The 144,179-nt window shown below is 45.0% G+C and overlaps 1 protein-coding gene across 2 annotated transcripts; it reads left to right on the forward strand.

Moving 5' to 3' along the window:
• Positions 1 to 11,893: 11,893 nt before the first annotated feature.
• On the forward strand, positions 11,894 to 87,930 carry LOC142786698 (uncharacterized). Of its 2 annotated transcripts, XM_075884337.1 has the most exons (5): positions 11,894 to 12,059; positions 16,950 to 17,017; positions 45,672 to 45,776; positions 85,823 to 85,852; positions 87,195 to 87,930. In XM_075884337.1, exons 1-5 carry the CDS (start codon positions 11,963 to 11,965, stop codon positions 87,444 to 87,446), a joined length of 552 nt encoding a protein of 183 aa, XP_075740452.1. In that variant the 5' UTR covers positions 11,894 to 11,962; the 3' UTR covers positions 87,447 to 87,930. The 2 variants fall into 2 exon arrangements, with proteins under 2 accessions (XP_075740452.1, XP_075740453.1); XM_075884338.1 differs by lacking the exon at positions 45,672 to 45,776.
• The last annotated feature ends 56,249 nt before the right edge of the window (positions 87,931 to 144,179 follow it).

Raw genomic sequence — 144,179 nt, forward strand, 5'->3', positions numbered from 1 at the left:
GTTACGTTTACTCTCTCGATTCTGTTATAACGCCGAACGTTATCGCAGATGAAGGCAAAGCACGAAAACAGCAAACAGAAACGAGGGAAAACAACGCACGGCGATGGCCACAACAACGCGCCTTTGGAAGTCTGCTAGATCTTTCCCTGTTGCTGGTGATACTTGTCCTAAATAGCTTAAAAGACCGAGGCGCACGTGCTGGGAGCATCGCGGCATATCAGCACCTCCAACTACACCGTCTTTAAACAAAAAAAAGCCATTTCGTACAGTGCGCCTCTGTACATAATTTCTTCTTTTTCTTTCTTTTTTTACGCTTACACCTACAGAAGCACGTTGCACATTTGAGTATTATAGAAATGTTATTACGATGTAGCCCAAAGCACATCTTAAAACAATATCAATCACTTTGTGCAGTGTAGAGACAATGTGCGATCAGCAAATAATCCCGCCCTTGTTAAGTGATCACATCACTCACTGTATGAGTGATGCAGGCACTTACACAACATCGCGCATAGCAGTGTGAACTCGTTAAGTCCCACGTTTAATCGGGCATCTGCAACAGGCCCGCGAACGCATGCTGTTGTAAATGGCTGGCAGCCTACTTCGGCAGAGCTGCTGCAGGCGCCCAGCTAGCGCTGTATGATTACTACCTACGAAAACAGTACACTCACCGTTAACAGGCCCACGTTGTCCGTGTCCGCCACTCCATGAATATTCCTTAATCCGAGCGTCACTTCGAACACGGTGTCATGCGTGACCACCATTGAATATGCGCCTGTTCGCTAGAACACACACAGCGACCAAGAGCCCCGACCAACGCAACGCATTTGAAAGACTGATGAGACGGAGAGGGCAACATTGAGAGAGAGAAGGAGGAGGCACTGGCGGCGGCGTGGCGGCGCCGAAGCTGTCGACGCAGGTGTTCGGTGACGCAACTCTTCGCTTATCTACGCCGCCGTTGTGGGAGTAACGCTGGCCGGGGTGAACGGGGGGGGGGACCGGCAAACCCGCCAAGACGGCGCCAAAAGGCAAACACTATGGCGCATACGGCGGACGGCCGTTCAACGCGGAATGACTCCTTGTAAACGGCCACTCTCCGTCCAGCCAGTCGCACAGCGACGCAGGTTATTTACCGGCCTCGGGTTCTTTGAGTATTTTGACGGAATGCGATTGCAGCGGGCGAAAAATAGTGAAGCAAAACTTGCGGAAAACAAAGTGCACCATGGAATGGCCAGAAACAATAATTATTTCGTCCTCGGTGGCATTAGCGGGAGAGCATCGCTACACCTTTTTTCAGAGGAATTTCTTTTCGCATTGTCTGTGTCTGGCAATTCCGCGTATGGTGCCGCAAACACTGAATGCGTAGTCGAAGCTGGAACAAATTAATCCACAGTCGCGGATGTTTATAAGGCTTGTCACGCACCACGAAACGTGCCGAGGTTGTTATAACAAACTTTTTGCTGACCACATGATCAGAACATAATTCCTTATGGTTCCCCAATGAGCTAGCTAAGCACCTGTAGCAAAGGGAGGGCACGTTCTTGTTAAACGTTGTTAATATAAACGATTGTTGTGCATAAGTGCAGTGACAGCTTTCCGTGTGAATTGGTCATAACCCACGTTTTCGAGCGTAGAAGCGCCTCAGCAGACCTAATCAGCTACCACAGCAAGTTCGTAAGCAATGATGAGGTACGAAAATGTGCAGCTGTTTTCTATGTACTGAATAGTCCGTGTACAGTGCGTTTACCACCGCCATTTTTTAAGCCACCTCCCATATAGACTCCCAGTCTGAACAGGTGTGGGACGGGACCTTAAACACTAAGAAGCAGTGCGTGCCCCCCCCCCCCCCCCACACACAAGAAATTTGAGGGCGCATGGGCTGGTACACACGCATACTTATTCACAGGCGCACATACATACACGCATACGGCAACACACACACGTGACCGTAAACGCACGCATGCATGGGCGTACATATGTGCACAGGCACGCTTAACACAAGCACGGACTCGCACATACACGCGCACGCACACATGCACGGGTGTACACACAATCACGCTTACACGCGAACACATGCGCAGGCTCACGCACACACACCCATACTCGGGCGAACATTATGTTCCTGTATATAATCCACAGCAAACATGGAGCTTATAACCAACGCTAAGGTGAGCTTTCGTAACGTGGATTGCAGTTAATTGCCATTATAGATGAAACGCGATTTGCTTCTGCTGGCATTCTGCTGTATTCGGAGAGCACCTTCACACATTCTAAGTCTAGGCCGTCATTTAACGCAAGGTCCACATATTCGTGCAGTAGCTACGCTGCTCGGCCGCCAATCCGAAGGTCGCAGGTTCGATGCCGGCCGTGGCAGTCGAATTCAGATGGAGGTGAAAAGATAGAAGTCTGTGCACTGTGCGATATCAGCGCCCATTAAAGAACACCAAATGGTCAAAATCTCTAGAGCTTTCCACTACGACGACCCTCATAATCATATCGAGGTTTTCGAGACGTAAAATCCCAAATATTATAATAATGTGTTCTTCTTATGCTGCATATTCCATCTGATGAATCGTCACCTACACCCTTCTCAGGCACAAAAGCACCCTTAGAACCTATTTTAGGGTGTTATCGAGGCAAGCACCCAAACAAATGGGTGCTTTTTTTCAATCGGCCATTTATGGGTGTTAAAGGGTGTTGCAAAGGGTGCTTTCTCGTAAAAGCACCCTTTTTACATCCTGTTGGGTGTAAAAATTTTTACTGTGTAGGTACAAAACACCCTTACGTTCACCACTATATCGGGCTCGATTACACCGGATTTTTCGAGTAGCAGCGTGGCTTCATGAAAATGTAAAGTAACTGGTCGCGTTAAACAGGGGAAGACATTTGAGGCACATTTTCAAACATTGCTTGCATCGATTTACGCATGGTTTCATTGATGTGGTGCACATGAAGTGTTGTTTACTTGTACTTGGCGAGATAGTGCATGGTTTTAATCTTTAAGGCCATTGAGCCATTTCTTTTTTAGATGCAGTCGTTTATAAAAGGCGAGTGCTTGGCTTCGCATAGCACACCAAAACGTGTATTACAACGTACGCGGCATACCTTAGGCGCTGTAGCAGACGCTCGCGGAACTGAAACTTGGCTGCAGCAAATCATTGGCTATCATCGTACACTCCCGAAGCTAGACGCTTTGCGTGCTACCTTGATGTTATCGGCACACACTTCTTTCTTTTCTTGTTGTTTCATCGGCTATCGTGTGTCCTCCTCGTCGTCTTAAGTTCCGAGTAAGTTAAATTTGTACACACGCTATAGTAATCCCTTCAGATAAGAGATTTGTTGGCTAAGCAAATGCGTAGCCAAGAGAAAGCTTAGCGAATTCGGCCCCAGTTATTTTCTTGTACCTTGACTTCTTTCTTGTCAGAACAACTAAGAAAATTCTGGTAATATTCTCCAAAGATAAAAGTGGCATAAAAGAGGTCAGAACGTGTGGCATAAGCCGTGACGAGTCTTTTACCATTGAAAAATGAACTGAACGCGTTATTTCAGTCTGTTTTTTTTAGTTCGAAAGCATCGCATACACATTTGAAACTATGCATGCTTCGTAACCTGATTTCTAAAGTGATTTTAAACAAGAACGGCATTTTGAATCTTTAGCGTAGTTTAGGCATTAAAAAAACACCAGGTCTGGTTGATTTATCGAACGTTTTTCTCATCAGGTATGCAATCTGCGTAGCAGAGCACTAAGCTACAACTTACAAAAAGTCTTTAAATTCCCGTGTGATACCTTTTAACTGGCTTTTTGCAAGGATAATTCTGCTTCACAAATCTGCGTTCCGTTTAGAATTAAATACTTACAGATAAGTTTCTTTTACATCCAGAGTTTGTAAACTGCTTGAACATAACTTATAAAGCAATTATGACACTTTTTGAGTATAATGCTTTGTTTATTGCAAATGAACGTGATTTTAGGGCTGGTTTATTCAAAATAACGCAGTTAACTGAGGTAACGGATGACTTTTAATGTGCGGTAATTATGAGAGGTCGTATTGATGGAGTATTTTTGGACTTTTCTAAAGCGTTTGATGCTATTCCGCATGCTGATTTAGTAACCAAACTACATTCTAGGGCAATGAACCCAATATCATTCTTTGAATAGAATGTTATTTGTCCTTAAGAAAACACTATCGTGCCGGTAATACTTGTATTTCTGATACACTGGATGTTCACTTGGGAGTGCCGCAAGGCTCAGTACTCAGCCCTTCAATGTTCTTAGTTTATATAAATGATATTGCCACGTTCCATTTCCGAAGTTTTTGTTATCGTTCCGAAACACCACACGATTCTCGGCGCAAACAGCGCCTGCAGGTTCCGTGAAGGTTCCGGGCTGTAGTAGATCATTTCAATAAAATCACGCCCACTGTGCGAACGGTACAGATTGTTCTGGAACCTACGCCACCGCCAGCAATAACGCTAGAACATTCGACGGCAAGGGTATAAATGCCGACGCGCTTCGCCGCTTGTCAGTTGTTGATCGAAGGCCGACGCTGCGTTCGCCGCTATCAGTCCGAGACTGCTATCTGTGCAAGACTGCTGCTGTAATTAGACTTTCTCTTTACCGGGCACAGGTTCGCCCAAATAAACAGTTAAATCCCAACACGAGGTTTCCTGTCTTCGGCCACGTCACGACCCCGTGACATCTGGTGGAGGTGCTGCTTCGTTCATGTACCGGACGCCCCCGTCAAGCCGTGAACCCAGCCCCCGTCGCGGAGAAGGCACCGACGCTAACCAAGAGCAGCGAACAAGCCGCCGACAGCAAGGCCTCCCACCGGAGTACGGCCTTCTACAAGACAAGGCGCGGAAGACCAAGACCATGACCTCGACTGCAGCGACAATGACAACAGGAGCGTCCCAGCCCGCGATCGTCATTCATCAACCCAGGGAACCACCAACGTTCCATGGCTCATCGTTTGAAGACCCGGAAACCTGGCTAGAAACATACAACCGTGTGGCCGTTCTCAACCACTGGGACAATGAAGAAAAGCTCCGTCGTGTGTACTTCTACCTGGAAGACACCGCAAGGACCTGGCTAGAGAATCGGGAGTCCACGCTCCGAACGTGGGATGTCTTCTGCGGCGAATTTCTGTAAACGTTCGCGAGCGTTGCTCGCAAAGAGAGGGCCGCTGCTCTACTCGAGACCCGGGTTCAGCTACCAAATGAAAAGGTTGGAATTTTCACAGAGGAGGTGACCCGCCTATTCCGTCACGCTGACCCAGACATGCCTGAGGAAAAGAAAGTTCGTTTCCTCATGCGAGGGGTCAAACAGGAGCTCTTCGCGGGATTAATAAGGAATCCACCGAACACCGTCCAAGAATTTGTATCCGAGTCGACCACCATCGAAAAAATGCTGGACATGAGCACCAGACAGTATAATCGTCGCCTGACTCCAGAATGCGCTGCTGCTCAAGCCAGTGACTCCGACGACCTGCGTGAAACGATCCGAGCGATCGTGCGGGAAGAGCTGCGCAAACTGTTGCCTTCGGCGCAGCCTCAAGTGGATTCGATCACCGACATTTTGCGAGAAGAAGTCCGGCCATTGCTTCGAATTCCCCAAACACCGCTGCCCGAGCCAGAAACTATGAGCTACGCCGCTGCAGTGCGCCACAACGCTCCTCCCCGTCCATGCCAAAACGCCGCCCCGTCGCACTTCTGTCGCCAGACGCCACCGCCACCACCACCCCCACCGACGTCCTACCGTTCCCCAGCGGGCCAGCGCAGTGCACCGAGGAAAACGGACGTTTGGCGTGCATCTGACAACCACCCGCTCTGCTACCACTGCGGCGAGGCCGGGAACACATACCGCCGTTGCCAGTACTGACAGATGTGACTGCGTGGCTTCGCCGTCATTGCACCGCGTCCGCCGCCAGGAGATCGGCCACGTGACATCGCCGACTACCTGGCAGGAACTCAATGGACACCACGAAGTCCTTCCCGTTCGCCGTCGCCCAGCCGCCGCATGTCACCGCACCTCCGGCAGTACTCTGGCCCAACGCGGGGCCGGTCTCCTAGCCCGTATCCGGGAAACTAAGGGCAGCCACCGGTGGAGGTGCGGTTTCTGTGCGACGAACTACCGAAGATCCTCCGACGACGAAGCCGCCGCGACGGAGCTTTTTGAACACAACACCAACCAGGCAAAGCCCTGAAGGCAAAAGCTCACTTACCGAAAGTGGCCGGACGACGCAACATGGAAGCAGCGAAACAAGCCGACGCAGCCGTGAGCCGATGCCACGCCCTAACTGTAATGCGAGACGGCGAACTAGCGACCTTGACGTTCTTATCGACGGCCACAGTGTCAACGCTCTCGTCGATACTGGAGCCGACTATTCTGTCATCAGTGGGTCGTTCGCCGCAAAGTTAAAGAAAGTTAGGACAGCTTGGAAAGGCCCTGAAATCCGCACAGCCGGAGGTCATCTCGTAACGCCTGCAGGAATCTGCACAGCGAGAGTCACCATTAACGGCCGTAGTTGTCCTACAGACTTCGTAGTCCTACAGCGTTGCTCGAGAGATGTCATCCTTGGCATGGACTTTTTATGCCTCCATGGTGCTGTCATCAACCTAAAAACAAAGTCGATAGCGTTATCCACAGAAGAAGCACTACCGCCGCTCACGCCGTCAGGACACCATGCCTTGAATGTGCTGGAAGAACAAGTCACCATTCCACCTCGCTCAAGCGTCATTATTTCAGTCGGCGCTCCTAAATCACCTGACTTGGAAGGCGTCGTTGAAGGCAGTCAGCATCTGTTGGTCACCCGAAATATTTGCGTCGCAAGAGGAATTGCAGAGCTGCGGGAAGGCAAAGCAACGGTTATGCTCACGAATTTCAGCAATGAGTACAAACATGTGAACAAAGGAACAACGGTCGCATACATCGAAGAAATTGTGGAAGCCACCAGTGCTTTCGCCCTCGCCGATTCTGCGGAACCTGCTCAGAGAAACCAAGCCCCTCCCATAGCTTTCGACGTCAGTCCCAGACTTCTGAACGATAAGCAAGAACAGCTCAAGGCCCTGCTCCAGCAATACGAAGATTGCTTTTCGTCGTCATCGAAAATTCGGCAGACCCCAATCACGAAACATCGCATCATAACCGAAGAAAATGCCAGACCCCTCCGTCAGAGTCCGTACAGGGTTTCGACGCGAGAACGTGAGGCCATGAAGAGACAAGTTGATGAAATGCTGCGAGATGACATTATCCAGCCGTCCAAGAGTCCATGGGCATCCCCCGTGGTGTTAGTGAAGAAAAAGGATGGGACCCTACGTTTCTGCGTCGATTATCGCCGCCTGAACAAAATCACAAGAAAAGACGTGTATCCTCTCCCACAAATAGACGACGCACTTGATCGGCTCTATAACGCCAAGTACTTCTCGTCAATGGACCTCAAGACTGGCTATTGGCAAATCGAAGTCGACGAAAGAGACCGAGAGAAGACGGCGTTTATAACACCGGACGGCCTCTTCGAGTTAAGGGTGATGCCTTTCGGCCTTTGCTCAGCGCCTGCAACTTTTCAACGCGTTATGGATACAGTACTGGCAGGATTGAAATGGCAGACTTGCCTTGTGTACTTGGACGACGTCGTCGTGTTTTTCTCGAGTTTCGACGAGCATCTTCGGCGTCTTGAAGCTGTACTTCAAGCCATCAAGACGTCCGGACTCACACTGAAGCCAGAAAAGTGCAAATTTGCGTACGAGGAGCTCTTGTTCCTGGGGCACGTGATTAGCAAGTCTGGAGTTCGTCCCGATCCACGGAAAACAGCCGCCATCGCCGACTTCCCGCTGCCCACTGACAAGAAGGCCGTGCGCCGATTTCTGGGCCTGTGCGCCTATTATAGGCGGTTCGTGAAAAACTTCGCCCGCATCGCCGATCCTCTCACTAACCTTACCAAGGCAGACGTGGAGTTCAAGTGGGAAACGCCACAGGAACACGCTTTCCAGGAGCTTAAACATCACCTCCAGACGCCTCCGTTACTTGCCCAGTTCGACGAATTCGCCGAGACATAAATACATACTGACGCAAGCAGCGTAGGTCTTGGCGCCGTTCTTGTGCAGAGGGCTGACGGACTTGAAAGAGTTATTAGTTACGCCAGCCGATCGCTATCCAAAGCAGAAGCAAATTATTCCACAACAGAAAAGGAGTGCCTCGCCATCATCTCGGCTACGTCGAAATTTCGCCCCTACCTCTACGGCAGGCCCTTCAATGTTGTGAGCGACCACCACGCCTTGTGTTGGCTAGCCACCTTGAAGGACCCTTCAGGTCGCCTCGCACGATGGAGCCTGAGACTTGAAGAATATGACATTACTGTCATTTACAAGTCCGGCAAAAAACACTCCGACGCTGACTTTCTCTCTCGTGCGCCTGTCGACCAACCGCTACCCGACGACCCGGATGACGACTACTTCTTGGGAACGATAACTACCGACGACTTCGCTAAACGACAGTGGGCCGACCCGGAACTTAAGGCCCTAATAGAATACCTCGAAGGCAGGACCGCCGAAGTCCCGATGGTATTCAAGCGCGCACTCGCGTCGTTCTTTCTACGAAACGGTCTTCTACAAAAGAAAAACTTTTCACCGCTTCGAGCTAAGTACCTCCTTGTGGTGCCTTCAGCTCTGCGACCAGAACTCCTGCCGGCCCTGCACGATGATCCGACGGCAGGGCACCTCGGTGTTTCTCGCACGCTCGCGAGGATACAAGAAAGGTACTACTGGCCACGTCTTACCACCGACGTCATTCGTTATGTGAGGACACGCCGGGACTGTCAGCGACGCAAGACACCGCCGACAAGGCCAGCGGGACTTCTGCAGCCAATTGATCCACCTTGCCGACCTTTCTAGCCGATTGGTATGGACCTACTGGGGCCGTTCCCGACGTCGGCTTTCGGAAACAAGTGGATCGTGGTAGCTACCAACTACCCCACCCGCTACGCCGAGACAAAGGCCCTGCCAAAAGGCAGCGCATACGAGGTAGCTAAGTTCTTCGTCGAAAATATCGTCCTACGTCACGGCGCCCCGGAGGTCCTTATCACCGACAGAGGAACGGCATTCACTGCCGACTTTACTCAAGTGATCTTGGCATACAGCCAAACAAACCACCGCCGGACGACAGCGTACCGCCCACAGACCAATGGCCTCACCGAGCGGCTTAACAAGACGATCGCCGACATGCTGTCAATGTACGTCGATGTTGAACACAAGACTTGGGACGCCATTCTTCCGTATGTGACCTTCGCATACAACACGGCGGTGCAGGAGACGACGCAGATATCTCCATACAAATTGGTGTACGGAAGGAGCCCGGCAACGACGCTCGATGCCATGTTACCCAACGTCACCGACGAAGAAAACCTCGATGTGAGCGAGTACCTTCAACGCGCCGAAGAAGCCCGACAACTTGCGCGTCACCGTATCAAGAATCAGAAGACGACCGACAGCCACCGTTACAACCTTCGACGACGCTTCGTGGAATACCAGCCCGGTGAACGTGTTTGGGTGTGGACGCCGATACGCCGACGTGGACTAAGTGAAAAGCTTCTGCGACGGTACTTCGGACCGTAGAAAGTGGTTCGACGTCTCGGTCGTCCATGTCGCGCGCCTCAAGCCGTTTCATGCACGTTAACAAACTGAAACAGTGTTTTTTGTATTATTGTTGTATTGTAATTTATTCATTGTACTTTCTTGCATTATTATTGTACCTTCATCTTTAGTTAAAGCATCGGGACGATGCCTTTTTTCAGAGGGGGGCAATGCCACGTTCCATTTCCCAAGTTTTTGTTATCGTTCCAAAACACCACACGATTCTCGGCGCAAACCGCGCCTGCAGGTTTCGAGAAGGTTCCGGACTGTAGTAGATCATTTCGATAAGATCACACCCACTGTGCGAACGGTACAGATTGTTCTGGAACCTACGCCACCACCAGCGATAACGCTAGAACATTCGACGGCAAGGGTATAAATGCCGACGCGCTTCGCCGCTTGTCAGTTGTTGATGGAAGGCCGACGCTGCGTTCGCCGCTATCAGTCCGAGACTGCTATCTGCAAGACTGCTGCTGTAATTAGACTTTCTCTTTACCGGGCACAGGTTCGCCCAAATAAACAGTTAAATCCAAACACGAAGTTTCCTGTCTTCGGCCACGTCACGACCCCGTGACAATATTTATTTTTCTGTTCATTCACCTGTGAAGATCGAACTGTTTTCCGATGATTGTATGTGCTAATGTGACTTATCATTCCGACTAAGTTCGACTCAATGATGCATTGCATACATATATATATATATATATATATATATATATATATATATATATATATATATATATATATATATATATATATATATATATATATATATATATATATATATATATATATATATATATATATATATCAAGCTCGCAATTTGGTGGACCTACAAAATGAAGGCATGGCCTAACGTGCCAGCTAGAGTCACTGAATATTCCTACGGGAGCAGAGTAGCACATTGGTCTGCTACCTTGCCTGGTTAGCAACTGTAGTTAGCTTTGTCTCTTTAGGCGACTTGCTGAAGCCTGTCGCCGATCGCCAGTCGAAGTGCCTGGCGTGTCAAGGACCAGCAGAGAAAGAAGAAACATGGTCTTTTGGGACTGCACCACGAGAGTTCAAAAGAATTTTTAAATCTGTCCAGTAACACAAAGCGTAAAGGCGTATAGTAGCGCCAAATAACATGCACCACCTCTGCCGCATGGTCAAGTAGCACCAGCTATGCAAAATAATAAAGAACTCAATAACACAAAGTATAGGTCATTCGAGATTTAGAGTGTGCCACACTAAGCATACAGCAATTTTTTTTTTTTTGCTGCCGAAGCTTAAGGGCATGAATCTAACTCAAATAAAACCACAAGTTGGTGGCTAATTAGCTACAGAGCACACGATGGTTACTTAGTCACTCATTAGATTGCAGGGGGGCGGCGAGCGCTATTCGCAGTGCAGCCTTTGAACCAGCTTCTACGCAGTTCATGATGGCTAGTGGCGTTGGAAAAGCTACAGTGAGTGGCACTCTGCTACAGTGGCTGGCACTAGAGTTACTGCTATTCTGCTGCAGTGCATCTAGTTCCTGCCACAGCCCTTTGCCGTTTTTATTTTTGTTTCTTTAAATGCAGCGCTGGGCGACTAGCTAGCTTGCCGAAGGGAGACTCTACTGGGCCAATATGTGAATTTACCATAGCCGTTCCCTCGCACAACCATTCACATTGCTGACACTGTCTACACAAGTAACTTCACATAAAGTCTGAGCAAACACGCTTTTGCCAAGGTACTTCATCAACCATCTTAGCTAACTGGCAGGCTTGCAGGACAGATACAGTGTGAAGTATTCTAAAAATAGAAGCACAGAGCACTGCATATACTGCAAGCAATCGTTGCACGGGCATGCAACGCGCCGTAAAGTAAGCAGGCTTGAGTCGAAAATCAATTTATTCACCAGGTTCCTCAAAACAGGCACGTGACATCTCCGGGCACCTATTATTCTGCCTTTCTATAAATAAATTAATTGTTCGAAAACAAAGGCTCTTATTTCGCTACCTTGTGCACGCCACCCCATTGTATTTTATCGAATACGACAATAGACTCCGTTTTTACAATTATAGTATTTCCCGAAATCGTCATATTTATATACCGAAGCCTCTTTGAAGCAACAAATTCAACGTGACGTTTTACTGCACTTCAGCGCAACGGTTGTTTTTGCACTGCTATCAAGACAGGAACAATTCAACAAACGTTTGCGCCTCGTCATCGCCAATGCTCCAGATATTCTGGTGAATAAAATAGAGATTCTAAGAAACACGCAAGTGACAGACGTGCACATCAACATATTTTAGGTTAAAAGCAGCATCCCGCAGTTCATATTGACGAGGACGATGAGAATTACACTGATATGTCAGCCGCTGCCAACTCACTAACCTGGCGAGTCCTAGCAATAACTATGGCGCTATCCTTGAAGTCCATATTTGCTGCTCTTGTTCTATTTGTTGGTACGTATAAGTTTTTTACTCTCACGCTGTCTTAGAAATTCGACATTCTGAGAAGAGCCACAATGGAGCATAAAACATCGTAATAAATCAAAGCACTTAACCTACCAGAATAAAAAAAATAAAACATAATAGTATTTTAAGAGCGCTAATAACAGTTACGCTCATTTTCGAATAAAGATGGTCGAGATTTATTACGATTTTGCGAACATCTAAAAAGGTCTGCAATATGGCACCAGTAGTAAATATCCCCCCCCCCTTCCATAGGACCGTGTAGTTTAATTTGTGCTGCACAGCGCATAGGCTATAGCTGGAGCGTTTTCTGAGCATACATGTTCGTAGGTTGTTTTCTAGAAAAAAAAAGTTCCACATATACAGCAACAAATTCATTGCGAACACAATACAGCCAACCCCAAAGAGAGCGTTCCCGGAGAATTTAATTTCATACTCAATTAGACACACGATATATAGGGTGCCCCAGCTATGTCTAGCCAGAGTTTTAATATTTTCGACGTGATCTATTACGCCACGACCAAACGCATTTTCCTGACTTGAAGTACATCACAGAGTTTTAATGTTCCTGTTAATTGACTTATTAGGCATGTATATTTGACTAGTTGTGAAGCAACAAAGCTGGGCAGAAAATTCTAATGAGCACACTGTATATCAGTTTGCAAAAGACCTGATAGCACAATTTCTAAATATACATCCACTCATTGGTAGCGTTTCGCGGCCTATTACGATCCGATTGTCGGGGATTCGAAGCAGTCTGGGGTGGTCGCATTTCGATGGAAGCGAAATGGTGCAGGCCCATGCACTGTTAAAAAAACAGCATATGGTCGAAGTTTCCGGATGTCTTCACTATGGTGCCTTTCATAATTATATCGTGCTTTTAAGACGTAAAACCCCAGATACTATTAGTATTACAAGTATAATATTACTGGTATTGTTGTGGTTGTTGCTGTAGTTGCTGTTATGTTTGTACCAATAAAAGGTTGCTTGACATGCGCAGCTTTGCGCACCCGGATTGCAGTGTTCTATAACGTTCCACCTACAAACAATACACTTCTCTAAAGCTGGATCATGAAAATGATGCAGGCGCAGTGTTATTGCTTCTGTTGCCGCGAGCAAAAGGTCCATCATCGCACAGTGAAGACTACTTCCTCTGCCTTCTCGATGCGACACACCCAGCCAAGTCATGTGGTCGTTTACACGTGCAAAACTAGAGAGCACTGAAATCATGACATGCATATGCGCGCATGCAGACGTGCGATGTGGTAAATTTTTTTTTATTTCGCGGACATCTGTCGTAAGCAGAGAAACACTAAAACTTAATACAATGCGGTTTAGAAACAGTGTAATCGGACTTTCTGCAATCGGACCTATATATTATTCATTGCAAGTTATGACCCAGCTACGCGGCGAGAAGATTTAAACATTATATATTAAACAAGCCAAATCACGCTAACAAATAGAACACTACAAGTATCCCAACCTACTTTGAGGTTTAGTCAGTAACACGTGTTTGCTCGCGTCGTCATAGAGTCTGTCGGCTCATTTTTAAGCTCCTGCTACACACAGCTGGTAGCTCCAGTATACCTACAAGAGTGAATATTCGGCTCGTCCATCAAGGCGCTGGGTATATATTTTCGTAATTCGAAGTTTTGTACACGCTCGTATTAAACTGGAACCAAACCTTGTTCTTCGTTTTCTTCTCATTCTGGAACGATCCTCATTACAAGTTTCCAAATGCAAAAGGAACTCGTTACGATTACATTTCGTAAATTTGACCGCACTGTTACACTAACCTTACATTCAATGTTTATAAAATAGAATGCCAGATAATGTCCAGAACAAATTTTGTGAAATTTATATTTCATTTGCATTATGTATGTTTTACTAATTTAACATTGGTGCCAGCAGGTTATATGTAGATAAAAAGAGTGTGAAAAAACGATCCTAGACTAATTTTTTACAAGCAACTAGCCATACTACAAATAATTCTCAATGCCACTTTAGTGCTCGACCTATACATGTGCAAAACATGCGGCACTTTCTGCGTCAGTCTTCAAATTCGCAGTCAGAATACCGCACTATTGATAATAAAGTGATAGCGTTAAATTGTTTGTATGGTAAATTACTGGTGTCGGCGTCGGCGTCGGCGTTGTTGATTGTCAACAAAGAAATGGGGTTGTGAAAAAGTGAAAATTTGGAATAACTAGAAAGAAATAAGTATTAAAAACCAGTTCGAGTGTGAATTGACTCCAAGCCATTTACGAAGCAAGCAGGCGTTCTACAAAACAGTTAGGTGATTGCTTGAAACTGCTTCAGAAAAATATAACATATCACGTAATTAAACGAGTCGTCTTAACGCATATAATGTTGTGTGGGAAGAGCATACAATCTTACCAGGCGTCAACACACCAGAATTGTGCTATGAGTGGGAGTCTTAAAGGCCCACCCATTACAAAGCATCTAGACAAAGTCAACCACGCCGTAGGTTCGCGTTTGCCTTTGTGACGCATACTGGAACTATTGCCTAATTCTCAAAAAGAAACTTGGCAAAGCGGGCACTTCGCTACTAAACTTGCGTTATAAAATAGTTTGAAACGGCGAATGTTAAGGCTTGCTAACGTTAGTTTCTTTGTGGCATAGTTCAAGCATTTACCGAGAACAAAAGCCACACTATGAACGGATGAGGCGACACACATGTAGCTCGATTACATTATCGCATTCTGCTCTTGAGAGCGAAGTTCAAGCGTCGTTCAAGTTTTCTTCGAACAGAAATTGCCACATTTGCACCAATATACATGCGTTTCATGTACAGGGAACCACAGCGAAATTAACAATACGTTTAGATGTTGAATAGGTTCTGACTCACTATTTCAGTAAAAGTATATGAATTGATGTCCAAGAGTCGAGTCCCTTCGTACTTGGCAAAGGTTTGATCTGGAGGCTGGAATATGACAGAAAAGCTTTGAAATGGTCGTTAGCAACTTGTTTTTATTTTGAAGGGTCACTCCATTAGGAATTTGAGGATTCTGCTATGTTGTACACAAATAAGAATGAAGTGAATAGATGTGGTAGGGATAAGGGCAGGCCCAGTGGGTGCAACAAGAATGTATCACTGTATGTACGCGTATTGTTCATTGCATAACAGTCGTTATCGATGTGGCGGCTGTTATAAATCAAACACACTAAAAACTATAGACTGAGAGCCGCGGAGGTAGCTGGCATGCTAAATAGATTATTGACCAAACGCCACCGTCGCAGGCACCAGACAGGTGCCACTGTGTCACCCACCTCCCTGACAACACTTGATGTATTGAGGTTGTCCGCAACTGGTACGATTCTTCTCACGCATTTCTCGAAGACTTACTGAGGACGACACGAGCTGGTTTCACCAGGAAACTTCTCTTCGAGTGCTTTCTGAGGACCACAATTTATCCTAGAACAATATCGTTCAGGGACCTTTTCGGGATGGCAAAAGCAATGCACATTACAATTCAGTCCTCTACCCTAACAGCCACGCAACGAAATGTTAACAAGATTTGCTGATAGCTGCTGACGTGGTGCATGCCGGCAGCATTCACTAGATATATACACTACAGGGTGGATTGAGCCATGGAGCGTCATAAGTAAATGCGATGAGCGAAAATACTCACAGGAACTAGGTCAAACTTTAGCAGTAGAGGCCGCGTGAACATAAAACATATACATAGATAGCCAGAGCGTACACCACACATAGCTAGGGTACTCACTTTGAAAGGACATAATTTCAAAGCCTAACATTGCCACCATAATGTTGAGGCCCGAGACCATGCATGCGCACGGGAAAGTCACTGCGCTGGATTACGGTGGTTAGCAGATCAGTGCTTTACTCCCTTTCTGTGTCTGAAGCGCTGTGACTGGTGCCTCTGTTATATGGGCGATTGACCCCTTTCGCGACAATCATTGGCAATTTTTGAAGACACGATGGAACCACGCGCAGGTGTCTCAATTAGGCCAACAAAGTCACATGGTTGTGTTGCAGAACCGACATAACACACTCACTGGCGCACGCACTACTTATGAGTATGTTGACCAGAAAAGTCGCCGAAATGAAAAAAAAAACAGTGTGCCCTTTCCTGGCAGCTTGACAATGCGGTACGATCATTCTAGAATGTGAAGTATAATTCTTCCAAGGTGAGTCAACATTCCTACACTCCAGAACAGCTATCGATACGGCCATACTAGATTATATTATCAGGAAAAGTAATGAGATGTTTTTCCCACACATGACCAGTCTCTGTACTGCGCACTTTTGTGCGCTACCGTAGGGTGCCCTAACTTTCAAACTAAGATGCAGCATACTCCTGTGACATGTGAATGGTAGATTGTTGCACCTCATGCAGTCGTCAATCCACCTTCTTCTGCATTGTGTGCTGCGTGCGTTCAAAGCCGAGAAACGTTGTTGAAGGAGCTCTCTTCCCTCAGTCTTTCATGCGTAAACGTGGCGCGTTACGGTAACAGTTTCACCGATCTAATATGGAACAGTACCGGTACCTTGTTTCTGCAAAAGGAAACTACTTCCTAGAACTGAATTTCTTGGAATGCCGTTTCGAAGAACACTACTATAGTTTGAAGTAATTTCACTGGCACACTATTTGGTCTTTAGACTAGATAGTGTGACTAGGGAAATTGTGCGTAGAAATTAGTTGCTCTAGCAATACAAGACTTGTAGGGCGAAATTCTGGCAAAGCGTTCTAAAAAACCAACTCTTTCTTTATTACACTTTATTGGGCTTGCATATTTAGACGACATTTCATCTGAGAACAAAAAGCATGCGTCATCACTTAAGGTGAACGTTGCTTAAAAGTTCTAAATGTAGGGTTACATATTTACGTGTTTCAGCATTGCCGCAAATAAAAGCATGGGAAACAGGTCAATGGTACTGCCATCGCTTGGTGCCATTGTCTATAGTAAGTACTATGTTCTGTTTGTGTTTTGCACCCTGTAGCCCATGGGACGGAATAGGCTTTTGCCCACTCTATGGCTACTTCACGCACATTCGCTAGACAAGCATGATAACACGTCTTAAGAAAAAGAAAAAAACAATAATAATCAATGAACTTGCACAATTTTTCAACACTTTTGAGAAGTGAAGACATTTTTACTCCTCTGGGCGCCAAAATATATGCTTGAGCTGTTTCATTACAACTTCTAAATTTTCATTAGGCAAGGGCCTCTTCTGGTCAAAGAGTGCGTTGTACGTGATGGTCATAAATGCCCACGTTGGTACGCGAAATATGAATGATAGCGTCAGGGCGGGAATCGATGTGCTCCTACATGTGCTTGTGAAGAAACTGCCTCTAATCAGTGTAGCCATGCTTACAACGTGCATAATATGTGCTACTCAAATATCATTTATTGAAGAGATTACTAACTCTTATTTCACTTCATTTAACAAAATTGTAATCAAAATATCTGAATTACAGGTTTTGGGAGAGGTGGTGGTGGCACATTTTACAAAAATTCTGGTGCTGAATAGTGTACATATATATGGGTTTATACGAAAGAGCTCCTAGAAGGCACGGCGCTCCTATATTTCTATTTGAAAACATCGTTTTCAGATCATTTGTGCACTTGGTCATAGGCTTGTCGGAGATCAGCCATTTTTCGACGTGGCACGCTCTTGTTCTGTTGAGGCCCCTTATAATTTCGAGATGCCTCATTTTTTTTTCTTGGATTACATTGTTTCAGGCTAAAACGTCGATGCTCCCTGTGATGCTCCCCGTGATTCCCGCCCTGACGCTATCATATGAATGATAGCGTCAGGGCGGGAATCGATGTGCTCCTACATGTGCTTGCGAAGAAACTGCCTCTAATCAGTGTAGCCATGCTTACAACGTGCATAATATGTGCTACTCAAATATCATTTATTGAAGAGATTACTAACTCTTATTTCACTTCATTTAACAAAATTGTAATCAAACTATCTGAATTACAGGTTTTGGGAGAGGTGGTGGTGGCACATTTTACAAAAATTCTGGTGCTGAATAGTGTACATATATATGGGTTTATACGAAAGAGCTCCTAGAAGGCACGGCGCTCCTATATTTCTATTTGAAAACATCGTTTTCAGATCATTTGTGCACTTGGTCATAGGCTTGTCGGAGATCAGCCATTTTTCGACGTGGCACGCTCTTGTTCTGTTGAGGCCCCTTATAATTTCGAGATGCCTCATTTTTTTTCTTGGATTACATTGTTTCAGGCTAAAACGTCGATGCTCCCTGTGATGCTCCCCGTGATTCCCGCCCTGACGCTATCATATGAATGATAGCGTCAGGGCGGGAATCGATGTGCTCCTACATGTGCTTGCGAAGAAACTGCCTCTAATCAGTGTAGCCATGCTTACAACGTGCATAATATGTGCTACTCAAATATCATTTATTGAAGAGATTACTAACTCTTATTTCACTTCATTTAACAAAATTGTAATCAAAATATCTGAATTACAGGTTTTGGGAGAGGTGGTGGTGGCACATTTTACAAAAATTCTGGTGCTGAATAGTGTACATATATATGGGTTTATACGAAAGAGCTCCTAGAAGGCACGGCGCTCCTATATTTCTATTTGAAAACATCGTTTTCAGATCATTTGTGCACTTGGTCATAGGCTTGTCGGAGATCAGCCATTTTTCGACGTGGCACGCTCTTGTTCTGTTGAGGCCCCTTATAATTTCGAGATGCCTCATTTTTTTTCTTGGATTACATTGTTTCAGGCTAAAACGTCGATGCTCCCTGTGATGCTCCCCGTGATTCCCGCCCTGACGCTATCATATGAATGATAGCGTCAGGGCGGGAATCGATGTGCTCCTACATGTGCTTGCGAAGAAACTGCCTCTAATCAGTGTAGCCATGCTTACAACGTGCATAATATGTGCTACTCAAATATCATTTATTGAAGAGATTACTAACTCTTATTTCACTTCATTTAACAAAATTGTAATCAAAATATCTGAATTACAGGTTTTGGGAGAGGTGGTGGTGGCACATTTTACAAAAATTCTGGTGCTGAATAGTGTACATATATATGGGTTTATACGAAAGAGCTCCTAGAAGGCACGGCGCTCCTATATTTCTATTTGAAAACATCGTTTTCAGATCATTTGTGCACTTGGTCATAGGCTTGTCGGAGATCAGCCATTTTTCGACGTGGCACGCTCTTGTTCTGTTGAGGCCCCTTATAATTTCGAGATGCCTCATTTTTTTTCTTGGATTACATTGTTTCAGGCTAAAACGTCGATGCTCCCTGTGATGCTCCCCGTGATTCCCGCCCTGACGCTATCATATGAATGATAGCGTCAAGGCGGGAATCGATGTGCTCCTACATGTGCTTGCGAAGAAACTGCCTCTAATCAGTGTAGCCATGCTTACAACGTTCATAATATGTGCTACTCAAATATCATTTATTGAAGAGATTACTAACTCTTATTTCACTGCATTTAACAAAATTGTAATCAAAATATCTGAATTACAGGTTTTGGGAGAGGTGGTGGTGGCACATTTTACAAAAATTCTGGTGCTGAATAGTGTACATATATAAGGGTTTATACGAAAGAGCTCGTAGAAGGCACGGCGCTCCTATATTTCCATTTGAAAACATCGTGTTCAGATCATTTGTGCACTTGGTCATAGTCTTGTCGGAAATCAGCCATTTTTCGACGTGGCACGCTCTTGTTCTGTTGAGGCCCCTTATAATTTCGAGATGCCTCATTTTTTTTCTTGGATTACATTGTTTCAGGTTAAAACGTCGATGCTTCCTGTAGCAACAGATGTGTAGCGTTGTTAAGCTTGGGGTTAGGGTCTAATTCCCGGAATGCAGGATAGAAAACCTCCGGCGGAAATAACAAATAAAGAAAAAGATAGAGAGAAATAACAAAGAAAGTACGAAAAACAAAAATGAAAAATAAAAAAGAAAACAAGGAAGAAAGAAAGAAAGAAACAAACAAACAAAGAAGGAAAGAAAGAAAGAAAGAAAGAAAGAAAGAAAGAAAGAAAGGAAGAGAAATAGCAGGTCAGGGATCCATACATTTTCCCCTATTTTCCAAGTTGTAGGGGGCTGCAAATTTTGGCTTCAGTGCTGCGGCAAAAAAGTGAGAACGCTATAATGTTATTCGAGTCTTTTCCAGGTGGAATAAACGGTGAACCACCCGTCTGTACCAGAAAATCACAACAGAATTCATATGAAATTCTCATTAAGAAAGCGTCCGAATCACCGAAAAATCCACCGGGGTTCGATCCCCGAACAAATGCTGCTTTTTCCGCGACTAAGAAGCTTCCTTACTCAGAGAAGTTACATATGAGAGAGGATGCCGCATGTTACTTTAGGATAACGCTGTCTCCTACGAAAGAGCTGCTCAAACACAATATAACGAAATTTGACAATACAAATTTCCCGACCTAATCAGTAATTTTTTGTTTTTGAGCAGGTGCCCACAGAACCTAATCTTTTCATGAATGAGTGATGAAGCTATCGTGCACTGAACTTCCTAAAATGCTGCTTTCGCGTGGATAAACAAGCAATCATGTTGTGATTTTCCTACTGAAACGCCCTTTCTTTAAGTGTGCTATAACGCTATTGTAGTAAAATATCTAGCCGCCCTAGGCACGACACCACAGTTTTATTTTGACGACGCATCACGCTACGTTCATGCTAGGTGTAACAAACCTATCAGTCCATCCTTATTAGTTAGGGCCAGGGGAAGTTGTCCCTGCAACTGCTTCCACGAGAACACGGCGGTTGCACTCGTTTTTTTTAGTGGTTTACTGTCACAGTCGGCACTTATCGCTTCATCGGAACTGTCTTGCTGTGCCTAGTCGCAGATTAGCTGTGTTCGTGCCTGCGTATTTTCGATAGCTTGTTATAGCTTCACCTCACCGTCGCCTTACCTGTGTTGCCCGGGCATCAAATGTTTAATGCTCGGGCAACAGTCACGTGCATTACTTACGTGTAATTGTGTATTAGCAGCTCATAAAAAGACACCGCTGCTTCATGTTGAGGATAGGTTAGAGTAATGAGTTCTGGAGTTCTTCTAAATAAAACTCTCAGATTGAACCATATAGTTCAGGCGCACTCATCACCTGATAAAGCAACCTTTAACTCTACTTTTTAACACAGAAGTGTTTTATGTCGAGGTCTATTACTGCTTCCCTGATGTGTTTCCGTCATGCATATAGCTTTGCAAAATATATAGTGACAAATCGCAAATACAAAAAACTAGAAGGAAAGGATCTGCCGTGGGGCGTCGAACTAGCACTCTACCAATCCGCTGCGCACGGTGCTTACGACTAGGCCACAGAACAGACGTTATCAGGTGAGTTAATGGCAAGCCGTTTACATACACCATATACCACTTAGTGGTCCTCAGAGCTTCAACACTTCAGCGCGTTTTCGTCATCAATAGCGAGGTGCTATCAAGGGCTCACGATCAGTCTGCTGTAACGCTTGTCACCTCTGGCGCATGGCCTGCGAGATGGTGGGCGCGTGGCATGTTTGTTTTTAGCCGTGAAAATTACAAAGTTCTTCATGAAAATAAACGAGTACCGCCTCACTTGCTCGGCTCCCGCGAGAGGACGCCGCGGCAGACAGTAGAGCGTACGGGATTCCACCGTGCGCATGGTTTCGCGCTAACCTGAGAGGTTATTGCATGGAGGTATCAATAATTATGCGGCAGCATGACTTTTTTTCTTTATAGTCCATATTGTCTTGGCACTGAATACGAACATTTGTGAAATATATACTCATTCTAGCATTCCTTCTTTCTGGAGATTTCATGGGCAATTACTGGGCTAATTATTCCGGTTGAACCGTATAGCTACCTTATGCTGAATCAAATTTTTCCATGGTATCACGTACCGATGTTTCTGAGGTGGTAAACCAAAGTAGGATCACGCTCTGCATAACTGAGTACCCTAGTCATGGCACTGAAGTTAGGTACGTGAGAAGTAATTTTGCCGCAATATTGTTGAAGGCTTCAATTTGCCGATCTACCCACGTTTTTCACAGTGAAAGTGCCCGAGTTGTCATTGACTTCTTTTTAGTCATCTGAATTTTGAATATGTTTTGGCAGCACAATGACAATATCAGTGCCGTGTTCATTTACTGTATTGTCAACTGTATTCAAATCGAAGGGTCGCATATGTAGCATAACTACGTCTTTCTAATGAAAACTAAGTATTCGCCAAGGTAGCCTAATAAAGGGTGAAACAGTGCAAATTGTCACTGGCATGTAACACTGCAGTGCTTGGTACCAAGTACATCAAACTCTGAACGTGTGTTGCGTACTTCTTATACAAGCAAAACACCTTGATATTCGTTCTTACATTGCCCAACATTTGTACCGAATACCGCAAAATTCACAGTGTAAATGGGCGACCATAAGTGACCCAAACGTGTCTGTAACCAGCCGGTGGTCGTAGCAGAATCGGTGACGTTCAATCTAGACATAGTCTGGAGGCATGGTGACCGCCAGCACCCTCACACATTTACCCTGCTTCTTTGGCTCGACGGGAGAATTATTGAAGCCGCATTACAGTGAAAGAGAGATCTTGTTTCATTAAAGGGAATAAGAAGCAACCGTTTTATTCGAGCGTAACCTGTGAGTGTAGAACGCGGCCCTCTTCTGATTTCGCTTGTTGAGGGGAAGTCTTTTTTTTTCTTCGCCAGTGCCCTCCATAATATACAGCTTGGAAACTTCGAAGTACACCAAGTTTCCAGCACATACGAATCTCTTGCTGAGGCATCGGAATATTAAGTGCTCTAGAATGGGCAGCGCAAATGTGCGGCAAAAAAAAAGCCCATTTCAAAATATACGCCCAATCATTGACTTTCCCTCTCCAACACCAAGGCCCCACATGGCGAAATGAGTGCGAAGTTCTAAAAAAGTGCTAAATTTTTTTTTTTGCCACATGCAACCTTTGTCAACAGTGCGGCACCTTTTTCGACCATACCAAGGAGCACCGCAGTGCGGAGAAAAGAGCGGGCTACACCCACCCCTGCAAACACGTTCTCTGCGTGCACGCCGTCCGAAGAAAAAGCCGCCACGCGCCCGCCATCTTGTGGGCCATGTTTTTGTTTGGAAGAGCACCGTATTCACGGAGCTTGGTTACTCTCCTGCGTGCGCGCTTATCAGACTCGTGATCCAGGAGAGTGCGAGGGTCACTTCACCATCTGCCATGGGTGTGTTCGTGAAAGAAGCACGCTGCTCACCCACGAAGATGCGAAAATTGTGACAGTTGTTCGCGCTTGTCCTGTGTGTACTCGTGTGCTCATTTCGTGCGTCTTTGTTTCTGTTTAAAATGCCTGCTCTAAGTGTCGAGCTGTGAGCTTTCTTAGTCCGCGCTCGTTCTGTGTATGCTCATTTCGTGTGTGCTTTCTGTTCGAGGTGCGTGCCTCAAGTTTTGAGCTGCTTGCCGATCTTCGCCTTACATTGAAATTTGTTGCTGTCGCATTCACTCCCTCGCCCTTGTGACAAAACAATGCAAAATAAACACTGAACTATTTTTGCAAGTACAGGTATCACTTCCGTATTATACCGAGAACAAAACATTGAGATTTGGCACATTTTTTTATACTAGGCTATACAACAATTACCGCAAACACCTTGCGCCTTAAACGCGGCCGCTTAAAAATTGAACCAAATTTATATCAAACGGGACGTGCTGAAATGCATATTAAAGTAAAAAGAAATTCCGTAAAGTAAACTGACCCAATAATTGACCTTGTTTTTTTAATAAGAACAAAGCCTCAATTGTTTCAAAAATCAAGAAAATTAGTCAGCGTCCTGTCGTGTCGGTGGTAACACGACTGATGCATGAATGATAATCACGTGATGACATCATCATATTACGTCAATGCGACTCCAGATATTGCAGAGATTTTTGACGCTATCTTGACGTCACCCAACGATGCCGCCAGATGACATCGTCACTTCGTTAATGATGGGCAGACAATTGAGGCAGTAACAGGGAATGGTGGGGTCTGAAAGCTTGCAAGGTGTCCGATCTTTGAGCATGTCCTATACCGCGTTGGATAGGGAAGTTTCAGATGAGCACGGTCGAAGATCAGTACATCGACTGACAAAGAGAAGATAGCCTTTGCAGTCCTGTCGTATTAGTTTCTTTCCCTGCGTCATGTTGGACTATCTAGCCGAGGAAGGCAAAATTATGGAATTTAACGCGCCAGCTAGAAAAGCAAGCCAGGTGAAGAGCCACACAACTTTTTCCCTTCATTTTTAAATAGTATGAAGCTAAATGTACAGCGTCTTTATTAAATAAACCTATTATGGACCACTGTACTTTACAGAGTACACTTCCTTATTCTGGAATAAAAATACATAATACTATATTCTGATTTCACTCATTAGAATTTCGGAGGCAAAGGGTTCCAGCAAGATAATGCTAAGTAGGCATTTTGACTCTTTGATATTTTTCTGTTCTATCTGTCGTTCAACTTTAGGAAAACAATATTCTGTCAAACGCACGTGGTCTGCTGCTTGTTTTCCAAATTTCTTTCAGGTTTCAGGATTTATGCGCTAATAAAGTAGATTGCTTGTGCTATAGTAAGGCGTGCGCGGAAGGCACAGCACAATCACAGCGATAGCTAGAAAAGCAGCCTTTCAGAACCTTTTCTAAAACCTCATGGAGTAACCGCTGCAAGCACACTTGCTTGACGTCCCCTACGGCATTATTATTAAAAGTTTAGGGTAGTAGGCTGGCATTCGCTATGCTGTTTGTCGTCATTCTTCTGAGAAGCATGATATCCCCTAAACTATTGTGAGTTTATCGTGCGAAAACAAAACATGAAAGAAGGACAAGTGCCATAAGCTCATTGAGCTCGTTTTTTTTTGCGCCTTAAGCTCGCTAAGAGTGAACCAACTCGCCCAACAAGACACTCTATTGTGAGTGAGTAAGTGAAACAACTTTACTGTTGAACCGGCATAAAGATGAAGAGGTAAGGGAAATAAAGGAAGACTCTAACGTGCTTGCACGTCCTTGAGCTGCAACCTACTGAAAAATTTTGCGCCAATCGTTCTTGCAGTGGCTGACGATGATGAGCAATTATGCCTAAAGTGGGTATGCGCCACAGTTATTAGCTGAAGAAAAACAAATTTTTAAATGGGTTCGAGCACTGGACGACCCACTCGTTACGCTATTCACATTGTCCGAAAGCTGTTTGTTCTTTCGCTATTTTGAAACCCTTTATAGGTGGTATTAACGTGATTGCTTTCCCGACATTAAGCCTGCCTAAGGCAAGATTGCCAACGATTCGCCAGTATTGGTGTAGCTCAGTGGTTGAATAATGAGCTGGCCGCCACCGGTCCCGGGTAAGAGCCCCACTGTGTCATTAATAGTAGTTTCTTTTTTAATGCGAAACGTTCCTTAGCGAACCTAGCCAGCTTTGAGCGTATCTATCTATCTATCTATCTATCTATCTATCTATCTATCTATCTATCTATCTATCTATCTATCTATCTATCTATCTATCTATCTATCTATCTATCTATCTATCTATCTATCTATCTATCTATCTATATGGCCGCCTACAACATTCAGCTCTCCTGGCCGTTTCGACAATGATATGGATACGAAACTTGGTATGGCATATAGCATAGCAAGACTAAATGAAGATCATATTTGACTACTCATAGCACGAAACTTATGACATGTATGTCATGAATGTCATGATTTACAATTCATGGTCCTGCAGCTCTTGCGGTGGTTTCGTTCACATAGCATGTTGGAAAACTGGTATGGTAAGACATGATTGCATAAGAAACACAAGTGGCAGACCCTAACATGAAATCATGACATGCGTGCCATGTACACAATATGACTACATGCCACGTTCATGATGCGCTCGCGGCCGTTTCGATAGCGTCACATATATTAAACTTGGTATTAAAGTGCGTGAATGGATTACGAACGTATGTGACTGGTGCAAACATGGACCCTAACATGAAAATCATGACATGCGTGCCATGTACACAATATGACTACATGCCACGTTCATGATGCGCTCGCGGCCGTTTCGATAGCGTCACATATATTAAACTTGGTATTACAGTACGTGAATGGATTACGAAGCTATATGACTGGTGCAAACATGATAATCATGAGATGCGTGTCGCTGAGAACACGACTACGTGCCACAGTCAAGGTGCCAATACATTTTGACGTGACGCGGTGTGCATGCTCGCCGGTGTTCAATTCGCCACGTCACGCCAGCGTTGCCACGCAAGGCGCCGGTCCTGCCATATATATACTCGCCGGCACGCACCGTGCTGCGTTGCTTTTACGCATGTACGTTTCAGTGCGTCCGGCGTCCAGTAACGTATCGACGCGAAATGCAGCATTTCGCATTTCACGCCGGTTGCTGCTGGGCCGTGCCGATGAACGCTGGACGCGCCTGCCGTCAGACTATAAAGTGCTCGCGTTTTGCTAACGTAGCGTCAACGTGCCCAGCGTGCGCGCGCGTCAACCCTACATTGGAGTACATTTGGCCCTTCATGATGCGCTCGCGGCTGTTTTCCTAGCTCCACATATACCGAATTTGGTGCTACGTGACGTCATTGAATGACAAATTATTTGATTGGTGCAATTATGATAATCCTGACACGCGCGTCATCTAGGAACATGGCAACATACCCCGCTCATAGCGTGCTCGCGGCCGTTTCACTAGCTCCTCTTATACTAAATTTTGTATCACGTGACATGAATAGCTGACGAAGGTAAATGACACAATCAAACATGATAATCATGACGCGAAAGACATGTACGCCATCATTTACTTCCACATCATAACGTTATGCTGATTTTAAAAATACATATCAACATTTCTCTTTCGTGCTTCGCATATCATCGATTCCCACTGTACGTGGGATCTGCCTATTTTTTTTCTAATTTCACGAAATGCGGTTACGCACGCCGGCGGCGGTGGCAGCAGCGGTGGCGGACAACTACGGCTCTGCGCGAGACCTGAGTTGTGATCTCACACCTGCTTTCACTTTAAATAATCTCTGCACCGCTCAAGAAGTGTATATAAAGCGTAGGAATGCTCGAAAGTGTATTCAAATGTAGGTGTACTTCTTATAGTACAAGGAGACTTGGTGGGAATACACACGTACCTAACGTTGTGCGGTGCATCAGAAAATGAACCAGCTGTTTCGCTTGCAATGATGCGGTTTATTTTTAGTTATCTGATACTTAAGAGGCTGGGACAAATACCGCTGTGACTATGAGTGAGCCCGTTGAGGTTTCAATGTCACTTCTGGCTATAATAGACACTTAGGAGGAAAATGAAAACAGCACGAATGGTGATGCGCGTCAACAATAAAACGTATGAAACCAGAGAAACGTTGGGAGTATAGTTTCTATTTGGATATTGCAAACAATTCTGCTTAGTTAAGGCAAAAGATAAAAGTCATAGTTACTATTCTGGCGAACGACTGCACAGTAGTTTCTATGTTCTGTAGCGTGGTGGTCATACATTTGAAATAAAAAAATGCAGTGCCACTGCAAACTCTTCTAAGCAGCAGTAACAACAGCATGGAAGGGGCTGAACTCTACGACCGTGTTATGAATAACTACAGATATTTCATCACTGGGAAAAATTGGTACAGGCTTGCATTTACCCATCTGATAGAATTAGCTGCAGACAATAGACATGGAGTCTGCAACTGCACTCTTTGTTTCAGCAGACAATTTACGTGACGACTACTGCCCTCTACTTGTATAATAAAAAGACACTCACTTTGCGTCGTTTTACCTAACGGAAGTGTCGAAAGATCTTTAGCGTGTGCTGAGCTTACTAATAAATTCTATCTATATATACCACCATTTCCACAAAGCCTGGAAAACAGTGCCGGCATACCACAATACACTGAAATAGTGTTGCAAGAAGCTTGATGTAGCGCTTTCCATAAAGCGTCGGTACTGCAATAAGCTGTATAGGCCACGATGATTTCGGTATTCATTTGACAAGGACCAAGTGTACTCTCCATTCTTGCATCTGACCAGCTTTCCTATTGCTATCTCGAGCGGCCGCCGTACTTATCAAAGTACAAGGTAATCACTTCTGAAAAATTTTCATAAAATTCTTTAAAAGTCTGTACGTGTTGTTGTCTATTACTTTTAAATATTTTGGCAAAATGTCCATAAAATCCAATCAGTACATCTTTTGTGGTTCCTAATTGGTTAAAGGGGACATGCAGCACTTTTTCAGCATAAACAGAGAAGACTATCGATCGGTAATGAAGGATCCCGAAAACCAGTTTGGCAAATCAAACAACTCAACTTGCGGCCTGAAATTGACAACTGATTCCCAAAATCAGCTAAGAATGGTTCCCTCTATTTTTTCTATTTATGCAGTGAACCGAAATGACTGCACCACAAATAGAAAGGGCATCGGTTGATTTCAGCATCGTAAGCTGCATAGTTAGTACGTTCACTGCGGAATGCCCGCGCTATCACCTACACTACTAGAGTGAAAGTATGTTACGCATTCGAAGGAAAAAAACTTTTAGGGGTGAAGCTCTTTATAGTGACACCTGATCATGCCTTGTAGCCGTTGCAGTGTATAACAAGTATGACATTTTGACCTCCAAGGTGGTGCCGGTGAGAGGTTTCTTCTGTGCGTTGTTGAACAATAAAAAATAGTGCTCAATGTACATGCCAATGGCTACTAATGGAGAATCAAAGACAGGAGCATTCGGCTTTTCGATAGCGCGCACGCTGCGATTCACATTGGCTGCCATTGGCATGTACATTGAGCACTGTCTGACAAGAAAGGGTTGCTACGTTATACTCGCTGGGTGTAACCTCCATAGTTTTAGAGAGATTTAGCCAGCGTTGAGCCGCAGTGCCACGAATACATTGAACTAGTATATACCATGAACTCGAGGTGGTTAAAGGTGGGAAGTAGAGGAAGTAGATACACAGCGCAAGCCGTAAGAAAGTAAAAGTCGCATTCTCCTGCCTCTCATTTCCCATTAGCAGTCATTAGCATGTACATTCAGCACTATCTGACAGGAAAAGGCTTCTACGTTATACTCGCTGGGCGTAACCTTCTTGGTTTTAGAAAGGTTTAGTGAGCGTTTGGCCGCAGTGCCATGAATACAGTGAACTAGTACATACCATGAACTCGAGGTGGTTAAAAGTGGGAAATACACCCAAAGCCCAAGCCGGAGGAAAGTGTGCGTGTGCCACCTCTAGTTTAGTCCTTGGAATGTCCGCTGGATGGCGGTGCTTCTATGTGAGGAATACATGATGAAAAGATGGGAGATGGTGGTACTTGGAGTGTTGAATAGATGGACGAATAGACACACAGACAGATGCATGAATGGACGCATGACCGGACGCAGGGACGAACACACGAACAGACGCACGCATGGTCAGGCGGATGGACGCACGGACGGTCACACAAACGGACGCATGGACGGACGGAAGCAAGAACGAATGGACGCACGAATGCTTCACCCCACTCTCCATCATTCACTCCGTGGATATGCTGCCAATTTTTTTTTGAGCTTACAAGCTGATGACGCACCCTCAGTGTAACTTTCCACCTGCTCCCTAGTACAAGAAGTGGGTGAAAGCACTTGAAGCGTTAGGCAAATCTTTGCAAGTCCCCTCGTACCGCACGGAAAGATAGATGGGTAAACTTTATGGTGTTTTAAAAATTTGTGCTTCAAATGGTTAACAAGGCAACATAATCCTGATTACTGAGAAACGTGTTGCAGTTGTTTTTAATGAGACAAAATTTTTCTTTGCTATGACATAATTTTTTTGTAGATAAACGTCGTGCAAGAGGTCTTGATTCTCGGAGTGTTTTGAGAGCTGAGGGGGAAAGGGAAACTCGGAGCGTCATTTTGAACATGGAGGCAATGAAACAATTAGGTCTGCGTGCCTGACACTCTTTTTTTTTTTGCTTTCAGCCTTTCTATGGCTCTACACAACGCTCTGTTCTTTTTCCATCCTCCTTGCACAAAATTGGCTCTTCCTACACGTACTTAACTGCACAGCACTTCACTTGCTACAGGCCACAATGGCTGTTGCACGATCATATCCAAGCAAAATGGAAATGTGCCATTGTGAAATGAGATGCCGCCTTGATGAAACATGTGTTAGTGATACCAAGCGCGGATCATTGCCGACAAGCCCTTGATAACAATAGTATAAGTCATGCCCTTTCATAAAGTGTTAGGCTCACTGGACGAATTTATGCTGTCTCATAGGATAATATAATGTACTCTGTGTAGTTATTCACTCTTTCTAAACAAATATCTCGGACAACACCTGCTGCAGAGCATCTGAGCTTTAAGGTGGTGGTCCCACTCCGGCCGCATTCACTCCGCCTTTCACGCATTGTTTGCGGATGCACTGGCCTCACTGCCCTTCATAAAAAAACTGAAATGGGCGACTTAAAAAAGCCTATTATTCCCTTATTTCAATGACATTTAGTGTCAGTGCCTGGTCGGAAGCGTTACCTAGTAGTAATGGAAATAGCGTAAGCATTGAAAGCATTCTCGCTTTACAAGCCTTGGTTGTACTGCAAGTACGGCGAAACTATTTCATGTAACAAAATGGAATTCACTGTTCCTTTAGAGGAAGTGCCATTTAAGGTTTCTATAAAAACATATTGGACATAAACTAATTAGAAATTTATTTACGTTCCGATGATTATGGGCAAAATAATAAAAATTTTTGTAACAATATCTTTTTTTTACATAGCAGAGCCATAAGATTTAGTGGCTATGCGGACTACAGTAGACTTGTTCCCCAAGTGAAGTTGGTCATTGCTCTTACGAAAACTTGATGAAATATTATTGTGTCATTTGGGCTGTTTATGGCTATACTTGGTCACGCATTACCGATGAAGTGACAAAACTATACAACCTGATACTCTGAACTACTATTTAAGGAAGCAGCAGGCCAATTTCTGTGATTTTATGAAGAGCAAAGTATTTTATACTTATTAGGAAACCTACAACACAGCTTTGAATATAGCTAATTTTTCTGCTCGCCGGTTTTGTAGAAACTCGCTTTTTCTTTCTTTTAGATGCTAACTACTAACGAGTATTGCACAATAGTAGATGCATAATATGTCTTGTATCTATTTGTGCTCAATAACTTGACCACTTGGTGCTTCAAACAAAATATTTTCAATTAATCATAAATATCACAGGCGTTTCTTCGTAGCACCTTCATCTATTAAATGAGAAATCGAGTTGCTTTATGTATATTAAACGTTCGCCGAACGTGGCGCAATTGAACTTATTAAAACAGGTAAAACAGGTGTAGATTATATCTCTAGGCTTTATACTTTGTCTTACAAAATATTAGTTGTCCCCAATTAACAAACAGCAACTGTAAAAGGAGGAGGGCTGAGGCTGAGTAATGAATCCTTTCCACTCGCACCACATCAGCAAGTGGAGCGGTGTCATCAAGTGGCAAATGGTTCCGGTATCCAGGAAAATTGCGCGTTCGTCACGCACTCGCAGAACCAGCGTTCCCCCGCCGCGTTTTAGTATTGTGCATCTCTTCCTTACCTTCTTTGAAAAACGCGACGGATAATACCCCGTGACCTTCTCTGCCACATCGGAGTGCTGAAGTTCAAAGACCAGAACACCAACATGAACATGAGACTACGTCATCGGATGTGCAAATCAAAGCAATGCTTATGCAGTTGAGCCGTGCTTTGCGAATGCTGCTTGTTGGTGTCAAGACATCTGTTGCCAAGGCTGCAGTGCAAACTTCACATTTACTAGAACCAGAGCTTGGTGCTATCTAAAACTAACAAATTTATTGGCGTCAGCAGCCTCATCATCATAACTGAGTGAAAGAATTAGTCGTTCTGTTATATTTCAATAGAACGCTCGAGGGCTACGAGGTCACGTTGGAAATTTTGGGCAGAGAATGCTGAAATATCAATTCCCTGTTGCTGTGATATGCGAGCCGAATATGACTTTACCCTTCAGATTGTCTGTATTTGAACAATACACTTCCCAAATAAGTGGAAATCCCAGCAAAGTTATCCTATTCGTGCGTTGTGACCTCACGTATTCCCATAACCAAATACTTATGCATACCAGCAATGAGTACGTTTCCATGACGTTGAAGCTAAAAAATGAACGGTATCGATCATTCGTGGTTAAATTTCCCCGAGCGAGAGATTTGACGCTGAACACCTGAAACTTGTCATTGACACGACTCGAGGACCTCACGTCTTCGTAGGTGACTTCAATGCACATCAGCATCTTTGGGGCAGCAGCGTCATAAGTACTCGGGGAAGAAAATGCCTAGACTTCACAAGTAACAATGGTCTTCATATTCTTAACGACGAATCACCGACATATCTCCGTGGCTCAACGTACAGCAGCTGTCTTGGCTTAGCTATCGCTTCTCGGTGTCTTTCGACATCCGCCGCCTGGTGCATTGACGTTGAATTATAAGGAAGCGATGACATTCCTACTTACATAGAACTAGGATGGTATACCCGCGCTGCAAGCATTCGAAGGCAATGCACAGATTGGCAGGCTTTTCAAGAAGAGCTAAAAAAAGCCTTGTAGCACTATAGTTTCTCTGACAGAAATTGAAAAAAGAATTGCCACAGCAGTACAGACAACTACACCAGTTTTCACATCTAATTCCATGAAGCCGGTTGATTTGGTATACGAAGAGCTGAGGGCAGTTAGTCGTCGAGCTGAATGCAAATACAGGCGAACGAAATTGATCACAGACCTGAGGAACACTCGTAACCTTCAAAAGAATATTCAGAGGTACTTATAAAAGCTTAGCCGCCAAAACTGGAAATCATTTTGCGCCACCCTGGACCCTTGGAAACCACTGTCTAAGAAATGGCACGTCGTACGAGCTCTACCATCTTCCCCTATGCAACTGCGTCCTTTCCGTGCTTTGGTCATCATAAGAACATGCAGTGAGAAACGAATTGCAGAAGAATTTTGCATGCACCTCTCCGGCTCTGCAACAATGAATGGCTCACTGCTTCGGTGCGCACCCTCTACGGCAGACGTTCGTCTCGACTATCCTTTAACGCTGCGACAGCTTTGTGCGGCTATGTTCATTTCACTACGTCCTATTGCACCTAGGCCTGATGGAATCACCTATGCTACCCTGCACTACCTTGGTCTTCAAGCAACCAAATAACTGCTGTCTTTGTACAACCTTTCTTGGACATCTGTGACTGTACCGGCACACTGGAAAACTAGCAAGATCGCGGCATTGATGAAATCTGGCAAGTCTCCCCGTGATTTGCTATCTTAGAGACCTGTGGCGCTAGCCAGTTCTGTAAGAAAACTCATCGAACGATTGATTCTGATGCACTTGGAATGGTTTCTAGAAAAGCAAAGAGTATATCCAGATACCGTGACTGGCTTCCAGAAGGGAAGGTCATCAATTTACAGTGCGATTGATTTGGTGACAACCGTTGAACATCAGAAACGGCGCCACTGATTAACGGCTGCAGTATTTCTTGATATCAAAGGTTCATTCGACACTGTTCTGCATGATGCCATACTAAATGTTCTTGAAGACTATGGCATTGGTGGTCGCATGCATCAATGAATAGCCAGCTATTTTCAAGAACGAACAATATTCATGTCTACTGCGGACGGTGACACAAATAAGCATCCCGCCTACCGTGGCGTGCCTCAAGGTTGAGTCCTGAACCCAACATTATTTAATATTGTACTTGTTGGCCTCGTTAAAAAGCTATTTAATCTAGGAAGCAAAATTTCGGTGTCTGTGTGCGCAGTTGACATTTGCATTTGGAACACGAGTCTAACACGTTTGCAAGTACAAAAGAAACTACAACGTGCGGTATCGACAACATCTGCATACCTCAATACTTGCGGACGGCAACTGTTACCGACGAAAAGTGCAACCGGGCCATTTACGAAAAAATCTATGTCTTGCGGCCCCATAGTGATCGATAGAAACATAATACATTCGGTAACTCGTCACAAGTTTCTCGAAGTTATCATCGATCGTGATTTGTCTTGGTCGAAGCACATCTCATCGCTATGAAAAAAGAACCTAGACAGCTTTGTCCAGGTCATTTTTCATATGTCTGGAAAACCATGGCTACCATTGAAATCATCTCTTGGGCAGCTATATATACCAGGCACTTTTTATTGGATGCCTTCGCTACAGTGCTCCTGTTCTCTACCGTGCTCGCACATGAGCTGTACGTACACTTCAGGGAGCTCAGGCACGTGCCTTAATTTGCCTAGGAGTACCTCGATGCACTTCTAAACGGGGCACTTTGCAGAAGCATGTGCTTGTCCAGCTCGTGTTTATCTTCAACACGAACCACTACGAGTACATCTGAGGCTACTGACAAGGCATCGAGGCCATCCACTGGAAGACACTTTTAACACACGACCCAATGCTGTATTCTCAGAAGCCATTATGTCGCACCGAGATCTGCTGCCTTCAAATTATGTACCACATGTTATCTCCGACTTACCACTCTGAACGATTCCTAAGCTGACTGTGCGACTTTCGATCCCAGGAATAAAAAAAACTCAAAAATACCAACTGCTGGTCTTGACCAGCAGTGGGTATATATTGACGTATATTGAATATACTTTGTCGTATATTGACTCTACGTACAGATATACACTACACATCTTTGCAGACGGCTTTATCACGCAGACCTCCTCAGCAGCAGCTTTCACTGTGCCTCAAATGGGAATCACTCAACGCTTCAAAATAGCACACCAGACATCATCTACTCCCACAGAACTGACTGGCATCCGACAAGCAGCGTGCTACAGTTGACAGCAGAGTCAAGTGAAATGGACATTATTTTTCGACTCCAAGCCGGCCCTTCAGCTAATTAGAAACCATATGAAACAAGACACTACATACAGTCCTCTTGTGTGTGACATAATGAATATGTTGAATGAGGCATTTCAATCCGGACATACCGTTGCGTTGCAATGGATGCCCAGTCATTGTGGCATAGCTGGGAATGAACAAGCTGATGCAGAATCGAAAATGGCGCACACTAGTGGCGAAGTGATATCGAGTCGTTTTTACCGATACGACATCAATGCCTTGATGTCTAAAGGTATGACGACATCTATGCAAGGACTTTGGTATGATCCAGAATATCGCCACAAGCGCATTTACAGGCTTGTCTCTTGTCGTGTTTTCCGCCTTCCGTTCCAACTAAGCAGAAACCAAGAAACGCTATTACATAAACGGCGGCTGGGTGTTGCATACACGCGAAGATACTTATGCAAGATAGGACAAGACCGAAGTCCTAACTGCTATTTGTGTAACACGCCAGAAACTTTTGTACACATCCTGCCTGTGTGCCCTTTATACGCAGTTGAAACACAATCTCTTAATTAAGTGCCTCACAGATGACCTAGACTTCCGACCCTTTTCGGAAGAGAAACTTTTTGGTGCTTGCCAACATGTGGATCATGCTTAGCGCAGTTTAAAGGGCCTGCTCGCATTTCTAAGCAAGACAGGTTTAGATTCCCATCTTTAGAGAATTTTATAATGTAGTGACTTTTGTGCGTGTACTACATCGAACGAGACATTTTGTGCAGTGACTCATCGTGCTATACCACAATTACCCCTCACCTTACTCTCTTTCACCCCTCTTTTTTTTCTTTTCTCCTTACTCTCATGGGGAGTAGCGGGTCAGAAACTCGCTTTCAAGGCCGATCTCTTCTCCTTCTTCTCAATAAACATCAACTCCTCCTTCTTCTCCTCCTCCTCCTAATTCTTATTCTTCTTCTTCTTCTTTACCTGCTTTCCTTCACCCTTTACGTAGCGAGGAGCTGTGGGGTGATGCTCTCCGCGATGGACCTCCCGAGGTCCTCCGAGCTCTGATACAGCGGTCCCGGCTCGTCCCTAGAGTCGTCCTAGGAACCTTGGACTAAGGGTTCCTCCCACGCCCTCCTCCTCCACGATTTTGTGAATAAAGACGTTTCTCTCTCTTCGTGGTTAGGCTGCTCGTGTTTCGCGCGTTCTTTTGAGTTTTTCCATGCCTGTGAGGTTTAAAATTGTAAAAGGAAGTACGCTAACATGCCTTGCGAATGATATGTATGTAGTGCTGCTTCAGAGAGGACAAATGTTTTTTTTTCTATCTATCTATCTATCTATCTATCTATCTATCTATCTATCTATCTATCTATCTATCAATCTATCTATCTATCCGCTTACGACTTCTAGCTCTTCTGGCCATTTCGATGATGATATTGATACCAACCTTGGTATGGAGTAACATGACTGTATGAAGAACATGTTTGACTAGTCATAACATAAAAATTATAACGTGTATAAAATGACTGTCATGATATACTTTTCGTGTCCTGCAGCTCTTGCGGTGGTTTAGTTCACATGACATGTTGCAAAGCTGGTTGGTATGGCATGATTGCATGGCGAACACAAGTGACCGCACCTACCATGAAAATCATGACATGCATGTCTTGTAACAACATGACTACATGTCACGCTCATGATGCGCTCGTGGCCGTTGCTGGTCTTGCCATATACTCACAGGCGCCCGTGGCAGTGTGGTGCTTTGACGCATGCGTGTTTCAGCGCGTCCGGCGTCTCTCCGTCACAAAAAGAGGGAGACGCAGTGTTCTCTGGCTAATGCATGGGGTCGAAATTGAGCATATTGCATTTTGCGCCTGTTGCCGTCACGCCGCGCCGACGGACGCTGGTCGCGCCGGACGTCAGACTATAGAGTGTTCGCGTTTCACGACTGTAGCGTCACTGTGCCCAACGTGCGCTCGTGTCAATGCTACATTGGAGTATAAGGAGCCCTTCATGATGCATGCGCTCGCAGCCGTTTTGCTACCTCCACATATACCAAATTTGGTGTTACGTGACGTGAATGGATGACGAAATATATGACTGGTGCAAACATGATAATCCTGACACACGTGTCATGTAGGAACATGACAACTAACCACGCTCATACCGTGCTCGTGGCCGTTTCGCTAACTCCACGTATACTAAATTTGATATCACGTGACGTGAACAAATGACGAAGGTGAACGGCACATTCAAACATAAAAATCATGACATGGAAGTCATGTGCGGCATCATTTATCTCTACCTCGTAAAGTTCTGCTGATTTAAAGTGATATATTAACATTTCTCGATTGAGCTTTGCATATCATCGATTCTCACTGTACGCGGGATATGCCAATTTTTTTCTTTCTTGCTTTGCATGTTTCACATACTCGACAAAATACAAAAGTACCGCAGTATACAATGAAGAACCGTCAGCTCTGAGCCGACCATTGGTCGATAATTTGGCATTCGTACCAATGGTTCGATGCTCACAGTCCATTCTGGTACATCTTCTTGTCCCTTCACCACTTCAAGAAACTGGCACAGTGATTTGTAGAAATATTGTCAAGCAGATCGCACTTCTACATCCGCATTTTCGGTGGATGTTCTCAAATCTTGTGATTGCCGAGAATTTCAGAGTAAGCATGTGTGGTCAACAAAGAATAACCTGCCTTCGACCCCCATGAGACTGGCCATATGAAAAAAATTGTGCTGATACATATACTGTAGCACAGACGAACATTTCCGATGCGAAGCGCTTCGTTGCGTACCGCAAGCAGTTCTGGCGTCTGTCAGCGTGTCTATCTATCTATCTATCTATCTATCTATCTATCTATCTATCTATCTATCTATCTATCTATCTATCTATCTATCTATCTATCTATCTATCTATCTATCTATCTATCTATCTATCTATCTATCTATCTATCTATCTATCTATCTATCTATCTATCTATCTTGTCGGCTAGGTCTGGGTGCTCTCATAATTGCGTGAACCAAAACTAGTATAGGAGGATAAAATAACTCTTGAATATCACACGATAGTCAAGAGATGATTACTTTCATAATCCCGTCACGCTCGATGTAAAACACCTTCCACTAGATATGGCACAAACCTGTGGGCGGGTATGTGCCACTTGTATGCGGGTGTGTGCCACAGATGATTGAAACTTGGAATCTATTCAGCAACGACGAGAAGACATAGGAGCAGTTTAACAAGTCAGCGTTAAGAAAAAGTTGGCATTGGCAAGGCAGGTCTGACAAATGCAGATAATAAATGTCAAGGTCTCAGCAGAAATTTAACCCAAGTATTATACATTGCAATCAATAATTCTGCCAAGAGGCCACGCCAGGTCTCAGAACCACTTTTTAGGTACACCCTAATGTCCATCAAAAGTTAATTCTGGTTGCCGTGCTGGCTATATAAATACCGTGCTGGCTATATAATTACATCATGCGTACACATCTAGCCCCACGATACAGTCGTGACGTCGGGTTAACATGAATTGTAGTTAGGTGCCATGCGCTGTAGTCGATTTATGTAAGAGCGTTCAGGAGTACCATCCTCGCGAGCACCAGCACCTCATATCAGCTTATCGCTTCTGGTGTTGCTAATGATCTTGTTCCCCGTTGACATCATTGCGCAAGTGCAAAAAACTGATTATACAAACACCTGCAACGTGTATCTGTGCGTGCAAGATTTGTACATATATTTAGGGTCATTTCATGGCCCGTTGCATATAAAAAGTTTAACGTGGTCACCTTCCTTACGCATGCTTCGCATAATTTCGATGATTAGGGTATGTAGAATATACCATTTTATTTTTTGAAAGACCGTTGCGGCAACCTAAATGACAAACTTGTCGACAGTGCTTGTAAGTCAATATATAGAAAACCCACAACTTTCCCGATCAAATAGGTGCATTGCTGCTCATATAGCGAAAGCATAACCCACAAAAATGGATTCTGTAACTGTCTCGCTCCCAGAAAAGTTATGCGTTTCAATTTCTTTAGAAATGCCGACATGCGCATGCTTGCTAGGAAATAAATTGAGAAAGAAAATATTGATTTATATGTAAGGTTTAACGTCCCAAAATCACCATACGACTATGAGAGACGCCACAGTGGAGAGCTCTGGAAATTTCGACCCCCTATGGTTCTCTAACGTGCACCCAAATCTGAGCACACGGGCCTACAACATGTCCCTCTTTATCAGAAATGCAGCTGCCACAGCCGGGATTTGTTCCCACTACCTGTGGGTCAGCAGCCGAGTACCTTCTTAGCCACTAGACCACCACGGCGTGGCAAGAACGAAAACTAAAACATTTATTTGGTATGGAGCCTCTTCTCAAAAGCACTTTATATTTACCGATCGTCCAAATCTCGTCACGTCATTTTCGCAGGTAGACTTTTCTGCTACGCCTCTTTTACAATAAAACCATATAGCACTGAAGGAAGAAGAAACACAGAAATATTGCTACACATGATATTCACTGCACTTATTCTCGTTGACACATGTATCTACGCCCGCAATAGTTACACTTGCATGACTGTATTACATCAGCTTCTATTTTTTTTTTCGAGTGGTCATCGTATATACGAAAATCACCAATTGAAGTATATTTAGCTTTATCCAGTGAATGGCAACTGATTCATAGGCACCCGACAGTGGCCCAGAAGGCGCGACGAAGCTCTTTGGGCCGCCGTCTCAGCTTTGTTGGTACCGACCGCCAGGGATACTAAGAAAATGGAACGCTCGCTGAACACAGTGACACGCTGAAGTGTTAGTGCCCTCTTTGGCACGTAATCCAAGAACGCTTCCTGGGAGCTTACATATTCAGCCGTGACCCCTTGCTCACAACTAAAAAAGAAAATGATATGCACGTGCAAATTCGCTTTTGCTGCGTCTACTCGCTAGGCTACGCATTGGAAGACTCGGTTTTGCTGTGCTTTTCTCGCTATAGGCTGTGTAATCTGGCGCTACCATCAGATCTCGTAAACTGCATCGCCGGGTGCCTATAGCGGAAAAAAGGTAAATCTTGGATAGCATGTAAAAAATTAAACACATGCACAGTTTACGCTACGCAAACTCGATAATCGATACAGTGAGGAAAATTAGCAAATAACTATACCTTAAGCAGCCACTGCATGTTTTGGCTATATATCTTGTTTTATAAACACCCTTGAGTGACCCCAGGGGGCAACGCTGTGAAAGTTATGCAAGAAGTTTGATCAGAAACATGCGGGACTTCGCGCGTCTCGCGCCTAGCTTTCGTCGTTGTAAACGCTCGTGCGAGACGAGCACAAACGTGCTTGCAGAGCGTCGTGAAAGGCTACAAGTAAAACATCAAGAAATAAGAACCAAGACAAGCCGTATAACAGGACGCTTTTATCCCCGAGGCACAAAACAGAAAGATTGATTGATAAGTGGGATTTAACGTCCCAAAACCACCATATGATTGTGAGAGATGCCGTAGTGGAGGGCTCCGAAAATTTCTACCACCTGGGAATCTTTGACGTGCACCCAAATTAGAGAACACGCCTACAACAATTCCGCCTCCATCGGAAATGCAGCCGCCGCAGCCGAAATTCGAACCCACGACCTGCGGGTCAGCAGTCGAGTACCTTAGCCACTAGACAACCGCGGAGGGGTCACGAAACAAGAAGAAGAAAATAAATCATCATCATGTCTGAGATGCAAAAATAATCCTACTATTACTTATTGTGAACGCATTGATTGCAAGAATTCTTGCTAGCCTTCACTGCATCACTTTGATGTAAGAAACAGAGCATAGGAAAAGACATTCGTTGAACACATGAACATGAGCTCAGAGGTGTAGCTCTTCTGTGGGTGCCGTTAAAATCCCTTGAGATTTTCGAATATAGATAACTACCTTTCTCCCACCCTCCCAATAAGTGCGACGCTGAGCTCGATTGTGTTGATACTCAATAATCTGTGTTTTCGTGCGAATACATTGTATTTGGAAATCTGCTCTTGGCGAAAATGAAGAATTTCCTAAAGCAAACACTTCGTGGGAGCTCATGATTTAGGCAGTAGCACAAAGATGGTGAAAGCAAGACGGGAAAAAGCGGGAACCTACTGATGGATTATCCCACGTCATCCCATATACTACGTGGTACATGTAATTCTCATAAAATGTTTTAGAAAAACCATGTGCTCTGGGAGCTTCTAAATCCTCTATATCAGTGTAAATCATCTGTTCAACTAATCACCGAGAGGCACTTTATTTAGGTAACCCTTCCTTTGTACTTGGAGAGGGTAAAATTTAGCAAATAACCTAAGGATCTTCAGGTTATCTTGTGCTGAAATGTGCATGACTGTATTTGTAGCGTAAGCTACATTGGCGGAGGTTAACCAGTTTCGCGTGGCCGGAAAAAAAATTGGCAGATCCCAAGTACCGTGAGAATCGATGATGTGCGAAGCACGAATAGGAAAGGTTGATATGTCACTTCAAAATCAGCACAGCGTTACCAGGTGGAGATAAATGATGCCGTACATGACTTTCACGTGATTATTATTATGTTTGGACGTACGTTTACCTTCGTCATCTGTTCACGTCATGCGATACCAAATTTAGTATATGTGGAGCTGGCGAAACGTCCGCGAGCACGTTATTAGCGCGGTATGTTGCCATGTTTAAACCTAACATGCGTGTCCGGATTATCATGTTCGCACCTGTTTTATATTTCGTCATCTATTGACGTCACGTAACACAAAATTTGGTATATGTGGAGCTAGCAAAACGTCCGCGAGTGCCTCATGAAGCGCCCAATGTACTACAATGTAGCGTTGACGCGCGTGCACGCTGGGCACAGTGACGCTACGTTAGCAAAACGCGAGCACTGTATAGACTGACGCCAGGCGCGACCGGTGCGACCAGCATCGGTTGCTGCAGCCCGACGGCAACCGACGCGAAATTCGCACCGATGCGTTACCCAGATAACAATGCGTTTCCCACTTTTTGTGATGGACGGATGCAGGACGCGCCGAAACGCGCATGCTTCAAAGTAACGCAGCGCGGTGCACGCCTGGGAATATATGGCAAAACCGGTGCCCGGCATCGCAACGTCGACGTGAAGCGATGAAATGAACGCCGGCGAGCACGCGCACCACGTCACGTCCAAATGTATTGGCGCCTTGACTGTGGCACGTAGACATGTTCTCACATGACACACATTTCATGATTATAATGTTTGCACCAGTCACATACCTTAGTCATCCATTCACGTACCGTGATACCAAATTTGGTATATGGAACGCTAGCGAAACGCCCGCGAGCGCATCATGAGTGTGGCATGTAGTCATGTTATTAAATGACATGCATGTTATGATTTTCATGTTAGAGTCTGTCGCTTGTGTTCACCATGCAATCATGCCATACCATACCAGTTTTGCAACATGCCATGTCAGCGAAACCACCGCAAGAGCTGCAGGACCATCAACTGTAAATTATGACATTCATGACAAACTTCTCATGATTTTCATGTGATGACTAGCCAGATATGTTTTTCATACAGTCATGTTATGCCATAGGAAGTTTGGTATCGATACCATTATCGGAATGACCAGGAGAACTAAAAGTCTTAGGCGGCTAGATATATAGAAAGATACGCTTAAAGTCGCCGAAGTTCGCTAAGAAATGCTTCGCATCAAAAAATACCGCGCTTGCGAGACGCTACATCAAGCCAGTGCCGGGGTCGCTACATCAAAAAAGAAAGTTAGTGGTGATGCCAGTTCACTAAAACGCTTCAAAGAATTTGGTCTATGTCATGTTAAATCGTTATTACATGGACATGAGTGAGTCAGACAGACTGCGAGAGTGTGTGTTTGTGTATGTGTGTGCGTACGTGCGTGTGTTCGCACTTTGGGGAAACGACACCGGTTTCAGTCTGCCAGCTGTCACTGGGGTACTTTATGTCTTGTCGTTGAAAGGACGGCAACAGTTGGCAGATAGTAGGTGAAAGACACCGTCTGCGTTTGTCCTCTTTGGTTTTCATTGGGCGATTTCCGCCGCCTCGCAAGACATGGAAGACACGCGCGAGGCAACGCTGACCGTACTTTATCGAGCAATTTTCTCGCTTTTAGGGGCGAAGCTCCTTATGGCGTGGCTTGCGCGTCCCTCGTAGTGCGTAACCACCAGTGGCACATACCCGAAATAGGTATAACATTTGACCTCCAAGGTGGTGCCGCTGAGAGATTTCTTCTGTGCGTTGTTTAACAATAACACATAGGCTCAATGTACATGCCAATGGCTGCTATTGGGAAACGAGAGACAGGAGCATGCGGTTTTCAGTCAACGCGCACACTGCGACCCCCATTAGCAGCCATTGGCATGTACATTGAGCACTATAGGACAAGAAAGGGTTTCTGCATTATACTCGCTGGGTGTAACCTTCTTAGTTTTAGAAAGGTTTAGCGAGCGTTGAGCCGCCGGGCCATGAATACAATGAACTAGTATATACCATGAATGAATTCGAGGTGGTTAAAGGGGGGAAGCAGATACGAAGTGCAAGCCGTAAAAAATTAAAAGCTTAATCCTCCTGCCTCTCATTTCACATTTGCAGCCACTGGCATGTACATTGAGCACTATCTGACAGGAAAAGGTTGCAACGTTATACTCGCTGGGCGTTACCTCCTTGGTTTTAGAAAGGTTTAGCGAACATTGGGCCGCAGTGCCATGAACACAGACAAATAGTATATACCATGAACTCAAGGTGATTGAAGGTGGGAAGTAGACCCGAAGCGCAAGCCGTGAGAAAGTGTGCGTGTGCCACCTCTCGTTTAGTCCTTGGAATGTCCACTGAAAGGTGGTGCTTCTATATGGGGAATATATGATAAAAAGATGCGAGATGGTGGGACTTGGAGTGTTGAATAGATGGACGAACGGACACACAGTCAGATGCATGGATGGACGCATGAACGGACGCAGGGGCGGATGCATGAACGAACGCTGGAACGGGAGCACGAACAGATGCATGGACGGTACACAGACGGACGCATGGACGGACGAATGCTTCGCCCCACTCTCCATCATTCACTCCGTGGATATGCTGGCATTTTTTTTTTCAGGCGTGGATGAGTGTCGTCAACTGGTGTCGTCTTTCGAACTATTGCGAGAAGGAGGGCGTGGAACCGCCACCCTAAGCATTAGGGGTACAGAAAAGAATAATAAATAAACACTTTGGACGAAGCTTGAGTTTCAGCTTCAATAGTACGATGCGACAGCGAATTTGGACGCTGCGTTGATCGCCTTCAGCCGCGCTGCAAGCAATCGATCATTTCTGCCCATTTTATTGCTGTGTCAAATGAAGAGGCAGTTGTTGGCCCTAATTTTTTCTCTCACACCCACCCTGGAGGAGCGCCCAATAATAGAGTATCTTAAAAAAATTGAAACCTAGCTTAGAGAATAGTTTCTCTTTTTGTACAAAAAGCTTCACTTCATTAATTCTTGGCAAAAAAGATTCGACGAAAAGTTTCATGTCGGAATAGAGAAGACCAATAATAAAAAAAGTTGTCCTTGAAAATCTTCTGCAAACGCCGTTCCGGAGAACCCACTATTTCAAAAGTATTCTTGTAAATTGGCGAAGTACCTACTCTAAGTTCATAAGAGATCACACGCTCCCGCGCCGCAGCACCTTTTGTAATCGGTGGGCCGCTTTAAAGCACCCCTTTTTTCCGCAACTGTTTTGCTTTGACAGCTTGTTCTGTCATAATGTTCCGTCACTTTTAGTATACTGCTTTCAGTTAGTTACACAGTTTGACTACTGCTCATAGTGACGGCATTTTTTTTTCTCTCCTTTTTTTTCTGGGCAGTCATAGGCACTGGTTTTATCTCATGATATACCAGCAGGTTGCCGGGCAGAAGGCCTATTTTCTGTTCTCAACCAGGCGGAAAATTTTCCAATATTTATGCCCTTGCATCTCAAATTTTTCCTCATGCACAGCGTCATTTTTTTTTGCAAGGAAAGGCCCCGACTTCAACATCAAGTTCACAAACGGGACGGACATTTTTTATTGCACGTTTCCTGGCGCACCACACACGTTACATATGCCTGTAGTAGAGCGAAAACTGTAGGCGCACTGGTAACATAGGTATGTTCTTACTAAGATGCATTCTTGCGAAAATTGCCTTATGGAAGCCCGACCGCATCATACGTATTTGGCACTGTAGAGGACGTTCAAGTAAACACCAAAGCCGCTGCATTGCAGCTTACGCTCGGCCTGCATTGCATTACTTTTCAGCGAGAGATAGTTTTGGCCTATTCATTCTTGCGAGGCCGTTCTTAAGATCTTTGTGTGGCTGGTCTGGCCACTTAAGCTACAATATGGCGAATTATTATTTCACCTTTGCAGTAATACTAGTGGACGTAGACCGAAAGAATGACGACGCTATCCTTGGTGTGGAGGAAAATTGGCACTCGTATTGCAGCCACTTAGAACAAATAAGTAAATTTTTGTAACATTCGCAAACGTTGAATACACAGCGAATATGATCACAGACATGCAATGCACACGCACTTGCACTCAAAACTTTTTATTTAGTAGTGGGCTCGTCATGTAACGATATTACGTATTCTAAAACTCAAGTAATACAGATATTAGGCGCACGACTCTTTCGAAAAGTTAGGACGGAATCTTTAGCGCGGCGTTAAGTAAGATTACTTCAATGCTTATTACGTTAGTGAACATCTTATATCTTCTTTCAGACGTCTGTTGCGACTCCATGTACTTTCCCATGTCTACTGATATCGCCGCATTACGGGCACCATAGCATTGTTGTTCGACAAGAGGCAGACGGTACACCTTGCAAAGTAAGTAGAGGTTTTCCCTAAAAGTGACTGGAATTTCAATCCCACATGGGCATAGTGTGACGCAAAACCGTTATGGTTCACGCAGTTCCTGCTAATGTGCAACTCTTTATTGATTGCATGAACATGAATCTGCGTAAGGGATAGACTTGACTGAAGCGAGGCGATGTTTATGGCATAAGACTGAATGCCTACAAAATAAGATCGTTAATAATAATAATAATAATAATAATAATAATAATAATAATAATAAGGGAATTGGAAATGAGAAATAAAGGTTTATTTGAAACGCAAAGACGTGGAATGCAGTTTGGGCTGCGTGTAAGTTTCATAAAGAGCCTTTCCAATCGACGTGCGGTCGAGCGTTGTGGGCGCTGGAGAGGGTGGAATGAGAGTGAAGTGTATTGCGAGAAGGAGGAGCAGCCTTGGCACCTAGGCTCGTTAGGAAGAGCCGGCAGCTGCTGTGGAATAGGAAGAGAGTGTTGTCAACGCGTAGCCCCGTCTTCACCTTCTTGGTGAAGGAATCAGAGAAAGCAGAGGAAGGAAGCAGGAAGGAGAGGAAGACAAAAGATTACTGGGCGCCATTAGCTCATCATACTTGAGGAAACGGCAGTGAGATGACACATAGATTCGTCCAATCATCGATCACTCAGAGAGCCAGGATGCAATCATACCACGTCATTTATCCCGCTCGTTGACGTCGTTCTCCCTGCAAAACAGTGAGCTGTACAAAAAGAACGCTCGTTCGAGCAACCGTCTTTACCTCCTGGTGGTTGCTCGAGACATTCGAGGCGACACCCTCTTCGCTTGCCATGACGAACCCACATCCGGTCATCTGGGCTACTCACGGTCACTTGCCAGAGTGAGCGAGAAGTACTATTGGCCCGGGCTTTCGGCAAGCATCAATAAGTACGTCAAGGGTGATCGGGAATGTCAGTGCCGAAATCAGCCATCTGTTAAGCTAACTGGTTTGCTTCAGCCCATCGAAGCACCTCGCACACCGTTTGACCAAGTCAGCATGGACATTGTCGGGCTATTACCGTGTCTGCGGACAGTAAAAAATGGGTGGCCGTTCTGACCGAGTATTTGGCACGCTCCGCTGAGACGCAAATGATCGCACGAGCCACGTCTCCTGAGGTAGCACAATTTTTCTTAGAAATGAGGTGTGAGCACAGATAAACCTTGAAAGACGCACGAAAAAGAAAACCGAATCAATGTGTGTCGTAAGAAGGTAGTGACTGATTGTAGAGGCGAAGAAGACAGAAGCGAGAATGGAATAAACATGGCTTATGAGCAGGGCCACGTCTCCCAGTCATTGTAGCGTCACACGAGTCGACAAGATGAAAACCTGCGAGCCGCTTCTTCAATCGCTCATCATCGATGCTCTCCCCACAAGACGCTCTGACCATATATCCACTACCGAGTCATCTAGCAGTACACAGCAACCAGCACCAAGCCAGAACCATCGGACGACCTTGACATTTCCAAGTACACTTGATCAGCGGACGACGGACCCATACAGGATTGGTTTAACCTAATAGAGCTCCACGTCACTGCTGCATCCTGGTCGTAACGAGAAATGGCCACTAACTTCAGTGACTACGTCACTGGTGAGGCCTTTAAATTTTATCCCCCCCCCACATCTTCGAGAATGACGAATCATGGCGAAATATCGAAGAAGAGACGATCGCCCGTTTTAACTACTATGACAAGGACTTTCTTGTTACCAATCATCTGGAGACAATTCCACTCAGCCCCCGCAGTTCACATTCTTAAGAGACATAGCTTCTCATCAGGTTTCTCGTCTGCACGAAAGTTGGCATTTTCAAAATTGTCGCCCCAACTTATCACACGAGACGTTACTCACTCTACTGCTGCCTTGCATGCTGCATCTTGTATACATGAACCACCACCTCATTTCCTACCGCGCAGCTCTTCAAAGGCACCTAACGGTCGCTATTTGTGTCATAAGGACACATTGTTCACGGTAGACTAGCTGACGCACGGCGAAAATACCAAACAACGCCATAACGACTTGAAGAGTGAAATCGATCTTCATGCATCGGAGCAGCTTACTATACATATCACACACTTGCCCCACCTACCGGTTTTCCATCACTTGTCTCTTTCATCGTTTACACGCCCTCTACGGTCGAAATAGAGCTGTGAAACTACGAAGATACTCCGCCAAGCCCAAGGCCTACCATCCGCATTCATGCATTAGAACAGCTGATCTCCATAGTTGCGGACACCGAGAAATATTCCCAAGAAAAATCAGACCAAAGCAAGCCTTTGTCCTTGTCGCCGTCGAGTTCCCAACCACACGAGAGACCAACCAACACAGAAGGCTTGGAACGATCAACTTTAAAGCACTGCCTTGTGCCAGAATCATCTATTAGGAAAAGCGTTGCAAGAGCACACAACGAGCTTCCTGCCATTTCTACGGCACTGCAGAGTTGCCAAAATCTGCTGTTCAAACCTGACGATGCCACGTCACCTGTGGTGCTCTCATGCAGTGCTCACAGATTACAGAATCGAACCAATTCAGAAGTAAATCATATATCAAAGCTTGTACGGAGTTGTCTTTCAGAATCGTCCGTAATGAACCACGTCACCAAAGCCTCTTCAGAGCATGCCAGAAATGATGGCACACCACCAACTATGCCCGATAAGCAATACACCATCTCACAGTTTACCAGTTGCCGACAGGACACGTCAACTGACGAAAGAAATGAATGCGCAATTCTTGAAGGGGCTCCACTAAAGCCATCTCCTCAGTAACATCAGCAAGGCAAGCAAAGCCAAGCCCATAAATCATGTGACAACAAGAAAGACTGCAATGAAGGCATCGATGGACGCAAAAATTAACTGAAGCCCGTTCATCAATTGAAGAACTTTAGAAAATAAGATCTCCGATCCAAAGACCATTCCAAGACGTGAGACTTTCTCGCACAAAGAGAATTCGCCAGAGACGCTCCCTGCACTTGCTTTTACACCCAATGCGACACCACAGAAAACGCCAAAAAAGACATGGAAGCACTGCTTGCTAACCGCAAGCACGCAGGCACTCCGCGACAGTCTGTCAAAAAGCACGCAAACAAGAAGCACCGGAAAAGCACCATTCACGACGGAAAATCCGACCCCGATGACATCCGCGCTGCCGCTGTAACAAGGCGTTCCAACCTTGATCAGTGTTCACAAGAGTTCACGCAGTATTGTTAGTATTCATGCGTAGCCGACTTCATGGCCCATTCTCTCCGGAACCCAACAGTCAACCTCGCCCACCAGAGGTGTTATATAATTGACCGGACTGCTCTCTCGACCTTGGAAATTAAGTGAGGTTGTGGAACTCCGTCGGGACGTGAAACTGAATTTGGGCATATTCTGTTTAACCTCTTTTTCAAATCGTTGCAATTTGTAAGTGGTGCCATCTTTCGGGGGGAGGGGGAATCGTGTAACGTAAGAAGGTAGTGACTGATGGTAGAGGCGGAGAAGTAAAAAGTGACAACGCAATAAACATGGCGTATGAGCCAGGCCACGTCTGCCAGTCATCGTCGCGTCACAAATAGTTCTGGCATCCAAACCTGTAAGCTATCCAGAAGTTTGTAGCGGCTGGCGTAGATCTTGCAGGCTGCAGCTCCATGAAATAAACAAAAAAAACTCATACTAAACAAAAAAGCCCCTCCAATGCCAAACAAGAGTTCCATCATGAAGTAACGCACCGAAAGCAAAGTTGTTTTACGTCAAAAGTATATTATAGCGAATAATTGTTAGTGGTGGCGACGATCAACCTCATGTTGAACAGAAAACTAAATATTTATTCAATATTATAGTGGGAACCTGTTTGCGTCTTAAATAAAGGAATTCAGAATCAACGTTGTGACCAAAAGAAATACATTAGATCAAAACATAACTGGCAACCTAGAAAAAAGTCGCAGATCCCATGCACTTTGGGAATTCATGCTATGCGAAGCCTGCAGAGAAAAGGTGGATGTGTTGTAGTTTTCTTTATTGAGCGAAACGCTACGAAATTGTGAGCAAGGTATGTAAAAACGTTGTACAAACAGACGTATGTTAAACAGTTGCATGTTTACACTTCCGTAGCAACGACAACAGCAATATAGATAATAGAAACACCCGAAGCGGTAAGCTCGTATGTATCATTTGTGCCAGCGGTGATGGTGGCGCTGGACACTGCTAGGTTAATAAGCTTCCGTAGATGACAGTTCACTACAGTTGTCGTTAAGACGATGAGATGGCTGCATAATAGGAGTACGTGTTTACTGTTGATAGAATTGTTTTGCCTGGAACGAAACCACACTGAGCATTTCACAATTATTGCAATCTGCATGAAAAGCAGTTTCACTTCCGAGACTTCCCAGCCATTCATGCATATGTAAGTCAATCATTCCGTCCACCCATCTATCTGTCCGTCCAAATAAATAGAAGTTATGCAGACACTGCAAAGTGAGAGCGTTGATAAAACATAGACATAGAAATACCAGAAGATATCTACAGGCGCATGACAGCTACCATAGGGCTCCCTGAAGAAATCGTGAAAATTTCCGTATAAGAGGGTGTGAAGCAGGGAGACACGATCTGCCAGTTTTATTGCCCGCGCGCTTACGACAAATTTCGGGAACCATATATAAGAAAGAGTTTAGGTTACGAGTTAATGGAGAGAGCCCTAGAGTAACCGGGTAATCGCTGATGACATTATAAGAATGAAATAATGAGAGGTCAAGCAACAATTTCCAACTCATGATTATCAAGTTGGACAAGAATGGCGTAAAGGTAGGTGCAAAAGTTTAAATGCAGACTATTGGCCTTGTGTGCGACCGATGGCGGCACTGCGAACCGCGCTTGTATAACGTCAGTTTGCAAAATCATGTGCTTTCGAGGTGCGGTGCCGTGTGTAAACTGCTGTCAATGTAGAATTCGGCAAAGACACAGTCGAATGGGTTATAATCTGCATGGTGGCTTCCGATGCACTTTTAACAAACCGGGTATGTGTATTTCTAACGCTCGTTTTAAAAGCACAGCGGAATATGCCTTAAAACACCAGCCGCTTGTGTACGCAGCAGGTGCAGCGCAATGGTGCAGTACCGCTCTGTTCCTCTAAGGGTGCCCCAGCTCTCTAGCCAGAATTTGAAAATATGCCGACACGCGTAATTACGACGCGACCAAAAGCATGTTGCTGACCATTGTCTCAAGAGAATCAGATAATTTTGTTGTGTTCTGATCAATAGTTTATTTGACCCTCTTAACTAAGCTTCAGAAGAACGAAGATAGGCAAAAAAATTCAAAGAGAGAGTTGTAGATCGGTTCGCACATCATGTGATTACACAGTTTTGAACTTTATATTTGTTAAATGTTAGCTCTTTCTGCTAATTAGAAATGCCCACAAAATACAAATTACCACGTGACCACATGACAAGATCGCTCAGGCGCTACTGCGTACGATGATTCTGGTGCTCCCTAACGTTCTGCGTACGAACGATGTCTTTCCTTTGGTCCAGTCCATTACAGTGGTAAGCAGTCACGGTGGATATTGCTCTTGTGGCCGATAGCTCAACGTGTTCATTGCAAAGTCATTCGTCGCGGCCTTGTCGAGACTGCAAAATCAGCAAATGCTATGATCGTTCGTACTCAGAACGTTAGGGAGCACTAGAATTATCGTACGCAGTAGCGCCTGAGCAACCTTGTCACGTGTTTTTTTTTCGTTTTAAGAGAATTCGCATGTAGCAGGAAAACACTAAAAAGTAACAGATATTAAGTTTGAAACTGTGTAATCGGACGCTATGCTAAACGATGAACAATTTTTTGGACTGCCTTGCCCAGTTTCGTTGCTTAAAATTTAGTTGAAAGGAATGACCTTTTTATGCAATTGCACAGAACACAAACACTAGTCTAACTCACTCCAAACAGCAGTCAGAAACGTGCATGTGATCACGTCATCACCGCGTGTGTTGGCACTTTTAAGCTTTGGCACCCTGTATATCACCACCCGCCTGTGAAAAGGGCGTTAACTTTCACAACTATCCTAAGAACCTGAAGCTGAGGAACAAAAGGATAGTCAAACATGGAGAAGGAAAGCGCTCTATGCCTTTATCAAGCGTGTGCAGCAAGCTTTTCGCTGAGAGTCACTTTAGCTATACTCACCTAGAATCGACTTTTGGTGAGCTTCTAACAATGTTTCAGTGCAGCGCCAGTAGTTGAGCCATTCATTGGACGCAGGCCACCGGGGTAGGCGACTTACTATGGTGATATGCCGTCCCAAAACCTACCGCGAAAGCCCCTAGACAGAGAGCTCTCGACGCGGCTTCAGAATCGCCTCAGGTGAGCACGCCTCGTCAGTGCAGCTGAGAGGCACTGCGCATCAGAGACTACAGCTTTATTTGGTTGGTGTACCTACAGTGCTCAACTTGGCTGTCTATAACGACGGAGCATCGCACACGGAACAGCACGAGTGACATCTGCAGCCGCAAATACGCCACATCTGAACATGCGCGGTGCGAATGATGTGCATAAGCTGCAGTTTCCACCCTTCTTTATCTCCCGGCCGCGATGGCTGCTTTGGTCGTCTAAGCGCTGTCAACATAACAAAGTCAAAATAAAACAACAATGAAAAAGAAATATCTCGCTTCCTGATATCACATCACAGCGACAACAACTTTACCTTGTCTTTCTTGCTTTTTTTTTGTTTTTTCGTGAAATCACTCAGAGCGCTTTCGACCACCAAAGCGGTTGTTGCATCCGCAACGAATAACAGGAATCAGTATTGCGAGGCAGGCTCATCAACGGCGCCGCACATGCTCAGATGTGGCGTACTTGCGACTGAAGATGTCGGCTTTGCTGTTACGCGCACGACGCTTCTTCGTTATAGACAGCCGAGTTGAGCATTTTAGATATTCCCACATTTTATCCTCGTGTTTTCTTATCACCCTTTTATTGTCAGTAATTCGTGGAGCAAACCACGCCGACACTGTCCGAGAAGCTTCGGGGTGGCATTAGACGATTTTGTTAAGATTACGCCCACTTCGTGAACAGTACAGTTCAACGTAGAACCTACGTCGCCGCTAGCAATAACGCCGAATATTCGATGGCAAGTGTGAAAATGCCGATACGCCTCGCTGCTTCTCAGTTGATCGACGGCCGACGCTCTTATCGCCGCTGTCATGCCAGTTTTCCAAATTAATTTTGCGTGCCCACAAGTTCGGCCTGAGTAACTAGTTTCGCCTTCAACCTGGAGTCTTCTCTCTTCGTTCACGTCATGACCCTGTGGCAGGAATAGCTTGCCGTGAGCAGGTTTGGTTCCTGCTCACGGCAAGTTATCTTTTCACCCACTTTTCTTTCTTTACAATTACAATACAATTTGTTTATTAACACCCCTATACATTTCTTCGCATTATTATCTGTTAGATCTCATTAATATTGTGTCAAACAAGGAAGAACGAGCCCTTAAGTGTACACTTTTTTCTCTTACTCATTAACGAGGGCTTTGTACTGGCAGACTTGATGCCGTTTGGTTGTATACGAGAGACTATTGGTCACTTAAAAAACAGCGCCAATAACGAATCATGTCGTTATTGCCGAATCATCTCGTTAAGTGAATCATGTCGTACCAACTCGCCCAAGCAACCACGTTAACTATTGGTCAGCTGCCAGCTCGTAAAAAGTTCACGTGCTACATGACGCCAAACAGGCTCTTAAAGAGTGTGCCACACTCGCCTCCATGACTACAGGTGGCACTGCCTGACACTCGCACGTTTATATTCACTTATAAACCCAATAAAGTGGCTAGGAAGATAGCCACCTTGGAAGCTCAGTGGTAGAGCATCCAACGCTTTACTCGAAGGTTGCAGGTTTGGTTCCTGCGCATGGCAATTATTTTTTTACGCAATTTTCTTTTTTACAGTTTCATTAGGATCTGTCTAATAACTACCCCCATACATTACTCGGCATTATTGTCTGTTAGATCTGATATCTATCTATCTATCTATCTATCTATCTATCTACCTATCTATCTCTCTACACACACACACACACACACATATATATATATATATGTATATATGTGTGTGTGTGTGTATGTGTGTGAAGAGAGAGTGCATGTGACTTATTTTATCATACACATAGTATCAGTTAAATAGTGCTTAATAGTTCAATATTAGAACACATAACCTCAACCTAATATCAAAGAATCAATTTACGCTCCAAACATACATACGCTCCAACAATACATTCTGTTCTCTGTTTTTTCCCGCGGGCAATTCGAGAGTGGAATGCTTTACCTGAGATAGTGGTTACGCAGCCCACTGTCAACATTTTTGTCGAAATTGCTGGCCTAACCATTCTTGCAGCTACACGATAGCGACGCTATCGGAATTGTACTCTGAAATATTTGTCCTCTTTCCAAGCATACTGACCTTTGTGATCCGAAATAGTAGAAGACATTCCTATTTTGTATCCTGGCATGGTTGCTTTTCTCTATTCTTATTATTTTTCTTCAGTTGTGGCTCGTGTGACGGAAACATGTGCACTCTCATTACCGAAAGTCTATTGTCGGTTTGATTTTGTATCATGACTTTTCTCTACAATTGCATTATTGGGTGTTATTTTAGCACTACATTTGTTATTTTGTGTGAATGTATATTATTTGTAGACACTTCTTACCCACTCCTGTAAAAATCCTTTGCGGAATCAACAGAAATAATAAATAAATAGTAATAAATAAACGAAAATAATGCAATGAACTAGAGACCGTTAGCAGTATGTGCTGGGAGAACACAAATATGCGTGTTGCGCGTGTGACAGTATCACACGCGACACTTCTTATGCATTACCTCAGAAGTTTTCGAATGAAAATAATTGTAGAATGGCTGCCTTTACAGTAGAAAATGTTTGTAAGATTCAGTGATAATTTGTTAATGATTAATAGTTGTTTAAGAAGAATTGGTTTTTCAAACGCGATACAAACATCCCGGAATGTCCGAAAATACTGAAGCTGAATCACGAGTTGGCAAGGTGTGGATGTTTATTGTAAAAGGAATGACAGTGTGACGGGTAAGAAAGTTGTGTCCTTTTCATCTTTCTGTATATAACCCTTAGCGCTGTGTTATGCGACGAACTGGAAGTACTTAGACCGTTTATATCTACCTATGTATACATATCCAGCCCCCTACTTCTCGATACTCTCGTAGTTGCCCCATTGCCTTAGCACATATGGAAATAGGCATAGGAAGTAGCGAGAGTGTGACAAAAATAAATGCTTGATCATTGCATAACTACTGAATTATGTCATGCACGAAATGAGACTCTTTGCTTAAGTCGTAAGTGTCACATACCCATTCACCACGGGATCCGGTAAGCGAGTATGAGTCTTTTGTATATACCCAGGAATAGCACCAACAAACCTTGGTTGTTTAAATGCGAGAACCTAATGAAACGTGGCTGATCCTTCTGTCTAGAAATTGGCTTAGCACGCAAGTAAAGCGTTTCTTCATAAAGGCAGTTGAGCGTTTATTGTGGTTGTTTCACTACAAGGACGTAGGACTGAATGCTACAGCAACAAATTATTTCCCATGAATAAAGAAAGACAAGCAGCTTGAAACTTGGAGTGTGCAGCTCAAGCAGGAAGCGCGCACAAAATGAGCATACACAGGGCGAGCGCGAACGGACAACTTAACGCTTAAACTACTACTTAACGCTTAAAGCACGGCGCTCAAACAGAAAGAAACACGTAAGAAACGAACGCACAAGTATACATGGGACGTGTGTTATTTCATCGAGCGCGAGCAATGCGCTTCTTTCGTAAACGTGGCCGCGACAATTAGCAAAGTGACCTTCGTGCATTCCTGAATAACAAGCTAAGCACGCGCTCACGACAGACCACGTCCCGTGGAGGCGCGCGCGCGTGGAAACCTGAAGGGTGACAATCTTTAGAGCGCGCTCATCGCCTACCCCTCGCTCCAACTCGCTACTGCTGACGAAAGTGCGCTGAACTTGTGCAGCTTTCAGGAGTGTCTAACAGTATTACATAGTGTACATAAATAGCTTTGCATTAGCAAGCTGGAAGACGTACACTCCGTGGCTTAGCGACTTCGTGCCACGCGATGCAGAGAGAGACGTTGTAGATCTGAGGCCCAGTACGGAACGTTTCTCGTTTTTTTTTCTTTGTAGGCTGATAATATATATATTTCGCAGCGTCCTACCCATGACGCAAATACACCAGTGGAGCAGTGGTGTGGACTAAAGCACAAAACACTTCCATGGTCAAATCCGGCGTCGGCAGCCTTGGTCCAACGTCTACCAAGAAAAAAATTGACATACAATTAGCAACGAAATCCAACGATTTGGTTTGTGTGACAGTCTTGCATTTTAGTACAGAACAACGATAGGTCTTGAATCCCCTTCGGAAAAGGGTACTATGCAGACATGAAGCTAGTGTAACATCTATTGTGTTTACCCTGCCAGCTATCTAAGTTGACTACAAAGAGATAAACATCGTATATGTACTTTTGTTATAAGAGGATTTATGTCGGGTTAACATCAACTGTAGCTTCATTGTTGGCTTAACTCTAATAACAGTCTGCAAAACAATATATAGGAGCTGAGTTCATTCAGCAAGCTATAAGGAACCGTTGCTCGGCAAGCAGAGGACTGCGCAAGCGAATAATATTGACATCGTGACATGTAGCGTGCACTCACGTTCCATAAAATTTACATCTGTGCTGTAATATGAGTGCTGACTTTGCATCCCTTTAATAATATTCCTTTAAATGCCAGTGTAGTCGACATGCGTAGTGAGAGCTACTCCACGAATGAAGTTTGTCTTAAAGAAAACAACAAATGCGGCAGAAACACGTAATCACTGACTGCTTCGCATGAAACCGATTCCAACAGTTCATGTTATCTGCCGAAATTTAAACAAATGTATCCCAGGGTCCAGTGAGACTTCAGTGAGGTGTTTCTGTCCAGGAAACGACGTTGAAAAAGTGGGACCTACTTTTTCGTGTGCCATGAAATTACTTGCTTGTTACAGGATGCGGTGAATCTGAAATGTCGTAGTGTTTATTACAACGTATGCACAATAAGCAGCTCATCCACGTCCCGAACAATACCAAAAGCTTTTCGAAATAGCCTGGAAATGTCTCCTTCTAAATGTAATTTAACTAGGCCGGCCACCGATCACATTAGCAGCGCCTAATTACAGCACCTGTTAAGATGAATTCATATCAGTACAATGAATATTTTCACTTGCAGCATAACGATGTTTAGCAGTTTGTGCGCGATACATCTCTGTCAGCTCATACTTGCTGAGACATAGGGGAAGAGAGAAATAGGCAGTGATCCCCATACGCCCGAGTTGTATGTTGAGCTGTATATGTGAATTCAAGTTAACTGAAACCAACTAGCCCGACTCCTAAGTGTAAAAACTTCCGCAGTGCGAAAAACCGTACAACTTCACCACCTCCCTTGTCCAGTGGATCAAGTTGCGGGACAAGATTAAAAAACTGAGATTCCAACTGTACTCTTAACGAGCTTAAGACACAAAGAAACACAAAAAAGGACAAGAGAAGGATGTCCTTCTCTTGTGTTTCTTTGTGGCATAGGCTCGTTAAGAATGAACAAACTAGCCCAACAAGTTACTCTGCTAAACAATACTCGAGTTCTCATCTTCATTAGTCACCACTTTGCAAGCTGCCACCATTTTACTAAGCTACCATAAGCAATGGTAAGAATGTTGATCTCGAAACCCAAGCGGTTTCACACTTCAAGGCCCGAAAATATAAAACAACAAAAAATATTCGTAGTACTCACCGGCTCGCAGCAGCTTGGAAAGAGCAGTGTTGAATAATGCTATTCCGTTTCAATGAGAGAAAATTAATTTCCTGAAGTAGAAAGTGCTTTGACTGGTTCATAAAATTTTGCTCGTTCCTATCCGCAACTTAATCCTGAATGGTTTAAGTTTAAGACCACGCATAGCACAATAAAAGCATGAACGATTGAACAAATGGCCCTATGGAAAATTCGCTGTAGCCTTTCTTCACGCTGCGTGGAATGATGCCCAACCATGGCGTTCATTCCAATTCAAAATTCAAAACGTCGCCTGCCCCACTAACCCTTCTTCTTCATCTCTCCTCATCATTTCCTACATCCCCCATCACCGAACAATTTGCTTCCGTATTTTAAGGGGAGACTAAAGTTGTATCGGCCTCGTATTTTCGTTGTTTGCTAATCGAATTTTGCGTACCCTAAAGTGTTAATCTGTACTCTCGTATAGCTAACAAATTTTTCGCATTTTGCATATTCTCGTATGCACTTTGTCATCGCGTATCAGTACGTTGTCATCAACACATATTTTAATTCCCCATCTATTATTCTTTCTGCATTCAGTGCTTCTGAAAGCTAGTAGGTATTTTCTGTACCAGCGGTTCCAGAAAATGGTTAGCCTGCGCTGACGTTAACTCCGTATCCGTGCTGTATCTGTGCGTTTCATTGCCGTTATCAGAACTTCTTGGTGAGGTGGGCTAGTTAGTCGTCGAAGAGCTAATAAATGAGCAGGTGTAAGAAATTCAGGTTATTTTCCCTCAGCAGAAACGTATGTTAATGGTCTAGAATTGACCACTGCCCCGACTTCAGCGGAAACTCTACTCAGTTGCTCAAAATTGAAGCTTCCGTTCTCTAACGTGTTCCGGAGGCAGGCATCAACCAGAAGTGCCATCTTTTCCCCGAATGCTCCGCACATAAAGCACACCATAAAGCACAAATCAAATTTCACTTGATGCAGCTCGTTGCGCAAAAGTTTAGTTTATATCCAAGTCTCATAAAATCTCGTAAATTAACTTCAATTCCCTACTAGCTGCTCTAAATGCTTGAGCGTTATCAGAATACATGACACTCGGTATTCCCCGCCGCGTGACGAACGCCGAAAAGCCAGCAAAAAGGAATCAGCAGTCATATCACTGCATAACTGTTAATGAACGGTTCTCATTACTGCACACGTGAACACGACAATGTAAACACAAGCCCAGCAAATATGATGCCGCTGACTTGAAACAGTTCTGACTTGAAAACTCGGTCTTTTGGAAGAGGAGCTCACGGCGTCGCAGTATGGTTTGCACTAAATTGCGCACGCACAACATAATTACTGATCACTTTCTTCACGCACTGTCGTCCTCTGAGAGGTTAGAACCTATCACGTAGCTAGGCTAGTGTAGCACTAACACTATAATGCAGAATGCGTCGATGAATGTTGTTCACAGTAAGGTTGCACAGTGTTGGTATGGTGGCGAAAATGCGGGAAATTTCACGTCGTTTGAAGTCGCTGCATTATTGAAGGGAGTTTCGATGTGAAGGATGCTGTTGTTGTCCAAGAAAGAATAGAGGTCCTGTAGCAAAAGACTTTGCAAGTGTCCTGTTGTTAGCAAGTGCGAACATGTCTTCACGGATCGCTCGCCAAGTTTGTCTTAAGCCATGCTTCTTCGCTTGTACGTATTTCATGAGCCCACAGAGTTCTTTTCCATCGCAGAGTGGTTTGAATTCGACAACAATGTATACATCTTTTGACCCACGTCATTACCACAACAATGGTTTGCCAGTGACCAAACTTGTTCGTGTCTAATATGGGCTTAAGATTGCACATTTAGACACCAAAAAACCTCCATTTTTTCTTTCTCTTCGAGTAATGTGGCTGCAGAGTCACTGGTCTCCTCTTCACACTACGGCCATGTTTGCGGAGCATCAGCTAGTCAACTGGGACCTCACCACAACAAACTACTCTCTCTGAACATGCGTGCTGACCAATCTCTTGTCACCGAATCTACTGGATTGTTCTTCCCAGCACAATGACGCCAACAGCTTGATTTAGTATGGGTTTGAATTTCAGTTACTCGGTTAGCAACAAATGGCTTCCCTTTGATCTATACTTTATTCAACTTAGGTAGATACTGGAATCAGTCCAACAGTAGTATGGAATGCTTCTGGGTAGCGTGTATCTGAAAAAGGCTGTTAAACTAGCTCCTAGACAAGCTGCTACTAATTCTAGCCATCAAAACGTCAGCTTGTTTAGTAGAGCTACTATAGCTTTTGCTAAAAGCTGTTGCACAAACGTTCATCCATCGGTGTCTTGCGCTCTCTAACAGCCGACAACCCCGTAGGCTTGAGGGCTCCCGTCCGCAATTACATGTAGTTGGTATCGCGTGTCAAGGCATTCAAGACCATCCAGAGACCATCAGCAGATAAATTACACATTTAAATATCCGATATATTCAATCAATTTACACAAGTTATTATTGTTTGGCTCAGGCGATGACGCATCCCAATCCAGTCCTTGGGTCAAGATTCTTTGAAAGAGCATTTTGCCTCGTATGGTAAATGGCGATAAAAACCCCAAAGGATCAAAGATCCTGGAAGTGGTCCAAAGTACGACTTACTTTGAATTCTTTTCGGGCTTATAAGTCTTCAATACTGAGTGTAAGTTGACGCTTAGCTTATCCTCTTTGGTGTCCTTGTATAGCCCTAGTACGCCGGTCACATGAGACTTAGTCGCTGGAGTTTCTTCATTTTGCTGTCTGATGTGTTGAAGCAAGCCGCAGTTCGTCGCCCATTTCTGCATTTTCATACTGGCTAGTTCCATTATCTTGTTCGTCTGTTTGTACAACTCAACGGCTTCTTCAGCGGTTGGAACGCCCAAAACGAAGTCATAGACATAGAAGCTTCTGTTGAGCTTAGTGACTGTTTCTTCAAACGGTGGTTCGACGGGGTTCAAGCGATACTGCATAGTAGCAGCCAAAAAGAACAGACTTGAAGTATACTCAATAGCACCTTAGTCATTACTGTTTCTTGTAGTCTGGGTAGAGGTTTCCCCGAATAAGGCATCTCCTCGCACCGGAGAAAACGAAGGGCATCTCGAAAATCAGGTCTTATAAAAATATCCAGGAACGCTTTCTGTACGTTGCTGGTAGCACCAAATACTTCTAAATGGAACGAGATTAGCATCTTTAGAAGGTTCGCGTTGAGGGTTGGCCCCTTTTCAAGTTCATCATTTAGTCAGTTCATATGAGTTTCAACGCAGAATTTCGTTGTCGCAATAGTTTCGCGTATTACATTATGATGAGGCATAACGTGAACCAGTTCGCCGGTGACGTTGCCAGTGTCGAGCTTCTTGGCATGTTCTTTTCTCTCGTACTGCCGAATAGCGTTGTGGTATGCGTCCAGTGTTTTTTTCTTGCGTGAAAGCCTGTGTACAAGAGAGTACAACGACTATATGGCAACTTTGCGATTGTTGGTCTAGTTACCCTTATGAGGCAGTGCAACCTGATAACGGCCATTTCAAAAAGTGATTGTTTGATTGATTTTTAAAACTACTACTTCTTCCTTCATAATCGGTTTGTCATCAATACCAATGGCATAGAGTTCCAAAAATTGTTGTAAGGGGTACAGGTCCTCCTGCTCGCGTACATAATGTTCGGCGATGGCAGTCTCGTAGCACGCAGATATGAGTGCTGGTGTACTGCCCGCCTATTCCACGATGAAGGTTGGTCCTTGGAGCGTTCATTTCATTTTGGTGTTGATGCGATTGGCCATCAGTTATCCGAGTCCAACGGTACTTCGCTGTTACTCTCTCGGTGGCCTTTGAGACGGCGTTTCAGAACGGGTTGGAGCCAATAAGGAGACTTAGGCCAGGTTCGCACGTCGCACCTGGGAAAGCAACAGCGTGCGCTTATGGTTTCCCTTTAGTGACGAGACCTTCTATAAATTGATTCGTTGATGGAACTTCAGTTAGGTCGTCACAGATGAAAGGGACTACAGCGGCTTCTATTTGGACCTGTGTGTTTTTGTGTTGGTTCCAAAGCATGAAACATACGAACTTAGCGCGTCGGCTGAGTTCTGATTGCCCTCGACCAAATGTGCTGATGACTAAATTTACCTCCCTAATTGGCGAGAGTGTCAGCTTCTTACTAACGTCTTCCAGGCGAAAGGTCCTCTGGCTGCCGTTGTCAAAAACACCACGTATGTAACAGCAATTTGTCGCTGTTGTCATCCACGTACGAAACCGCTGAAGAAGAATCTCGGTGGTATGTTCTATAGTCACGTCGTTCGCCGCTACATTCAAGGCAGCGTCAGACATACCTTCAATTGCTGCATCTGTATTTGAAGTTGACCCTATGGTACACATTGTCGATGCAAGTCGACGTTTGCATTGCAGGCATTGTGCTCTACGATGGCAGTCTCGTGCCAGGTGTCCCTTGGCGGTGCACTTGAAGCAACGACAATCAGATGTGAGCAAGCTTCGCTTTTCTGCTAGGTTGAGCCGGCTAGTGCAATCTTCGGTTCTATGCTCATTTTTTGAACAGAAAACGCAGGACATGGAAAAAGAATTTTTCCCAATGTGTAGCACCCTGGCAGCCGAAAGCAATGGCGGCTTGTGGAGGCTTTGAGTAGTATTGATACCGGTGCGAATGAAAGCTGTAGTCAAGATTTGTGTGCTTCTCTCGCAATTCTCCGTTTCGATGCGAAGGAATTGATGCAACTGACTCATCTCCTCTTCTGAAGAATGGGTTCGGCTGGCGGCCATTGATACTGAACCTGCAGACTCCATGCTCTGCCATTTGTAGTAGTCCAGTAGTCAGGGTGAATGACCTTAGCCATACCTCATTCAGCATGGCAGCGTATTATGTAACGCTCAAAGCCAGGCTCGAGAGCGCAACCTGACTGAGTTGAACCTCGTCATACAAGTTCCTTAAGGCCACCACGTCACTCAACGACCAAACATGGTTCAGTGCGCGGAGCCATTCCAGATCCTTTTACTCAATTCACCAGCATTTCCAAATTGCTGTTTTAATGTCTCAAGTGTGTCGCGCTACGATGAATACGTGGCTTGTATGCCGGCAATGGCTTGAGCAGTGGCTTCGTCAAGTAAACTGCAAAAAAATTTACATCCTAAAGGGTGTAACAAGGGTGTACGCAATAACAGCACCCATATCAACATCCCTTTTTACACTCCTAATTTGAAATTTGATGTGTTCGTGAATAAAACATCCTCAAAACACCCCATTCATATCCCTATATTTTGGGGAGTTAGAAACAAGGATAAAAATGAATGATTGATATTTGGGGTTTACCGTCCTAAAACCACCATATGATTATGAAAGACACCGTAGCCGAGGGCTCCGGACATTTCGACCACCTGGGGTTCTTCAACGTGCACCCAAATTTGAGCACATGGGCCTACGAGGCTACAAATGCACGACAATTTCGAGCAGTTTTGGTGATATCTTTAGTATACACTAAAAGTCTTGATACGAGCAAGGATCCCCCTACTAGCCGCTTGCGGGTCTAGTAATGAATCGAAACAGGAAGTAACGTGACCGAAACGTCGTTTTCATCGATAAAGCACGCAAACTACTATAAGGCGGAAGATACAACAGGAGCGCTGCTTGCCCAATAGAGTAAGGGCCAATCCGCTTGTATCTGTTCCTTTCATCTGTGTTATTTGCGTGATTAGCAACACTCGTAAAGTGCACTAACTTGCCTGAACAAGGCAATGTTGCGCACATTGGCGTAGCCTTGAATGGAACACTCCCCCCTCCCCCGTCCCCCATAATATCGACGCTTTTAAAGCGGAATGTAAAACGTGCGCCGCCTACAAAAAAAAACATATGCACAGTTGTTTAGCCATAAACACTACGTCAACGGGCCATCAGGTTCCTTAAGAGCGAACATTGACGTGACTTATTTTTAGAAGGCACGTTTTATTTGATTACTGTAGCAAATACTCCTCTTCATGTGTCCTGAAAAAGTGCATCATAGAAGTTAGGAAGAGGATACCGTCCATAAAGAAAAATGCAGGATAAAGACATTTCGGTGACCTCGATGCAGGCTTGCTGACAATGACGGGAGCTTTGTCGGCTAAATTGCCAACAATGCTCGCCTCAGGGGAGCTGAAACGCATTCTGCAGTTCTCTCTTTCTTTCTGTTTTTTGTGGGTCCCCTTCTTTTATTATATGTTACTTCCCCAGCAGACGTACTTCGGTCAAAGCCTCGACTTTATGGGTAGTGAGAAATCAACATGATGAAATATTTTCAGTCGTGGTCTTGTTCGAAAGACTGCAAGCTAAATACAAATATGTTGTCGGGACGTGAAGACAGAAGTGCGCTAATTAACAGGTTGAGAAAGCAGCAGCAAGTCAGTATTTTTATTTACCGCGCACCAGAGCATTCCTTTTGTTTCTCGTTATTGCTTTCTGCGTAATAGCATGCAGATGCACGTTTACGTTGTCGTCTTCATTTTTCTCGCAGCACGCACGTGGCAATATGTTCTCATCGAATAGTGTGACGGCCGATGCATGCAATGTTGCGAGGAGCAATGTCTCTACCGAAATGAAAGTGCTAATAAAATATCGCCTGCGTGACCCTGAATGAGCAGTCGGTAAAGACCCATAGATCTAAGCAAAAGCCATCATCTTAGTTTTTTTACCAGTATTCTCTACATTAGGTCGGTGAACGTGTGCTAAATATTGCTCCTGAATATTACAAATGCGCGTCCTGACTAGCAGCTCGTGCTGGCCGCACTGCACCGTCACAATGTTCACTGTGATTCAGATGCACTGTTCAGAAGGCAAGCGTGTTAGGGGGAGACAGAAGGTTAGGTGGGCAGATGAGATTAAGAAGTTTGCGGGTATAAATTGGCAGCAGCAAGCACAGGACCAGGTTAACTGGTGGAACATGGGAGAGGCCATTGTCCTGCAGTGAACGTAGTCAGGCTGATGATGCTGATGAGAATTACGCAAGATATGACTGCAGCAAAAAAAAAAGCAGCGCCCACGCAATCAGTAGAGGGCCGGAATTAGCGGTAAACCGCATCTAGCCGGTTTGAGATCGCCACCGGCGTTATCAAGTCTCGTCGCCTAGACAACCTCGGGTGCCCGAGATTCGTGCGCAAGCGCAGAGCGCGGTAAAGGTACCGGCGTCGTCTTAATGTCACTGCATGCGCTTGCGAAAAACCCCCCGTGTGTGTGCGCGTGGTGCGCGGAGCTTCTCGATCGGTAGAGTTTATTAGTCGGTGTTTAGTTCGAAATGTGCCTGCGCTCTGTGCTTGATCTGCGTGTTCTGTCAGTGCTGATTATTGCGAAGATACATCATCCTGAATGCTGGACCTGCGAATTCACATTGTGGAACACTAGGAATGAAACAGTCAGTACCGCTCTCACGTTGTTCCGTTCAGCGCTTTGTGAACTGCGTGAGAACGAGAATAATGCTTTTAAGCAAATTTGTTTTCAACTTCTTTATGACAAATGAGCATTTGTTTACTTAGCGAGAATACTTGTCCGAACTGTTTCACGGGGATGTTGGAGAAGTGTGATTGTGGGCAAGTTTTAAATGCGAAGCATTGCTTCGCGAGCTTCGGCGATTAGCCTATCTATCTATCTATCTATCTATCTATCTATCTATCTATCTATCTATCTATCTATCTATCTATCTATCTATCTATCTATCTATCTATCTATCTATCTATCTATCTAGCCGCCTATGACTTTTAGCTCTTCTGGACATTTCGAAAATGGTATCAATACCAAACTTCGCATGATATAACAACACTGTATGAAGAACATGTTTGGCTAGTCATAACATGAAAATTGTGCCATATTTCTTATAAGTGTCATTATTTACACTGCATGGTCGTGCAGCTCTTGGGGTGATACGTTGCAAAACTGGTATGGCATGACATGTCTGCATTGGGAACACAAGCGACAGACCCTAACAAGAAAATCATGACATGAGTGTCATGTAAGAACCTGGCTACATGCCAAGCTTATGGTGTGCTCCCGGCCGTTTCGCTAGCGTCATATATACCATGTTTGGTATTACGGTACGTGAATGGATGACGAAGGTGTGTGACTGGTGAGAACACGATAATTGTAAGATGCGTGTCATGAAACAACATTACTACATGCCACGTTCATGATGCACTGGCGGCCGTTTCGCTAGCTTCACTTATACTAAATTTGGCATTGCCGGGCATGATTGGATGACGAAGGTATGATACGGGTGCAAACATCATAAACATGAAATGCGTGTCAAGTATCAACATGACTACATGCTATGCTCATGAAGCGCTCACGGTCGTGTTGCTAGATTCACATGTACCAAATTCAGTATTATGTGACGCGAACGGTTGACATAGGTAAATGACACACTCAAACGTGATAATCACGACATGCGTATCATGTAACAACAAGAATACATACAACAATCAAGATGCGCTAGTGGCCATTTCACTGGCTTCACATATGCCGAATTTTGTATTACGTGACGTCAATGGATGAAGAAGGCATTTCACTGGTGCAAACATGATAATCTTGAGATGCGTGTCATGTGAGAACATGACTACATACCACAGTCAAGGCGCCATTACATTTCGACGTGACGCGGTGAACGTGCTCGCCGGTGTTCTTTTTGTCGCGTCAGGCTGACGTTGCCATGCTAGGCGCCGGTCCTGCCATATACTCGCAGGCGCATGCCACACTGCGTAGCTTTGACGCATGCGCGTTTAAGCGCGTTCCGCGTCCCTCCGTCACGAAAAGAGGGAGACGCATGGCTGTCTGGGTAACGCATTGGCGTGAAATGCAGCATGGTCATTTCGCGCCGATTGGTGTCGGGCCGCACTGGCGCCGTCGCATCTGGCGTGAGAGTTTAGAGTGCTCGCGTTTTGCTAAATTTGGGTCACTGTGCCCAGCGTGCGTCAGCGCTACATTGCAGTATATTGGGCGCTTCATTATGCACTCGCGTCCGTTTTGCTAGCTCCAGATTTACCAACTTTGGTGTTACGTGACGTCAATGGATGATGAAATATATGACTGGTGCAAACACGATGATCCTAAATCGCGTGTCGTGTAAGGACATGACAACATACCCCGCTCATAGCGTGCTTGTGGCCGTTTCGCTAACTCCCCATATACTGAATTTGGCATTACGTGACGTGAATAGATGACGAAAGTAAAAGACGCATTCAAACATAATAATCGTGACACGAAAGACATGTACGGGAAAATTTACCTCCACCTCGTAACGTTGTGCTGCATTCAAAGAGCCATGTCAGTCTTTCTCATGCATGCTTCGCATATCATCGATTCTCACTGTGCATGGAATCTGCCATTTTTTGTTTGTTTGTTCGCATCATTTGGAGGACGTAGCAGAGTGAACATGTGTGGCTGTGATTCAGCGAATAATTAGGACAGATTTTTGCGGTGCCATTTGATGGCAGCCGTGTTTAACGAGGCCTGCTCGTGATGAACCTTAATTTTAGTATACTACTTATTACATGTGTGGGGATGGCGCCTTTTAGCTCTAAGCATCAACTGCATGTAAGACGCATATGCTTTAGCATGTTGGTAGTTCGTTTGCTCTCTCGTTTTTTCCTCTCCTTGTTCTCTGCTTGTTTTCTACTTTTACGTTTTGTGCGCTAACACTACCGTAATAACTCGGGTTGATGCGTCGGGTGACAACACAGCATACTGCTTCACGTTATGAGCGCCTCGGGAAGTTTGCCTACATGCCAATACATTCAATTTCGGTAAATTCGTCTTCACCGGTATTTTCATTCACCCGCAATGTAGCGTGTCACTGCCGGCAGCCGTGCCTGTGTAGAGGATCGAGCACTGAAGCTGCACTTTTGTTTCAACAGACCTTTCGTCTGTGTGTGTGGCCGAATTACCTACTTGAACAGTGCAAACGCTTTTTTTTAGCATAACTGCTAACGTTCGAGCACATTTTATTTTATCCTGTTTTCTTCATGTGTAATTTTCATATAGTCATGTTATTCAGGGATATATCACCCTCGCCTTGCTTTGGCGTTTAACTTGGCTAAGTACTTCAGATGTTAAAGGTATTTTCACTATGTGAAGCATAATATTAGTTTTTTCACTGCACAAAAAACACTCTAATCTTATACATACTGCATGGTATCCAAGCATGTGTTGCAGCCAAATTGCAAGACTGGGCAGCATAATCATCTTGAAACACAACACGCACAGCCACTGAACAGCCTACGCTGAATCGGGAAGGAGTTGTGCTTTCTCAGCCTGCCAGCATAATTGAAACAAATGGCCCTAACTTAGCAGTATGCAATGGTCATTTAGTTAAAGTAACAGGGTCACTTTATTACAAACTTCCCAGGCAATTCGGCGGATATGGAAAATGTGTGAAAAAAATCTTGCTGATTTAATCCACCTAAAACAGTGAACTGCTAGAATAATTCGGAGAGAAAAAAAATATTTTTCTCACGTGCGTGTCTTTTAATCTTCCCAGAATATTGTCTGAGTGTTGTTTGTGAAAGAAACATTCTACAAGTACTAGTCCTTCTTTCTGTAACAAGTTTTGTACGTGTTAAAAAAAGGGGCTTATGTAAGGTGTTTGAAACTCAATAATAATAATACAATTTTTGGCCACATACGTCTCTAAGAATTTTACCAAAATGTATTATGCTTGCACTTTATCGTTACGATGCTTACTTTCTGGGCTGTGACTATTTACCCCTGAGAAAAGATATTTTGATGAAAAATTATTTTTAGACATCTCAAGCCGTTAACTTTACGGAAAAAGATCACTCGATCATTTCACAGAATTGCCATTTTTGTCCAAATTGAGACGTGATTTGCACCATGTGGTGGTCCAATTAAAAGAGACAATTTACCTAAATTGAAAGCAAATAAACAGTTCTTTGTATGTGACAAGTTTTTATCATTACAAATTGTATTTTAAGGAATAAAATAGTTTTTGAATTTTCCCTTCAACGGCGATGGGGAACTTCGAGTTGTTGGCTGCCGTATGACTAAATGGCAAATTGGGAACTTCAAAAGTTATTTAGGGGCAAATTTCTTGAGGCCATGGGACGTTCGCTTATCTAGGAGTAAACTTACTAGTAGTATGTCGCCACTTGCACAATAAAGTTGCACAATAGATGGCGTTAGTGGTTTCACAGCATATACACGGACAAAATGATGTTTAGTGGTGCGATTCGTTCGTCCTTACATTTGTGTTTTCGACCGTCTGTCCATGCATCCCGCAATTCGGGCTTCCGTCTGTCGGTCTGGCCATGAGTCCGTCCGTCTTTCTGTCTGTCCATACTTACGTCACACTGTCTGTCCATCCGTTTGTGCGTCGAAACAGACAGACGCTTTGCCCCACTTATCATTCACTCCGTGTATATGCTGTGATCTTTTTCTCAAAACATAAATTGCTATGACAAAATTTAGCACATGAATTGACCTGTTTATTTGCTTTCAATTGAGGTACAAAAGTTATTTTAATTCAACCACCACATTGTGCAAGTTGCGTCTCATTATCGACAAAACACTTATTTTGTGAAATCGTGATTTTTACTTGTTAAGTTTGACAGCTTAAGAGGTCAAAAATATTTTTTTTCTCAAAATATGCTTTATGTGGATTAAGCATTCACTCCGCATATATTCATTAAAAGTGCAGTATTGACATGAAAAATGCAGATAAACTACATTTTGGCTAAGTTATTTCAGGCGTATGTGGTCGAAGATTGGCAATAGTATTACTGATCTTCAAAAACTTTACACAAGCCTTTTACTTAACTTGTAGACCAAATTTATATTTGGCCAAAAAGAAGAAGAGGCACTTATAGAATATTTTTTCACAAACACCCTGACGACATTCCGCCAAGTTCAGGAGGCAGCCACGTGACCAAAAATTATTTGTCGGCGAAATAGTCTACCAGTTAAATTTTTAATGCAGTAAATCAGCGCGTTTTTTCGTATACGTTATAGATGGTCGCCGAAATAGCTGGGACATCTGACGCGGCAAGTCCCAACAGCCAATTCTTCCGTTATATAATTGTGTCAATGTGAGCAAGTTCAAGAACACTAGTATCATTCGCATTTCACCACGTAACTACACACTAATTTTACAAATTACTTGCAATGACTACCTTTTCAATGTACATACCGTCATGTATGCTGAGTGGCATTGTGCTTTTGTGCAATATAGATAAAATAAGAATGTATTTTTGCACGTTGTACTGCATTCCTTTTAATAAACTAAGCGAATGAACACCATGGTAGATCTGCAAAAATGCACACGTAGCTGAAATAATGCATACTTAAGCATGGAACTAGACATTCGCTCTGATTGGTCGATGTACGCAGCTAATGGAACGTTATCAACTTGGAGCTGCACCTTTTTATTTGCCTGTGCGAGCAGCTAAAAGGGTAAAGTAAAGTTCATGTCTACGGCACGGAAAGTGCAATGATTCTGCCACAGCGCGCTTTTTATGGCGTTTAATGCTCGGCATACCTTTTCGTGCATTTTTCACGGCAGTGGAGCCCGATGCCACTAAATATGCTTGCTATGCACTCAATTTCTACTTACATAAAAGAAAGCATTTATGCAGGGTGCACTCTGTATGTTGCATTCTTTGTGAAATTTCGGTCATTCTTCCTTGTGTATTTATTTAGGTTTCCGGGATTGGATTTTCTGTACAGTAAGAACAGCTTGACCCCACTTCTCTCAAAGGCACCCGTCATCTCAGCAGCTGAAGATGAATGTGCAAGCAGCAGTGACGAGCAGTGGTTTTGCAATTAGAAGTTTACCAACACTGATATTACATTAATGCAACCCTAATTACAACACCCTGTCGTATGTTCTCCATTTTAATGTCGAAATTTAGACTGCTTTATATAGTAGGTTGTAAATGCGACTCCAAAAACTCACCCACTCATTCTACGTGTTTTTTTTTTGTTGTATAGGTGTTATTCAACACCATACCTCTGAGTCGTTAGCCTGACTAGCGCAAATGTTTTTGAAAGCTGTGGGTATTAATTGTACTGAAAACAATCAATTTCTAGTATACAGAGAAGAAACTGCGTCACGAGTGATATTTCAAAATTTCGCAGAATGCTTTCAGAGTCCTGTTAGTCAGACTTCTTGCAGTTTTTCTATAAATAAAGGCAGATGTGAACATATGGGCTTAATTGAGTTTTGCTTCGGCGTTCTGTTCGGTTGAAGTTTACGCTACAGCTTGCTGCTTGCACTACTGTGGTGTGGGGCGTGTGTGTGTATGTGTGTGTACGTGTGTGTGTGTGTGTGTGTGTGTGTGTGTGTATGTGTGTGTGTAAGTGCCTGTCACATCCTACTTTGTTGTTTTTTGGCCCAGTCTACCTACACGTATATACACCGGTGTTAAGCAGCTCAATAAAAACCACGCCACCTTACTTTATCAGCTGTATTATCATGCAGGTATATTAAGTGCAGTGGGTGACACCAGTATCTACCCCCTTCCCTGTCAGCTGCATGGAAGGTTAATATATGCTTCTCCCTGAGAACAGTGGAGGTTTGGGCCAGTTGGTGATGCACATTTGATGGAGTGAAGTGCTAGGATCGGCTCTCTTCAACACGCAAGACGAAGCGTCACCTCCTGTTTCTGTCCTTTTGTTGTCCCATTAATTGCCCTTCATTTGGTCAAGTATGCTTATCCACGTAACTGCCATCGTTTCAAGGGTGTTTTTGGTGTTGCACCCCACTCACATGGGTGCAGCTTCATCCAACACACACAGTTTAGGTGTGTTCACAAACACGTCTGAAAGTAGAGTGTAACGTTTTCTTTACACCCTACCTTTTCAGGTTGTTTCTAAACACCTCTATGTTTAGGGTGTTCCTAAATACCCTAAAAGGGTGTTGCCCACGGGGCAAAAAAATACATCCTTATGGGTGTAAACATTGTCGCAGTGAAGAGAGACCAGAGAGTGGAACCTATCAACGTTAGACAAACCCGGGTTATTGTGAACGGCATGTAGGAACAAATCCCAACACTGCTGCTTTTGAGTTAGGCTGCCATCGAAACGCAAGAGCCCCAGTTCGGGCAATCGTGCGCTACACTCACGTTAAACTCGTACCATGTCCATTGCTTAGGTCGTTCGCAGGTTTCCATCCGTGGTTGTAGGTGAATGCATCGTCGAAGTAAGTGCGGAAACCTTAAGCCTGCCTGTGTGATGTTCTAGGAGGACCAAGGCGTTGATAGAAGCGTCGTCATACTCTATGACGGAGTTGTAGTCTTCTGTCATTTGCTCGTCTATCAGAAAGGTTTAAGCTTGGCGTTCAGGGTGGCTAACTCTGTCTGTACCACCTTCAACCGGCTTTGGAGGACGTGAAGCGTCGAAAGGTCGAACTGAGCGGACTGGTTGAGGTCGTTCACCTCATTCACCATCCTCGTAATTTGTGCTCGAAGCACACTTTTTGTTCGCGTGGTCTTGGTACGCTGCATGATGGTTAGGCCGCAGAAAGACGTCCCAGATCAGAGGCAACAGCTCTGAGCGATGAAGGCTGGCTTTTCAAGTGTTCGCCACATTGAACGATATGGATCATCTCTCTGTAGTCTTTATTGGCGCTGTGCGCAAAGCCGTCCAAACATGGCGCCCGTTCCAATCCAAGTCTTGTTGTCGTCATCGTTGTTGTTGTTATTTTCCTCTGCCCATGACTTGTACACCAAAGAGGGGATTGACTGATTAAAAGGTGAACTTGTTCGATACTTCCTGCATTGCTACATTACAAATTAACGTTAGTTTTCAATCAATATTTCAACTTCCAATTGAAATTTGAAGAAAAAAGAAAAGTTGTGAGCCCAAAATTAGGAAAAAATTCTTTCAGTCGCAGTGATGTATTTCTGAACGCTGAATAAAACATCCTGTGGCTTTGACCCAGTGTAGAAGCTCCAAAGGAAAGAAGATCAGGGTCTGATGATTGCAAGTTCAGTTTTTGAAAAAGTAGATGGTGCTGGTATGCTTTTCCTGAATAATTGGAAACGGCGACAATAACATTAAAACTGAATAGTTTTTCTTTTCGTTTGATTACGGTAAATGCTCATAGGGGAATTCAACAAACCGAACCAATGCAAGCAAAAATGGAGGAAGGTAACGTGGCAACGAAATTTTGTGATGGCAACTTTCATCATTCATGAATTGCACAGTTCACGGCGCCAAGAAACTAACAAGTGGTTGTTCTGGGAGAAGCAGTCAGTGCAGGGTCTGCTAAGTTTTGCCTGATTTTGAGTGTGCGAAATTTTGCCACCTATATGTGTACTACAGGTGGGAGAATAGAAATATTGGGTGTCGAAAGCGATGCCTTCACGCGAGAATCAGCAAATTCGTTTAACAGCAAACCTTTGTGCTCTGTCGCCCATATAAATCAATACTTCGGAGATGACACGAATTCAATGATTTAAAAGTTTCAGCATGGGTTTGGGGACCACCAGAGGGACGCCATCTCGTGTGGATGTGAGAACATCGGCTCCACGTTCGAAAATGTTTTGGCCTGTTTTTTGCAATTGTGAGCGTCTTTTGGTGTCAGTCGACGAATAAAACCGCACGGACTACATCGATACCAAGTATTTCACTGTAGGTGACCTTTTTGACCCTTTTTCAAGGCTCTTCTGGTTGCCCATCTGCTCAGCTGAGCGCGCTTGGCTGAGGCTACGGCGGAGCGGTCGCCAGCCCTTCTCAGAAGGGTGTTTCAGCACTCTACGCACGGAATGTCTATGCAAGTCTCTGTCGATAGAGAGGATATCACTCCCGATGATCTTCAAGATTCTGGATGGTCTGTGGCTAGCACTAAACGTAAACTTCGTGGGACGCATACCCCCAGGACCAAGACGCAAGCAAGCGTCTCCGTGCACGGCGACTCGTGGTCGCCTCAGCGCTCTCGCGCTGCGGTGAAGAAGTGCCTTATCGCTGCTTCTAGACTTCCTTACCTTCCAAGAGGTCACCATTGAGTCATCGTGAGACCTAGGAACGGCCTGGACATGAGAACTGTGAGTAAAATTAAGTTCGCGAAGGCACTCGCAGTGGCTGCAGCGCTCAGTGAGGAAGAAGTCACGGAAGACGTGGTATGCCCGAATATGATGCACAACATTGCAGTTATAAGTACTCCAGCGGAGAGGAACGCCAGAGCGTATTTCAAGGTCACCATCATTACTCTCGGTACCGCCAGGTTTGATGTTAGTTCCTACCGAGTGGCCCCCGATGACACCTGCAAAGTTATCATCAGGGGTGTTGACGCGGACATTGGTGACGAACAACTTTATTCACTTATTGTATACCCAAAGAACCTGACTGCACTCCAAGTGAAAAGAATCAAGAATTACACTACGGGGTTCATCCTCTTTGACGGACTAAAAATGCCAAATTACGTCATATGTGGAAATAGTTTTGTTCGCTGCACCCTGTATCATCGACAGATGGTTGTCTGTTATGCCTGTGGAAAGCTTGGTCATCGAGTTGATGTTTGTCCCAATCCAGAGGAGGCGGGCTGTAGAGGGTGTGGTATGTCATCTCCTTTGGAGGATCACGTCTGCACTCCAGAATGCAAGTTGTGTGGGGGTCTACATCTCTGGGCAGACAAGACGTGTAAGCATCGTTTTCAAGTGCCCTACATAGTCCATTGACGAAGAAGAGAACGACGGATGCAATATACGATGGAATTTGTGGAACAAGACGCCAAAGACATGAACTTCACAGATGGTGGAGGAGAATTCCTATCGCTACCAGCCGCTGATAGTGGCCGCGCTACGACTTAGTGCCCGAGCAGCAGCTGGCGCCGGCGTGACGTCAGCCAACAGCTACAACCACCGCGAGGGCGATCCCGTTCCAGAGGCAGAGCAAGGGGCCGTTCGAAATCCAGAGGACATTCTAGATCCAAGGGTCATTCTAACTCCCGGGTGCCTACCGTCCGCAATGGTGTGGAGCAAGAAAATCAGCACCAGACGTGGGCATCCAAGATCAAGGGATCCCAACCACAGGTAAAGGGGGTACCGATCCATAGCAACACTCAGATGCGCAGATGCAAAGGGAAAATGCTATTCTCAGGGCCATTGTTGAGCAACTCAGGGCTGAAATAGCCGACTGAAGGAAATCACAGCAGGTTTCGTCTCCGTCTCCTTCAAACACAGTTCCATTTACAGAGGCCACATCGGATGCGAGTCACAATGAGGTTCCCATGGACGTCCATCCAGGGGCTACACCAACAAAAAGGAGAGCGCTAGCACAACTGGCCACTAACGAGGACAGAGATTTCAAAACAGAGGTCAAGGATACCTTGAATGATATCAAATATGGTCTCAAGGCGGTGGTCGAGTCGATTGCGGTATTGGACAGCAGTCACAAAGATCGAGGCTGACCAAATTACAGCTTTACAATCTGCCGAAACTACTCCTGCCGAAGTAATACCTAAGGTCAGGATCGTGCCGAAGGTGGCAACCTGTAGCGTCTCTCAGGAGAGAGCTTTTGAGGGTCCCAACAATTGCGGGACACCTTAACAATTTCGTAATATGGCAGTGGAACTGCTGGACTTCCAGTCAAAAAAGGCAGCTCTCCAGGAGTATCTTAAATCCCAGTCGATTCGACCACATGTTATTAGCTACAGGAAACGCTCACGGAAACAATGAGCCTGCTATGTTACACGCATCACATCACGAAACCTCCAGATGGGCACGGTATCTGCACGTCTGTGTCCAAGAAGTACACTTACATTGAGCACAATTTGCACATGGCAAATAGCAAGATTGAACACTCTCTTTTAGAAATTATGTTTGGCAGCAACCTTAAAAATAGCATTTTCATACTCTAGATATATAGCTCTTGAAAAGGCAGCCACCATTGCTTCACCTCATTGTTATCGAAAGCCGTTACGATCACTACAAAAGTGGACGCACGCATGATTATAGCAGGAGATTTCAACGCATCCCATCAAGCTTGGGGCTACCCTCACACCACTGCCAAGGGAGCTGAGCTCTGGCAAGCGGTATCGGATCTGAATCTTACTTTGGTCACTGACCCCACGTTTCCTACCCGCACTGGTAATTCTCGTTCTAGGGATACTACCCCAGACCTCGCCTCTGGCGCAAACACGGAGGAGGTATCATGGTTAAGCTTGGAAGAAAACTTGGGCAGTGACCATTGTATTCTAGGTACGACATTACTAATTAAATCAAAGCCCCCTAAAGCTTTCAAATTCACAGATTGGGACCTCTTCCGTAAGGTCAGAGCGGAGAGCGCAGAGGATAATAATGATTTACCGAATTTCGACAAGTGGCTGTCTCAGCTGGTCGAAGACGTCAAGTCGGCCACCAAAACGATAGAGACTGATCTACCGGTCAAAAAAATGGATAGTAGGCTTGCTCATCTTCTTGAGGCTAAAAGCGCCCTCCTAGCCAGGTGGAAAGCACACCGTATGAATCGAAGACTGCGAAAACGCATCGCAAGTCTTAACCAGGAAATAACGACTTACTGTCAGACGCTGGAAAAACAGCATTGGGACCAGTTTTGCAATAAGGTGGATGGTCAGATGAAAGTTGGGGGAAAATGGAACCTCCTCAAACACCTGCTGCAGGAAACCAAATCTAAATCCAACCAGACGCGCTTGGTAGACAAAATACTGCACTCAGAAAGAAAGGTTAAACCGGACACGGAAATAACGAAGTGTCTGGCACAGAGATGCCTCCCTTTGGACACAACCCGGCCTCCTTCTGGCTACGCGCAATATACGGGATCACCAGCCTTCGAATTGAACAAGCCGTTCCAGGAAGCAGAGGTCCGGACCATCTTAAAAAAACATAATGTGAACTCCAGGCCAGGCCCGGAGGGAATTACATACAAGACACTACGCAATTTAGACGATGAATTGTCACCTACCTCACCAAAGAAATCAATTGTATTTGGGAGACGGGGACTTTCTCTGAGCAATGGAAAAAGGCGTCGGTTATTCTCATACCTAAACCTGGCCGGAGTTCCAGTTTTAGCAACTCACGACCCATTTCACTAACGTCTTGTATAGGCAAGGTTGTCAAGCATGTCATCAACATTCGAATATCAAAGCACATAGAGAAGACTAACCCATTCCCGTACAACATGGTAGGTTTTAGACCACACCTATCTACTCAAGACGTCATGAAAATGCTGAAGCATCACATCATAGATCAGGAGACAAAAGACGTTAGAGCTATTCTTGGTCTGGATCTTGAAAAGGCCTTTGACAATGTCTCGCACTCACACATACTTGCCTCCATCTCTTCTCTCAACTTAGGAGCCAACTTTCACAAGTTCACCAGCTAGTTCCTCAGGAATAGAAAAGCCACTATACTGCTTGGGGATCTCAAGTCTGAGCCCTACGATCTCGGTTCCTTCGGCACCCTACAGGGCTCAGTCATCTCCCCACTGCTTTTTAACATTGCAATGTGCGGCCTTGCTGCAAAGCTCTGAAACCAAGAAGGCATCAAGTTCGCCATCTATGCGGACGACATCACCATATTGAGTGTCAGCGGCTCAGCGGGCTCTGTGGAGAGCTCTCTTCAAGAGGCCGTAGACTGTGTTGAAATCCACAGAAATTGAATGGGCCTCAAGCTTTCACCAGCAAATTTCGAACATCTCTTATATCGACCCAAGAGACGGGGACCCCAACCCTAAAACTGGCAACCACTGGCCGAAATTGACATTTGGCTGCACACGGCATCGGGCCAGCGTATTCCAAGGGTGGACTTCATTCGCGTTCTGAGCATAATTATCGAGGCTGATGGACAGAACGGCCGCACGATCGACCGTCTGACTTCTAAGGCGGAAGAGGTCATCTGACTAATTTCAGTCATTTCCAACAGTCGGGGTGGTCTTCGAGAGCACAACCTCATCAGACTATTCCATGCATTCTTGATGAGTCACATAAGCTATGTCACATCTATGCACAGGTGGCAACTCCATGAAAGAACTAAATTGAACATCCCCATAAGGAAAAGCATCAAGAAAGCTCTTGGCGTTCCTATGCGCACAAGCACTGAGAAGCTTGTCAATATTGGAGTCCACAACCCGCTTGAAGAAGTTATCGAGGCTCAACAAACGGCACAGGTTGCAGGCTTTCGATCACACCAGCGGGGAGAAAGATTCTGGTTAACACTGGAGTCAACCACCCGACGCTCGAAGTGCAAAATACGCCACTCGATGATTATATACGCTCTCGCATCAAAGTGTGCCCCCTTCCACGAAATATGCATCCGCAGTACAACGTGGGCAGGCATGTCAGTCGAGCCGCCTCTTTTTTAGCTCAAGCTCACAAACACTCGTCTGTTTCATGCTTTGTTGATGACGCCAAGTTTCGCGTTTCTGGTCGCTTTGCGGTAGTATCCGTAGATACTAAGGGTCAAATTTTATCCTCGTCGTCGGTTCGAACCACTTCTTCCTACAAAGCAGAACAGATGGCCGTTGCACTAGCACTCCTTGATCCTCAATGGGCTGATATTTATACCGACTCTAAATCCGCTGCTGGGGCCTTTGCTTCTGGTTCCGTGTGCAAGGAAGTTTTGAGAACTCTCGCTCACAAGGAACTCACCCACCACACAATTATTTGGTTCCCTGCTCATCTTGGCTTGAGGGACGGAGGCCTTCCCAATGTCAACGAGCTAGCCCACTCCAAGGTGCGAGGCTTCACTTACCATGCCGGCAGTTGTGCTTCTCAGGCAGAGGAGTCAGCCCCAAGCCTTAATTTTAGGGACATTTTGACTACCTTCAACGAGATCACGATGCATTATCATTTAGGCCATAGGTCCTTTCCATTGCCACACGAAAAGTTGTCTAGGCCACAGGCAATCTCTCTTCGCATGCTTCAGACGGAAACATACACTAGTCTCGTAAGCTATAGCCATTACTCCGATATTTCAGAGCTTTGTCCAGACTGCCGGAATCGCAGTGATATTAACCACATTTTCTGGAGGTGCCCCTCTTTACAAAGAAAAAATGAAGAATTTTCTGAGAACTCCATTCATTTATTGCTCACGAGTCCGGTTGTCATACAACTCAAGGCTGTCCAGAAGGCCCATGATGCGGCGGTGAGGCTGGGCCTCCCCGTTCCAACGTGAGAGTGGCCCGCGATCCTACCCCTATAAAACGGGGATGGAATCCTTCAGGACCCCAATAAAATTTTTCATCCATCCATCCAGTATGGGTGAGCAACCAGATGTAGACAGAGAAGAGCACGCTGATAACACGTCAGTTATGATTGCTACAACTGGAATCAAGGTATCTGCCTTGCGCGAAGCTAACAATATTGCCAAAAATTAAGCCAGAAAATCAGGAAGAAAATCGGGTAAGGGAATGGAAAATGACACCAATCAAGCACAGTACAATATAATCCAACGCCTGATTTTTCACCTGATTGCAATGCCTTCTTTGCAAAAATAAAATTATTTGGCAGTGTACCTGAATGCTCCTGCAATAAGCCATTTAAAATGCCTGTAGGTAATAGCTTAGCGTGAGTTGCGAACATGTAGCTACATGCATGTTGACATTTTGTAGGACGATGGTGAACAATTTCCGAAGAAATTTTTTGCACAATTTAAGGAAGCTGATCACGAACTTGTATATTTAGAGGCTCAAGTGACGATTGAATAAATACTACTTGTTGGTTGTAAATTCTGGGCGATTGCACGGAAAATATAGGTCAGGATTGAATATAAAAATAATTTGATCAGGGTTAAAGGTTGCTTCACATATTCGTAAAGAAGTCCGCGCAGTTAGAGTGTTAAAGCGAAATAAAAGGGTTGGTATTAGTGCTTGAAGGTATAACACTGCATTTGTCGTAGACTTTGGAAGTCCTAAGCAAAGCAGTAAAGGCACTCTTTCCAAAAGAACGAGCAGCCGAAGCTTGTGGGCTGGCGCACCATAAAAAAGAATGCAGCCATACTCTAACACAGGTCAGACATACTTTTTATATATCATAAAAAGTGCCTTTCTTTTCTTACCTGATCTACCGCAGATGAAGCTCCGCAATACGCCCATTAAGCGTACTGCTTTTGTCACGATTTAATAAATGTTATAGCGCCGAACGAGATATTCATGATACATACATAACTCCAAAGTACTTCAATGATTCTGCTTGTGGAATTTCTTGGAGCTTTTAAATAATAGATATGTGCACAGAATCTTGAACGGAAAAAACGAGGTTAGCACATTTATTGGTATTCAGGTTCAGCATCAAACTATCCAGCCATTGTTATGGCTCATCTACATCTGCTTGCAAGATACTGCCGAGACACTGGATGTCGTGCGCCACTGCGAAGAAAGCAATCTCGTCGGCATAAACACATGTTTTCGCACTCAAGTGAATGGGCATGGTACTAAGCAATATGCTGATTAATACGGGGGAAAGCACAGACCCCTGAGGTACAACTCTGGTTTTCTTCTACTTACAGAAGGAGAAACCGACTTTAAAACAGTATAATTCTCTTTCATTTAAAATTCCGTCACCCATGCCACAACATGAGGTGGGAACCCATGACTCCATAACTGATTAACCATGATAGAATATTCTACACTTTCGTATGCTTTAAAGGAGTCTAACATTACTAAAGCTGCATACTACTTTTTGGGACAAGCAAGGTGAATACAAATTTCCAGATCTACATTTGCACACCATGTGGATTATCCAGATCTAAAACCAATTTGGGAAGAACTCAACCGTTCTTTTCTAAAATAAACCTAACTATATGGCCTTGATGACCCTTTCAATAAGTTTTACTAGATTAGATGTTAAGGCTATCGGTCGTATCTTGTCTAGATTGTAGCCTACCACTTGTTTCTTAACGAATGGTGTAATTTTCGCCATCTTCCATTCATTAGGTATCCATGCTATGCTAAGGAAATAATTGACAAGACCTAAAAGATCATTCCGATATTCCTGGTGTAGTATATTTAGCATTGTATTTGTCATTCTGTCGGGACCTGGTTCTGCACTGTAAAGCGAATCTGCAAGACGCGTTGAGAAGCTGTTTTTTTAATCCTTTAGTCAATTAATTTAAAAATTCCTGTAGGTATTGTGAGGTGTGAACAACTGAGTCAACCTTTTTTGGTATAAGTATAATCTTCCTACCACGAAGGTAATTGAATAAAGCACGTTTGTTATTCGATTAAAACAGTTATTCGAATTTTGTTTGGTCCTACTGTTCTTTCGCCCGAAATACAATGCGTTTATATGTTATCGCAATGAACTGATAATCCCCCAAATTTTGTGGACTCTGATTACATATAGGTCATTTTCATGCAGCTGTTCTTCTTCTATAGCCTCCTGTGCGCTCAGAATTACACCATCTGCTAGGCGGGGCACGTTTGGTTGACGCCAAAGTAATTACGAATTCTGAAGTGTTCTGCAAGATTTCGAATGCGGAATGGACATTTATGTCGAGGTCCTCATTTTCAGGACTTCACACTGCCCTAGTATTTTAATGCAAACAGACTTTAAATTTTTCATGATTGACGATTGATTTCTCTATCCATTAAACGATTTAACACTACATGATTTCCTGAAGTATACAGAAAAATGGTAACTAATTGAACAAAAATAAATTGTTTTCCAAGATTTTACTCAAACACTCGAGCTGCAAAACGTAAGATCTAATACTGATCGTGTCCGTTCGCGGATAAATGTAGGCTGTCTTTCATTTAGGCCGGTAAGGTTTAAATGAATCATCTGATCCCACAGAAGGGTACAAAAAGGGTCTCTGCAAAATATCCACGAAACATGATGTCACTTGAAATCACCAGTCAGCAGGAATTCATTCTTGCAATTAGCTGAGGCAGTATATAATTGCTGAACTATATGCACACCCGTAGGAAAATATGCGCCTATAAGAAAAAAAAAGGGTGGTGCCCTGGCAGACTGAGGTCTATTGCCAAAATTTCACAGCCTGTGGACATAAGCTGAAGAACTATGCTTGCTGTGTTGCAAAATTTATTAGAGACTAGTATAAATAAACCACCTCCTAGTGATGGACGGCCTAGCCGAAATGCTCTAAGACGGTTTACATGATGATTCTTAGCAGGGTTAGGCCAGGTTTTTTGTCAGAATAGTATATCAAGATATAATTGAGTAAATAAGCAAAGTAACTCAGCAGAAACAGAAATGAAACACTCACTTTTTCACTGTACTACTTTCGAGGTATCTATGTTGACGAACGAATCACTTGAGGAACGCCGCTTCTAAAATACTATCTTTAAAGTGCACTAGCATTATCGTTGCCCTTTTTTGTTTTCGAGCTTGGGCAAAGACAGCTCACAGGAGGTGCAATGCGCGTCTGACGCCTGGAATCTCGGTCCATTTTATTCTGATTCATCCATTTCATTCTGATCCTCCGCGTGGGTTGAGGTAGAAGGTTCAGACAGAATCGGCGTTTCCTCTTCTCGGCATTGCTGCTGTGGGGCTGAATTCAGCATTTTTTCACTGCACAAGGTGTCGACTTGGCTATCGGTACTGCGGCTGTGGAAACTAGCTGTGTCATCTGTGAGCAAAACACTTGAAAAATGCACTCACTTACGCTCGTAACAATACGTTCCAGCGCTTTCGACATTGCCTTTTCTACTGCTATTGCAATAAAACTCAAAAGCTTGGTCGCACTTAGTGCCTCGTGTTTCGAAGTTATTCCGGCACATTCAAAGGCCTTATAATTCACAACTGTTACCACTTCTCGCCGCTAGCAACGACGTTTGCTCATACTTTCTAGCGGTTGGGTTTCACTGAATCTTGCGGTGCAGTTTAAGTAATCGTCCGCAATAATTCGGGCACAAAGGCAGCACTTTTTGGCTTCGGCAGTGCACTTCTTCGATGGATGGACATCGCCACAGATTCGGCAACGTGAATTTGATTTACAGCCCCCTACATTGTGGCCAAACCGCCAACAGTTCTCACACTGGAGAGGACGAAAAGCGAGGCGTTCGACTCTGAAAATGAGTGACCATGTTGTCAAATCTGATAGACAAGCAGTGCCGGTGAATGTAGCCATAACTAACTCAGTGCGGAATTTCTCACCATTAAATAAGAGATGGCACCGTAGCACAGATATGACCCCAGCACCAGACACCCTTTGTAGAGTCTCAGCGGACATTAGTCTAGAGTCAACTCCTCGACCAATTCCCTTAGTGCACGCTTAATGAGGCAATAAACGCATTCACCGAGACCGAACCAACTGTCTTGTTTTCAGGATGCCAGAAGTGGATGAAGGATTTGACGATCTGCATACTAAACCACCTTTTCTAAACCGATGAACACCACTTATCACTTGGAAGTGCGGCGTCAAGGCCTGCAGCTTCGCCTGGATCGCCTTTGGGTTATTGAGCCTAATAATTCTACCACTCGATGGCACTAGGGCAACAGGGATGCTGCCAAAACGCTGAATCGATCGCCTAAGCAAGTATAATGCAACATCAGTTAGTTTTAACAGGTCAAAATCCCCTAAGGCTCAGCCACACCACCGTCCAAAAAAGTCCGAAGCAGGCGTTCCTGTTCTCACAACATGCAAGGACAAAGAAAAGCAGCCCGCCTAAAAGTGGCATTCCCGTCTTCTTCTGACCTCTTTACTGTTAGAAGTTTTATGCGGCACCAACATTAAAAGAAGAAGAAGGGCCGTTTGGGTATGTTCAAATAGAAACGAAGTCGACAGTGGGCTTTGCCAAGCAGATGGCTGCTCATCCATTTCTCAACAAGCCCCTGTTAAGCGCTAGCCTGCTATGCGATGCTACAGCACAAGTCGCGAGAGCGTCGAATAGGCTGCTTGCAATTCCAAAAGCTTGTATGCAAAATTGTCAAAAGAGAAATGTTGAAAATTTCATTATATTGTCACAGTTCCTTGTCTTATAACGTTTATTTGTTAAGGACATATTTGTTCGAATACTGCGGTAAAGGATAAGTTCATATTTTTTACTTCCTGTTTTCTCCAGCGTGCAGCTAACATGACCACTGGCGAATAGGAAGTGGCTCAGCTTTCCTGAGTTTACTCAGTAGGGGACTTGAGCCCCCTTGCCCCAAAGGCTGCCACGTTTATGTCTGGGAGGTTTGTTAATCTTGTCGCTTGAGCTGCGACAAAAATAAATTCACAATCGCACTCCCACATACTTGTTGTGGGCGTTAGTTGACCTTCATGAGTCTGTTCGGTCGAAAAACTTTTTGTGCGAGGCAAACAATCCACACACAGCAGCAGCGGTTACTGGAAAGCAGTTGAGAGCAGATAAATGAATGAATGAATGAATGAATGACAACTTCATTGTTAAGCCAAATGAGGAGGCCGCCTAATGCCCGTCCTCGAATTAGGTCACAGCTGCCGGCACCTCTACGATTAAAAGCAGGTGAAGTGGCTCCGACTTCTCGCGGCTTCTTCCGCCAGTTGAGGGCGGCATCCACAAACTGACGTCACATGCAAGAGGGCGCCACTCCAAAGTCTCGAGGCCAGTCGCCATGAGGCTAAACTAGAAAAACAAGAATTATGTTCAGCGCTGTTGTCAGGCATTAGCACGCAACCAACGATAGATCTTCACTCTCCCAGAAGATAAAAATATTTATATGTTACATACTACTTGTAAAACCTACTACCCTGAAGGCTTACACATTGGGTTCAGCTTAATCTGAATAATTCATTGGTATGTGTAGTTTAACGTCCCAAAACCACCTTATTGTTATGAGAAACGCCGTAGTGTAGGTCTCCGGAGCTTTCGATCACCTGCAGTTCTTTAACGAGCACTGACTCGGAGCACACGAGCGTACCACATTTCCACCTTCATCGGACATGCAGCTGGCGCAGCTGGGATTCGATCCTCCGACCTGCGAGTCAGCAGCCACGTACCTCAACCACTATAACACCACAGCGTTGCCTAACTTTATACTCAGCATGACTAAGCGACCAACGGAAAGAAAAGTCATACTTGTAACTTTTAGTGAAAAGACAGCAGGCTTGAACAGTTAACGAAGTTGTGTTCAAGACATCTTAGTCGGCTCCAAGAACAAGAAATAGACATGTCCAGGGCATGTGTTGCATATGCAACATAACTGCTAATCATTAGGAGTAACTGAGTGGATTCCAACCTAAAGCGCATGGGCGAAATGTAGACAGAAAATTAAGCGGGCAGATGAGATTAAGAACGTAGCGGGTACAACGTGACCACAGCAAGCACTTGCTCAGGTTGTTTGGCGAAGCATGAGGCAGGCGTTTGCCCGATTTTACATAATCACCCTGACGAAGATGATGATGATGAGAATGATGATAATGAGAAGATACAACTTCAACGTTATACGAAACTGAAACAATAAAGACATAAAGGTTGCACTAAGAAAAGTCGTGACTTCCATGCAGCCAAATAAAATCTGTTTGTATAGGAGGTGTCAAATTCTTGACGTGTAGGATAGACGGATAATGTTATTAAAGATTTTAGCGACAATGTGAAGGAGATAGAGGAATCGAAATATGTGAAACGTTTTAAACAAACTATGTGAAATATTTATTAGAAATGATTGTGCCTAATCTTCCAAAGCCGAACCATGAGAGTGAAACAACTAGATGAATAAAGTTGGGGTGAATCACACTCGCCAAGCATTCTCAAATAATGACTAGTAGGTTGCCATAATCCCTTAGGATGAAGGTATATAACAGGGTTATTTTGCCGGTACTCATCTACGGAGAAGAAGGTTGGAGACCTGGAGGCTTCAAAAATAGAATTCAACTTCATTTGGGGACAAAGCAGTGAGCGATGGAAAGAAAAATGATACAATAGAGCAGAGTGGGTCAGGTATCAAGCCGGAGGAATAGACACGGGGGGGGGGGCACGTTGCACGTATGGAGCATATACTGCTCCTTTAGGGTAACTGACTGCATTCCTAGAGAATGCAAACGCATGAAAGGGGGTGGGGTAGAATGTTAGGTGGGTCGTTGAGATTAAAAAGTTCGCAGGTATAAAGTGGCAACAGCAAGCACAAGATGGGTTGATTGGTGTATCGTGTACGAGGATTTGTTGTCCCTGCCGTGGGCCTATTCAGGTTGATAAAGATGATAATGATGATGATGATGATGATGATGAAGAGAGAGACCTTCTAGTTGTGTTACCAGTGTAGAAGTTATAAAGCATCATACCAACCATTTCTTCGCTGACAGCATTATAGAATGCTTTGCCACTCTTTACCTTTGTTTATAAATGTTCTCAATATCAATCTGGCCATATTTATTACAGGTCACGACAAGTCCATTAGAAGTACAGCAGGTAAAAAAGTAGCTTCTATTTTATATAAGCATGCACTCTCACTCATATGAATAGTGCTGCGTAATTCCAGTTTTCTGCTTTTGATGCGAATCTATTAAATGTTATTAACTTTTTGTCAAATGTTTAGTTACTAAAGAGCTTTGTAGATTTGTGTCTGTGAGAAGTATTTAAGATGGACAGCCTATTAGAGTCTCTAACGTTGAGTGATACTATCGAAAGTTTCAGTAAATCTTGCCTGGCATGGAAATAGGAACATGGTTAAAACTTTTCACAAAAAGAAATATAAGAATAGAATATTGTTTGGAATGCGAATTCCCAGTGCAGGTGTTATTCAGTACCAATTGTGAACAATGCACCCGTATTTTGATATATAAAGTTCAAGGCATCGCTGTTATGATTTTCGGACGTGCAATTAAAATCAACCAAGAACTAAGGCGTAAATTGCTATTGTATTTTCTAAAGGAACTGTATTTTTTTTGTAAAAATAGAGTGCAGTGCTAAATATTTGATCACTCACTACATAGCTGCACTGGTTATACTCGGGAACGCGCGTTTGTTTGATTTTCACGGCTGCAGTGTAATTAGTAGCAGTGCAATTCGATAACACTCATGAAGAAAAATATAGTTGCACCATGGCTGCATGTTAAAGTGCCCCAGCTGGCCAGGGTTATTAACAGGTATCTGGCACCAGCAGGTATTAATAAAAAACCGTGTTGGCAATAGAAATCTCCGAGTTCAGTTGAATGTGACATATTCTGCATCCCGTTCCAATAGTTAGCGTGTAATATTTCATCAGATATTGTAAAAACTGCAACTTAGGCATTCCTGACAACCCATCTTATACACTGATTCCCAGAACAACTAAAGGATAAAGGCTGTTCGTGGCATGGTTGAAAGGGCCTACGATAATAATTCAATATACACAAATGAATAAAAGTGTATATTCAAAGTGAAAATGGAAGTGAATAAACGAAATGAACTTTGGAACGCGTAAACGTAACTACATGAACAATCGAACATCCCTTTAATTCTCAATGAAGCAACGCCAAACCTATGCGTGAAGTTACAGTGGCTCTCAGAACTAACCATTTTTTAGTATAGCGAACGACCATTGTACGGATGGGACACTAAATTCGCTTCGGCCAGTAAATATTATAAAAATAATTTGTAACTAAAATGTTTGCAGCCTGAATTATTTCGCAAAACGCTGATACAGACATCGAAAATATGGCGGTAAGCCGTTAATCTAGCTCAAGCAAAATAAGCGCATATAAAAAATTGAAAAGGGAGCATTAGAAAAAAATGCTGTGATTTGTGAAAACACTATTGCTTCTTTTTACAGGGGTCTCGATGTAGAAATGGTATCTGTCCGCTTCCTGATCTACGGCTATACTTGAAGCGGATGAAGAGGGGGGCCATTCACAGCTACGTGCTGAATGATTGGCCTGAACGCGTAAAAGCAATTGGAGGGAATAATCAAGGCAATGTGCGGAAGAAACCCAAAGATAATAGGCGCAAGAAGAAGAAAAATGAAAAGCAGAAGAAAAAAGATGACTGGTTCCTGAAAAGGGGCAACAGGACACGCAAGCACTGAACACAAACAACTGAACTATTTTGCCGAGGTGCTTTTTTTATAGGTCTAGCAAAAGTGAAAATGGTAGATTTTCAGCTTATTTTTGGCACAGGCTTTGGACACGCAGTAAATGTTGGACGATACTTTTTCGGCTCACTAACGAATTGATAACTGCTTATATTAGACCAAGGCATTTATATATCGTTTAATGTGAGCGTCCCACATGTCCTTGTAGTTCCTTAAAATTGAAATAACAGCAGCTACGCTAAAGCACATCTGGTGACACTCTGCTTTTAACTAGAACAATGCATCGGCCACTCTGTTGTGCCGTATATATGCTTGCTAATCAATACAACGCATCTTGCGGGCGTTCCCAGGTATGTCGAGAAACAATAGTACATCAAAGTGACAGCACTATTTGGTAAAGAAAAAAATAGCATGATGCTGTATCTTTTCTATGCATGCTCCCGTGAGGCAATAACGAATAAATCTTATTGAATCATTATCTTGTCGACTCACTTCTTAATTTCTAGTTCTTGATTTTGTTAGTTTCCTTTAGCTTTCTGAACCGTGATTCTTCGGGGGAGAATTTTAATGCATAAGTTATGCCAAGATTTTGCTTGCTTCTTGAACACCGACTGTCTTGCCGAGGTTTTTTTTACCTATGTACATTGTGGTGCTTCCCGTCCTTCCACGACGCTACGGTTATGAAAGGCGCCATTGCGAAAAACTTCAGAAATTTCAACCAACTGCTGTTTTATAACGTGCTCTGACAACGCACGCTACGTGAGACTCTAGCATTTCACCTTCATCAGAATGCGACCGCCACGGTTGGTATCAAACCTGCGACCTTCGCGAGAGCATTCGAGCCCCCCAACTCCAATATCACGGCGAGCAAAGTTCACTTTGCCAACTGAGTTAAAGTTTGGAAAAAGATTTTTTTCTCAACCTTACCAGGCTGACAATATAGTGGAAGGCAAAAGTTCGTCTGTACCAATCTATAATTATGTGGTTCTTCTATCACAGCAATTTCAGTTATGTAATATGCTGCAATACCTACGAGACCATAAACCTTTGATGTGGCTTGAAATCAACGAAAAATTCTTGATTTCCTGAAAGAGAAATAAAAGACTCTCAGTTGCCGAAAAATTCAACCTGGTCGTTGTGGCTTTGTGCCACGTATGATTGGTGGTCTCTTTTTTCCTTCGTTAACCCTAGCACACCCTTGCGGGTCTCTGCAGACCTCAAATGCATTAATTTTGTCATTGTGCTTCGAGCTGTCGATAAATTCGCCCTTGCGCAGCCAATCACCAGTTCCCTGGTTGAGTGACTGCATTGCAAAGACATTGGTCCCGAGTTCAATAGTCGCACCAGGAGGAACTTTCAAGCAAATAAAAGGCTTTTCTTTCGAAGAAATTTGTACTAATTTTCTTGTAACTATGTGCAACGGACGGGTAGTTGTCATTTTTTTATTGATAATATCATGACACCCAAGTAGAGGCCTTGACGCATGAATTGAGATAACACAAGCAGGTTCGTCTTTTCCTAATATAGCACCCGAGCGTGTTCTTCTTCTTTGTCCTTTGTATTGTCCTACATAGCACAAGGATTACTGTATTTTCCAAAGTAGTGTAAATACATTTACTTTGGAAAATGGGCAAATTAGGTTGATACATTCGTGGAAGCACATGAGAAGGCTTCGGCCAGAAAGGGGGAAACAAATGCTGCAATAATGAAGCACAGTGAGTTGTGAGGATGGAGTGGGTATGAAGTGCTTCGAGGTTTGTGGAAAGGGGGAATGGCTCTGGGAATTACTCTTCGGAACTCCGTGATGGGCGCGAGGTCACAGGTACAATCAAGAATGGCTGCAAATCAAACGACTGTGGGACGCCGTGCACTGGGTGCTCACAGAAAGACAAGTGAGGTTGTAAAGGGCGATATGACGTAGAAAAGTTTCGAGGCGAGGAATTCTCAGAGCAAAATTAGGTTCGAATAGAGGCTAAAAGATTTAAAAGAAAGTAGATAGGCAGAAAAGGTATTTTATGATTTGCCAAAGAATAGAATTGACATACATTATAGATAAAAAAGTAGATGGCTCAGAAATAAATATACGGCTGGGAGTATAAGTGCTATGAAAACAAAGAGGGTTAAACGAAAATTTAGAAAGGCGTAGAGGATATACCAAATGGCAGAAATACAGAAAAAAATCAGCTTTGATTTACTACAAAAAGGGTAAAAATTAAATAGGGAGCGCATCGCTTTATTTATTTTTTATTTTTATTTATTTATTATATCCTCAAAGGTTCCGTATGGAACTTTACATGAGGGGTGGGCGATGAAAGGCGGTATCAAAAGTAATGGTTAAGATGCAGTTGAGTCTGCTGCTTGTATGGCATTCCTGAAGCGCGCAGAATCCCGGATGACAGCCGCCTCTTCCGGAAGGTCATTCCAGTCTCGGGCGGTGCGCAAAAAGAATGACTGTTGAAATGATGTGGTGTGAGCACGTGGCGGAATTACAGCGTTTGGATGACTTCTGCGATGGCCTCGATGGACTGGTTGGATGAGCTGGTTGTCACGTGTGGCTGAATGAAAGAATTTGTGAAATTATGACAATTCAAAGGAACATGTTTTACTTCTTGTAGTGGGTTGTGAGAGAACGCGTAGTTGTACAACAAGATTTAGTATAGAAGGCGAACAATGCACATGCTGTCGGCGAAATAGTTATACGTTGGAGCATGTTCTGATTGAATGCGAAGATATACATCCAGACGGTGCACTAGGGCACGAGCTTACTTTAAGCCTCAGGTTTTAGTAACGAGAATAGAAAGATCAACACGCACGCGTCTGAGAAAAAATTGGTGACAGAAATCTAGAGAAAAAAGACAAGGTAAGTTGTGTGATAAATAAGAACATTGAACCATAAAGGGCATAGGACCCCGCAGGGCGCGGGTTCGAATCCCGGCTGCGGCGGCTGCATTTCCGATGGAGGCGGAAATGTTGTAGGCCCGTGTGCTGAGATTTGGGTGCACGTTAAAGAACCCCAGGTGGTCTAAATTTCCGGAGCCCTCCACTACGGCGTCTCTCATAATCATAGAGTGGTTTTGGGACGTTAAACCCCACATATCAATCAATCAATCAGGGCATAGGACTGGGCTACAGATGCGCATCTTTTTTTTCTACAGCAAGATAGATTTCCTCGACACAGAAAATAAGAGATTTAAACCAAATTTAAAATTAAAAAAACAAATGTATATATATTTGTTTGCTAGTTGACACACATGTCGCCACCCTAGTATGAAGGGGACGGTCATAGCATCCATACATTCATCGAACCATGCAAACAGTGCGGGTCTTTTTTGTACAGCGCATGTTCAGCCTTTGCGTCAATTTATACGTTTACGTTTTCAGTGTTATTACCCGGTTGTGTGTTTATTGTCTGTATAATCAAAGAGTTAGGGAGTGATTGTCGGAATTGCGTACCGTTCAACACAACTGGTTTCCACTCGAACAAACAATGCATACAGTTTCATTCACGGTCACTTCTGGTGAAGCATGCCTCGAGGAATGGTACAAAATAGTAAGTGAGACTAACACTTACTGCTGTGGTTTGCGCAAGAAATTTTGACGAGGGTTTCGTAGCGCACACGTTATATATTACTGTCAACGACGCTTTGAACAAAACCATTCGCGATAAATGGCACTCCGAGGCCAATGCCATACCCACAACATTCCCTGACTACCCTTAGCGAATTGAGCACGAGGTAAAAGCCACACCACCGTGATAAAGTGATAAAAAATGATAAAATTTATTTTTTATCACCAAGTGATAAAAAATAAATTTATCCCTGGCAAAATTCGAGCGTATTGCGTGCCGAGGGAGTGTTGATTCGGCCTTTCTTTGAAACGAGCTCGGGCGGTGAATGATCGTGTTTCATTCGAAGACCTCGAGAGTGCACCGCAACCTGTGTATCCGAAATAGCAAGTTCGCTAAACGCTAAAGCGCAGCGCCCAAATTGCACCTCTGGATGTCTCCATCCATTTTTGGATTTCAGTATGCTTGTTTCTTGGCTGAAAGCTACGTATGTGCCAGCAGGAAGAGTAGTTTACGCTTTACAGCGAAAGCTTCCGTGAGATCACAGCACAATTCACGCGTGCAACTGTAGTTTTGCACCGCCGCCACCGGTGTCCGTAACCAATATCACGAGAAATTGAAAAAAATCTGTAAATATCAAAACATCAAGGACACAGTGGGGTTCACACTAGGGTTCACTGCGTACCAGCCGAATATTCTATCACTCAGCCACGCCACTCTTTGGAACTTGTTGGCAAACTTGCCTTAGGGTGGGTCGTGCAACGCGCCAATTGATTACAACAGTATACTTTTGATCACTTATTAACTGTGGCACATACCCACTTAAGGCATTATTTCTCGTCGTCGTAAGTCACTGCATGACAATTTGGCACAAACTTTCTTGCAAATGTTTAGCGGATACGACGCTTCTCTGAAGAATGGCGAAGGACAGCATAAATAATGGCTGCCTGCTAGCTATAAATTATATTTAACAATGGTGCACTGTGTTTCCAGATAGTGCGCTTGTAGCAGTTACTCAGAGTGTTGACAGAAGGTTCTGAAAGGCCCCTCTTCCTGCTTTTGCTGTGACTGTGCTGCGCATTGCGCACAGACCTGGTTTTTTTAAGTCAATTGGATAACATCATCGACAAAGCGGTCTACTTCGAAAATGATTTCCCTAAACCAGAGTCCCGGCGACAACAATCAAGCCACCAGAACTACGGTGTACCGTCGAGGACGATGAAATTCAAGGAGAGTACTCATGCGCATAGATAAGACTGAATCGCTTAGTATGGAACTTTCAATAACAGCCCTTTGCGGTGGTTGTGGCTTCATCAAAACACAACCCTGAAACTATTATAGTCCTTCTTAGCAATATTTCTTTTCCTTTCCCGGAAAGAAATTTCGCTCAGCTTGCACCCACATGCGCTATGCTAGGGAAATAAAGGAGCTTCTGGGATCGATAGGGTGTACTCTGTTGCTGTTTTTTGGCTATGTTAGGCAGTTCTCTTTCTTTGTTGTTGTTTTTCATTTTCTTTCTCAATTTTTTTCTGCCTTAGAAAAGAAAGTTGGGTTAGTTGGTGTATCCTACCTGTGAAATGAAAGGAGCGCAAAACAAAAAGAGAAACGAATCTTACGTATTCCGAGGCTGGACGACAGCCGGCTTATGAAACAAACAACCCAAGCAGTGGCAGCAGGACAAATCCTGATGTATTAAGTTTCTGACGACTTTTAAACGTTATGCAGCCAATCAGTGGTTAGCAGGAAAGAAAAAAACTGGCAGATTCTACGTACCACGGGAAACGACGACATGCGAAGCACGAGTGAGGTTGGTTAATATGTAAATTTAGGATGAGCACAACGTTACGAGGTGCAAGTAAAGTATGCCGGACATGGCTTTCATGCCTTGATTTTTATGATTGGACGTACCAATTACTTTCGTTGTCTGTTGACGTCTCGTAATATCACATTTGGTATATGTGGAGTTAGCGAAATGCCCACGAACACGCTATGAGCGTAGCATGTAAGCATGTTTCACAAGACACGCATATCAAGATTGCCATGTTTTGACGTGTCATTTACCTTCATCGTCTATTCACGTCACCTCTAATTTCAGCATATGTGGAGTTGGCAAAACGACCGCGAGCACGCCATGCGCGTAGCATGTCGTCTTTTTTTTACAAGAGACGAATAACATCAGTATCATCTTCAGAAGTGTCATTTACATTTATCGTCCATTCACGTCACGTAATGTCGTATTTTGTATATATGGAGCTAGTTAAACGGCCGCGAGCGCACTATGAGTCTAGCATGTAGTGTTGTTTTACATTGAACGCATATCAAGATTATCTAGTTCAGACATGTCACTTATCTTAGTCGTCTATTCACGTAACGTGATACCAAATTTCGCATTGGAGTAGCTAGGGAAACGTCCACGAGCACGCTATTAGTGTAGCTTGTCATGTTGTACTTAACACGCATATCATGAATATCATGTATTAACGGGTGATTTATTTTCGTCGTCTATTCACGCCACTTGATACCAAATTTGTCATATGTAGAACTAACGAAACACCTGCGAGCACGCCATGAGGATAGCATGTAGCGATGTTTTCCAAGACACGCACATCATAATTATGTGTTTGAAACACTTTCGTATCTTTGTCATCTATTCAAGTCCAGTTATAGCAAATTCGGTATATGTGAAGTTAGCGAAATGACCACGAGCACACAATTAGCGTAGCATGTAGTCATGTTTTGGATGACATGCATATCATGATTATCATGTTTGCAATAGTCATGTACCTTCGTCATTCACTCACGTCCCATAATACCAATTTGATATTTGTAAAGCTAGCGAAACGACCGTGAGCACACCATGAGAGTGTTGTGTAGTCATTACTAGTCATAACATAAAAATCATGATGTTGAGGTCAAGATTTTCATGTTAGGGTCTCCCACTTTTGATCAATATGCAGCCTTGTCATACAATATCACTTTTGCAAAATGTCAAGTCAATGAATCCGCGAATCCACGAATGTCAACGAATCCACCACAAGAGCAGCAAGACCATGAAGAGTACTTCATGACATTCATCACATACATGTCTTAGTTTTATCTTATGGCTAGCTAGTGATGCTTGTCCTACCGTCATGTTGCGCCATACCAATTTATGTATCGATACCATTATCGAGACGGCTACGAGAGCCAAAAGACGTAGGAGGCTAGATAGATAGAGAGATAGATAGATAGATAGATAGATAGATAGATAGATAGATAGATAGATAGATATGCTTAAAGTAGCTGAAGTTATCTAACAAATGCGTCAAATTCAAAAAAAAAAAACATTAGGAACACAGCAAGCAGACCAATCTTCTCTGAAAGCCGCAACATATCAAGAGGCGATTGCTGCACATGGTACAACTCGACCGAAACTACCCGCATCGGAAAACGTTGAAGAGGATTACGCTTCCTGAACGGCTGGAGGTAGTAACTGTCACAGAACGAGCGCTCAAAAAGGGCGTGCCGCCAAATTCTCAGTGTCACAGAACGAGCGCTCAAAAAGGGCGCGCCGCCAAACTCTCGTAATAACGCGCGGGAGAGACGCCGCGAGGCCAACGATTAAAAAAAAGAAAACAAACATCCAGACTCCCCGGGCGCGCGACTCTCTCCCCTCGGAAGCATAGGTTCGCCGAACCTCCTCACCCCACATCGGCGGCCGAGCAAGCACTCGAAATTTCTCGATGGAAAAGGGCGTGGTAATGCCGGGTTGAGTCATCCGACGCGGACGGCCCTCGTATCGTCTCGACCTTTCCCCCAACCTTCGCTGCGCATCGCGCCGACGAAATGTTGAGAACTTTCTGGAATCTCGCGCTGAAGGTATTTAATCGAGCAGCCGAGACGAGAGATCAGGAGAAAACGGAAGTTAGCGCCAGAGCGCGTAGGGATTCCGCCGTGTAGTCGGCGAAGGTTTTGTCCGTAGAGACAAAGCAGGAGAAGAAGATTATTTCCACCGGAGGGGTGACGACTCGAGCTACAGGCAAGAGTGTGTGTTTACCACTATCGAGCGAAGACGCGTGGCAACAGCTGCGTGTGTGAAGCCGACGTGTTTCCGGCGAAGAAGTTTGAAGCTTGGAGAGTGGCCAATTGAAGAAGCGAGGTTTCCTGGAAGACAAACTTTGGCGAGGTTTCCCGGAAGAGAAACTTCAGGGGCCGCGGAATGACAACAACGCTGGACCTTGAGTGAGTGATTCTCAGAAGAGTATCATCTAGACTTTTGTTCCAAGAACTTTGGACTGAATAGGTTTTCTATCTCTTTAGTCTTTAAGTGTCTTGGTTGTTCAATGCATGCGACTGCATTGTAGTGCGTATTGTTGTCTGTGTCCGTTGTTTCGAGTGTGGCTGATTGTACTGTGTAGTACGTTGTTTGGTGTGTGAAATATTGTATTCAACTATTGTGGAGTGTGCATACTTGTGTATTGTTTTTGATCTGCCATTATTGAGAATATAATTCTGTTTTGTTTATCAACTCTCGGCTCTGACTTGTTCTTTGGGCCACAGCCGGCGTCCGCTGGCGCGCCAAAAAGGACCACTTCTAAATTGTCCACGCTTTCGTGGTGCGGTTCGGGGGGCCCTTGGAATTAGCCCGGCGATCACCTCCCTAATTATGGGGACCCGTGACAATTAATCTGACGTCCGCGACAAGACCTTTTGGTGCACAGTGTGTCCAAAGTAGTGAGAAAGAGCCTCGATTTGTTGATACTGCTATCGAAACGATTTTGTGTGTTGCTCAGTGTTCTCGTTGACGAGTGCAGGAGAGTGTTCCGATATACTGAGTTAGGAAGATAGTTTTTGCACACGGAAAGGTTTTAATTGCGAGACACAATGGATCTCGAAAAGTTAGTCGCTCTTGGTGAGAAGATGGGTCTTTCTGGCACCGAACTACGGAAGTGGGTCACCCAGAAGAAAAAAAGAAGAAAAAGAGAGGGCCAAAGAAGAAAAGGCAGCTGAGCTGGAAAAAGAAAGGTTGGCGATCGAAAGAGCCAAAGCGGGAAAAGAAGCTGAGTTGGAGAGAGAGAAGTTGGCAGCTGAGAGAGCCAAGGAAGAAAAAGCTGCTGAGTTGGAAAGAGAGAGGTTGGCAGCTGAGAGGGCCAAGGAAGAAAAAGCAGCTGTATTGGAGAGAGAAAGGCTGGCCACTGAAAGGGCGAAAGAAGAAAGAGAAGCAAAGGGGCGACAGCTGAAAGAAGAAAGAGAGGCAAAAGAGCGACAGCTCAAGGAAGAAAGTGAGCAGCAGTTGAAGTTGGAGCTGGAGAGACAAAAGCTGGCCGCTGAGAGGGCGAGAGAAGAAAGAGAAGCGGAGATGGCTGAAAGGGAACGGCAGCGGCAGCACGAGATGGAACTCGAGCGGCTCCGTTTGCAACAGCGAAGTGAAACTCCCGTCCAAGCTAGAGTTGTAAGCAGCGAACGGGAAGGTCATGGCTTCCGCTTGAACCCAAGCAAGCTGCTCGTAGCGTTTGATGAAAGGAAGGACGACCTTGACGCGTACCTTCACCGATTTGAGACGATTGCGAGGAGCCAGAATTGGCCGGAACATCAATGGGCAACTGCTTTGAGTACTTGCTTGAGTGGTGAAGCGCTCAGTGTGTACGGTAGGCTGACGCCGACCGATTCAGCCAACTATGCAAAGGTGAAAACTGCTTTGCTGAAGCGATTTAGATTTACTGTCGAAGGTTTCCGGGACAGATTTCGGACAGGAAAGCCAGCTGATGGTGAGACGGCTACGCAGTATGCTGCCCGACTTTGCCATTATTTCGACAGATGGATTGAACTTTCAGGGACAGCGCAGGAGTACGATGAGCTTAGAGAGCTCCTTATTAGAGAGCAATTTCTCACTAGTTGCCACCCAAGCCTGTCGCTGTACTTGAAAGAGAGAAAGGCGGAATCACTTGAAGTAATGCTTGAATTGGCTGATCAATTTTCGGAAGCGCAAGGTGGAACTAATTTTGCCAAGGTCAAGTAGGAGTGTCCCAAAGATTCGAAAAATTCGGCACCCGAACAAAAGAAGCGTGCACCGGAGAGTGTTCCGCGATGTTTTCTGTGTAACCGAGTGGGTCATCGCGCGAGCAACTGTCGTACTAACTTTACGAGCCCTACGGTAGTAAAATGTTTTAAGTGTGGACAGACTGGGCACAAAGCAGACGCATGTCGAAACGGAGCGAGTCAAACTCACGAGGTATTTTGTGTGGAAGCGGCACCGAAATTCAGTAATAATGCCGTCACGGATGGATTCGTAGAGTTGAAAAATGGGGAGAAAATTCCTATTGTGGGTGCTGCAATGGCAAAACAGCCAACCGGTGTTTCGAAGGGAATGCCAACGCTGCCTGGAAAAGTTGCGGACAAAAAGATTACGGTGTTAAGAGATACCGGCAGCTCCACTGTTATCGTGCGAAAAAATTTGGTGCGGGAAAGTGAGTTAACAGGCAAAACGAAACCGGTTTGCCTAATTGACCGTACAGTTCGGATGCTTCTCGAAGCAGAAATTGAGGTTGAAACCCCGTACTTCAGCGGGAAGGTTACTGCTTTATGCATAACGACCCCTCTGTACGACCTTGTCATCGGAAACATCGACGGGGCGCGAGGACTGAATGATCCGGAATGTTTGGGAGAAGACCCTAAGATAGAGCGAGCCCTCGCCAACCCAGCGACCGCGAGATACAGTGGAGGAGCAGGCTATGACGGATCTTACTAGAGCCCAAGGTGAAGCCGCGGCGCAAGAGACCGCGATTGAGAAGATGATCGTGCTGAATGAGTTCACGTGCCGGGCAGCTGTACTTACGTCGGCACGACCTCAACCGAGCGACAGTGTAAAGGTGACGGAGTCAGCCAGCCAGGCCAATTGTCGGAACGTGAACAAGCGGCTGAATAACCGGGCAGGATCGGTTGAGCGTCATGACTCGTAAGCAGTGTCAGAAGTGACAACGATGGCTGAGACGCCGCCTCAGATACCGTCGTTGGAAGGGGCTCGCCGGAACAAAACGAGCAAAAACAATAAGAAGAGATTGAGAGAGCACCGTAAGAAAGGGCGCAAGCGCCGCTCAAGGTACACCGGATAGGTGCTGAGGTGGAATCGACTTGTGTTTGGCAGGGCTGAGTGCTATAAGTTGTGTTAATGTTCTTGTTATCCTGTGTCACAAGTGTCGAAGTGTTTGTGCGGTGATGTGATGTATAGCATTGTACAATGGTTGTAATGAAAGAACTTTGTCCATTTGTATTGTCTGGAACATGTGATGGAGTGTTGTACTCATGCACCTGTGGTTATATTGCATGTGTTGTGAGATTGAATTACCATGTACAATTGTATTTATTGAGTGATCTATTGTGAATGTGAAGTGTCATGAGTGACGGTTTGCTTTACAGTCTTTCAGAGTGTGTGGTGACTGTTCGCGCTCGTTTGTGTCGTTTTGAATATTATGAGGTAATATTCTCAGAGTGGGGGGCAGTGTCACAGAACGAGCGCTCAAAAAGGGCGCGCCGCCAAATTCTCGTGATAACGCGCGGGAGAGACGCCGCGAGGCCAACGATAAAAAAAAAGAAAACAAACATCCAGACTCCCCGGGCGCACGACTCTCTCCCCTCGAAATCGTAGGTTCGCCGATCCTCCTCACCCCACATCGGTGGCCGAACAAGCACTCGAAATTTCTCGATGGAAAGGGGCGTGGTAATGCCGGGTTGAGTCATCTGACGCGGACGGCTCTCGTATCGTCTCGATCTTTCCCCCAACCTTCGCTGCGCATCGTGCCGACGAAATGATGAGAACTTTCTGGAATCTCGCGCGGAAGGTATTTAATCAAGCAGCCGAGACGAGAGATCAGGAGAAGACGGAAGTTAGCGCCAGAGCGCGTAGGGATTCCGCCGTGTAGTCGGCGAAAATTTGTCCGTAGCGACAAAGCAGGAGAAGAAGATTATTTGCACCTGAGGGTTGACGACTCGAGCTACAGGCAAGAGTGTGTGTTTACCACTATCGAGCGAAGACGCGTGGCAACAGCTGCGTGTGTGAAGCCGACGTGTTTCCGGCGAAGAAGTTTGAAGCTTGGAGAGTGGCCAATCGAAGAAGCGAGGTTTCCTGGAAGAGAAACTTCGGCGAGGTCTCCCGGAAGAGAAACTTCGGGGGCCGCGGAACGAGAACAATGCTGGACCTTAAGTGAGTGATTCTCGGAAGAGTATTATCTAGACTTTTGTTCCAAGAACTTTGGACTGAATAGGTTTTCTATCTCTTTAGTCTTTAAGTGTCTTGGTTGTTCAATGCATGCGACTGCATTGTAGTGCGTATTGTTGTCTGTGTCCGTTGTTTCGAGTGTGGCTGATTGTACTGTGTAGTACGTTGTTTGGTGTGTGAAATATTGTATTCAACTATTGTGGAGTGTGCATACTTGTGTATTGTTTTTGATCTGCCATTATTGAGAATATAATTCTGTTTTGTTTATCAACTCTCGGCTCTGACTTGTTCTTTGGGCCACAGCCGGCGTCCGCTGGCGCGCCAAAAAGGACCACTTCTAAATTGTCCACGCTTTCGTGGTGCGGTTCGGGGGGCCGATACTTCGGCGCTAGGAATTAGCCCGGCGATCGCCTCCCTAATTATCGGGACCCGTGACAGTAACAGAATGCCAAAATGTGGGCAGGTTATTCCACGCCCAAGACCGAAACGTTTCACATGGTCACATTGTCTTTGTGCTTCACATGCGCGAAGACGCCGAAGTGTATAGCGGCTTGGCCGTTGAGGTAGCCAAAACGGGAAAAAACGAGTTGGCACTGTGCTTCTTCTTTCTGCAACACGATGACGAATATTGGCTGGAAAGACCAGGAGAAGGTAATTTTCCGAACAGGCACTACTCGCCGAGCACCGATTATTGCTGGGCAGGGTGGTGTGTTGCAGATGCTTGGAGCAGGGTTGATCTGGCCAGCTGGATTGACAGGAACTGAAATGGCTCAGCGAACGAGCGGAAGAAACGGAATAACGACGTCAGAAGCAGCATAGTGTCCAAGCTTAGGAAAGTCCGACAGTTAAATTCACTGGAGCAGAGGACGTGCAAGCGGAACACAAATTTAACGAAAAAAGACACTCACCGAGTTGTGTATGAGTTGTGTATGAGTTGTGTTGCCCCTGTGTCACTCAGAACCTTGAAACGGATGCCGTTAACCCTCCTGTCTTATGTATGATGCAAAAGTAAATCGGTCTCTTTGGTTAGCGAACTGCCAGACACTGCGGGATGTCGACGACCGGCTGTGATGTGGCCTGGCTGTTGACATTCATAACAGACATACGTTTTTCTTTCTTTTTCGAATTTGGAACTGTTCGGTTCACTCAAGTTGATTGCAAGCCCTTCGGCGAGAACACAGTCCGTTCTTTCTTGATTAGTTCTTTGTGTTCTTTTCTGAAACGTCTTGAATGCTCCCGATGGCTTCTTTCTCTGTTCTTCACTATTTTCAAGTCTTCGAGAATGGTACTCGTCTGCCAAGCAAGCTGTCGTCCGCAACATCTCGATGTTTGACTTCTTCTGAATCCACATACGCAGTTGCTCCGTAATAGACGCGAAAACTTCCCAAGCGGGAATAGTTCAACAAGACGTCTGCCAAGCAAGCTGTCGTCTGCAACATCTCGATGTTTGACTTCTTTTGAATCCACATACGCATTTGCTCCGTAATAGACGCGAAAACTTCCCAAGCGGAAATAGTTCAACAAGACGTCGTTACTCCTCTTATGTTTTGGCGCCCTTAAACCATTCCTCTAACAAGCTCATAGACCAGAACGCAAACTCGGAGAATGACTTTTCTTGGACACGCCTCGTGTTACGAAACTTCGTCCTCAAGGCTTTCGTTGACAAGTTATTCATTTGACTCAACTGAAGCTTAACGTTATTGTAATCACCAGCATCTTCATCTGGCATTCTCGCGAATACATTAGTTGTCTCACTTGTAAGTATTGCCAACAGGCGTCGCTACCAGGTCTCTTTTTCAAGTGCTGATCTTGTGCACGTCCTCTGGAAGCTAACGAAATGCAAGTTCAAGTTATGTCACTCTTAGCCTTGAAAGCTTGCTTGTACCCATGCATGTCAAATCTATCATTGCGTTCATGGTTATGCAATTGTGTCTCTTTTAACTTCAGTTCTACCTCTCGTTTGTAAGTATTCGGGAAACTGCTTTCCAACACGCGGTCGTCATTTCCACTACATTTCGTTATAGCATCAATAAGTTCAAGCTTCCGCATCAACTTCCGGACAGGGATACCGAGCTCTTCAGCTAGCAACACTACAGGTTTCGTTTTGTTAACGGCGTGAGCATCACGCCGGCTCTTATTAAGTGCCTTTTTAACGTGTACTACTATTTAGCAAAGTCAACAACGATAAAAAACCCTTGACTATCAAGTAAGTGCTTCTAATGCTTCCAATGAAGTCTAGTAAGCAGTACTCTCACCAAAGCGGACTCCAAGGCTGCCTCTGGCGTACGCTCCATACCGTCGCCACTGCTGCCAGCAGCTGTTACGCACTTGGTGAAAGGACGACAGTCGGCCCAAAAAAAACAGACGCCCCATCAGTGCCAAGAAAACGAATTCGACTTTATTCAGATTGCGACGCGTTTTAAGCGTTATGCAGCCAATAAGGGGTTGACTGGAATGAAAAGTAAACAAAAAAGATAATAGCACAGCAAGTGGGGCAATATAATGTGAAAGGCGCAACATAGCAAGGGTCGAGCATTAAGTATGTTACACAGTGACTATAAAAGAGAAGACACAGGTACTGAACTCGTTCATAAAATTTATTGGAAGGCACACGCACCTATATCAATCAGCCAACCAGTCACGAGGAACACTTCTGCCCTTTGTGCTTGTCTTGTTTGTCGATGCTTATTGTATTGCTTTCTCTCTTTCTTTTTTCTTCACCTTTCTTGATGTTTCGTTTTCTTCATATCCTTCTTTACGCTTCTCAATTTCGATTTCTATCTCGTTCAGTCGCACTGTTGCTTTCTTTTCTTTTTGTATTTTGTTTTTACTATTTCTCTCTTTTTCCTTTCTATACCACGCTTCAAAAAAGTTACTCCGAGCTCAGAGTGAAACGCTTGACTTTTATTGTCCAACCAATTTGGAGCAATTTTTGTTCCGGACCTCTGTAGCAATGTTTGTGCTCAGGTCCAGCTGGCCGGAGGAATTTTGTAGGGTCACTGGAGTACTCCTTATTGGCATTTTTCTACGGCTGGCCGGAGTGATTACGTGGCACCTCTGGAGCATTTTTCGCGAGTTTTTCACTCCGGCTATCCTGAGCGTTTGTGTGGCACCTCTGGAGTATTTTACGAATGTGCTTACTTCGTCCTGACTGAATTCCAGTGCATTGAATAGTTATCCTTAACTGTTTGCTACGCTGTTTATTCTTTGTATGCTGATAGTCTCACGCATTGGTTAAGATGAAGGAAGTCTGAATTCTTATGCAAGGACTGCTTCGTTGCCGCGTATTTTTTTTCCCACAGAGCTCTAGCACAATGACTTCGAGAAAGCACTTAGTTCTTATTGTTTGACTTATTAAAAAAATAAGCAGTTTCTGGCAGATTACCCACCCTTTTGGAAAAGAATACAAGATACAAACATTCAAAAAGCCACTAAAACCTCAACACAAGAAGAGAGATCACATCAAATCAACAGCAAACAAGTTTCAGGCCCAGCGCTTTCGAAATTAATTACAGAATATTGCAAAACGAAGCACTACAAACGAAGAAATTGCAGCCACCATGAACAGCTTTTCACCAACCTCGGAGACTCATCCATAGGATTCAGTGACGACGCAAGGCTTCAGGTGATTCACTCCTGTTGAATTCAGCGACAAAAAACCTATATAATAAAGAAATGCAAATCACGCGATAGCCACGAAAACTGAGAACACTGAAGCTACAGACACTCTATTTATTCTATGCAGCCTTCTAGATTATGAGAACAACTAACTCTTAAAACAGAGCACACACATACGCACATAAAAAGAAAGGATGAGTGTTAAATATCAAGAAGCAGGTCCCATGTACTCCCGTGTTAGACAGCCGCTACACGACGAAAACGCACCTCCTGAGGCGAACAAAGATCAAAACTGGTGAAAGGTTTCTATATAATGCTAAATATATAGCTCCATCATTGATAAAACAATTAAAAGCAACTTTTTACTAAATTAATCGAATTTCTTTACTCTTGTAGACAGCATAAGGCATACCCCTCCCGAACATTTTCATTTTTTTTTTCAAATAATATTTTTGATTATTGCATCTTTACGTGCTCATCCTTATCATTCTAGCAAAGTAGGCCTTTACACTTTTCATTGCTGTGGCGTGTCTTCAGGAAATGCGTAATGCGTAGCTTCAACTCTCTTTCACATTAGTTCGTAATATGTTACAATTGTTTTTTCTGTTGCACTGCTCGCTCTGTTTTAATACTTGTCGTAGTGAGCATTTTTTCAAAGTAGTTTTTGAATGAGCACGTATTTTCTTAAAACAAACAGCCTCAAGCACAAAATGAAAAAAAATAATTTGGCAGATCCCACGCACTTGGAAATCATTGTTATGCGAAGCTTGCGGAGGGAAGGTTTTTTTGAGCGAAACATCATAATATGACGCTATAAATATGTACAAATGTTACACGCATAGACATATGTTTAAGAGTGACACACGTTTATATATACAGTTGTTTGCATTTGCGAAACCATGCCAACTGGATTATGCGTATTAGCAACACCAGAAGTTGATATGAAGCGCTGATGCTGGCGAGAATGCTGGCCCGGGAAACTGCTACATAAATCAAGCACAATTCACGTGTTGTGAACGTGACAGCTGTGTGAAAGGAGTGCATAAGTAATGCTTATAAAATTGGGTAGGCAGCACTGCAACTACTATTGACGTTTCACGAAGATTAGCGTCTATTTGAAAAGTATAGTTTCGAGACCTGGCGTAGCTTCGTGGTGAAATGCTTCATTGCCACGCATAGTGCTTGGGTTTGAATCCAGCTGGTACCCTTACATTTATTCGTGCAGTCGTTGGGTCGACGCTACCAATGTCGAGAAGTTAAAATTGTCCGTGCGTGTTCTCACCGTTACTGGGTAGAATACTATGTTTTAATCACCTGTGGTACATACAGTTTCAATCACCTCATACTAGTGGCTCATACACGCCCATTGGTATGTACCACAGTCTGGCAGGAAGTGTTTGAGGACATACGCGACCGGGTTGTGACAATATTCATGTGTTAACGAGCCCGTCATATTGGTTAAACCATCTGACCCTACCATGCTACTTTTAGGTCACGCCAAGTTAAGGAGGTGACCACGAGTGCACCCAAACTTAAGCGGCTAGATAGATAGATAGATAGATAGATAGATAGATAGATTGATAGATAGATAGATAGATAGATAGATAGATAGATAGATAGATAGATAGATAGATAGATTCGCTCAAAGTAGCCGAAGTTCGCTAAGAAATGCTTCACTTTAAAAGAACTTCACTACGACATAAAAATAAACAAGCAAGAAAAGGTTCAAACAGTACGACACCTAAGCCAACTGCATTTTCACGTGTACTGAAAAAACTAGGGGAAAGCCTACTAGTTTACTCAACCTACAGATCCGTGCAACCTCGGAGGCCATGGAAGGTGAGGAACATGGTAATGTCACGACGTGCGTACCAGGCTTCCTGAAATGATCTTTTCCCCTGATCTCTTTACAAACAACGTTGTTGCACTGTCCAGGTCAAAGCTACGTCTTTGCACTTTTCGTTAGAAAGTGATAGAAAGAAAGGTTATGTTCTCAGAGAGGATATAAAGGCGAACGTTTGAACAGTTTTACCTGTTCTGTCCACAAAACGTAACTACCGTCTTTCACCAAAAAAAAACTGCAGTCACGGCAATGGCAGCACGACTGAAAAAAGAAAAACAAAGCAGCAGCTGGATAGCACTCAAACTCATCTATCACCAACACAAAAAATGCGGCAAGTTTTTTTGACAGGACTCCCTCTCATTTCTCGCTTTCTTTCAGTACCCTGTCCCCTCCATCTTACAATGTTGATCGGGGCTACCAAGTGGGTTCACTTCACTACGACCCCCCTACACACTGTACTGAAATGTCGAGCTCCGCACGACTTGTTCTGCCAAGCAACCCCTCCATTTCTTTTGCGTTCCTCGTCTCTAGTCTGGTCAGTGCCTTTCGCTCCCCTTTTTCTTTTCCCAAGAACACCACGTCCCCAGAAAAGTCCAGTACACTTCTGGAATAATATCTCAGATAGCACTAATACAACAAACGAAGTTTTCAGGATTATCAGTGCGTGCATGCGTCTGTACCAACCTCAATTCCCTGTATTTATACAGAATTGACGCTCATTTCAGTTAGTCATGTTTTATAAGCTCAACTTACGTGATGGATTAAAATACTTTGAACGCACTGCTGGACCTCGACCTGCATCTATTGATGTGAAAAGCCTACAAATAGTAGCATTTATATTTGCTGACAAGTTCAAAAAATGTTTTAGAGTTATATTTAAATATAAGACTTAGCTTTTTGATATATTCAGCACAGAAGAATGGTGTTTTCCAGTTTTGCGTATGTAATCAGCGCTCCAAAACTTATGGTAGTTCAATTGAATTTACCAAACATCAAAAAACACGTAGTCAAACAATGCATTATCGAAACTCCGCTTACTTTTTACTAATGTCTTATAAAATTACCCCATTATTGATCACATGTTTAGGTTATCCACCCAGCAGTATCCAGTCTTAGCACTGCCTGACAAGAATAACAAAGGAAATTCCAGAAGAGCTCACTCCCCACTTTTGCGCCGCGCTAGCGACTGCCAGGTTGTTCAACACTCGCTTTATCACAAAATGTCCTTCGCTGCACAAAAATACCTCACGATTAAGGTTCCCACAACACTCTTCTGCCTAAGACAACCTTTGTTGCCATCTGTAGTGGCCTGTGACATCCAGAAAGTGCAAAGAACGATTTCCTTTTCTCAAACGCAGCCGAAAGTTTCGCACAATCCTCCCTGCACTGGCTTATTCTGTGCCATCTTTGTTTGTAAGGAACGGCCACCTTGTGACGTTGATTCCTATGTTACTCCTCGAAAAGCCGATGAAATTCATTGAGAGATGCACCAGAGCAATTTCGGTGCATCCACTGGAGCATAGGTGATGCGCCGGTGCAGTTGCGGCACAAGCACCGGAGCATAATCAGCGATTGGGTCCCGGTTTCTTTCGGCCTAATCCATCGTCAGCAACTGGAGAAAATCGATGAAAAAAGAACTTATATATTCCGATACATATTGATTTGAGTGAAGTCACTAAAGCGGAGCGGCAGCATCATCCCCCAATTCTTCCCGGTGCGGTATAGTTTTATTTACAGTGTATACCATTTCACGGCCATCGAAATGCGACCGCCGTAGCTGGTATGGCGCCCGCGACCTTCGAGTCATCACTGAGCACTTTAACCATTGCTTCCAGCGACCGCCAACACAGAACTAAGAGCTCTGTAATCCTTATCCCGCAGAATGGCAGCATTCTCGTCGTACGCCAATGCACTATTTACCATAGTGCACTATTACACTGTTACACGACATAGCAACGAAAGAGCATCATGGATGACGAAGACGATGAAAGTGACCGTGCTCGTGTTGTTGTATCTGTTGTACCTCCATTTTGGCTGCAGCTGCCTCTGACTCTCCCTGTATATTTTGTAAAAATATTTATTTCATTCATTCTCTCACCCCCGTGACATTTGGTGGTGATGTGAAGTAGAACAAGATATAACGGAGCTCTGCAGTGGCCGACGCTTGGATTTTTTCACTTTGGCAGACCAGAGACCGGCTCCCACCGAGGCGACTACAACATAACTGTTGTCCTTCCGCAGCTAAAAGATCCTGGCACGTTCTGTGGCACGGATGATGTCGACATCGATGAATGGCTGCCATTGTACGAACGTACAAGTAAGAATTACCGCTGGGATGAATCTCCTATGTTAGCCAATATCCTGTTCTACTTGAAAGAAACAGCAAAAGTGTGGTTCGAGAACCACGAAGATGAAATTGGAAGCTGGGATACGTGCAAAGAAAAGATGCGCGCCCTTTTCGGCAAGTCTGTGGGCAGGAAGGCAGCGGCCAAGAAGGAGTTGGCATCTCGTTCGCAAACGTCATCAGAGTCCTACGTGACTTATATACAGGACGTGCTTGCCCTTAGCCGAAAAGCAGACAACGGTATGGAAGAAACTGAAAAAGTAGCTCACACATTGAAAGGCCTTGCAGATGAGGCATTCAACCTTCTCATATGCAAGGACTGCAACACGGTCGATGCCATCATCAAGGAGTGCCAGTGTTTTGAGGCTGCAAAAAGTCGATGTGTCACCCATAATTTCACTCAACTACCAAACACAGCAGCAACCTGGTCGTGTGAAAAGAGGCCTGCACTACAGATGCCGTTAACTGCAGAGCACGTGACCAAGATCATCAGACGTGAACTTGAAGCTCTGTCTCCTGCGTCCACGTGTTCCCATGCCTGTGACTCTTGCCCTCAGATGGTGCCACTGGTACATGCCATTGTGCGACAAGAGCTTTCTAATGCTGGACTGGCCCCCGAGTGCACTACAGCTCCCTCTCAGCCGATCAACCGTCGTCGACCCCCTGTTTCGTTTGCCCAAAGCCAAAACCTTCCGGCGCGCCCTCGCAATCCAGCCGAGTGGAGGACTGCTGACGATAGCCCGATTTGTTTCAACTGCCACCGAATCGGACACGTGGCCCACCATTGTAACACTCGGTGGTATTGACATCGGGCCTGCATTTCCGGTGGAGGCGGAAATGTTGTAGGCCCGTGTGCTCAGATTTGGGTGCACGTTAAAGAACCTCAGGTGGTCTAAATTTCCGGAGCCCTCCACTACGGCGTCTCTCATAATCATATAGTGTTTTGGGACGTTAAACCCCACATATCAATCATTGACATCGGGCATCCTATGGGTACACCCATCGGCCAGAGAGGGATCGTGGACGCTTTCAAACTTACCGGGAGTCACCTCAGGCCACCAGTGAAGACGTTCCTTCTATGCCGCCATATCGTCATCACTCTCCATCTCCGCATGCTCGCCAGTCCCGTTCACCGCTTTCCCGTCGCCCGTCGTCTAGCTCGCCCCAATTTCGCTGACCAACGTCGCCGACTGACCACCTGCCGCGGGAAAATTAGATGATGCAGCTCCCGGAGGTGATGCTGCATCGACCACTTGCCCGCCAAATCCTCTGACCATGCTGCCGATTGGACGCAACCCTATTGACGTTGAAGTAGATGACACACCCGTTGTTGCACTTGTGGACACAGGGGCTCACATATCAGTGATGAATTCAGAACTTCGTTGCCGCCTTAGGAAAGTTTTAACGACACCCACAGTGCCACTCATCCAGGTCGTTGACGGTGGCATGTTTCCCGTGCTTGGAATGTGCTCCGTGCATATAATTGTGGCTGATCGCTCCACGACAGTGCTATTTGCTTTGCTCGAGAAATGTTCCCATGAACTTATCCTCGACATGGACTATTTATCCGCCCACTCTGCCCTTATTTATTGTGGAACCGGCATGCTTCAACTTGATTTACTGTGTTACCATGACGACCCAACACCAGCTCAACCCCGTCTGTGTTCTGCAGATCACGTTCGCCTAGCACCTCAAGCCATTACTTACGTGAACCTGAGATCTGTCTCTCCTGTTCCCGATGGTGACTACATGTTGACACCTAAAGCTGACGTTCTGCTGGCCACAAATGTTGCCGTGCCTGACACACTTTCGACAGTCACGGGAAATACAGCATCTCTTCCGATCCTAAACTTCAGCTGGTGCGCTCAAGTTTTCCCAGATGGTATGACTTTGGCAAACGTTTCTTCTATAGATGCTGCCATTTTGGTGTTTGTTGCTAATTCTTCTTCGTCCTCTGTTCCGTTCTCATCCTCGCAGAGCGCAGCGGATGCCACCATCGACAAGATGATTGCTCCGGACCTTCTTCCAGCACAGACAGCTAACATCCGGCACCTGCTGAAATCCTACCACGACATCTCTGATTTTGATGACAGCCCTTGGGGTCAGACCTCCTTTGTAACTCACAGGATTAACACTGGAGACGCCAGCCCCATCCGACGACGTCCTTATCGCGTGTCTAATGCTGAGCGACAAGTTATCCAGCACGAATTTGAAGAAATGATCACAAAAGACGTCATCGAACTTTCATGCAGTCCATGGGCATCGCCGGTCATAGTAGTCAAGAAGGATGGCAGCTGGCGCTTCTGCGTAGACTACCGTCACTTAAACAAACACGTAAGAACGTGTATCCACTGCCGCGGAATGTCGATGCTCTCGACTGCCTACATGGGTCTGCCTACTTTTCATCTATTGACTTGCGATCAGGATACTGGCAGATATCTGTCGATCATCGAGGCCATGAGAAAACCGCATTCATCACACAGGATGGACTTTTCCAGTCCAAGGTTATGCCATTCGGATTGTGTAATGCGCCAGCTACATTTGAAAGGATGGTGGACTCTCTCCTGCGTGGATACAAATGGACCACGTGCCTGTGCTATCTCGATTGCGTCATCGTATTTTCACCTATATTCGAAAGCCACCTTAGCTGCCTAACAGCTGTTGTTGAGGTTTTCCGGAAAGCAGGACTTCAGCTAAACTCTTCCAAATGTCGCTTTGGCCGTCGGAAAATCACTGAGCTGGGCCATCTTGTCACTGCTCGAGGCGTGCAACCTAATCCTGACAAAATATGAGTTGTCAAAGATTTTTCCATACCACGTTCCGCAAAAGATATACGAAGTTTTATCGGCCTTTGTTCTTACTTTCGACGTTTAGTGAAGAATTTTGATAACATTGCCCGACTACTTACGGGGCTACTGAAGAAGGACATGCCTTTTTATTTGGGTACTGACCAAGCAACTGCCTTCAGCACCCTTACAACAATACTTACTTCCCCACCAATCTTGGCCCATTTCGACCCGTCAGCCCATACTGAAGTTCGTACCCATGCCAACGGACATGGAATTGGTGCTGTTCTCGCCCAGCGACAATGAGGACAGGATCGCGTCATTGCTTATGCCAGTCGCCTCCTTTCTCCTTCGGAGAGCAAGTTTTCCATTACAGAGCATGAGTGCCTCGCACTAGTCTGGGCAGTCGGAAAATTTCGACCATACTTGTTTGGCCGCACCTTTTCGCTAATTACAGATCACCATGCCTTGTGCCGGCTGTCGTCCCTTAAAGATCCAACTGGAAGACTAGGCTGTTGGGCATTGAAACTAAAAGAATGCAGCTTCGACGTGGCATAGAAATCTGGCCTAATGCACTAGGATGCCGACAGTCTATCCCGTCACCCTGTGGACCCACCTGACCTTTCAGCACATGATTCTGACCCTTGTGTCTTCGCCATTTCGGCTTTCACCAACATACGCAAGGAACAGCTCAGCGATGTCCACTTGCGGTCTATCATGCAGAGTCTACGTTCGCCCCACGTAGACCCGTCGCTACACTTGTTCGTTCTACGCGATGGCATTTTTTACCGACGCAACACCAGCGCCGAGAGAACAGAGCTACTACTCGTAGTTCCTGTGACACTCCATTCCGCTGTACTTGAAGCGCTTCACGACGCCCCAAGCGCGGGGCATCTCGGGGTCACGCGCACGTACGATCGCGTGCGACGTAGATTGTTCTGGCCAGGCCTTTACCGTTCTGTGCGCCGATACGTTGCTGCATGTGAGTCCTGCGAGCACTCCAAACATTCCACCTTGCCACCAGCTGGTCCGCTCCAACTGATAGACATACCCACCGTTCCCTTCTACCGCATCGGTCTTGATCTCGTTGGACCATTTCATACTTCTCTCACTGGAAACAAGTGGATAGCCGTAGCCACTGCTTACGCCACGAGATACGCTATCACACGAGCGCTACCGACAAGCTGTGCCACTGACGTCGTGGACTTCTTGTTTCATGACATAATTCTTCACCATGGCGCTCCTCAACAGCTGCTGACTGATCGTGGTCGCTCATTTCTTTCAAAAGTAGTAAGCGACATCCTTCACTCGTGTTCGACGTGTCACAAGCTAACTACGGCCTATCACCCACAAACAAATGGTCTTACCGAGCGCCTAAATCAAACATTGACAACAATGCACTCTATGTCCGTTTCCAAAGATCACCTTGATTGGGATAGTACTTTGCCTTATGTGACATTCGCGTACAATTCGTCACGCCACGACACTGCTGGCTTCTCCCCCTGCTATCTATTGTTCGGCCGCCATCCAGCATTACCCTTCGAGACTCTTCCCCCATCAACTACGCAAACGGTTACCGAGTACGCCCGGGATGCCACTGCTCGGGCTCAAGTGGCCCGCCAAATCGCACGGGAACGTCTTCTTGGTTCGCAGCTCTCTCAGAAGGCCCGCTACAATAGCCATCACAGAGTAGTTTCCTACTTTCCAGGTTCTTTGGTCCTCCTTTGGACAACATGCCGCCTCGTTGGCCTCTTTTTGAAGCTCCTGTCTCGCTACTCGGGGCCTTACAAGTTTTTTCGCCGGCTTACCAATGTCACATACGAAATTGCTCCGTTGGACAGTCAGTCATCGTTGTCCGCACCCACTACTGACGTCGTCCACGGGACCCGCCTCAAACCATAGATATCCGCATATAATCCTACTCTCCTTTAGGCGCCGAGACTGCGCTGCCAGCGGCGAGGGGTTATCTGTTACACGACATCGGCAACGAAAGAGCATCATAGACGACGAAGACGATGAAAGCGACCGTGCTCGTGTTGTTTTTGCTGCTGTTCTTCCACATTGGCTGCAGCTGCCTCTGACTCTCCCTGTATATTTTGTAAGTATATTTATTGCATTCATTCTCTCACCCCCGTGACAATATCAAAACAGTAAAGTGGCAGCGGGATTATCACAGACAGGACCTCTATTCTTTCATTTGTTCTGACCATCTTCATCACAGAAAAACTGTTATTTCAGTTCATTTTTTTTTAAATTTCCGACACATTTTACTTCTCTAGCTATATTAAGATATCTGCCGCGGTAGAAAAAGCAACCGTGCCGGCCACTGTAGGAAGAAACCCAATACTGTATTTTCCTTTTTTTTCAGAGCTTTCGGACACATTGCCTAAAGCATGCTTTAGACCAGAACTTTATTCCCTGGGGACTTTCTTGAGGTACTCAAAATGGTGGCCGTGGTCTACGTACAAAATCCTTCATTTTTGTTTTGTGTAGCGCAGAGGAAATTCGCAAGGAAGGTAATCAAGGCAGTGGCGCGTAATCAATATTTTATTCAAATTTTTTTATTCTCTGCTACGCATGCTATTTTATTCGATCCCTTGCTTCTTCATTCAGATATATATTTTGATGTGGAGTATATCGGCGAGGCACACTTGCGCTATAAGATTGATGCATCCAACCCCTGAAAGGCGCCCTGAAACCCTTTTTTGAAAAACCATGGAATTGATTCACTGAAAAAACATATTGTCTCAAACATTCAGTGCAGCAAATATTTTGGGTATCCGCCCAGTACGAGCGATTCTTCACATGCCGCAATCGCATTCTCTCCTCTCTCGTCCCAACGAAAGCGCTGGAAGATAAGCAGGGAGGGATGGGAGGGGCAAACATAAAACGTCACGTTAGCCTCATGACCTTGAGCATTTTTTTTCCACCGAATATGCGGATTTTTTACTGTGATCGCGCGTGCACTCGTGGACAAGTGACGGTCTCCCGCGGCGATTTCTGTAATAATTGAGCGCGGCATGTTCAAATAAGCCAAGGACTGATAGATGGGTCATCTACGTTTGATTTTTCGGCATAATCCGTGATTTGTCGAGGAAAGAGAAAAAAACTTTCAGTGGATTTTGATAGTTTTTTGCCAATTCCAGGTTGCGTGCTGCGCTTTAAAGTTTGGCTCGCGTGTTTTGAGAAGCTTTAATTACCGATCGGCAGAGTTTTTTTACCATAACCAAAGTGTTGTAGGGCCCCTTTAACGTCATATGTGGCCAAATATAGACACTGGAAAGAAGGGACCCCTTCTGGCTCATTTTTTTTCAATAAACTACACATTGGATACTCAGATCTTTATTTTAAAATACATTGAACTCCTTCCGCTTCATTGAAAGAACACCCGTGGAGGCAAATATGTTTGAAACCCGTCTGCTTAGATTTAGGTTTACGCCGAAGGACCCGCAGATAGTCTAAATTTTGGAAGCCCTCCATCACGCTGTATCTTAACTAATATGGTGGTTTTGGGAAGCCAAACTACAATAACTCCTAATATGAAAGAATACCTTTAAATTTACGAACTGTCCTTTATTTTTCACGTCTAACTGGCGCACCAACCAACCGAGTTAAGCGTGCTCCGGCAGTAGCACATCGTTTACGTGCCCACGCTCATCAGAAAATTCCCAGTCGACTGCTCTTTCTCCACAATTAACATCTGTGTTCCGTGTCTCTTCCCAATGCTCAATGCGAGAGAGTCATAGTTTATTTCATGCTTTGCTGGCATCGGCATCGCCCATCACGAGGCACAAATTTGCAAGTGGCGGCTAGCACGTGTAAGTGGCGTTCGCGGCAAACCCAAGTCTATTCACGAGTGCCTGGGTGCGCACTGAATTTCCTGAGAAGTGTTTACTGAGGATTTGAAACGGCTTTGCTGGTTTCATCACAAGAGTCGAATAAGGATGCATCGCTTCACCCCAGACTTCGCATTTTTATAGACAATTTTATGCTCGAAATACGTTGTCGGAAATATTGCACGAACTGTATCTCAATAGCGACTTTTAGTCCAGTTTACTATAGATTTGGTCGTATTGTATCGCATGCAGGGGCTCAGTGGTATCATTTTAGGTGGTGGAACCTCAAGCAGTTTCGTTTCTGACCATTAGGGACAGGTTAGTTGTGGGCTAGAAAATTTTTGAGCTAACGTAGCAAGATACAGCAGCTGAGACACTTGAGTTCCATTTGGTGCTGTTCGGGCTATATTTAAATACTTTTTACAGAAACACCTTTGCAACAAACGTTTCTACTACAAAGTAAGCTGTAACACGAAGCATGTCACATGCACGCGCTTGATTTCTACTTTTTCTACATAAAGCGAACGCCATTACATTGAAGAATGATAAATGCCATTCGCCTATTTTACGAAGCAAATAAATATTCTCCCCGTCACTGAACTGTCGCTTCAGAGCGAATAAGGTAGGCCACCAACCTAACACGCATACAACAAACGACATCCATTAATGTGGAAGCAGTTTCTTCCAACGATGTGTTTAAAGAACTACGATAACAAAAACAATATCGCAGTGGACTGCTCTCCTGACTAGGTCAGGGCAGCTTGGCAGGAAGTTTGGGAGCATGCCACAAGGCCCATGTGAATTTGACCTTTCAGTCTAGCTTTGCAGAGGTGGTAGCCAGGTACAGACAAATGGCGCCGACTTACCGCGATGTGGCAGCGACATGTCACGCTCTCTCTCAATTACATTGTTTTCTTCTTTTTTTTCCGCGATTGCCGCAGAAGCTGCCGGATCAGGGCTTGCTCTGACCCAGATGCTCCCTTCGCTGTAGGTGATTGCCGGCTGCCCAAGCAAATGAACGATGTCCCTACGCGACATGAAAAATTGCCTCACGTAAGACCCTGTATTCGTTTCGTTTCCTTTATTATTTTTTTGCCCGTGTCTATGGCATCTGCTGCACTTTCCAAGATGCCACTTGTTTCCCTATTTTCTGCTTTGCTTGCTCTTTACACTGCAAGCAAAATTACTCCGGATAGGAGTTTCTCCAGCAGATGAGCACCCGAAACTCCCATGGCACAAATATTTACTCTGTGGTACGGAGTGAACTCTGCACATATCGTCTTAAAACGCGCCCTGTTTAAATGACAGAGTTTATGAACAACATGGCCTTGTTAAACTTTTCATGAAGGTTCAGGTCACGTGAATGCAACTCTTCATGGGAGTTTCCAAACTCCCTTTTGGTCATGACGTGTGGCCATAGGTGTGCGTGTTTTTGTGTATGTACGGGCATCTTTTTGCACGTCGGTGTGAAACACCAGGGCTTTGTGTTACTGATCGGGTCAGCATCTGTCGGCACGCAAAGAAATTATCAGTGCGGCGGAGATTTGCAACGACCGGTGTGTGTTTAGTGTGAATGTTTTAAGGTATTTCGCATTGTTCAACCACGGTTGACATCAGTCCGATACCCCCACAAAACGCCCCGAATGCCTCGTTTCAACGGGCCGAGTTACAAAATAATTTCAAAAAATAATTAAATGGTATCAAAATCAAGCTGTTATGGTCATGAGCGATTGCTCCTGGTGTTTCAACATCTAAAAACTTCGAAGTAGCCTGAAGTAGCCTTTGTTTGACCACGGCAAGCTGGCCGGCAACTATTGTGAGAGTTGCGCCGGCGACGCGCTCGCCCCAACTCCACCGACAGTGGTTTCTGAGAGTGCCACCAATATTTCACCGGCTGCAACATCTAAGCGGTAAGAAGGCCTCACTATGCCTTCGGTATCAAACTAGTGTCGTAGCAATTTCGCTCTGCTCGGCGGCTACTGTGGCGAGCTCTACGAGCCAGCACTGACCACCAGCAAGTCAAAGAAGGTAATTCTCAGAAAAAAATGAAGGCTCCTGGAATGAATAATAGTTCCATTCACCTTACGATTGAAGCTGTCGAGTGACTAATACGAAGGCGAGCGCAGAACGTGGCAGAGACACACAAAATGGTGCACAGCATGCATGCCCACGCAATGCATGCGATCAGAAGTATGGGTGACTGCGAACCGTCTTGTTTGTTCAAGCCCATTGCTCTGTAGCTTAAACTGCATAGATAGTGAACACATATTTCTGTGCATGGGAAAAATGATTAAATAAAACCTGCACAGCAGCATGCAGTTTGTTATCACCTGTTGTCGCTCATCGTACTGCTGTGCCATAGTCCTGAGTGCTGTGCTGTGCCATACTCCTGAGTAAGCCCTACCCCCGTATTCTAGAACGTCCTTTCACTCAACGCTTCACCTTCACTTGGGAAAGCCAATAAGAGCGCCGTTTCTAGGCATTTCGAGTCACTGCGTATCAGCGTAATGTGCTGTGATTCTTGAGTAGCGCTGCACCATTTTCAGCCGAGCAGTGGCGTAGTGGTCAGCTCTGTGAAGTGAAGGGGCACAAACTGATAATAACCTTTCCGTACAGTTAACAAACTATTGAATATTAAGCAGGTGTAAGATAAAAGGCCTGCGTGTTGAAGTGCTTACATCAAGCCACCAGAAATTCAGTTCTGCGCTGTGCGTGTTTATTGCTGCCTTTATTCTCACCATACCTCTCTTTCTCTCTATCAGGAAAAAAGGGTGCCACCAGATCTACACGAAAGGTCAGAATAAGGTGCATATATATACCCGGTGACTCAAGCGTGGATGTGCTGCGCGAACGGCAACCTGTGGTCAGCGAGAGGTGGTAGTATTCCGCGAACGTTGTGTGCATGTTTGTGTGCTGTAATCAATGTTGTGTGCTCTGAAGGTAAATATTATAAAGTTACGCTTGTATATCATACGGCTGCAGACGTGATCTTTTTTGTTGTAAAAGTTTACTCTGATATTAGGCTGAAAAAGTTGGTGATGGATGTAAATAAAATATCCCCTAAATTCATTTAGAACTCCGTCCTGTAAGAGAGTAATTTTTTACTACCTCAGGACAGTGTTTTTAAACACCCATTAGGGCATGCTCTTGAAAACGAGTCGCTTACGCTGATCTCGGCTTATTGTTGTTTCCATTGTAGCAAAAACTGTCTAGCCAAGGAGAACAGTTTCTTTGGCGAATTATATGCGTCACCACTTTGAACACGACTGTTACATTTTTTTAAAGACGATAGTCTTTCTTGGGCTACTTCTTCGCACAAATTTTGATATGTCTATACGTCTTCCTGTATATTTGTCCGTTGGTTTGCTGTAACGGTACCCTAAATGGCCTCAAGTGATATCCCAAACGGCCAACTCAATCCTCAGTGCCCACAAATATTGCTCAAGTTTCAGCGTTCATAATTGTGCGACTCCATTAAAAAGCAGTCATTGCGCACATCTGAGACACCATAAAAACACGTCAATTTTTTCATGTGTGTCTTTATACTTGACTAGGCATACATAAGCAATTTTAAGGAACGTGAAAACACTTGCCTCGAAAAGGTGAGTGTTTCCAACGCTTTGCTAAGACGACACGTGCCTATCGATTTGCGTTCTACACATTATCGCCTCCGAAACAGGCGCACACGCCTTCTTTCGTTTACGAAAATAACTGCCAGATAGCACTCGTGTCTAACATGCCTCGAATCTCTCGTTCTCTTTCGCTGCACGGATCGAGACTCTCTCTCTCTCTCTCTCTCTTTCTCTCTCTCTCTATATATATAGATATATAGATATAGATATATATATATATATATATATATATATATATATATATATATATATATATATATATAATACCACAGATGTAGTAGGGGTCCAGTTAGTCGAAGGCATAGAACGACGAGGAGAGAATAAGAATAGCCGGCCTGTAACAGATGCGTTTTGTCTTATTTCTCCATACAATGAAACAGTCCTCAAAAACGAGGCTTTGAACCTACCACCACTTGTGTTCATGTGTACTGAGCATTTCGGACCCGACAACAAAGCAAAGTCTTCCAAGCTTTCTCGGCCATGGCATCCACCATCTGGCCCCACATCAACCACCATTTCCGGACGGCGTCTTTGCTTCCTCGACGCCTCACAACTTGTCGGCGCTACGAACACCATACGGGGATGGCGTCTAGGCCTCCTCTGTGGCTCAATTTTTTTTTGTTGGTGTCGTGACGCCAGTTCACACCAACTCAATGTATGGGCTTTTGTCGTCTGTAAACGCAGGTACCGATCCTTTGTGCATATGTCCCGTAATTTGGACTCTAGCATACCCTCAGCCTCCCATGGATGGCATCCACGAGTCCTTGTCTGTGGATAAGTTCCAGAGACACCGTGTCCTCAACAGATGTTACCCTTGACTCCGCATGCGGTTCGCTCGAAAGCCCCGCCAAGCTTCCCGCACAATCGCACTACTCCGGGTCGTTGCCAACGCCGTAGTAGCGTCGGCCTCTGCGTTGTTCTCTGCGGCTTTGCCAGGGCTGCACGTCATCGATGAGGCGTTGACCGCTAGCGCCTCGCAAGACAACAAAAAAAAAGCTCCCCTACAGCCACAGAAAGCTCCGTATACTCTCGCGGCGCTTTCACGCCTACTCGGCTGCCATTCCATTGTTAACTTTCGGAGTTTCGCCTGCCGTGTCCCCACCACCGACTGCATTCCAACTACCAGAGTAACATGGCTTCCAGGACGTCACCGATGAATGGGTGGTGACCGCAAATGCTTTCGGAGGTTGCGAAGCCAGGGCGGACGAAAAGAAGCGGTGCAAAGACATAGACCGCTTTTAGAATGCTGTCGCTGCATGGCATAGGTACGAGGGCCTGTGGCAGCAATCTTGGGCGGAATGGAGCGGCAAGCTGAATACTGCTTTGGCCGGACTTCCTTCCACCTCTCTGTTAGCACCGAGACCATCCTGACCGATACCGATGACTTGGCAGATGTTCCTTAACGTTTCTAAATGCAAGTGTTTCTCGTTCACCCGAAAGCATACCAATTCAGCTCTTCACAATAGGAATAATAACACCGTTGTTTTAGCTACACCATCTTACAAATATTTAGGCGTTCACTTTACATCGAATCTATCCTGGACTACACATATAACAGCTGTCTCATTGAAAGCCTCTCAATCTCTCAGATATCTCCGCAGAAAGTTGCGCAACGCTCCTTCTTGCGCAACGCATTAAAAACTGCTCTATCGCATCTTCATAATCATCAGTGTTTATAGGACCGTTGCCGACGTTTTCGCACTATTGCTAGGTTGTAGTTACTGTCATACTATTTTTTTGTATTTCACCTTCACATACTGTGACTCACTTTTCTAATATGTATTTTGCTTACATGTTCATAAGTTGAACTGCATTTTCTATTATATTCAATATTTGCCTATGTATGTGTAAATATATATGTATATATATTTTTCTAACATATTATCTGTACCGCTCTCTAGCACAATGCCCCTTGAGGGCTCTGTAAGGTACTGTAAATAATATACATATATAGATACATATATATATATATATAAGTATATATATATATATATATATATATATATATTCGTCAGCTTTTTTATTGTTATTTTGTTTGTATACTGATGCTTCCCTTCCTCAATGCCCTTCAGTGGGCGTGTAAGGTATTCTGAATAAATAAATAAATAAAGGTCAAGAAAGGTTCCATCTCAAGGCTCCAGCTTTGCGATACAGTTCTCTACTTAAGCATCCGAACTCTTTGCTAGCACCGGACTCAAGTTCATCACGGCCAGAGACCACTACCAAAAACAGAATTTGTGAAGAGTGTTTCTCCGACGACGCGCTTGACGCTGACCAAGTCTCTATTCCGCATAAGAGCGGTGAGGCGCACAACCTCAATCGCGCAGCTTGGGCTTTCACAATTGTGCCGTCTCTCGAAGAAAAAGGTCATGACGGGCACCGTCTAGACGCTACATCTGCGCTGTATGGCTCCTCGGCAAAAATCATCATTTTCTCTGCCGCTGAAACTCACCCCAGAAGGTGTACACCTTTACAATTATCTGAGGGTGCGGCTGTATGTGTGGTCCACCAACCCCACCCAGTGGCGTGTGAGCTCATGTGTTACAAAGAGCACTTCACTCGGAATGCCAGTGAGACACCTTAAGGCCACATGGATCCAGCGACAGCAGTTTTCTCATGAGACCCATCGCTGATCAGCCGACCGTCGAAAAGGTTGGATGAGTAACCAGTAAATCTTTGGAAACCCGGGCCTCACGTGGCATACACGATTAACCTAGTTTGCATCCACCATTCAGCAAATAAGAAATGTCGCTGCAAAATTGTCGGCACAATTATCTAGAACCATCGTTGGCTACGCCCCAAGGCAGACCGCAGTGCATTCCAGACCTGCTACCGGTACGACACAGTAAATGTCATCTACCGGAACCTAACTGCAGGAGCAAGTTTCCAGGTGAAGTCCTGGCGCGGCCGAACCGACCACAGAAATCTACTCATCTGCAACCACAAAAAGTGTCATCAGCAAAGCACCAAGCCAATTCTTAGCGTTATTTTGAGCAACCACAGTGAGTCATCCAGCATCAGCCCCCAGAGACAATTTCTGTAGACATTCGAAGACCATGGCAGCACAGCCAATGTCGTCCACCCAAACGCAATTCTGGAGATCCTCGTACACTTTCGCAGAGTGGCTGAGTGTAATGTAGATGTAGTGAAGCTGAGGATTGGTGGAAAGAATGAACGATGATGACATATGAAGAACATCCAGCGTGCAGCGAAGCTATTGTCTGTTATTTCTCCTTACAATGATATATATTGAGAAGCGCGTTAAGGCGTGTAATACAGACGTAAGTTAGAAAAAATGTAAAATTTAGGATTCAGGGTAAACTCTCCGACGCACAAAACAGATGGTTGCACCTCAAGTGAAGATGTTTTTCAAGGCAGCTCCGTCAATGAATGCCTCATCCAGCGCGGCAAGTCGCGGTCGGCGTAGTTGCAACACGGCCGATGCAAGCAATGACGGCATCCAAGTAGCCCTTCGTGGCGTCATCATGTGCTATGATACTAACATCTCAGATCGACAAAAGTGGGGAGGTGACAACGATTCTTATGTCAACAGAAAATCAAGAGAAATTGCCAGATCCCACTTACACTGGGAATTGATGATATGCAAAGCACAAATGAGAAATGTTGATATGTCACTGTAAAATAAGCACAACGTTATGAGGTGGAAATAAATGATGCCGCACATGACGTCCGCGTCATCATTCGTATGTTTGGATGTGTCATGTACCTTCGTCATATATTCACGTCATGTGATACCAAATTTAGTATATGTGGAGCTAGGGAAACGGCCGCGAGCATGCTACGGACGTGGTTTGTTGTCATGGTCTTACAGGACAAGCGTGTGAGGGTTATCATGTTTGGACCAGTCATCGTCATCCATCGTCATCTATTTCGACATACATTGACGTCACGTAACACCAAATTTGGTATATGTGGAGCTAGCAAATCGGCCATGACCGCGTCATGAAGGACCCAATATACTCCGATGTAGCAATGACGTGCGCGCACGCTGGGCACAGCGATGCAACGTTAGCAAAACGCGAGCACTCTAAAGTCTGACGCCAGGCGCGACCAGCGTCCGTCAGCGCGGCCCGATTGCAACCAGCGCGAAATGTGACATGCTGCAGTTCGCGCCAATGCGTTATCCAGACAACACTGTGTCTCTCTCTTTTCCTGACGGAGGGGCGCCGGACGCGCTGAAACGCGCAAGTGTCAAAGCAACGCAGCACGGTGCGCGCCTGCGAGTATTTGGTAAGACCAGCGCCTGGCATGGCAACACTGGTGTGACGTGACGAAATGAACACCGGCGAGTACACGCACCCTGTCAGGTCGAAAAATATTGGTGCCTTGACTGGGGCGTGTAGTAAGGTTTTCACATTAAAAGAATCGCATGTTTATCATTTTGGAACCAGTCACATACCTTGGGCATCTATTGGCGTCACGTAATACCCAATTTGGCATCTGTGAAGCTAGCAAAACAGTTGCGAGCGCATCTTCAGTGTGGCCTGTAGTCATGTTGTTAGATGGCGCTCATGTCATAATTATCATGTTTGCGTGTCTTATTTACCTATGTCGTCCATTCGCGTCGCGTAATACCAGGTTTGGTACATGTGAAGCAAGCGAAATGGCTGCGAACGTATCATGAGCGCAGCGCGTAGTCATGTTACATAACACGCTACTCATGTTCATTGTTTTTGCACCAGTATAAAACCTTCGTCATCCATTCACGTCCCGTAATACCAAATATGGTATATGTGAAGCAAGCGAAACGGCCGCTAGTGCGTCATGAGCGTGGTGTGTAGTCATGTTGTTAAATGGCACGCATCTCATGGTCATCATGTTTGCATCAGTTGCATACTTTCGTCATGCATTCACGCATACTGTAATACCAAATTTGGTATATGTGATGCTAGCGAAATCGCCGCAAAGGCATCATGAGCATGACATATAGTCATGTTGTTACATGACACGCATGGGATGATATTCATTTAGGGCCTGTCGCTTGTGATTGCCATGCAAACATGCCATACCATACCAGTTTTACAACATGTCAAGCGAAACCACCGCAAGAGTTGCAGGATCATGAAATGTACATCATGACATTTATGACATACATGTTGTGAGTTTCATGTTATGACTAGTCAAATATGTTCTTCATACAATCATGTTACGCCGTACCAAATTTTGTATCAATACAATTATTGAAACGGTCTGGAGGTAAATGCCTTAGATGGCTAGATAGATAGATAGATAGATAGATAGATAGATAGATAGATAGATAGATAGATAGATAGATACGTTGAATGTCGCCAAATTTCGCTAAAAAATGCTTCACCATTAAAAGATGGCTCACAGTTACCCACAAGTTTGCTAACACAGTCCATGTGTAGTGATTGGAATGCTTCCCTAGAAGACAGAAGATGCTTGCCCGTAAGGCAGCAGATAGACGCAATCGTCCCACCAGACGCAATTTCGAAGACTGTCCCCAGACAGTCAGAATTGAAACAACGTACTTAACAAAAGCGCTCCTCTAGTGGGCATCTAGCAGTTTATGGCAGAAACCGGGAGGGTGCGTGCCCTGGGCCGGTTTTGGATGATTGCAGGGCAGAGAGTGTCATTTGGAGGCAAGCCACGCTGAAGTTGGATTGGGTGGGAGCTAACAAGCATGCACGGACGAAGCAGCCCGACACTCTGCGCGAAGCCAAGCGTTGATTTTACCAACTCCATCAGTCACAGCTGTCATCTACAGTAATTGGGGGCTGTAAACCATCAATGCAAAGCCACCTAGCACCAAACATTGGTCATCACTGTATTGTGTTGGATGATGAACAATATTCTGTGAGCTATATTCTGTATGCACTTTCCTATACTTTTATATGAGAAGACTACCGTGTTCGGAGAATCGAGTTGTCTATTTTGTTTAACTTTCTATTGCATTTTGATGTTTGTATGAAGCTATTATGTTCACGATGTATTGCCAATTTTAAGCCTAATTTGAGTATTTTCGTAAGGTGTTTCGCGTCCATTCTCTTCGCGTAGCACAACTGCGGGCATGACAAAATAGTACCTTCCACGAAAACTGGCGTCCGCGACAGGACTCGCTCTCTTTAACATATTTTAGAGCACCACGTCGCGGGTGTGTGTCGGCTGAGAATGAACCTGTAGGGATTGTTGGAACTTGCCAAGGAATTCGGCATAACAGGCCAATGGTTAAGAACCTGGGTAGATGAGTAGTGGGCATATGCAAGAGACCAACGTATAGCCGATTGCACTGCTGCTAAAGAGATAGAGGAGCTTGCCAGAGCTCGCCTACAAGATGAAAAACAATGCTTGAGCTCAAATCTAAGGTAAATGAACAGCAGGCACGGCTAGCTCCCGCAAATGTTAGTGACCCGTCAGCTAGCACTCTTTCTAGCTCTAGTTCGGTGCAAGGTTATAAAAGCCCACATCAGTTCATTCTCCTGTTCTACGAGAGAAGGGATAAGTTGGATGCATATGTCCAGCAATTTGAAAAAGTGGCCATCAGCCAATGATGACCAGACGATAATTGGGTTTTCTCTTTCAATTTGTACTTAACAAGAGAGGCTTTGAGCGCGGTGAATTCAATGGCGACGGACGACGCACTGGACTACGCTAAGCTGAAGCAAACCCTCCTACAAGGTATTCAATACACTGAGAAAGGGTAAAGGGTGGAATTCTGGAATCGCAGAGCGGAGGATTCCTAAAGAAAAAGGCAGTCTGCTGCTCGTCTCACCGGATATTTTGACCACTAACAGCAAATGGCGAAGACGGTGCGTACATATGAGGACCTCTGGGATGTTAATATTTTAAAACAGTTTCTTCACTGATGTCACAAAAAAGTGGCAGTTTTTTGGAAAAAAAAGGCTGCAGATGTCTGGACAAGCTTATGGAGACTGCTGATTATTACCTCGAAGCACAGGGTCTGATCAACCTTGGGAGAAGCAGAGGATAGGTAACCAAAATGTCTGCAGCACAATTGAGAGTACCAGGCCGACAAAATGCAAAGGAAAAAAGTCAGCGTTTTGTTTGCAATAAGTTGTAGCACAGAGGGGCCGATTGTTGGTTGAAGACAAGGCCACCTAATTCAAAGGGGCCTACATGCTCGAAATGTCGCAAAGGTGGTCACAAAGAGAACACCTGGCTTTAAGGCGCCGGCACAGGTGGCCATGCCTCATGCATTATGACCACTGAGAGTGGCCTGTGAGAGGTTCGTGTGGGCCCAGGCGCGCAACCGACAAGAAATAGAGCACAGACAAAGACAGGACGTTTATACAAGTTGGAGATTATTATATACATAAACTAAAACTGCATACATGCACTCCTAACTCGTGCCAGTTCAGTTCGCTCTACAGGTTTAAAACACTTAGTCACGGTTCACGCGGCCCTGACACAGCGAATCTAGTTCGCGCACCACTCGATGTCAACCACTCACGCCACTGTCGTCGAGATGGTCCGACGTGTGGCCGCGTCTCCTGGATTTGGGAAGTTCCCGGAGTAGCCGTCGCAACATGGCCGTCACTGGGACAGCTGCTTGCTGTGCGGTGGCTGGTCACGCCCGAGAACACCCAATAGATCGGCCCAGCACACCTTAGCTTCCCTCACTCGGCAACCCACGTTGACGCCGACTCGCCAGCAGGTCTCGACCGTGACAACGAGCACCGTCGTCGCCTGACGTAGCTCGTCGCCCGAGGTCGTCTGCAGTCCAGTTGTGGCAGGTTGCGCGCCGTAACGGGCCGGTAGTCGCCACAACCCTCGTTCTTCCACTGCTGCCCGACTGCTTCAGTCCGACTTTTTTTCTTTCACGTTTCGAAGAAATCTCTTTCACGCGCCCGCTCACGAGCGGCGCCACCATGCACTACACACGCACTTTCGTCTTCCTCTACCTTCATTTGCGTCACTACTTTTGTTCGCACTTTCAGTTTCGGTTTCTTACTACACTCCCCCCAACTTTCAGTACGTTGTGCGGTGGAAAGCTTTGGTGTTGACGCGACACAACGGAACACAGCAATAACAGGAACAATCACTGACGCATGCAGAAATGTCAGCATTGCTAGCATCTGTCACAAAACACTGCACGGCACTTGCTCCGCACACTATCCCGGGAGGTTGGTGCACTTGTTTCACGTTTGAACACGGTTGGCAGTGACATGTACTACTACGCACCAGCGTACCGTGTATGCGTCAAAACCAGGTGCACTCATACTACTCGCTCTCAGAATAAAGCACGCGCCGACACTCAGCACCACAGCGCAAGATTCATAACACAGGTGTCTCGTCAAAGGGGCGACACCGCACCATACTTCTAGTCAGCGTCAATAAGTATTGTCACGTAGCTGGTACGTCTTGCTCCGGTGTCGTCAATACTGACACTGGAAAGACGGTGTTCGCATCTATGGCAAAGGCGACGATGGTGACTGCTGCACTGCGTCGCAGAGGATCTTCGTGCCATTTCTATGGAGCGTAAGAAGCCCCGGCCGATTTCGAACGCACCAGTTGCTTCTGCGTCGCTTGAAGTAGGCGTGCTGCCTGGCTCGTCGGCATAGTGGTACCCTGGGCATTTGGTAATGAGACGACCACATGTCCTCTTGTGGGATGACTATACTGTGGAAACGCGTCACACCTGGTTGCGATTTCCACCAGGGCGAGGACGAAAGCAGTGAAGATCCATCCGAACGTGCCCTTGTTTGCCATAGCATCGCACATGTCATTTGGGTGTCGCTGTATGCTCCAATAGCGCTGCTGTCACTGGACCCGGTCCTAGGTGGACGGGGTCGTTTGGCGGTTTCACTCACGGTGATCTGATGTCTTCGCTTTCCCTGACGACCTTTTGACTTCTTCGGCGTTATCTCATCGATGGCCGCGCATCGACTGGAATTGTCTGTCTTGTTGTCTAACATGCTCAAGGTGTCCAGTGATAGGGCTCCTCGGATGTTTTCTAAGACTACATCGTACAAGGGGTCTTGCATGCACTTTGCTCGAACTTCACCACTGAAAAATAGAATCTACAAGAAGACCACAGCCTCTGGTAATTATCGTAGTGTGCTATCGAAGAGGAATACCGAAGAGGAGTCCTGGTCATTTTTTCCTTAGCTACTAACGCCTGTCGCACTACAACAGTGTAACAGCCAGTGTCTCGCAGCACTGTAACTTCATGTTTATCCAAGAGCCCTTTCATCACTGGCATGTCTCGAGGCCCACCAGCAGTAACTCCTCGGCTCTCCGTCGCATTCACGATCGGGATTTTCTCTCCATCCTGTAAGACGACATAACCCTTGTGATCCGTCGTGACTTCTGCTTTATCTACTGAGACCGCGCACGAGTCCCCTGTCTTGCCCTCTCCTCCGGAGAATAACTTGTCCCAGTTAGGACGCAACTTTTCGCCTGTTTGACCTTGGTCTCTGTAATTCCCTTTCGTGCGAGACCAACATTCGGCTGCCTTCTTAGGTCAACTTAGCATTTGGCCCTGAAAAATAGAGGGCGTTAAGAAAACGTTCCAGTTTAGATACTGGAGGCAAGTGCATTTGCTGGACTAGAATGCACGCCGCAGCTATCGCCATACACTACACGTTTCTTTTCTTCACCAGCACGACCCTTGACACTGCCACAAAGGTCAAGTATATGCTTATCTTCTCACACAGCTGAAAGTGATAGCACTGATTTAGATGATTCTCGCGTTCTGCGTACCAGTGTGCTGCTCGTTCTGCTTCTTATAGTTATTTTTTGTGCAAAGTGAAAGTTGCATGTTTGACCTAAAACATACCAAAAAGGTAAGTTGCAACAAGTCCACTTAATCAGCTTTATTGACACAGGTCCTGATTCGGGTCACTGTCGATTGCCAAAAACGCTCGAACGCTCGCACCAAGAGAACGCTCGAACGCAAGAGAACGTCAGCAACTGATCTCTTCGAGTGGACGATATATTAGTCGACCATTCATTGATGAGGTAGTGTTAGACTCTTGGCCTCACCCCAGCAGTAGCAATGCTGTTATAGGAGCCGTCGAAGCATTCTGTCAAGCCACTGTACTGAATGCCAGTCTCTAGAGTTACCTTAGAGTGACAAGATCATATTCTGTGCTCCCTGCCTCACCTTCGTTATTCATCACTCTTTTCACTCCTCTGTCAGCCTTACCCAGTGTAAAGTGCTGGGCCAGAGGCAACTATAACTCAAGTTGAGCTGTCTCACATTTTAGGTGTGAAGCTCCTTGAAGCGGCACCTGTTTGTCCCTCGTAGTCGTAGTAGTAATGTGTAACCAATCTTACATTTTGACCTCCAAGGTTGTGCCGGTGGGAGATTCCTTCTGTGGGTTGTTGAACAATAAAAAACTCGCAGCGTGCGCGTTCAATAAAAGCCGAATTCTCCTGCCTCTCATTCCCCCTTAGCGGCCATTGGCATGTACATTGAACACTATCTGACAAGAAAGGGTTGCTACGTTATAATCGCTGGGGTAACATCCTTGGTTTTAGAAAGGTCTAGAGAGCGTTGGGCCGCAGTGCCTTGAATGCAGTGAACTAGTACATACCATGAACTCGAAGTGGTTAAAGGTGGGAAGTAGACACGAAGCGCAAGCCATAAGAAAGTGTGCGTGTGCCTGCTCTCATTCAGTCCTTGGAATGTCCGCTGGATGGTGGTGCTTCTATATGAGAAATATATGATGAAAAGATGCGAAATGATGGTACTTGGAGTGTTGAATAGGCCGAAGAACGGACACTCGGACAGGTACATGGAAGGACGCACGCATGGCTGCACGGACGGATGGACGCATGGACGGACGCAGGAGTGGATGCATGGACGAACGCACGAACAGATGCACGCAAGGACGGGCGGATGGACGCACAGGCGGCCACACAGATGCACGCATGGATGGACGGAAGCAAGAATGAATGGACGGACGGATGCTTCGCCCCGCTCTCCATTATTCACTCCGTGGTTATGCTGCCATTTTTTTCCAATAAACTCTCTCTCTTTCTCTCTCTCTCTCGTTTCAAATGCAAAGCATTTCTCAGCAAACTTCGGCGACTTTGAGAGTATCTATCTCTCTAGTCGCCTATGACTTTTAGCTTTTCTAGCCGTTTCGATAATGGTATTGATAGCAAACATGGTATGGCTTAACATGAGTGTACGAAAAACATATGTGACTAGCAATAACATGAAAATCATGACATGTATGTCATGAATGTCATGATTTACATTTCATGGTCCTGCAGCTCTTGCGGTGGTTTCGTTCACATGACATGGTGGGAAACTGAGGTGGTATTGAATGATCACATGGTGAACACAAGCGACCGACCATAACATCAAAATTCTGGCATGCGTGTCAAGTAACAACATGACTACATGCCACGTTCATGATGCACTCGCGGCCGTTTCGCTACTGTCACATATACAAAATTTGGTATTACAGTACCTGACTGCATGACGAAGGTTTTTGACTGGTGTAAACATGATAATCATGAGATACGTGGCATGTAACAACATGACAACATGTCACCGTTTCGCTAGCCTCACTTATACCAAATTTGGTATTACGAGACGTGAATGGATGACAAAGGTAAACGACACATGCAAACACGATAATCACGACATGCGCGTTATGTAACAACATGACTACATGCCACACTGATGATGCACTCATGGCTGTTTCCCTAGCTTTACATACGCCAAATATGGTATCACGTTACGCCAATGGATGACAAAGGTATGTGACTGGTGCAAACATGATAATCATGAGATGCGTGTCATGTGGGAACATGGCTACATACCACAGTCAAGGTGCCAATACATTTCGACGTCACGCGGTGCGTGTGCTCGCCGGCGATCGTTTCGTCGAACCTCGCCGGCGTTGCCACGCCAGGTGCCGGTCCTGCCGTATACTCGCAGGCGCACGCCACACTGCGTTGCTTTGACACATGCGCGTTGCAACGCGTCCGGCGTCCCTTCATTATTTAAAGAGGGAGACGAAGTGTTCTCTGGGCAACGCATCGGCGCGAACTGCAGCATTTCGCATTTCATGCTGGTAGCCTTCGGGCCATGCCAACGAATGCTGGTCGCGCCTGGCGTCAGACTATTGAGTGCTCGCGTTTCGCTGACGCAGCATCGCTGTGCGCAGCGCACGCACGTGTCAACGCTATATTGAAGTATATTGGGCCTTGCATGATGCGCTCTCGGCCGTTTTGCTAGCTCCTAATATACTAAATTTGGTGTTACGTGACTTCAATGAATGGTGAAATATATGACTGGTGCAAACATAATAATCCTGATACGCGTGTCATGTATTAACATGAGAACCTACCACGCTCATAGCGTGCTCGCGGCTGTTTCCCTAGCTTTAAGTGTGATCGATTTGTTATCACGTGACGTGAATTGATGACGAAAGTAAGCGAGTTATCAAAACATGATAAATATGATATGGAAGTCATGTACACCATCATTCACCTCCACCTCATAACGTTGTGCTGGTTTTCATGTGTCATATTAACATTTCTCATTTGTGCTTCACATCTCATCAATTCCCACTGTACATGGGATCTGCCAATTTTTTTAGTTTTCATAGGCAAGAAGTTCAAGGACGCTGGTAAAGTCGATAGCAACACTGATAATGTTTTAGCATATTTTATCTACCACATCAGTGGTACATGAATTTCCCCTTCCTTTGACCATAGAACTTTTAACATTAAAGGCCAACTCCACCAATTTTGCTGGGTCAATAGATCAGAATTAAATTTTCTGAGTACAGTCCTTTGCATATTTATGTCATTTAGGTTAAAAACAGGCTTGAGAGATGCGATGGTTGTTTGCAAAAGAATTTGAAGGTTGCCTCGAAAGGATCGCCTCATTCGCTGGAAATATTGACAACACTGTCTGTGTGATGCCATGTTTAGCATGTGAACGGAAGTGATGCAGCCAAAGGCATCGCTATTTTGACCGCTACACCACTTACTGTGCTGGGCAGAAAGCGAAGACAGTGTTGCTTGGCACGGGTCATGGTGTGAGATACAAGCACGTTAGATGGGGACACTTCTGTGCTTCCTTGTGGGACGTGATCTACCAGATAAAGTAACAGAGACCCGCGTCCGTTGGACCACTGCCAGCAGCACACCTCTCGGCGAGCCAGTGCAGCTTAAGAAATGTAAAATAAAGTCGTCACACACCGTTGCTATAGGGGGGGGGAAGTGTTTATGTTCAGAAGAAGGAAAAGAAAAGTGGGCCCCACAAATGTCTGCACCAGGGTGCAATACCTCAGCAGTAGCTAACAAGGGATGGGGATGAGGAGGGATTAAAAGGATAGGAATAAAGGTGTAGAGAGAAAGAAAGAGAGATGAGGAAAGCCAGAGAGAGCGACGACAAATCGAGGGGTTAGAAGAGATAGGAATGATGGAAACATGGTCACAGGAGTCTGAGGACGGAGCACCACTTGCGAGAGCTCTTGTCGACGTCAGGAGATGGCGTAGAGCAAGTCCAGTCGGTCAGAGCTACACTGTCGTTGGAGGTCGGCGTCAGGAGATGACATAGGGCAAGCCCAGTCGGCCAGATCTACGCTGACGCCGGAGATCACGAGGGCACAGCCAGTCGGCACGGAATCCAGCAAGCGAGTCTCCGTTGCTCCAGCATCTGTGAGGCTGGCGGCAACGCCGGTGTTCCAAAAGCGTCGCGTTTTTCACCAGCAAAAAAAACAAGTCATTCAGACGCTCCAAGCGCTTGTGTGCCTTTGGCCCGTTTCATGAAGTAACAAGTGGCGTTTCATAATTCCCATTTGCGAAATGAACTTGTGATGTGAGCAGCCATGAATGAAATAAGCTGAAAGAAGACGTCTACAGAGTGAGTGAATATGGGAAGAAAGTGGTTCGTGAGTGGTTGCTGGTCAGGTTAGCCTACGTTGAAAGAAAAATTGGCAGATTCCACGAATAGTTGGAATCGATGATATGCGAAGCACGAATGAGAAATGTTGATATGTCACTTCAGAATCAGCACAACGTTACGAGGCTGATTTAAATGATGTCCTACATGACTTCCATGTCATGATTATCATGCTTGGATGTGTCGTCTACCTTCGTCATGTATTCACGTCACGTAATACCAAATTAAGTATATGTGGAGCTAGCGAAACCGCCACGAGCACGCTATGAGCTTGGTATATTGTCAGGTTGTTACATTTTACACGTGTCAGGATTATCATGTTTGCACCAGTCATGTAATTAATGATTCATTGACTTCACGTACACTGAATTTGTCATATGTGGAGCAAGCGAAACGGCTGGGAGCGCATCCTCAAGGGCCCAAAATACTCCAATGTAGCGCTGACGTGCGTGCTCTCTGGGTACAGCGATGCTACGTTGGCAAAACGCGAGCACTGTATAAACAAAATGCACCGCAATTATGTCACGAAAATGCGGTGGCGCTGTCTTAGTAGGCAAAAGACGCTCTGCCTACAACAGTTTCTGCTGGGTTTTCATGGGTGAATGTGGTGTTCTCAGTCAAGCAACGAGAAGAAAAATGGCAGATCCCACGTACAGCGGGAATCGATTATTTGTGAAGTATGAATGAGAAATGTTGATACGTCACTTTAAAATAAGCACAACGTTACGAGGTGGAGGTAAATGATGCTCTGCGTGGCTTCCGTGTAATGATTATCATGTTTGTATGTGTCGTGTACCTTCGTCATCTATTCACGTTCCTCGATACCAAATTTAGTTTACGTAGAGCTAGCGAAGCGAGCACGAGTACGCTACGAGCGTGATATGTTGCCATGTTCTTACGTGACACGCGTGTCAGGATTATCATGTTTGCACCAGTCGTATATTTTCGTCCTCCATTTACGTAACGTAACACCATATTTGGTACATGTGGAGTTAGCAAAACGGCTGCGAGTGCATAATGAAGGACCCAATATACTCCAATGTAGCGTTGACGTGCGCGCGCACTGGCCACAGCGACAGAACGTTAGCAAAACGCGAGCTCTAATAGTGAGATGCCAGGCGAGTCCAGCGTCCGTCGGTACGGTCCGGCGGAAACCGGTGCAAAATGCGACATGCTGCATAGCGCGCCATTGCGTTACCCAGACAACACTGCGTCTCCCTCTTTTCGTGATGGAGAGACACCGAACGCACTAAAACGCACATGCGTCAAAGCAACGCAGTGCGGCGCGCACTTGCGAATAAATGGCAGGATCGGTGTCTGGCAACGTCATGGCAACGCCGGCGTGACGTGATAAAATGAAAGCCGGCGAGCACGCGCACCGCGTCACGTCAAAATATATTGGCGCCTTGACTGTGGCATGTAGTCATGTTCTCACTAGACACACATCTCATAATTATCATGTTTGCACCAGCCACATACCTTGTTCATCCATTGGCATCACGTAGTGACAAATTTAACGTATGTGTGAGGCTAGTGGAACGGCCGTGAAGACATCATGATTGTGGCATGCAGTCATGGTGTTAAATCACACGCATGCCATGATTATCATGTTTGGATGTGTGTCGTTTACCTATGTCATCCGTTCACTTCGCAATATATCTTGTTTGGTACATTCTGAAGCCAGCGAAACAGTCGTGAGCGTATCATGAGTGTAGCATGTAGTCATGTTGTTAAATGACACGCTTCTCATGATTATCATAATTATACCAGTCGCATACCTTCGCCATCTACTCGCATATTGTACTTCCAAATTTGGTGTATGTGACGCTGGCGAAACGGCCGTGAGCACATCATGAGCATGGCATGTAGTCATGTTGTTACATGACATGCATGTCATAACTTTCATGTTAGGGTTTTTCCTTCTGTTCGCCATGCAATCATGTCATACCATACAAGTTTTGCAACATGACATTTGAACGAAACCACCACAAGAGCTGCAGGACCATGAAATGTATATCACGACATTCATGACATATATGTCATAATTTTTGTGTTTAGACTACTCAAATATATTCTTCATACAGTCATGTTATGCTATACCAAGTTTGGTATTGATACCATTAGTGAAATGGCCAGGAGAGCTAAATGTCGTAGGTGGCTAGATAGATAGATAGATTGATAGATAGATACATAGATACATAGATAGATAGATAGATAGATAGATAGATAGATAGATAGATAGATAGATAGATAGATAGATAGATAGATAGATAGATAGATAGATAGATAGATAGATAGATAGATAGATACGCTGAAAGTCGTTGAAGTTCGCTAAGAAATGCTTCGCACTTAATATGTTATATTATGCAAGGTTCCTTTTGATCCCGATTGCCTCAAAGTATGCACTCAAGTGGTTTCCAGGAAGCACCGTCCGCTCAGCACAAAGAATGCAGTTTGCAGCCCACACTTGACAGATGGAATTATTCGTCCTGATTGTTAACAATATATTCTTGCAGCACAAATATTTGTTTTATAATTTTGCAACAGAATCTTATGTTGCAATGAACAATGTTTTTTTAATTTACAGGCCTAGTGTCCGTTTTTTTACTGTATTACGTTGTGAGTTGACTGATTTTTGTGAGCAAGTTTCCATTGGCATTCCTAAAAGTTCTGCAGATTCAATTCGAAAAAAATACTGCAATCCTCTCTCCATGCACTATAAAAAGGTATGGAGAAATCAGCTAGATGATATGCGCAGAGTTCCCCGTAAACATTTCTCCCAGCGCGTTATCACACGGTCGGCAAGTCTTCGCAATATAGTTATCATTAGAGCCGCGAATTTAGAATTGGGCACAACACCAGATGGTAGCTATATATGCAGGTTAGGGAATTGGTCAAAATATCTAAGTGGTTGCTTCTTTTTCTACGAGCAGTCGCGTGGTCATATTCCAGTTCTGGTTTTCTCATCATCAAAAGCTTGTGCGTCCCACCACGCCGTTCGCACGCTTTGCAGGTCCACCTTGGCAATACGAGTGCCCAATCTGCCAACAACAGTGCACGAAAACTAGTGAACTTGAATAAAAACCCGCTTGATAAACATTTTGGAAACATGTCAGTTATGTGCGTATCTGTTACGCCCCAAGCAGTATTAGGTTCACAGGACGTGCGAAAACCACTTAAAATATCGGCATGTGCGCCATAAAGAGGATTGTAGACCGTGCTCAAGACGTGACTCAAGCCCTCATTATGCTTGCAGACAAAAGTAATCCATTTTTCATAATTTGATACGAACAACCCTCGTGTTTCAATTATTTCAAATTTTCTGCAAAGGACCGGTTGTTACAGTAACGCCTGTCTCTGTCTTCAAGTTGCGTCTGCCCGCCGACAGGCACAATGCCGGCAGTGGCTAAATGAACGCGCGTTGCTGCTACTTTATCTGGTCGATCGCATTTCGCGAATGTCCCCACCTAAAGTGTTTGTATCTTACGCCGTGGCACGGATATAGCACGGGAAAGCTTTCTTCTTTCCTCTGCGCTGTTTTGCCGGTTCTTCGCTGGTCCACCTTCCATAGTTTTCATACTCCGCGCCACCGGGACTAGAACATCGCCTCTGGTTTTTACCAAATAGTGCGTCATACGCAGATAGGGCGCCCTGTTGGGTTTCGGTTGCGGTATCGCACCTGTTTGCTTATTAAAAGGGATTTTGAAATTTTCTGAGCATTTCAGCTATTGAGCTCGTGACACGTGTTTCCCAAGAACATAGAAAGACCATTACATTAACATGGTCAAAATTCGCCGGAGTTGGCCTTCAAATTGTTTTCAGCCTTTTCCGTTTTTGTTGGCAGCTAGAACTTTGTGTAAAAAGACCAGTGACCCATTGCAGCTCATCTCACTCGATGCTTTTAAAACGCAACATCCACGATACATGCTTGATGTATGCTTTCGATAACACCTGCTTGCGCAGAGTCCTTGTTAGATTCCTGAAGTATGCTTGCCGTCTAAAGGACGCTGGCTACGCACAAAAGTTTCTGGTGTCTGCGGTGGAGAAGCTAGTGAGGAACATGTGGAACCAATACACGAATAGAAAGCCACCCCAAGAAAAAGTGAAGCTGACGATCCTTTTCTACGCACACCACCCGTCCCTTAATTTTAAATGTGTAGCCAAATATGTTCAAGTTAAGGTGCTATTCTCTGTCCTAATATAACTTTCTTAGCTCTCCATGATAACACGCAATTGTCACCAAAAAGCTCCGGCTTGCGTCGCAAAACATGTAAGTAAGTTATTGAGTGGTCATATGAATGCTCTCCATGAACCCCTTTTGTCACATGGTCAAGATTACGAGCTGGGACTTCTTTGAAGGGAGAATCCGCGACGTTTTTGGCGACACCCTTGGGCGGCAGATCGCAGCGCGGAATCAACTGACGGCTCGTGCACAGACGTCGACGGAGTTGTACGTCGCGTACATTCACGACGTCATCGCCATATGCCGCCAGATTGACGAGCACATGAGTGAGTCGGAAAAAGTGGCCCATGTGCTGAAAGTCATAGCAGACGACGCATTTAATTTTCTAGTTTACAATGACGTTGCCACCGTCGAAGCCATCATTGAAGAGTGCTGGCGGTCCGAAGAAGTCAAGAGCCGCCGTATTACCCAGCACCTCCACCACAAAGATGTTACATAAAAATGACAGAAGGCATGTCTATTTAAAATGTATATTCAAACTGATGGGTAAGCCATCGCCTAAAATGGAAGACAGCACGCACAACCGACAAACCACTTCCTCGTTGTCGTCTTCTGACCGCTGATACGTCAGCTACGTAGCAATATTATGGCCTTCTGTAGTATGAGGTATCGCATAAGCTTCTCCGGTGAAAATGCTTGTATCAGAGTGCAGAATGCCGGCTTTTGAAAAAGATGGGCTGACGACTGCGTACGAGAAGTAAGTGTTGGACTTTGAAGCCCCGCAAAGAACTCGGGTGTCACAAAACGTGCGCTCAAAAAGGGCGCGCCGCCAAACTCTCGCGACGAAGCGCCAGAGTGACGCCGCGAGGTCAACGATAAAAAAAAAGAAAACAAACATCCAAAGACTCCCCGGGCGCGCGCCTCTCCCCTCGGAAGCGTGGGTTCGCCGACGAACCTCCTCACCCCACATCGGCGGCCGAGCAAGCCCTCGAAGTTTCTAGATGGAAAGGGGCGTGGTGATGCCGCGTTGCGTCATCCGTCGCGGACGGCCTTCGAACCGTCTCGCCGTCGTCCCAGCCTTCGCTGGGCATCGCGCCGACGAATTGATGAAAATTTTCTGGAATCGCGCGCGGAAGGTATTTAATCGAGCAGCCGAGATCAGAGATCAGGAGAAGACAGAAGTTAGCGCCAGAGCGCGTAGGGATTCCGCCGTGTAGTCGGCGAAGGTTTTGTCCGTAGAGACAAAGCAGGAGAAGAAGATGATTTCCACCTGAGGGGTGACGACTCGAGCTACAGGCAAGAGTGTGTGTTTACCGCTACCGAGCGAAGACGCGTGGCAACTGCTGCGTGTGTAAAGCCGACGTGTTTCCGGCGAAGAAGTTTGAAGCTTGGAGAGTAGCCAATTGAAGACGCGAGGTTTCCTGGAAGAGAAAATTCGGCGAGGTTTTCTGGAAGAGAAACTTCAGGGGCAGCGGAACGCGAGGTTTCCTGGAAGAGAAACTTCGGGGGCAGCGGAACGACAACAACGCTGGACTTTGAGTGAGTGATTCTCGGAAGAGTATCATCCAGACTTTTGTTCCAAGAACTTTGGACGGGATAGGTTTTCTATCTCTTTAGTCTTTAGGTGTCTTGGTTGTTCAATGCATGCGACTGCATTGTAGTGCGTATTGTTGTCTGTGTCCGTTGTTTCGAGTGTGGCTGATTGTACTCTGGGGTACGTTGTTGATTGGTGACATATTGTATGCAACTATTGTGGAGTGTGCATACTTGTGTATTGTTTTTTGATCTGCCATTATTGAGAATATAATTTTGTTTTGGTTATCAACTCTCGGCTCTGACTTGTTCTTTGTGCCACAGCCGGCATCCGCTGGCGCGCCAAAAAGTACCACTTCTAAATTGTCCACGCTTTCGTGGTGCAGTTCGGGGGACCGATACTTCGGCCCTTGGAATCAGCCCGGCGATTGCCTCCCGAATTAACAGGACCCGTGACAATTACTCTGGCGTCCGCGACCGAACCTTTTGGTGCACAGTGTGTCCAAAGTAGTGAGAAAGAGCCTCGAGTTGTTGATAGTGCTATCGGAACGATTTTGTGTGTTGTTCATTGTTCTCGTTAACAAGTGCAGGGGAGTGTTCCGATAGACTGATTTAGGCAGACACTTCTTACACGCGGCAAGATTTTATTTGCGAAACACAATGGATCTCGAAAAGTTAGTAAATCTTCGTGAGAAGATGGGTCTTTCTGGCGCCAAACTACGGAAGTGGGAAAGCCAGAAGGAGAAAGAGGCGGTGGAGAGAGAGAAGTGGGCAGCCGAAAGGGCGAGAGAAGAAAGAGAAGCGAGGGAGCGACAGCTGAAAGAAGAAAGAGAAGCGGAGATGGCTGAAAGGGAACGGCAGCGGCAGCACGAGATGGAACTCGAGCGGCTCCGTTTGCAACAGCGAAGAGAAACTCCCGTCCAAGCTAGAGTTGAAAGCAGCGAACGAGAATATCATGGCTTCCGCTTGAACCCAAGCAAGCTGCTCGTAGCGTTTGATGAAAGGAAGAATGACCTTGACGCGTACCTTCACAGATTTGAGACAATTGCAAGGAGCCATAATTGGCCGGAACATCAATGGGCAACTGCTTTGAGTACTTGCTTGAGTGGTGAAGCGCTCAGTGTGTACGGTAGGCTGACGCCGACCGATGCAGCCAACTATGCAAAGGTGAAAGCTGCTATGCTGAAGCGATTTAGATTTACTGTGGAAGGATTCCGGGAGAGATTTCAGACAGGAAAGCCAGCTGATGGTGAGACGGCTACGCAGTATGCCGCCCGACTTAGCCATTATTTCGACAGATGGATTGAACTTTCCGGGACAGCGCAGGAGTACGATGAGCTTAGAGAGCTCCTTATTAGAGAGCCATTTCTTACTAGTTGCCACCCAAGCCTGTCGCTCTACTTGAAAGAGAGGAAGGCTGAGTCACTTGAAGGCATGCTTGAATTGGCTGATCAATTCTTGGAAGCGCAAGGTGGAACTAATTTGGCCAAGGTCAAGAAGGAGTGTCCCGAAGAGTCGAAAAATTCGGCACCCGAACAAAAGAAGCGTGCACCGGAGAGTGTTCCGCAATGTTTTTTGCGTAACCGAGTGGGTCATCGCGCGAACAACTGTCGTACTAACTTTACGAGCCCTACGGTAGTAAAATGTTTTAAGTGTGGTCAGACTGGGCACAAAGCAGACGCATGTCGAAACGGAGTGAGTCACACTCACCAGGTATCCTGTGTGCAAGCGGCACCGAAATCCGGTAATAATGCCGTCACCGACGGATTCGTAGAGTTGAAAACTGGGGAGAAACTTCCTATTGTGGGGGCTGTAATGACAAAACAGCCAACTGGTGTTACAAAGGGAATGCCAAAGCTGCCTGGAAAAGTTGCCGGTAAGAAGATTACAGTTTTAAGAGATACCGGTAGCTCCACTGTTATCGTGCGCAGAAATTCGGTACGAGAAAGTGAGTTAACAGGCAAAACGAAACCAGTTTGCCTAATTGATAGTACGGTTGGGATGCTTCCCAAAGCAGAGATTGAGGTCGAAACCCCGTACTTTAGCGGGAAGGTTACCGCTCTATGCATGACGACCCCCTGTACGACCTCGTCATCGGAAACATCGACGGGGCGCGAGGGCCGAATGATCCAGAACGATCGGAAGAAGACCCTACGATAGAGCTCTCGCCAACCCAGCGACCGCGAGATACAGTGGAGGAGCATCCCGTGAGGGATCTCACTCGAGCCCGAGGTGAAGTCGCGGTGCAAGAGACAGTGAATGAGAAGATGATCGTGTTGAATGAGTTCACTCGCTGGGCAGCTGGACTTACGTCGGCTCGACCTCAACCGACCGGCAATGTAAAGGTGATGGAGTCGGCCGGCCAGGCCCAATGTCCTGACATGATCAAGTGGGTGACCGGATCGGTTGAACGTTATGACCCATTGACGGTGCCAGAAGTGACAACGATGGCTGAGACGCCGCCTCAGTTACCGTCGTTGGAAGGGGCTCGCCGGAACAAAACGAGCAAAAACAATAAGAAGAGACCGAGAGAGCACCACAAGAAAGGGCGCAAGCACCGCTCAAGGTACACCGGATAGGTGCTGAGGTGGAATCGAATTGTGCTTGGCAGGGCTGAGTGCAATATGTTGTGTTAATGTGGGTGTTATTCTGTGTCACAAGTGTCGTAGTGTTTGTGCTGTGACGTGATGTATAGGATTCCACAGTTGTTGTAATGAGAGAACTTTGTACATTTGTATTGTTTGGAATATGTGGTGGAGTGTTGTACTCATGAACCTGTGGTTATATTTCATGTTTTGTGAGACTGAATTACATTGTAAAATTGTATTGAGTGTTCTCTTGTGAATGTGATGAGCCATGAGAAACGGACTATGTTACAGTCTGTGAGAATGTGGGGACTGTTCGCGCTCGTTTGTGTGGCTTTGAATATTATGAGATGATATTCTTAAAGTGGGGTGCAGTGTCACAAAACGTGCACTCAAAAAGGGCACGCCGCCAAATTCTCGCGACGAAGCGCCAGAGTGACGCCGCGAGGTCAACGATAAAAAAAAAGAAAACAAACATCCAAAGACTCCCCGGGCGCGCGCCTCTCCCCTCGGAAGCGTGGGTTCGCCGACGAACCTCCTCACCCCACATCGGCGGCCGAGCAAGGCCTCGAAATTCTAGATGGAAAGGGGCGTGGTGATGCCGGGTTGCGTCATCCGTCGCGGACGGCCTTGGAACCGTCTCGTCTTCGCCCCAGCCTTCGTTGCGCATCGCGCCGACGATATAATGAGAATTTTCTGGAATCGCGCGCGGAAAGTATTTAATCGAGCAGCCTAGATGAGAGATCAGGAGAAGACGGACGTTAGCGCCAGAGCGCGTAGGGATTCCGCCATGTAGTCGGCGAAGGTTTTCTCCGTAGAGACAAAGCAGGAGAAGAAGATGATTTCCACCTGAGGGGTGACGACTCGAGCTACAGGCAAGAGTGTGTGTTTACCGCTACCGAGCGAAGACGCGTGGCAACAGCTGCGTGTGTAAAGCCGACGTATTTCCGGCAAAGAAGTTTGAAGCTTGGAGAGTGGCCAATTGAAGACGCGAGGTTTCCTCGAAGAGAAACTTCGGTGAGGTTTCCTGGAAGAGAAACTTCGGGGGCAGCGGAACGCGAGGTTTCCTGGAAGAGGAACTTCGGGGGCAGCGGAACGACAACAATGCTGGACTTTGAGTGAGTGATTCTCGGAACAGTATCATCCAGACTTTTGTTCCAAGATCTTCGGACTGGATAGGTTTTCTATCTCTTTAGTCTTTAAGTGTCTTGGTTGTTCAATGCATGCGACTGCATTGTAGTGCGTATTGTCTGTGTCCATTATTTCGAGTGTCGCTGATTGGACTGTGTAGCACGTTGTTGATTGGTGACATATTGTATGTAACTATTGTGGAGTGTGCATACTTGTGTATTGTTTTTTGATCTGTCTTTATTGAGAATATAATTTTGTTTTGGTTATCAACTCTCGGCTCTGACTTGTTCTTTGGGCCACAGCCGGTGTCTGCTGGCGCGCCAAAAAGGACCACTTCTAAATTGTCCATGCTTTCGTGGTGCGGTTCGGGGGGCCGATACTTCGGCGCTAGGAATTAGCCCGGCGATTGCCTCCCGAATAACGGGACCCGTGACATCAGGACATGTGTATTTATGTTCTAGTTCAAGGAAGTATGTCTGAATATGTGCAATTGATGCATGCTTCGTAACCTCCAAGAAAGACACGTCGCAATTTCTCACCTGCCACTGCCATGGTGGCAGGCATACTGCGGGAGCCACCAAACAGTGTTGAAGTGGCACACTGGTTTCGTTAGATAGGCCCCTCCTATGGTGTGAGTAGGACTGTCTCATAGGAGACCATTTCTCAAACACAGCAAGGCTTGACATGTCCTTGATTGTGGAATGTGATGGGTGATCCTTGTCTGCATTTGCATTAGGATAGCAAATAATAGACATGTAACATCTCTGTAGGTGGAGCGAGCATTCGTTTGATTCCATGTACAGGCTTTCCATGGGGCTAGTGCAGAAAGCACCCACAGAGAGATGGGTGCCTAGATGGTGAACACGGTCACATATTTTAAGGGCAGTAGGTGTCGCAGACTGATATGCTATTGCCCCATAGTCTAGGCTTGTCTAGGCTTTTATAAAAAATCGTTAGACACTCCTTGTCACTTCTGCACGTAGTGCGTGACAACCCATTTAGAACGTTAATGGCTTTTATGCACTTGGTTTTAAATACTTGATTGTGGTATGAAGGTTAGCTTGGTGTCCGAGATTGAGCCTAAGAACTCGTGTTCGGTACTAACAGAAAGACATTTCTCATGCAGTTGAATATCGAGTTCAAAACAAGTGCCTCTCTTCCTGGAGAACAAGACACATGGTTTTCTGTGCATTTAGTCAGAACCCGTTTTTTTCTACTAGATTCGAGACTTTGCTCAAACCAAGCTATACCTGCCGCTCACACATGGCTAGATTGCATGGTCTGAAGCCAAGCTAGACGTGGTCAACATATGCACAATAAAATAGATTGCGAGGGATAGACAAGCACAAAGAATTCATTTTGGTAATAAAAAGTGTGCAACTAAGTACATTACTCTGCGGCACGCCTGTTTCTTGGACAAATGTTTGAGAAAGAGCACTGCCTACATGAACACAGAATTTCCGGTTTGACAAGTAACTTTCAATTATAGTAAACATTCTTCCACGCACGCCAAAATGAGACAGGTCTTTTAATATTCCGAAGTGCCATGTTGTATTATATGCTTTTTTGATATCGAGGAGCATAGAGAGAAACTATCACTTGTGAACGAAGGCGTTTCTGTCTGTGCCTCGATACGAACAAGGTGGTTGGTGGTGGATTTACCCTTTTGAAACCCTCACTCGAATTGGTTGAGCAAATTGTTTGATTCAAGGAATTGTACAAGTCGGCAGTTTATCATTTTTTCTAACAGTTTGAACAGGCAGCTTGTAAGCGGAATAGGCTTATAACTCGAAACTGAAGAATTGGTTTTGCCCTCTTTCAAAGTCGGACTAACAAGAGCCTCTTTCAGGAAGTAGGGGTAGTGCCAGAGAACCAGATAGCATTGTACAAAAAGAGTTTCGTTTGTTTCGATTGGTAGATTTTTACCATTTCATACACCACACGGTCAGAACCTGGGGCGGAAACACTGCAGAAGTTTAGTGATGTTTGGAGCTCAGCTAAGCTGAAAGCTTGGTTTTATGCCTCGTATCTAGTACATTTCTGTTAGAGTTTCTGATTTTCTATTCTTGTTCTGTATTTTGGGCAAGCATCAGTATTGGGTCGACGAGCTGCACACACGTTCAAAGTGTGTACCGAGGAAGTTCGCCGTATCTTCCAAGGTGTCACCATGTGTGTTTACGAATGGGAGTGAGTGTACTTGTCTTCCTGCTACCCTACCAACCACGTTTCAGACTTCAGTCTCCTGTGTATATGAATTGATTCCTGATAATAATTCTGCCAGCTTTCTCTTCTGGCCTACCAACGCATTCTCCTGCCTTGAGACTTTACTTTTTGTAATGCTGTCTACACTGTAAACCAAATTACACCCATATAGGTGTTTTATAGTGTCTATAACTCACACCCCAACACCCCACGAAATGGGTGTATCAAGCAGGGCTACACCTATATCGTGGGGCGGATTTCCGAATTTACACCCTATGGCACAAACATTTTTTCGGGTGGAAAGACAAATATACACCCAAGTGGCCTTAAGGGAGTGAGGGTGTAAAAGCGAATGTACCCAAATAATCTTAAGGGCGTAAGGGTGTAATATTGCTATGACACCCTAACACCCTTAAAAAACAAAAGTAGTGTAGGGGTGTAATTGCTCAAACAGCAAAAAGGGTGTGGGGGTGTTCATGCTGAATAATGCCCCAACACCCATGCAAAAAATACCATATTTCGAAAGTTACCCCTTTCCAGTAAGCCCCTGTGGAAGCACGTGAAAGCTTACCCTTTAGCTAGACCTTTCATGTGCAGATGTCCTATTGTGGCTCCTGCCACAGTGTGGTAATCCTGGCCTTAGCACAGCTTTTATGGTGCATATATGAAGCACGGCATATAACACGTAATCCTAGCTTAATGCAAAGGCATCACTCAAAATGAGCTGCCACACATAACACAACGTTCAAAAAGTCATGCCATTGTGCAAAACGAAATCAAGCTTTATTTTATTAGGCACAGAGAACATACAGGATTCAGAGACAAATTGTACCTTAATCAAAAGCCTTTTTCAATTGTGCAAAGCAGAATGCCATTTGCTACAAAAGAAGACCGGAAATCAGACGTCAATGGTACGGCATGGAGCTCTAACGACCAATGCATGCATATCAAAGTACAACAAAAGAGCCTTTATTTGCACTTAAAAATGAAGAACTAATTTCAACATGCTTCAATGCAGCACAAAAGCACAGTGCAGTGAAGCATACAAACAGCAGGAATAGTAGTGCAATGCAGCATGCCTTGTTTCTCCAATATACTGAAATAATATATCAATGCACACTACAATTACCACAATGATACGCCACAGTTTGCATGTGTTGTGGCATGCCTTATGCATATTATGCAAGGCTAGTGGTATTCTAATGAATGTAATGACAAAACAGTCTTAAAATGGCATTTTCATTTCACAATAACCCCTGTGTGTTCAGACATTCAGAATACTGAGAAAACAATAATACAGGAGTGAAAACAATAGGCAAAATTACAATAGCTTAACAGTGTCACTAGATACTAACCACGCAGAATAATTGATTTAAAGATGTAAAATATCAAGCCCATC

Source organism: Rhipicephalus microplus, unplaced genomic scaffold (assembly GCF_043290135.1).
Source record: "Rhipicephalus microplus isolate Deutch F79 unplaced genomic scaffold, USDA_Rmic scaffold_28, whole genome shotgun sequence".
Taxonomy (NCBI): Eukaryota; Metazoa; Arthropoda; class Arachnida; order Ixodida; family Ixodidae; genus Rhipicephalus; species Rhipicephalus microplus.

Bases quoted from the DNA above. Each gene is read 5' to 3' on its own strand.
- LOC142786698 (XM_075884337.1), top strand. From the start codon at position 11,963: ATGTCAGCCGCTGCCAACTCACTAACCTGGCGAGTCCTAGCAATAACT. The intron at 17,018-45,671 runs GTAAGTACTATG...ATCTTCTTTCAG, and splicing joins GCTTGGTGCCATTGTCTATA to ACGTCTGTTGCGACTCCATG. The intron at 85,853-87,194 runs GTAAAAAAGTAG...TTCTTTTTACAG, and splicing joins GTCCATTAGAAGTACAGCAG to GGGTCTCGATGTAGAAATGG.